General features: G+C 41.6%; 1 protein-coding gene across 1 annotated transcript; it reads left to right on the plus strand.

Moving 5' to 3' along the window:
• Positions 1–28,862: 28,862 nt before the first annotated feature.
• Positions 28,863–116,624, plus strand: SLC16A10 (solute carrier family 16 member 10). The gene is given in 7 exon segments (XM_084889890.1): positions 28,863–29,436; positions 80,218–80,362; positions 85,156–85,618; positions 110,378–110,521; positions 113,866–114,094; positions 115,848–116,068; positions 116,070–116,624. Coding segments are annotated over 7 exon segments (1,578 nt in total). The 5' UTR covers positions 28,863–29,114; the 3' UTR covers positions 116,124–116,624.
• The last annotated feature ends 1,749 nt before the right edge of the window (positions 116,625–118,373 follow it).

Raw genomic sequence — 118,373 nt, forward strand, 5'->3', positions numbered from 1 at the left:
CCTGAAATTCTACCAGTTAGAGATTAACTTGAGAGTTTAAAGTTTGTGTCATAGAACACAAGTCTCTAAGAGAGATGTCTACTACCTGATCATTGACATATCACCTTACTAGTACTATTGAGATTCAACTACTAAGTGGTGCCCTAACCTTCCTTCTCTGAGACAAAGGAATTTTTTTTTAATATTATTTCAGAGAGGAAGTAGAAGGAGAGAGAGATAAATGATGAAAGAGAATCATCGACTGGTTGCCTCCTACACACCTGTGTGCATGTGTACAGTTGTTTTGGGCCAATTTTGCTCTACACACACACACACACACACACACACACACACACAACACACACACACAACACACACATACACGTGCCCTGACCAGGAATTGAATCATGACTTCCTTGTTCATAGATCAATGTTCAACCACTGGGCTATACCAGCTGGGGTGAAGGGAAGTTTTGATAGGGGTAAACTGAGGAAGGAGAAAGGATAGCATTTAAGACATGGCACTTTAGGGTACTAGGCAGCTAAAGGTTACACAAAGGCCTTGAGTGCAGCTTGTTTTGAATTTTTATGTTTTAGTAGCCCTGCACACGAATCTGTGAGCCAGTAGCTCTGTAGGGCCTGGCTGCTCCGCACCCGCTGCCCAGAGGCTCTCCACAGCCCAGAGGTCCATCTGAGGCTGGGCGCCGAACGCTGCCCACTTTCAGTGGCCGTCCCCCCCAGGACTGATGGACTCTGGCAGGGCTGAGAGGACTGGGCACTGCCATCTTTGTGACGGAGTGATGGTTGATTTGCATATTACCCTTTTATTAGATAGGATTGAATTTATTATGTTGGCATTGGTTAGTAAAATTACAGGTTTTAGGCATATAATTCTATAATACGTCATCTGTATATTGTATATGTGTTGACCAAGTCTCCTTCCATCACCCATTTATCTCCCCTTTCCCTCTCCTACCTCCCGCCCCTCCTCCATAACTTCTGAAAATGTGACTGTGAGATTTTTTGTTTGTTTTTGCTTAATCCCTTCACTTTTTTCACCCAGCCTGCCAACCCTTTCCCCACTGACAGCTGTCAGTCTGTTCTCTGTATCTATGAATCGGTTTCTATTTTGTTAGTTTATTTTGTTCATTAGATTCCCCATATAAGTGAAATGATACCCATTTCTCAAAGTCTTCCATCTCAAACAGTTCAGTTCTCAAAACAAGTTCACAGAAAAAATGTTTCAGTTACTTTGGTTTGAACTGACAACCTTTTCAAGCTGATGCCTTAGCATGATAGAAAGTGTCTCTCAGGCAATGGACTAAGGAGATAATGCTTTTGTTGCTGGCAAAACCAGTGATTATCACCATTTTAAAACAAAGAGGCCATCAAGAGGGATAATGTTGTTAAGGGCGTGAAAGAAGCAGTGCTAATGACAACGGTAGGAAAAGTGTTGATTTGGGTAAATGAAAAGCAGGTAGGCAGTGACAGTCATGCTCACTTGCTCAATCTCCAGTAGGGGGTGTACAGGAGACAGCCAATCAGTGATTCTCATTGATGTTTCTATTTCTCCCTCTCCCTCTCTGAAATAAATAAAAATATATTAAATAAAAAGCTGAATCATTTGGGGTCTGGAACAGATTAATTCAATTTACATTATTTCTAATGGGGGGGAAATGATTTGGTTTTTGAACAAATGGCTTCTCCGACAGCCTTCAAAATTTAAGTCCAATAACCGAGGTTCTACTGTACTTGTCTCTCTCTAACTGGCTTGTTTTGAATTTTTGTCGCAAAAGGTAAGCATTCCTTTTTTTTTTTTTTTTTTTTTTTTTTTTTAACAGTTAAGTAATATTCCATTGTGTAAACTTACCCCAGTTTTTTTATCCACTCATCTACTGATGGGCAATTGGGCTGCTTTCAAATCTTGACTGTTGTAGGTAGTGCTGCAATAAGGGTGCATATGTTCTTTTAAATGAGTGTTTTGAGCTTTTTCAGATATATACCCAGAAGTGGAATCACTGGGTCAGAAGGCAATTTGATTTTTAATTTATTTTTTTAGTAAATTTTATTTTTAATAGTTTTTTTAGAGAGTGGAACTGAGAGAGAACATTGATTGGTCACCTCTCATACATTCTCCGACTGCAGATAAACTCATAACCTATGTTTGTGCCCTGCTAGGAATCAAACTGTGACCTCTGGTTCGTAGGTCAACCCACAGCCACTGAGCCATGCCAGCCAGGCCTGAGATTTTCTTAAAGCCTGGCCCTGTGCCTAGGAAAATGGGGAGAAACTTTGTTTTCTCCTTTTAGGGTTGTGTACTTATTTTCCCTAAGTGTAGAATTTAGGCTCCTTGTTTGAGTCCCTGGCAAAGAAATTCCTATACTAGTACAAGCCAATCATGTCATAAAAGTACAAGCATACATACACATAACTTGTTACATGAAATACAGATGCTTTTGTTTTCAAGTCCATGCCAAGGAGCTCCCCATTCCCAGATGTGCATATGCATTTGTGTGTTTGCTGACACAAAAAGCTAGACCCTCAATTTTACCTTCTGTATTCTTTCCCTGCTCTTGTAAGTCCATTTCTTAGTCTTCCTTCTCCCCTTTCCAGATGGCTAGTAATCTCCATAAAAATGAGGAAATTGGTATCACTCATTTACCCTTGTTGCTTGATTATATATTTAACCAAAAATCCACACAGTTTTAGATCTGAAGCAGACATTTGCATTTTATGTCTCAATAGGGAAAGGGGGCTAAAATGATTCATACCGTGCCATCTGCAATTAGATGGGCCAGAGTTGGAGAGAAGGGGAGCCAAAAAGGGCATCAGAAATGAAGGGGACACTCCTTCCCCAATGCCTGAGCCCTGACTGGTCCAGCTAATGCTAATGGAGATAGTGTTTCAGAAGGCAAAGCAATGGGTCTCTCACTAGCCGCTTACAGGGTGGGCCCTGGGACACCCTGACCCCTCTCCACCAGGAAAACCTACCTCAACTAATTTCAGTATTAATGTAAAGATAGCCATGTTTCTGTATACGAGACATTCTCTGAAGAGTGGTTTTGTTTTAATCTATAACCTTCTTGTTTGAGCTTTCCTGTGTAGTTTTTATATTTGACAAGAGTATCTAGTGTTTAAACTCATCCTCTTCACTAAGAGAACTACTATATAGTATTACTGAAATCTAATTCAAAGACATTATTAGAAAGTCTGTTGTAGAACCATCTGGAATCCTTGATCTCCATTCATATCACTGTTTTTGAGGGAAGTATATTTTGTCACTTGTTTTTGAACTTCAGGACACAACATATATAAAATTGGAGAATGTGTATCTCTTTTTTTTTTAATTTATTTTTTAAATATATTTTATTGATTTTTTTTTTTGCCCCCCTCCCTCCCAGAGAATGTGTATTTCAGTGGAGGTGATAAATTGCCTGTCTTAAGTTTTACTTAACTTTGGGATTTGTTAGATGAGCAAAGCAGGTTTGTTTTTGTGTTTGTTTTAAATACCAAACTCCTTGTAATTTTTGTAGCATGTTAGTACTAATACCAGGCTGCATATGATTTAATAAATTTGGTTCCTTTTTATAACAAATGCTAATTTTTAAAATTTTATTTTTTTGGTATTGAACGCAATCCAAAGGAGAGATGTTATTACCCAAATCAAGGAAGATGGGGAGGTGGGGAGAGCTGGGAAGAACTAATCCCAGGTCAGTTTTTATTAGCTGATTATCTTATTTATAGTCATTTTGCCTCTCTATCCCCAGAAGGGTGGGACCAGGAAAGGATTAAAAGAAGCTTTAAAATGGAAGTTAAAACCACTGCTACAATTTGACCAACAGGGGAAGGTTGGTTTGTTTTTAAATGAAATTTCAGTTATCAGTGCTTTGTCCATTATAAAATTAAGAGCATGCAAAAATACAGGGTCTTCAAACTTCCTTACTGTACTTTTAATAGATCACAGAAATGATCAAGACGTCCTATAATTGTATGGAAGGCAAATATGAGTATATACATCATGAAGTTATATTCATAGCCACTGAAATAAGCTACTGTGAACAAGATACAATGGGCTTGCCGGCTTGAGATTTATGCTGCTTGTGAGAAGAACGTCAGCTTGCTTTTAAATGTATATTGTTTTCCGCTCTCACCAACAATTTGAGTTGTTCAAGTATAAAAACAGCAAAGGTTATCACTGTGTTTCCTGTACGTGTCAGAGAGGGCCCTGTTAGGGTTTCTAATGGTGCCATGGTTAAACTGAAGCCAGTCTGCACTCTTTCCATTTCAGAATCTTTCGGGGAAAAGTTGCCATGTGTGTAAGGTAGGCCTTTCTTTGTAGATAACCATGCATTTTAACTCTGTTTTTGTTCTGCATCTTCCTTTAAAGAACTTTCTCTCCCTCCTCCAACCCTTCTCATCCCCACCCCACCCTTTACCCACACACTGGGAGAAAGGTCTGACATTGTGCAGACCTCTGCTGCTCAGCAGAGCTGGGGCAGTATGAAAGAAGACAGATAAAGAGGAAATGGCAAAGCTTCTGGTCGTTAGCAGTTAGGGCTTCTGCCAAGCAACGACCAAAGCCCCTGAGTTTTTAAGTGCACTCACTGGATTGAGATCGGTGTCTCGAGCTCAGAGCTCTTGCTGAGGGCTCAGCTGGAGGCAGAGGAGCAGATATGGGTTCTGGGAGGCATGCTCTGCTCAGCTGGAACCACGGGCTGCAGAAGCAATACCGCTGGACACCAGATCAGGGGGAGGGTCCTGCAACCAGAGTTAGAGTTGAGACTGTCCTTCTCAAACACTGCAGGTGAGCTCAGAGAGGTGCCTGGAAGGCAAGGCACTACCTATTTAACGGGTGCAGTTCAAATGGACTGGGAACGGATTATTTTCCAGTCCCTTAGTTAGTTCCCCAGTCAAGTGACAAAAGGAGATGGGAAGGTAACCTGACTGGAACATTGCTTTTATTTCGTTTTTAATATATTTTTAAAAATATATATATTTTATTGATTTTCTACAGAGAAGAAGGGAGAGAGATAGAGAGCTAGAAATGTCGATGAGAGAGAAACATCGACCAGCTGCCTCTTGCAAACCCCGCCCCCCCCCCCCCCCCCCATCGGGGATGCGCCCGCAACCAAGGTACATGCCCCTGACCGGAATCGAGCCCAGGACCTTTCAGTCCGCAGACCGACGCTCTACCACTGAGCCAAACCGGTTTTGGCTTTACTATATTTTTATTGATTTCAGAGAGAGAGGGAGAAAGAGAGAGGGAGAAACATCAATGATGAGAGAGAATCATTGATCAGCTGCTTCTTGGAATAGATCCCGGGACCCTTCAGTCCATAGGCCGATGGTCTAGCCACTGAGCCAAATCAGCTAGGGCAGATACTTTTTTTTTTTTTTTTTTTTTTTTAAATAAGCTCTTTTATTTATTTACTTTTTAGAGAGAGAGAGCTAAAACATCAATTTGTAGTTCCACTTATTTACACCTTCATTGGCTGATTCTTGTATGTGTCCTGATTGGGTATCAAACCCACAACTTTGGTATATTGAGACAGCACTCTAACCAGCTGAGCTACCTGGCCAGGGCCTGATGGAGACATGAATTTAAACGACAGCCTGCAGCAGTGCCTCAGGCTCAGCCTCTCTGAAGCAGTTTGGGGTGCATGGCACTAAGGGAAAGAGTAAGAGAACTCATGACTGTCCCATTACTCCTGTTTTCACTCATTGGGCTCATCCCTTAAAGCTAGCCTTTGTCATAAATGTGTCTGAGCTTTGTCCCCAGCCCCTTCCTCCATATAGGGAGCCCTTGGAGAAGGATTGGATTAGACAGAATCTTGAAAAGTCAATAAGCAAATAAAATTCAAGTATGAGGGAGGAAGGGACAGCAGGCAGTGCAGTGCTGGGTGTGAAAGTTGTGGCTTAAGAGAAACTGACATCTCTGATGCTTTCTTGAGAGCTCAGCTAAAATTTAAAAGGACAAGAACCCCATTAAAGACGTCAGAAAATCATGGGCAAGACCAATTAGTGGTATGTGTTACAGGTGATAATTCCCAGCATTTTCCTGGAAATTCAAAGGCAAAAAAAAATGAGGCTTTGTTTTGTTTTGTTTTGTGCCGGTTATAGCGGTAGTATGACAAAGAATTTTTTTTTAAGGGTTTAAGGGTCCTGATATGGCAGGTGGTATAACACCAGCTGGCACATTTCTTTCTTTCTTTTTTTTTTAATCCTCACCCAAGGATTGAGGATATTTTTTTCCCATCAGTTTTTAGAGAGAGTGGGAGGGAGAAAAGGCGAGAGGAAGGCGAGAGAAACATTGACATGACAAAGATACATTAATTGGTTGCTTTAAAATTATATGTGTGTGTGTGGTGTGTTTTTTTAATTCTCACCCAAGGATATTTTTTCCATTGATTTTCTTTTTGATATTCTTGTAAACTGAATTATTTTCTATTTCATTTTTGGGAGCTCATTGTAACTTGTGTAGAAATACAATTTATATTTGTACAATATATTGCTCTTGTATTTTGCAACCTTGATGAACTTGTTTATTAGTTCTAATAGTTTTTAGTGAATTCCTTAAAATTTTCTGTAGGTAAGATCACATTATCAGCTTTTAGGATACTTCTTTTACAATCTAGATGCCTTCTATTTCTTATTCTTGCCTAGTTGCCCTGCCTAGAATGTGCTGCACAATGTTGAATAGAAGTGGGAGAAAGGCCGTCCTGGTCTTGTTTCTCATAAAATGCCCGCCTTTCACTTTACCCAGTAAGTATCATGTTTACTATGAGTTTTTTGTAAATGCTCTGTATCAAGTTGAGGACATTTCTTTCTATTCCTAGTTTGTTAAGTGTGTGTGTGTGTGTGTGTGTGTGGGTGTGGGTGTGTGTGTATGTGTATGTTTAATCAAAAAGGAGTCATAAATTTTGTCAAATGAATTTTCTGCACCTATTGAGATGATCCTGTGGAGGTTGACCTTTATTACATTAATTGACTTTTCTATCTTAAGCCAATCTTGCATTCCTGAGATAAATCCTACTTGGTCATGGTGTTTAATCCTTTTGTAAGGATTAAACTTTGTAAGACAAACAAATCTGAGCCTCAAAAATCTATTTTTATAAATATGGAAGAATTAGAAAGTGAACATTTTCATTAAAACATATTTATTAATATTGCAAACAAAGTTCAGTATAAGGACCCCTAAAATAGCTGGCATCTTTAGATATTAGATGATTCCATTTCCAAAAATATTGTTTGCCCACAACCTTTCAGAAATACAATGATCTTTTAAAATAAAGCACACCTATGGTTATAAAATGAGAAAAATGGCAATGTTCGTATCTGGGCTTCTTTTAGAGGTAAAGTCCTGTGCTGATTATTGAGGTGATTAGCCAACTCTGTTCATATTAGACTTCTTTTAGCAGAAACATGCAAACATGATATTTTTGTTCCCCTTTAACATGTTCAGAAGCTCCTGAACAGAAAGTATAAATACATTTGAAGTAGATTTTATTAATGGAACTTCAGTAACTTGTTATCTCCTTATTTTTTATTAACTGATCTCTCTGTTTTTGTATAAACATAGATGTTTTGAAATAATATTGCATTGTTCAAGCAATCTGGCAGGCATGGATTTCCAGACCAGGAGATGTTTAGGGCCAGCTGAGGCAGGGCAATCTTTGCTTTGAATCTTGGTTTTACGTTAGATTTGGAGATCAGATTCCTTCCACTTCTGGCTCACTTGGAGCAGGTTCCAAATTCTACTTGTTAGTCTTTTGTGGAGCAGTTAGGCTTTTGTGGTGTGTGGTGGTGGGAATAGTCTTCCTGTCCACAAAACTCACAAAATAGTTTGGGTTTTAGAGAGAGCTTGAGAGCTTGTTTGGAGGTTCTAGCAGGGGAGCGCAGCTACTCGTATACCCTTGACGGAAGACCGGTCCTCTCCTCTTGGGGGAAAGTCGTCCTCTTCGACCTAGCGCGCAGCTTCGGGAGGGACGCACATGGATCGGTGAGGGCCGAGGGGGACACCCGCCTAGCCAGTCAGATCAGCCGATCAACCCTGGCGATCAATGGGGTGACAGATGTCGCAGCCAGATCGCCCTCACATCCTAGTTTGGGTTTTATGTTGTTGGGTCAATACAAAGGAAACAACTAATGTCTGAATACATGTTTTTGTTTAACAAATGAGGCAGAGTTAGAAGAGAATACACCGCAGTTGACATTCTGACCAGTTTCAAGTCACATGATTCTTTTCAACCTCTACTCTTACCAAGCTGTTACTAGAACCACTAACAAACTGCTTGGAAGACCATCTTTACTCCCAGCCAATGGGGTCAGCAGAAGGCATTAAGTGGCTTAAAGGAAGCTGGAGCGGGTCGCTCCCTGGGTTACCCATCCTACATCCAGAAAGGCCAGGCTTGCACTTCCTCCTCTCGTTCAATTTATTTAATAAAAATTTATCCAACAGGAAATGCCAGACAGCATACATCCCATGAACTCTTCCAGAAATTACTGATTGAAAGTATAGGATGTCCTAGGCATAGAGGGCACAACTATGAACAAGATATGTTCCCTCCCTCATGGAGGTTGATGTCTCCTACTGGAAAAGACAACATGGTGACCAAAGTAAACAAAATGATTATACCTCATAAGCTCTCATAAAATCTCTAAAAGAAATACACCAAGGCCGAGACCGGTTTGGCTCAATGGATAGAGCGTCGGCTTGGGGACTGAAGGGACCCGGGTTCGATTCCGGTCAAGGGCATGTACCTTGGCTGCGGGCATATCCCCAGTAGGGGGTGTGCAGGAGGCAGCTGATCGATGACTCTCTCTCATCGATGTTTCTAGCTCTCTATCTCTCTCCCTTCCTCTCTGTACAAAATCAATAAAATATATTAAAAAAAAAAAAAAAAAAAAAAAAAAAAAAAGAAATACACCAAGGCCTGGGACAGAGAATATCCGGGGGCCACTTCATTCTATGGGGTGGTCAGGGAGGCGTCTCTGAGGAAGTGATAGGAGTGGTGGGACAAGGAATTGAGTATTTCAAAAGCAAGGGGGGCACAAAACTCTAGGGCACATGTGTCAAACACAAGGCCCGCGGGCCAAATCCAGCCCGCCAGGCCTTGCAATGTGGCCCGCACTGCGCTGTCATCACTGCACTCCGCTGTCAGTTTATGACATTGTCAGTTTATGACTGTTCAGTAAACCATTCGGCCCGCGATTTAGGCTGGATTTTAGATTTTGGCCCCTTCTCTGATTGAGTTCGACACCCCTACTCTAGGGAGAAGGAACGATGCAAGCAAAGGCCCAGAGCCTGAAACAGGGCTCACCTGTTCTGGTTACTAGAGAAGGCCACCTGTCTAGAAGGCAGTGAGCAAGGGAGAATGGCACCAGAGGGAGCCCACATGTAGTGGGCATCCAGATCATGTTGAGCTGTTTTAAGCAACTGTACCAGCTTGGTAGGGCTTTAGGGTGTGTTTTTCCCACACACACCACCAAACAAGTGCCTCAATTCTGTCCCTGTCCATTTGGAGACAGCATCTAATTCCACAGGTTATGTACTCAGCTCTCTAAGATTGCTACCCTCACCTTCAGATGTCAATTGCTAGTCCATGTTGTCACCTGTGCGTTGACCAACCCAGCTACCTGGGTTTGATTAATTTGCTACAGTGGCTTCCAGAACTCAGAGAAACATTTTACTTACTAGATCACTGGTTAAAGAGAAAGGATATAACTTCGGAATAGCCAGGGGAAGAGATGCGGAGGGCAACGCTGGAAGGGGCACCAAGCTTCCATGCTCTCGAGGCTCACCACTTTCCTCAGATCTCTAGGTGTTCACAGTCTGGAAGCTCTCTGAACTCTGTCCTTTCGGGTTTTTGTAGAGGCTTCATTCCTTAGGTGAGATTGATTAAATCATAGACTGTCAATGAATGAACTCAATCTCCAGTCCCCCTTCTCTGCCCAGAGATGAAGGTTGTGGGAGAAGGATTGAAATTTCCAAAGCTTGAATCATATGGTTGGTTTTCCTGACAACCAGCTTCCACCAGTAGGTTACCTAGAGGTTTCCCAAAAGTCTCCTAAGTAACAAAACAAAAGACACCTTCCTCTGCTCTCAGCATCCAAGGGTTTTAGGAGCTTTGTGCTAGTAGTGGGAAGAAGACCAAATATATATATTACTTATTATAAATCACAATATCACAAGCTATTATAACAAAAATAGTGCAGAATAGGTGGCTTAAATAACAGAGCTTTATTTTTCCACTGTGGAGCAGTGGAGGCTGGAAGAGGAAAATTGAGATGTCAGCAGGTTTGCTTTCTCCTGAGGCCTCTCTCCTTGGTTTGCAGATGGTCACCTTTTCACTGATGGTTATTTTCTCTGTGTCCATGCATCCTTGGTATCCCTCTGTAGGTCCTCTTTACTCTTTTATTTTTAAATATGTTGTATTGATTTTTTTACAGAGGAAGGGAAAGGGATAGAGAGTTAGAAACATTGATGAAAGAGAAACATCAATCAGCTGCCTCCTTACACCTCCTACTGGGGATGTGCCCACAACCAAGTACATGCCCTTGACCAGAATTGAACCTGGGACTTTTTCAGTCCGCAGGCCACGCTCTGTCTACTGAGCCAAACCAGTTAGGGCAATCCTCTTTACTCTTCTTATAAGGGCACTAGTCAGATATGAGTAGGCATCCTTTTAACTCAGTTACCTTTTCAAATGCCCTGTCTGCAAATGTGGTTACATTTTGAAGTACTGGGATGTTGAAAAACAAGACCACAGCCGAAAACAGTTTGGCTCAGTGGATAGAGTATCGGCCTGTGGACTCAGGGGACCCGGGTTCGATTCCGGTCAAAGGCATGTACTCTGGTTGCGGGCACATCCCCAGTAGGGGGTGTGCAAGAGGCGGCTGATCGATGTTTCTCTCTCGTCGATGTTTCTGACTTTCTATCCCTCTCCCTTCCTCTCTGTAAAAAATCAATAAAATATATTTTAAAAAAAGAAAAAAGAAAAGAAAAGAAAAACAAGACCCCAAGTGGGGTCACCAAGCCAACACTTAGTTTCATTTCTCCCAGAAATGGAATTTTAAACCAGGCAATTAGGAATTACCTAATTAACACTAGTTAGGTAATCTGCCCTGCCCTGCCTCAAAGTAAACTTCCAATAACCAATATGCATTTTTGCATTGAATAGTTTCCTTGTTCCTCCTCTCTTCTGTCCATAAAAAGTCTTTCCTGTTGTATAGCTTTTTGGAGCTTCTTTCTATCTGCTTGATTGGATGCTGCCCAGTTCAAATAAATTTTTGCCTCACGTTATCTTCTAATGGGGTTAGGGCTCCAATATATAAATTGGAGGTAGGGTCGGGGGCATAACAGCAATCCATAACAGCAACTCTAAGGACTGTAGATTTGCTTTCAGAGCAGTAGAAAATCATTGAAGGGTTTGAAGCCGGGCCTATGTTGAAGAAGATGCAGCAGTTCTTTACTAATAAACCCTGTTTTCCATTCAAGACATCAATGTGTCCCTAACTGGTATGGCTCAGTGGATAGAGCATTGGCCTGGGGACTGGGGAGTCCCGGGTTCGATTCTGGTTGAGGGCATATACCTTGGTTGCAGCACATCCCTGGTGGGGGGTGTTCAGGAGGCGGCTGATTGATGTTTTTCTCTCAGTGATGTTCCTGACTCTATTCTCTCTCCCTTCCTCTCTGTAAAAAAAATCAATAAAATATATATTTTTAAAAAGAGACAGAAGAAGGAATACCAGTTAGAAAGCCTATGCATTTGCAAATAAATGTTCCTTTTTCTCCCCCTAATGGTGGCATATTATGCCCAGGGTCTGTGCTTTCTTTTTCTCATTTATCAGTGTATCTTGGAGCCTGTTGCAGATTGCCAAATTAAAGCTTCCTTGTTCTATTAGTGGTAAAGCAATTTCTTCGGTGGTTCTCCCAGGAGCAGCTGGGCCCTCCCTTGAGCCGAAGTGGTAGGAAGTAAGTGGCCTGCCTGCCAGGTCTGCCCATGTGAACCAAGAATGTGAAGTCTGAGATTTCCATCTCTTGCTCACAGAATAGGTACACACAGCAGCCCAGGAGTGGGAGTGTCTCTTGTTAATAAATGAGGCAGCAAGTACAGAGAAAACAAGACTGCAAGAGTGAACTTTGCTCCAGAAATAAGGTTGCTTTCTATCTCTCATTCACTGACTTGCAAATCCACATACTCCAGGAAACCTTCCCAAACCTCTCCAGCTTCAGTCTCTCACATACAGATGGACTCAATGGTCCTGATAAACAAAGGGAAATATCCACACGGGGGCAATGGATCTTGTGTCTTTGCTCCGAGTCCATTGCTGCCATTCTAATACATGTCCCTGTCATTTCTGATCTGGACTCTGATAAAGGCTTTCTAACTGGTATTCCTTCTTCTGTCTCAGTCCTCTATATTTATCAGGAGTGTGTTCACAGGAATCCCTACTTTAATAGTTTAACACATAGGAATTTACTGTTCTCATGAAATAAAAAAATAAAAAAAATCTGGGTTTGGGCTGACCAGTGTTTACATTACTGCTCAAAGGTGTCATCTAAAAACCACCAAGCTCATTCTATCTGCCCATTCTATATTCTTCTTTTTTTTTCTTTTTCTTTTTTTTAATTCTGAAACCTTTTTTATTTTATTTTAAATATGTTTCATTGATTTTTTTTCAGAGAGGAAGAGAGAGGGATAGAGAGTTAGAAACATCGATGAGAGAGAATCATCAATCAGCTGCCTCTTGCACACCCCCTACTGGGGATGTGCCCGCAACCAAGGTACATGCCCCTGACCGGAATTGAACCTGGGACCTTTCAGTCTGCAGGCCAACGCTCTATCCACTGAGCCAAACCGGTTTCGGCCCATTCTATATTCTTGACATGAAACCTTCCTCCTCATGGTTGCACCTCCACGTATTGTATCCTCCTCCCAGATAGGAACAAAGAAGAAAGAGCATAAGGCAAAGTGACTCCCTTTCTTATCTGTTAAGCAATAGCTTTCCCTGAGACCATTGGCAGCCCCTCAGTAGAATTCATTAGCCACTTATATTGTCACATGCTACTCCTGTGCCAAGGGCACCAATCATTTTTCAGTTTTGGTTGAACACCAAAATTGATGCCTTTTTAAAAATATATATTTTATTGATTTTTTTTGAAACTATAGATATTCTTTCTTTTTCATTCTTTTCAAATTTTCTTTTATTATATCTTTTTCATAATGGTGACAAAATAAACCTTATAACAAGGAAAATAAATTGCTTTTCCCTCCCAGGTTGCAGCAACTGAGCTGTCTAGAGAGGACTAACTTATCCACCTGGTGTTGACACCCCTGTGGCTTGCAGGTTTTGATTTGGACTGTAGATGAGGTTGGGAAGCGGTGGACAAGAGTCAATCACAGAAACAGACAGGAAGGATTTCAACTGCCTTCCGCCTGAGAGATTTTCTCCACCTTCCCCACAGGTGTTGGTCCGGCGTGGAAGTCTTGTGTTCTTGGATGGATATACCTATTCCTGTCAGTTCTCTCCATCTATTATGCTCCCACCTGTTGGGTCACTGATTCTTTCAAGTATTTGCTAGGGACTAAGTACTAAGTATTAAGTAGCTCATACTTTCACGCTTAACTCCTAAACTGCCTGGTAGCGTCCATTTGATTCTCCCCCTGGGGGTGCATCTCCACCGGTAGGTTTGTATCCGTCTGTGCAGAAAGTCCCTACTCCGGCTCTATGGTGTCTATTGTCGGCTGCTTCCTGGTTGCCTTTTCCTGGAGAGCAACCACGTGCATTAGACAGATTTGAGATGAATGTGCGATTCCCCTGTCAAACCTGCTGCCTGTGTTGTACTCCTCACCTCGGTTAATAGCATCACCACCATCGGGTTGCCCAGCCAGGGATCTCCAAGTTCACTTGAAGTCTTTCCTCTCTCTCTCTTCTGCCAGTTCTCTCCTTTTCATATCCTTGCCTGTCATTGTTCATCCTTAACCTGCCAGCCGTTAGTCTAATCTATCATTTAAAATTAAGATCTCATTCCCAGCCAGCGTGGCTCAGTGGTTGAGCGTTGATCTATGAATCAGGAGGTCATAGTTTGATTCCCAATTAGGGCACATATCCAGGTTGTGGACTCAATCCCCAGTGTGGGGCATGCAGGAGGCAGCCGATCAATTATTCACTCTCATCATTGGTGTTTCTATCTCTATCTCCCTCTCCCTTCATCTCTAAAATCAAAATAAAATAAAATAAAATCTCACCAAGCAGCTTTCCTACTTAAAGATTCCCAGTAGAGCCTTGGTTGGTGTAGCACAGTGGTTAGAGTGTCGCTCACAACCCAGAGTTGCAGGTTCAATCCCTGGATTCAGTTGGGCTCATGTCAGAGGCAACCAACCAATGTGTCTCTCTCACATCCATGTTTCTCTCTTTCTCTTCCACTCTCATTAAAATCAATGGAAAAGCCAAAACCGGTTTGGCTCAGTGGATAGAATGTCGGTCTGTCGACTGAAAGGTCCCAGGTTCAATTCTGGTCAAGGGTATGTACATTGGTTGTGGGCACATCCCCAGTAAGGGGTGTGCAGGAAGCAGCTGGTCGATGTTTCTCTCTCATCGATGTTTCTAGCTCTGTATCTCTGCCTTCCTCTCTGTAAAAAAATCAATAAAATATATTTTTTAAAATCAATAGAAAAAATATCCTCGGGTGAGGATTAACAACAATAGAGTGGCAGATTCGATTTCTCGTCAGGGCACATACCCAGATTGAGGGTTTGATCCCCAGACGAGGCACATAGGGAGGCAACTGATTGATATTTCTCTCTCACATCAATGTCTTTCTTTCTCCCTTCCTCTCTCTGAAATCGATTAAGTAATTTAAAAGATCCAAAATAAATTTTTTTTATAAAAGACCCCCAGCAGAGCTCCATCACATGATAAAATCCAGATGTCTGATGTGGTAGAAAAGGTTCTTATCATCTATCCCCAGCCTACCTCTGTGGCTGCATCGCCTGCCGTAGCCTAAATCACACAAACCTTCAGTTTCTTAATGTGCCTTGAACAAAAGACGTTCTTTACATCTCTGTACTTCAATATTAATACTGTTTCTAATACTTACCTATCTTCTACTCTCCTGAATATCACCTCCTCCATGAAGCCTTCCCAACTTCCCCAGGTGGTAGCTGCATACCTGGTACCTCTGAGTGCTTGGTACCAGGCCTTAAGCCCTAACCCTTACCATTACACAAGCACAGGAAATGTATATTCTTCTTCTTTATTTGAGTTCACAGTAGGTTCTCAAAACATGGAATAAATTAATGAGAAGCGTGCATTTCTCCTGTGCTCCTATGCCGTAGTGGTCCAGAAGTGTGGTCAAATCTCACAGAAGAGTCTTTAGTGAAGAAGACTTTCCTGCCTTGTTTCTCTGGCTATTTCCCCTCCACCCTTTCCCTTTACCGTGTCTCAATCAGCAGACCTGGGCGATGTGGGTGGTAGTATGCATAATAGGACAATTAAGCCTTTATTTGATTCTAATCTTTATTTTCATCCTACTCAACTCTGTTCTTCCCAAAGGTTTAATAAAATAAGCACGAATTCTCTCTTGGCATCAAGCTGCAGATGGAGCAAGAGGATTCTATTACAGCCATCTGAGCAAACAGAGCAAAGAGGAGCATCAGAATGGTGCTGGGAGGAAGGAAAAGGGATGTCAGGCTCTTAAAAAGAGCTGCCCACCCTGATCCTCCGGCTTTAATCTCCAGGGCTCCATTGCAACCAGTTATTATCTTTAACCAGCTCTTTGTTTCTATGCCAAGAATGTAGACCAAGGGTTGTACTTTTAAACAAAAAAGAATAACAACAACATACCATTGTCAGAGTCCGATATAAGACAACATTAGGAGATGGGTCCTTTTGGACATACTCAAAAAACAGTCAGAAGGCTTTGGCTAGAAATAAATGACAAAGTTTTATTAAAGGGTCTTGTGGTCCTGCATTCTTAGCCTCTGAAGATAGCAATCGTCAGATGTCTGGTGGTTTGAACAGTCGAACAGTTTCTTCTCAAGGTCATTCCGATAGTCATCTGAGGATCTGATGTATATCCAGGCATTGACTTGGACTAGAAAGTTCAGAAGATTAAGTTCTCAGGCTAGTAAGGCAAAAATAGAATTGTTTCCTCACACCCCCGCCTTTTTAAATAGTTCATCAGCTGGCCATCGTGACTCCATTTTATGCCTTCACTCTATTTCTCGACACAGGAAGCAGGAGCAGGGTTGGTTGTGATCTGGAAGTAGGGGAGGAGGTAATTCCTGAGAGCAGTTACCCAGCGTTCCTCAGTCTGGGCCTGTCTGTTCTGAATGGTCTGTTTCCCTGTAATCCTCACACCCTTCCAATCACTGGGTGCTTTGGTGATGTCAACACCAACCTTCTTTGGAGACAAAACCAGGGAGCTCCCTCTTGGGAACCTGGGCAGATGTGTCAACAACCTCTCCACTGGGGTATCTCAAGTATAGGACTCTCATCTTGTTGGGATTGAATTTAGGTGGCATGGTGGAGAGGCTGGTGTCAGGTGAACCCAGGTTTTGGATGACGGAAGAAAGTTGTACCGAGGCCTCATCAGAGCCAAAGGCTGAAAGCATATCTGTCTTTTTTATAAACCACTGTATCTCCAAGAATGCCTGACAAATAGACAGCCAATAAATAGTTATTGATCGAGTGCACAAAGGTACAGGATCATTGCCACTTTAGGTCGTGGTTTTTTGGAGTCTTATCTGTCCTTGGGGCTGTTCTCATGGTGCTGCTCTAAAAGGCTTTAACATTTTGATTGATCTGGAAAGTGTTTTAAAAAATAGATGCGGGCCAAGACCGGTTTGGCTCAATGGATAGAGAGTCAGCTTGGGGACTGAAGGGACCTTGGTTGCGGGCATGTCCCCATTAGGAGGTGTGCAAGAGGCAGCTGATCGATGACTCTCTCTCATCGATGTTTCTAACTCTCTATCTCTCTCCCTTCCTCTCTGTACAAAATCAATAAAATATATATTAAAAAAATAAATAAAAAATAGACGAGGGTTGGGGGGGGGAGCCCTTTTGATTTGTGAAGCTAGTGGATGATTGCTTAAAATATTTGCAGCAATTCCTGGATACTATCCATTTCCTGGTTCTGCCTGTTGCTCCCTCAATTTTTTCTGTCATAAAGTGACCATTAGTAGATATAAATATAATAAAGAGTAAGTTGTCAAAGGCTGTTTGGCCATCAAAGCCCATAGCGCTCTTAATTGGTGCCAGGTCAGGAAAGAAATGTGGCCAGAAACTACAGTGCAGAGAAGCTGAACAGCTCCCCAAGTTCTAGAATGAGCTGGAGAGAAGTCAAAATTTAATCCTACAATCTCATAAATGCTTATAATTATTACTTGAAAACTATCTGATGGTATACACATGCACTAACATTGTGAATATTGAGTACTACATCTACGTTTTCAACACAGATTACTTTTAAGTGATAAGGATCTATTTTCTATTAAAATACATATATTTTTAAAATATATTTTATTGATTTTTTTACAGAGAGGAGGGGAGAGAGACAGAGAGCTAGAAATGTCGATGAGAGAGAAACATCGACCAGTTGCCTCTTGCACACCCCCTACCGGGGATGTGCCCGAAACCAATGTACATGCCCTTGACTGGAATCGAACCTGGGACCTTCCAGTCCACAGACCGATGCTCTATCCACTGAGCCAAACCGGTTTTGGCCATTTTCTAATTTTTCGATATATAATGAATATTTATTTACCATATAATGAAATATATAAAAATATTTTAGCCGAAACCGGTTTGGCTCAGTGGTAGAGCGTCAGTCTGCGGACTGAAAGGTCCCAGGTTCGATTCCCGGTCAAGGGCATGTACATTAGTTGCGGGCATGTCCCCAGTAGGGGGCGTGCAGGAGGCAGCTGGTCGATGTTTCTCTCTCATCGATGTTTCTTGCTCTCTATCCCTCTCCCTTCCTCTCTGTGAAAAAATCAATAAAATATATTTTTAAAAAAAGAGAAAAATTTAGAAAATGTAAAGAAATGAAAAAGAGGGGGGAAACACTCAAAATCCCATCCTGTAGGGAAAAACCACACACATACTCTTTAAAATTAGAAAAAAATAGGATTATACTTTTTTGTAACAGGAAAAATACTCAACCTAAAATCAAAATGTCTGTTTTCATATTCCTGTATTAGAAGAAGCAGCACCTAGAAAGTGGTAAAGGTGAAGGCTGACACTTGTTTCATAAGTTGTAAATATAAAGGAAAATGAAAACGTTGAAAATAAAACACCTTGATACTGAGACGATTTTCATACGTTGCCTTATATTTGTATGCTATTGCTTGAGGTGAGAGAACTTGAGTTCTTTATTTCCTCCACTTAATCCTCATAAATAAATGTTCATTGAATTGTTTACTGACTAGTAATGTTCAAGTGTTCCAGCTATTCTATTAGGCATTTTAGTCTTTATTATTCTCAAAAACCAAATTTGCCAGGATTCAGCCTGGCAGAGTACTGTGTATCTAGTAGATACTCAATGCGTGTTTGTTGAATAAGTGAATTTTTGTACAGTTTAAACCATAGTTTCAAATACTATTTGAGTGAACAAGCCTACGATGTTGTATTCACTTAGAGCTCATAAATGTTAACAATCTTCAGCACATAATTTTCTTAAGAGGCGTGACTGACATGCACAGAGTGCAGACTGACACCATTACAGAGACTAAATGGCATGCTTGGTAAAGTGCCCCAGAGTGTGTCTGACTACGAAGAGAAAATTTTGGTTCACAGCAACAAGAAATGAAAACTTTTAGTAAAGTTTATCGCAAGGAAGAAAAAATAGGCCAATAATTCTGGTTTAACACAAATGATATAGGTTATTTGAAAGGCAGGAAGAGTTCCAAAGAAGAGGGAATGACTTGCTCCAGGTCATACAGCTAGCTAATGGCAGTGATAGTACTAGAACCCAGGTCCCCAGAATCCTGGCTCATTGCTTTTCTACCACTGTGCTCTGTAATAGCATCTGTCCTACAAATGCTGGGTCAGTGGCCTCCCTCAATTTTGAATGCTTTCACATCGTATTTAAAAAATATATATATATTTTATTGATTTTTTACAGAGAGGAAGAGAGAGGGATAGTTAGAAACATCGATGAGAGAGAACCATCGATCAGCTGCCCTCTACACACCCTTCACTGGGCATGTGCCCGCAACCAAGGTACATGCCCTTGACTGGAATCGAACCCAGGACCCTTCAGTCCGCAGGCCGACGTTCTATCCACTGAGCCAAACCAGTTTTGGCTCACATCATATTTCTAATGATGAAAAGCAAATGCTTACTGTCCTTATGTAGACAGAATAATGGCCCCATAAGAAGTCCACATCCTAATAATCCTCAGACCTGTGAATGTGTCACCTTACATCATAGTAGGGATTGAGGTAAGCACGCTGAGATGAGGAGATTAGTAGATTACCTGGATGGACCCCAAGTAGCCACAGTGTCCTTATCAGGGAAGTCAGGCTTGTCAGAATCAGAAGAGGGCCAAAGATGGGAGTGATGTAGCCAGTTCACAAAGGATGCTGGCAGCCTTTAGGAGTTGGAAGAGGCAGACAGATTTTTCCCTTGGAGCCTCAAGAGGAACCAGCCCTGATTGCACATTGATTTTAGCCCAATAACTCATTTTAGACCTCTGTCCTCCAAAACGATAAGAGAATCAGTCTGTGTTGTTTTAAGTCACTACATTTGTGGTAATTTTTTATAGCAGAACTAGAGGCTCAGTGCATGAATTTGTGCATGGGTGGGGTCCCTTGGCCTGGCTAGCGGTCCTGGCTGATTGGGGCCGGCCAGCCAGGGGGGGAGACCGTGGGAAGTTGGCCTTGGGAGCACACTGACCACCAGGGGGCAGCTCCTGCATTGAGAGCATCTGCCCCCTGGTGGTCAGTGTGCTTCATAGTGACTGGTCAACAGATCTTTTTGTCATTTGAACGTAAGGGTCGCTTAGGTTTTTATATATTTAGAATTGGAAACTAATACAATCTTCATTTTAATGTAGTTCTATTATTTTTTATTAGACTATTGAAGGTCTGGAGGGTAGATAGGTGGTAAAAGAAATACTTTTTGCTCTGTAGATGGTCATTTTCCACTTTGTATTTCAAAAGCTTTGTAATGTTTTGTGTTTATCATATTCATCTGTTTGTTTTAAAAATATTTTTATTAATTTCAGAGTAAGTTAGAGGGCGAGAGAGAGATAGAAACATCAATGATGAGAGAGAATCATCAACCACAGAACCATGCCAGTCAGGCAGTATTCATCTTTTTTTATCTCTCCTTTGATTAAGCTCTGTTTACATATTCCACTCATATTTTTTCTACTCCTATTTAAGCAAATTGTTTTATAAAGAGCTCAGTAGGTTCCTACTAAGTCAGAGACACTCAAAACTGAAGCTTCTATTTGTGCCTTTTATCACAGACCTCCCACACAGGTCTCATTCTTTCTCCCTACCTAATTCTTTTCTCTCATTTTTTCTTTTTGTCTTTCTTTTCCTCAAGATCCCCCTTTGTTTCTGCACTTCTTTTATGTCCCTTTGCTTTATTTAATTACAGTTAATTGCTTAATTATCCACTTTTTAAAAATTTTTCTTTATTGATTAAGGTATCACATATTTGTCCTTAACCCCCCATTCCAATCCCCCACCCCTACCCATCCACTTTCTTCTCTTTTTCTCTGGTGCTCTCTCTTATCCTATTATATTCTTGAGTTTCCATCTGATCTTGCTCAAAATAGTCCAGACACTTTTCTCCTTCCTCCACTTTCCAGAATTTCTCATCCAGTGGTTGAAAACCAATTAGAGTTTGAGGATCAAAGATCCTTAATTTGAAAAATTTTCAGATATCATCTAGTGTGGAGAGTGGCTACAGCATTTGGACAGGTTCAAGCCTTGGATTAATGAGAGGGCACAGTTCTCTTATGGCAAAGCCACGTGCAGGTCCCAGTTTGGAGAGCAAAGCCCTCCCAGCACAATTATAGCCAAAGGCTATGGTTGTAAACTTGACCTTGTGGTCTGAACCTGTGGACCCAGGTGGCTGAGTGATGTGGGCTGTGGGAGGTGCAGCAAGTGCTGCCAAAACAAAGCTTGATAGAGTTCTCAGGTGCATGTAATAAAGTAGATTTGAAACTTGCAAGAACATTGTAAAAATCTTGACCACACCCTTGCTTTGCCTCATGGGATATGACTATAAAATAAAGACTTGGCTTGCATGCTATGGCATTGTCTTTCCATCTGAGAACAGTGACCCACCTTGCCCTAACTATTCTCTTGTCTGTCTTCTTTAATCCTTCACCGCCTCCTCTCAGGTTCACCACTGACCGTGCTGGACACAGTTCAATCCAGTCCAACTGCCCACCCATTCATGTTTGAGTTCATACTTCATCCTTGATATATTTGACAAATAAGCTCCTTCCACAAATTTTTTGTTTTGTTTATTTTAAAAAATATATGTTTTTATTAATTTTTAGAGAGAGAGGAAGGGAGAGGGAGAAAGAGAGATAGAAACATCAATGGGCTGCTTCCTGCACACCCTCTCCTGGGAATTAAGCCTACAAATCAGGCATGTGCCTTGACCCGGAACCAAAACCTGAACCTCCTGGTTCACTGGTTGATGCTCTATCAGTGAGCCACACCAGTCAGGCTATTTTCTTTTGTTTTAAAACCTGTGAGGCCTGGCTGGTGTGGTTCAGTGGTTGAGAATCGACCTGTGAATCAGGAGGTCACAGTTTGATTCCTGTCAGATCCCCAGTGTAGGGTATGCAGGAGGCAGCCAATCAATGATTCTCTCTCATCATTGATGTTTCTATCTATTTCTCCCTCTTCCTTCCTCTCTAAAATCAATAAAAATATATTTAAAATATATTTGCCCAGCAATTGGAACAGGGAACAACTAGAACGACCGGTGGGTATGACATGCACTGTGGCATCCAACTAGCTTGATATGGGTCCAATTGGCCCTGCCCCCTGCCCCCCATTGACCCTCCCACCCTGATCGGGGGCAGGGCCAGACAGCCAACCACCCATGGCCCTTTCACCTGGCCAGCTAACTGCCCTGGTCCCTAGTCATGGCTGGCCCCACCCCCAATTGGGGGCAGGGCTGGCCAGCCAACCACCAGTGGCCTCTACCCCCTGCCAGCCCAGCCCAATGGGCCCCACCTGTGCATGAATTTGTGCACTAGGCCTCTAGTAAACAAACAAACAAACAAACAAACAAACAAATAAAATTCTACTCCTAATTAAAACTGCAATTAGGTCAGGTATTAGGTTTTGTTTGGTGACTTAATCAGGAAAAATGACTCTATTTTGGTAGCAGCCATTTGGATTGGACACAAGTGGGAGTTGTCACGTGGGCTGGGCTAGTGAGCAGGTGGAGGGGTGAGCAGACAGCCTGCCGGGAAGAAGAGCTAACCTCACAGTCTCCCACTTATACATCAAACCACCAAACAAGCTAACCTGGGCCCTTCCACCAGCAACTCGTCCTGGCAGCCTTGAGCACTGGCGTTCGTTTCCGTCAGTGTTTCTGTGGCAAGAAGGAAAGTTTTTGGGAGCTGACAGTGTTGGGATGTGGACACAGGCACTGGAGTGTGGAAGCCCCATGGAGGGAGAGGGGTGGGCCTGCATCGGAAACTGGTGGTCGGATTGCTGTGAAAGTTGGGATGAATAAAAGTAACAGCCCAGCTGGTTTGGCTCATCAGTAGAGCATTGACTTAGGAACCAAGAAGTCACTGGTAAAAGTACTTCAATTTTGCCCTGGCTGGTTTGACTCAGTAGATAGGGTATTGGCCTGCGGACTGAAGGGTCCCAGGTTCAATTCCAGCCAAGGGCACATGCCTGGATTGTGGGCTCGATCCCAAGTAGGCGCCATGCAGGAGACAGCCAATCAATGATTTTCTCTGATCATTGATGTTTGTATCTCTCTCTCCCTCTCCCTTCCTTTCTGAAATCAATAAAAATATATATATTTTTAAAACATAACTCAATTTAAAGTCGTTTACTTTTTATAGTGCTTTATTATTGTTGTTGTTTTTATCAACTTTTTTTTTTTTTTCTTTCAGTGCTTTGTTATGTGTATAACTTTGCTAGGGCTCCCATAACCAAATATCACAGACTGGGTGGCTCAAATGATAGCAATTTATTTGCTCACAGTTCTAGAGGCTAGAAATCCCAGATAAAGGTGTCAGAAGATTTGGTATCTTCCAAGGTCCCTCTCCTTGGATCACAGATGGGCAGCCTTCCTCCTGTGTCCTCACACGGCATTTCCCAGGTCTCTGTCTCTTGGTATGTCCTCATCTCCTCTTCCTATAAAGTCCACTCTAATGATCTCATCATAACTTAACTACCTTTTTATAGGCCCTATCTCCAAATACAGTCACATTGTAAAGTACTTGGGATTAAAGCTGTGGTTTCCAACATGGGGCACATGCCCCACAAGGGGGCAATTTGATTTTTACGGGGTGCAATTTGAGAATGAGTTATTAACCATGAATTTTTTGCATTTCTTATGGTTCCAGGGCCTCATATATAGTATATAAATATATATTGTGCCATATTTATACATTTTAGTTCCCTATGTTTTGAAACTTTATATTGCTCTGACTGAGAATCAAACTGGGACCTCCTGGTTCATAGGTGGATGCTCAACCATTGAGCCACACCATAAAAATTCTAGAAGAAAACATAGGTAATAAGCTCTTTCACACTGGTCTTAACAATATCTTTTTGGATATGTCTCCTTAGGCAAGGGAAACAAAAGCTAAAATAATCAAATGGGGCTTCATCAAACTAAAAAGTTTCTGCATAACAAAGGAAACCAACAAAATGAAAAAACAACCAACTGAATGGGAGAAGATATTCACAAATGACATATGTGATAAGGGGTTAATATAAAAAATACATAAGTTCAGGCAGGTCAACATAAAATAAACACTCTGATTAAAAAATGACAGAGCCGAAACTGGTTTGGCTCAGTGGATAGAGCGTCAGTCTGTGGACTGAAAGGTCCCAGGTTTGATTCCCGACAAGGGCATGTACCTTGGTTGCGGTTCTATCCCTCTAACCTTCCTCTCTGTAAAAAATCAATAAAATATATTTTTAAAAAAATCCTCACCTGAGGATATTAAAAAAAAATGGACAGAAACATAGACATTTCTCCAAAGAAGACATACAGAGGGCCAATGTACATATGAAAAGATGCTCAACACCACTAATCACCAAGGAAATGCAAATAAGAACTACAATGAGATACCCTCACACCTGTCAGAATAGCTAGTATCAAAAAATCAACAAATAGCAATTGTTGGTGAGGATATGCACTGGTGGGATTTTAAGTTGGTACCTCTACTATGGAAAACAGTATGGAGAATCCTCAAAGGAAAAAGTAGTACTATCATATGACGCAGTAATTCCACTTCTGGATATTTATCCAAAGAGAATGAGAACAAACACTCATTTGAAAAGATATGTGCACTCCCATGTTTATTGCAACATTATTTACAACAACCAAGTTATGGAATCAACCTAGGTTTCCATCAATAAAGAAGATGTGGCACATACATAAAATGAAATTTTACTCAGTCATAAAAAAAAAAAAAAATGAAATCTTGCCATTTGTGACAATATGAATGGACCTAGAGGGTATAATGTTAAGTGAAATAAATCAGACAGAGAAAGACAAATACTGTGTGGTTTCACCTGTGTATGAAATCGAAAAAACAAAACAAAACACACCCACACCACAAATGAACAAAAAAATAAATAAATGAACTGAGAACAAAGCAAAAACATTCATAGAAAGAGAACAAACTGGCCTGGTCGGTGTGACTCAGTGATTGAGCATCGACCCATAAATCAGAAGGTCACTATTTGATTCCTGGTCAGGGCAAATGACTGGCTTTCAGACTCAATCCCCAGCAGGGGGCGTGCAGGAGGCAGCTGATCAATGATTTTCATCATTGATGTTTCTATCTCTCCCTTCCTTCCTCTCTCTGAAATAAATGAAAACATGTTAAAAAAAGAAAGAATGAAAGAGAGCACACTGATGGTTGCCAGGGGGAGGGATAAAATGGTGAAGGGCTAAAAGAGGCACAAACTTCCAGTTATAAAATAAATAAGCCACAGAGAAGTAGTGTACAGCATGGGGAATATAGTCAACAATATTGTAATTATGTTGCACAGTGAAGATAATTACCAGACTTAGTGTAGTGATCACATTGTGAGGTATATAAATGTAAAATTACTATGTCGTACAGCCCAAAACTACTATAATGTATGCTCATTTTATTATAAATTAAAAATAAATGCTAAACACAAACTTGTCTGATTTAATGAAAGTTCAATCCAGAATCTAATTTGGGATCCAGAATATCTTTTTTCTTGGAGCATAGAAGCTTAAAGTAACACTTTAATTTTACTGTTTAAGGCACTTTATAATCTTCAAAGTGCTTTCGTTTTATTTCATTTCACATCATAAGATGTCTTCTTTCACTAACTTAGAAATTTGAGAAAAGCTGTGTAGATGGAAGCACAGCCAATTCCAAGTGTAAATGAACTGGAATTTAGTTTTTATTGGTAAACTTCAGCATACATCCCTCCTTTCCACCTCAGTCTGGAAGAATACTTAGCTCTGGAGTAATTGAGCCAAATAGATGAAGTTAGTAGTAAGAAAGATTTTGTATCAGATTTTGTAAGTGATGTCTTTTGTGAGTTGGAGAAAGAGTAACTGGTAGAAAATAAAAATTTTTCTTTAAGGAATAGGTAACAGAATAGTTGAGAATAAGGGTATCTAAATTCCCAATTTAATTTTTTTTTTTTTTCTTACAGAGAGGAAGGGAGAGAGATAGAGAGCTACAGTAGAAACGTCGATGAGAGAGAAACATCGACCAGCTGCCTCTTGCACACCCCCTACTGGGGATGTGCCTGCAACCAACGTACATGCCCCTGACCGGAATCGAACCTGGGACCTTTCAGTCCACAGACCGACGCTCTACCACTGAGCCAAACCGGTTTGGGCCCAATTTAAATATTTTTATTTTTAAATTTCCTGACCTGATATATTTGTGTGTAAAATCTAAAAAATAAACAAATGTAAACATCCATTTAAGTCAGAGCTGCTGCTATATCAACTTCTCTGAAAAATGTCAAACTTTAATCTGAAATTAGGGTATATATTATATACTGTTTAGAATTAATATTGGCACACACATAGAAAAACATGTTGACAATGAGTTACATATTAAAAAAAATAACATTTCATAGCCTCTGTACAAATATATACAAGCACTGATATGTAAAATGAAAATTTTAAAATAAACTATCATGTTAATGTACTGATATGCACGCATATACAAGTATATACATTTTTACAAGCTGAAATAAACTTTGCTTTTAAAACAGTTTTAGATTTACAGAAAAATTGCAAAGATAGTACAGCGTTCCCTTATCCCTGCATCCAGTTTCTTCAGTTATTAACATCTTAATTAGTATGCCACATTTGCTGTAATTAATGAGCCAATAAGAATAATGAACTAACTTCCACATTTTACTCAGATTTATTTCGTTTTTACCTAATGTCCTTATTCTGTTCTAGGATCCCATCTCAGCATTATATTTAGTCTTCAGATCTCTGATTCCTCTCGGCTGTGACAGTTTCTCAGACTTTGCTTATTTGTATGTCCTTGAGTTTTGAGGAGTACTGGTCAATTGCTTTGAGGAATGTTTTATTCTCTCCCTCTCACCCCCATGATTAGACTGGGTTATGGGTTTTGGGAAGGAAGATCAGAGAGAGAAAGTGCCATTTTCATCGCATCATATGAAGGATACATCCTTGTTCACCTGGCTGAAGCAGTGCTTGTCAGTTTTGAAACTCTAAAAGCCACTCTGCATACTTTTCTTTTTGAAGAAACTTACTTGCACTGCCCACACTTAAGGAGTGAGATATCGAACTCCACTTCCTGGAGGTTGGCATATTATTGGGAATGTTCTGTAGGAGAGATCTGTCAATCCCTCTCCCCCCCATTTATGTACTTAATCATTTCTTATGTCAGTATTGACACTTGGATATTTATTTGATGTGCTTCTTTTGCCCCCAAAAAATCTTGTGGACAACTTTAAAAAATGTATTTGTGGAACATTTGTAATAATATGAACAATAAAAATTTATTTAAAAAAATAAATAAAAATGTATTTGTATTGATTTCAGAGAGGAAAAGAGAGGAAGAAAGAGACAGAAACATCAATGATGAGAATCATTGATTGGCTGCCTCCTGCAGGACCCCTACTGGGGATCAAACCTGCAACCAGGGCACATACCTTGACTGGAAACGGATCCCTGACCTCCCGGTTCATAGGTCCAGGCTCAACTACTGAGCCACGCTGATGGGGCGGTGGACAACTTTTAAAGTCAACAGAGGTGAATATGATAACTTTTAGAGGTTATATAATATGTCTTTAATTAATCCTCTACTGATATGCATTTTTGCTTCCCCTTTTTCCTTACTTCCAACTATGACGGATGAGATTCTTGTACATTCAGTTTTTGTGTGCCCTTGTGTGGCTATTCTTTTTTCATTCCAACGCCATCTCTAGGACACAATATACTTGAGCTGTGTCCCCTGCTCCTCAAGCACATCTTGCTTTCCTCAGCTTACAATACATTTTCTTTACCTAGAATTCTCTTCCCCTGTCTTTGCCTGCGAAGTTCCCTGTTTGATTCAGGGCTCAGCTCAGAAAGCTACTTGCTGTAAAAGGTCTTCTCTAGTGTTTCAAATGTAACTCAATGGTTCCATTCCACTTCTCTTTGCTGAACATGCTTATAAAACATCATCTGAGCCTCCTGCTCTATCCCAGAACCCTTTCTACGAGTTCATGAAGGGTAGAGGTGGAAAAGTGATCCATCACACTCATCTGTGTATTCCACCACCATGGTGGGCGTGCAAAGTAACTAGCATATTTTAAAAATATATATATTTTATTGATTTTTTTTACAAAGAGGGATAGAGAGAAACATCAATGAGAAAGAATCATTCATCAGCTGCCTCTTGCACTCTCCCTACTGGGGATGTGCCCTTGACAGGAATCGAACCCTGGACCCTTCAGTCCGCAGGCTGACGCTCTATCCACTGAGCCAAACCTTGGATCGTTTCCAGCTAATTAGCATATTTTGACTTTGAAATTATATGAGTAATTGAGAAACTAATAAGCGTGCTCAATGTTACAGAGCGAATCACTCTTCCTTTCTTTCTCCTACGTTGTCCCATGCTTCAGAGAGCCAGGAGAGTTGCCTACCGGTGTTGGCTTTTAAGTGCGAACTGTGCTGCAGTTGAAACGTAATGCTTCCTAGCCGCCTGTCAAAAGTGTTTACTTGAAGACTTGGGTGTATTACAGCCTGTCTTCCAAAATGAGCATCTTCAAGGTGCCAAGCACTCATAGGCATTTGTACATAAACGGCAGGAGAAACGAAGTCATTAGATAAGGTCTCTGATCTCTCCGACTCTCTTTTTAAGTAGGCAGGTGGCATAATGTAGCTTACATGCTTATCATTAGCAATTAGAGGTGAACGCCAAAAGAAAACAACAGAACAAAACAAAGAGACAGTGTCTGGTGGTGAGGCTGGCAGTGAGCGGACGCTAAAGGGGCCGTGGGCCCACCCGCCCGCACCCTGGAGCCGCGCTCCTGCCGCCCGTGACCTACACTTGGGTGACCCTACCTGGTCCGCTCGCCGCGTGCAGAGGTGGTGGCCCCGCCTCCGCTCTCCCGCCGCCCAATCCGCCGGGGACCCTGGGGGGCACGTCCCGCCCCCAGCCACGCCCCCAGTTCTTTAAGAGCCGCCGCCGCCGTGGCCGGCTCCGCGGGGGTGCGGGGCTGCGGACTGGGAGGCCGGTCCCTGAACCTGAACCTGAACCTGAACCCGAACCTGAACCTGAACCTGAACCTGAACCCAGAGGCTCCAGCGCGCAGCCGCTCTCCGCTCGCAGCCCTCGCCGGGGTCCCTGTGGCCCGCCCGCCCCCCGGGCCGTGGGCAGCTGCCCCGGAGCCCGCCCGCCGCCGGGAACTCGCGCCCCACGGGCCGCGCCGGCCGGGGCCATGGTGCCCTCTCCCGCGGAGCCCGTCGCTGCAGAGGGGTCGGGCAAGACCGAGGAGCTCAGCCCCGCGTCCGTGGGGACCGCCCCGCCCTCGGGCCCGGGACCCTCCGACGCCAAGGAGGAGGTGGAGGTGGAGCTGGCGGGGCCGGCGGGCGCCCAGCCCCCTGAGCCCCCCGAGGGCGGCTGGGGCTGGCTGGTGATGCTGGCGGCCATGTGGTGCAACGGGTCGGTGTTCGGCATCCAGAACGCCTGCGGGGTGCTCTTCGTGGCCATGCTGAAGACCTTCGGGTCCAAGGACGATGACCAGATGGTGTTCAAGACAGGTGAGGCCGGGCCGCAGCGGGCAGCAGGGCAGCGCGCTCAGCGCGGGTCCACGCCCGCTTGTGCGCCCCTGGGAGTTGCCTTGTGCATAGGGTGGTTGGTTTTTTTTTTTGTTGTTTGTTTGTTTTTTTTTGGGGGGGTGTTCTGGGGGGACACTGTGCTAAATACTGAAAGGACAGGAGGCAGCTGGATGGGGGTTGCGAAGAGGAGCGTGAGGGTTTGCCTTCTGTTGTGGTCTTTGTCGGACTTAACCATTTACCAAGCTAGATGGAAAAGGTGCAGACTCAAACACCCCCCCCCCACCCCCCCCCCCCATTACGCGATCTCTTGGCTGAGCAGGCGAAAAGCAAGTTGCAGATCTTCTGTAAAACTCCTGTGCATACATTTCCCACTTTCCCCTGCACGTAGGCATTGTCAACCCGCTTAGGTGAGCCAACTGAAGCTCGGTGAAGTAAAGCGTCTGGGGAGTAAGCAGAATGGAGACAGAGCGTTTAAGTTCTTCAGACTTAAACGGCCAAGTGATTTCCATTACTTAACCAGACTCCCTCACTGCCATGGGGGGAACTTTATGTACTAGTTCATCATCTTTAATTATTTTATTTTATTTTATTTTATTTTTTTATTGAAGGGAAAGGAGAGAGAGGGAGAAACATCAATGATGAGAGAATCATGGATGGACTGCCTCCTGCACCCGCCCCCCCCCCCACCACCCACACACACACACTGGAGATAGAGCCTGCAACCAGGGCATGTGCCCTTGACCGGAATCGTACCCGGTACGCTTCAGTCTGCAGGCTGATGCTCTATCCACTGAGTCAAACCAGCGAGGGCGATTCATCATCTTTATGAACCTTGTCTTTTCTGTTATTTTTAGTGAACATTTCTGAGGTCGTTAGTGTGCATAAAATGATTATACAACTGTCCCAATTCCCTGATCTTACTTTGCTGTCATAACAAATTCTAAGGCAGAGGTAATGTTGAGAGTTTTAGAACCATTTGTAAATAGTGTATCCTTTTGCAACTTGCTTTTCTTTTACTCTGCGTTGTGTCTGTGATTTACCCATATGATACCTTAATTTGAGCTGATAGCTTAAATTTTTTAACTCATAGTTTTCCATTGTATGACTATATTATACTTTATTTATGCATTGTCCCTTTATTAGACATATTATTTTCAAACTTACTGTAAGCGATACTGCAATGAATATTCTGGTACGTTGTCTCGACATGTATTAAATAAGGTGCCATATTTACTCTGGAATTTCTGTTCCATAAATAGCTCCTGGAGTTGCTGTGTTATTCAGGTCACAGGGCCAGGTACAAAAAGTGTTAGCAGCCGAAACCGGTTTGGCTCAATGGATAGAGCGTCGGCTTGGGGACTGAAGGGTCCCGGGTTCGATTCCGGTCAAGGGCATGTACCTTGGTTGCGGGCATATCCCCAGTGTGGGGTGTGCAGGAGGTAGCTGATCGATGACTCTCTCTCATTGATGTTTCTAACTCTCTTATCTCTTTCCCTTCCTCTCTGTAAGAAATCAATAAAATATATTAAGAAAAAAAAAAAGAACGGGTATCAACTTTAAATTATTTTTTTTTAAAAAGTGTTAACAATGTAATATCATCTACTCACTTTGTAAGGAAGACCATCATTAAAAAGTTTAGGAGGATAGGTGTGCATATGTGATGGTAAACAAAAGTAATTTTGTGTATTTTCTGTATGAGTATCAGGTATCTGGGAAGGAAAAGCTTCAAGAGGCGAACTGAGAGTTACCATTTTTAGACTGTTTCCTTCAGCATTTAGCATATTTTTGCTTGAGTTCACACACTTTTAATGCGGTCAAAACAACAAGACAACAGCCTTTCCTTTACTACTGTTTTTGCAAGCCCAGATGAGTTGATCCATTGGAATCTGAGGGTTGTTTTTTTGTTTTTACTCCTTCCTGACTTTGTCCTTTTGAGATAGTGAGCAACTGCTGGAGAAAGACCATAGCTTCGCCATGAATCATTTTTGCAGTGTTGAAGCCTCTACCCACAAGTTCCTGGTGGCTGTAGTATCCTGGTACTAGATAAGAAAAGATGAGGGAGGGACAGGACCTGCTATCTTGAAATTTTTGAAACTCCGTATTTTTCATTTTCATGAATATCTTTCTCCATTTACTCAATTAAGTTCTTGACAACTTTCAGCCGTGTGTGTGTGTGTGTGTGTGTGTGTGTGTGTGTGTGTGATATAAACAGTCATATGGGTATGCCAGCTAAGTACTGAAGATCTTTGTGCTTATCTGCATATTGCCATGTTTGGTCATGCCCTTGCACAGATGTGCCCAACTCAGGATAAGTGGAGATGGAAAATCAGGCTGTTGTTCTGGGTGCCCTTTATCTAATTCCTACAGAGGGGCTTTATGCGCACTTATAACGGCCCTGCCTAACACAGCAGCTTGATAGAACGTTGGCCTTTATTTGGACACGGTTGTAATACATGTATAACAGCTATTTTTTAAGGTCTGAGAAAGAAATCGGATTTAATCTCATCTGTGAAAAAAGAGTGACAAGATAGTTATTGGGTCAGTTGGTGCTGAGATGCCTCCCTAGCCCCTTCCCCACCAGGTGTTTCTTAGAGTCCATCATCTACAAAAGGCACTGACATATTGAGAATACCGCTTTGAAGTCTGGGTTTTCCACTGATGCTGAGTCACCTGTGATCAAACAAACGCAAGCTTCAAGGACAACCCCCCAAAATATCTAGAATTGCGTAAGGCTTTTATTTTTCAAAGTTTTTGGTCCGTTTTCTATTACTCTATTTATGATGGATAATCCCAGCATTAGAGGGCAGTTAATTGTCTCCACATTTTCATTAGCTTCTTCATACAGATTAGTCCAAGGATACACAGGGAGGTTGTGGTAAAACGGGAACTGAGGGTTTCAAATGATCTGATCGTTCACATTTCTTGAGAATTTCCCATGTGCCAGCCTAGTGCTAAGCACTTTACATGCATTCTTATTTAAACCTACTGCAACCCCATGGGCTAGGCTGCATTTGATATCTTTCTTTTCAGATGTGGAAACTCAGGTGTGCAGAGTTTGAGCAAGCAGTGGGGCCAGAATTCAAATTCAGGTTTATCTGATTCCAGAAGCTGGTTTTTAACAAGTGAGCATATTGCATTGGCTAGATAACATTTTGCTAATCCAGTGTTCTTTATGTTGTATAATTCAAACATGAGCAATTGATTGAATACTACATCAGGAATTCTGAGGTTAGAAAAGGCATCTGAAAGATCAGGGTCCCCGTTTCTTGATCAGTAAACAAAGGCCAATTGTGAATGTCTCCTGGAAGTAGGTTTTAAAGTGTAGAGCAGGGGTCTTCAAACTATGGCCCGCGGGCCACATGCGCCCCGCAGAGGAGTCTGATCTGGCCCGCCAGGTTTTTTGGGCAGTGAGCGCAGCTGAGGTGTTACAGTAGGAATTAGTAGTTCATATAGTCCGGCCCTCCAGCTCTCTGAGGGACCGTGATCTGGCCCCCACTTTAAAAAGTTTGAGGACCCCTGGTGTAGAGAGACTTCCAAGAAGAAACACCATCAGCCCGGCTGGTGTGGCTCAGTGGTTGAGCATCAACCTATGAACCAGGAGGTCACGTTTGGATTCCCAGTCAGGTCACATGTGCAGGTTGCGGACTGATCCCCAGTGTGGAGTGTGTGCAGGAGGCAGCCGATCAATGATTCTCTCTCATCATTGATGCTTCTATCTCTCCCTTTCCCTTCCTCTCTAAAATCAATAAAAATATATTTTTAAAAAATGATCTCATTTCATATGGCATTCAAACAGAAGTCTGGGGTTTCCTACGAGGAACCATGCTCTTTAGTCTGATCCATAGCAGGACGATGTTCCCTGGAAGAACGGGAGAGCATCTTTCTCAGGATCCCGCTCTCCTCACAGTTCTCTTAACTCGTATGTAACTGATGATATACCCAACATTTCTTAGGAAAGGGCCTGAAGAAATTCATTCGCACTAAGATGTAAGTGAATTTACACATCCTAAGGCTATTCCTCATTCATTCTACAAGTGTCATTCATTACTAAGTATCTGACACCCTCTGTAGAGAGCACCGGAGATGGGAACTGAGAGAGTCAGCTGTTCCCAAGGAGCTTTAGATCAGCTGTGAGACACAAACAAGTAAAAGTACATCCAATACTACTCTCAGGCATTTGCAGTATACTGGGACCCAATCTTATTTTAAAAGGTGGAAATTCCAGGGAATGGTGGGTCCTGGGGAAGGCATTTGATGGCCTGTCTAGGTGCTAGTAAGTCTCCCTTTGTGAAATGAGGACTTTGGAAGAGAAGCAAGCTGAACTATAAGTCAGACAGTAGAACCAACATTATGTTATTGCAGCTGCCAGTGTCCTCATGCTCAGAGATATCTCTTGCACGTATCGCTGCATCAGTCATGTCTGTCACAGGGAGCAAGCTGAGCTTGAGTTGTCTCTTTCCAGTTAAGTTTTGACTTGTTCATATGTGCGTGTTTCTTGCCTGTGCGGAGAGGAATCAGACGCTTGTGGGATACCACAGATACTGCAATGAACTAGAATGTTGTTTGCCCTTGGAAGTTACAACTTTGCTTGGATATTGGAAAGCCCATTTTTAGTTCCTTCATGGGACTGAGAGTGTAGGGTCCTTTCATTTTCCTGGACGGTCTCTGGGATCTTACGAGGATATTAATCTAGTTTGTCTGCTTTCTTCCTGCAGAAAGAAAAACATTTTAATGGTATATGGACTTTAAAAGTATCTGTTTAAAACAAGTATGTTTCTAGAGTCGGTATTTAGGGTAGTTAATGATATCCTTCTGAAAAAAATATGTCTTTGTGGTCTAGAGGCATGGTCAAGAAGACCCCTACTTCTTTTAGTAATTCCAAAAATGTGTTCTTTAATAGCCTTTCTTTAAAGCAGTGGTCTGTGGTTAAATAAGTTTGGGAAACACAGCACATTATTCTCCTCTCAGATATTTAAAGTAAAAATCAAGATATTAAAAATTCAACAGTTTTAGCCGAAACCGGTTTGGCTCAATGGATAGATAGAGCGTCGGCTTGGGGACTGAAGGGTCCAGGGTTCGATTCCGGTCAAGGGCATGTACCTTGGTTGCGGGCATATCCCCAGTAGGGGGTGTGCAAGAGGCAGCTGATCAATGACTCTCTCTCATCGATGTTTCTAACTCTCTATCTCTCTCCCTTTCTCTCTGTACAAAATCAATAAAATAAAATAAAAATAAAAAAATTCAACAGTTTTAACGAGAAGTGGACTCTCCAAAGGGAAACTTTGGCAACAATCTTTAATGGAACTACCTTCCCTGTATGGAGGTAGATTGTTCTTTATGATCGCAAAGTAGGATTTTCAGATATACTTAGGAATTAATGCATCTTTCAACACCTCTCAATATAGTCTTACAAATAACTCTGAAATTTCAAATCAGTTAGTACTTCTTGAAGGTTAAAAAAAAAGTTTTCACGCCCAGCTGGCGTGGCTCAGTGGTTGAGCATCAGCCTATGAACCAGGAGGTCATAGATTGACTCCTGGTCAGGCACATGCTTGGGTTGCAGGTTTGATCCCAGTCGGGGGTGGATAGAAGGCAGCCCATCAGTGATTCTCTCTCATCATTGATGTTTCTGCCTCTCCCTCTCTCTTCCTCTCTGAAATCGATAAAAATATATTTCAAAGAAGTTTCCACATTTGCCATTAAGCTGATATCTATGTACGGCAGCTGTATGCTACACCTAAACTTAAAGGTTTGGGCTATAGTTCAGAACTGAACTGCTTTGTCTAGCCTTCTGCTAAGAACCATGTGTAAAGCTGCCTAATGACTATTTCTATATCTGAGGAAGGTTTTTCAGTGCTTTGTACAATGCACGGATGATCTGGTTCTTGGTCCTATACATCTTGTAATATAAATACCTGACAGTTATATGCACTGAAAGAGGTTGGAAAACTAAGATAACTCACTATGGCAACTGTTATACTTGAATTTTCTTTATTCTCCATCTTAAAGCATCCAACTTTTTATTCCATGTAAATACATCTAAACTGCCTGCTAAAATAAGTCATTAGACCATAAAAATGGTTCCAGTATTTTGGAATAATAAATGAGTACAGTGTGAGCATCTCATACTCTTCTTTCCTGAATGCTTCTGAATTCAGGGCAAGACTGAATAGTATAAACAGTTTGTAGTGAATTCTAATTAAATACAACCTTGTGAGTATTCCTGGGATTTTTTTATTAATCAAATTAACTGTCAAAAGAACCAAATCAAGCAAAAAATAAAAGCATAAGAGCATAATTTCTAAAGAGCTTTTGAATGTCTTTTAGAAAAAATCATGCTCTGTGCTCTTAATGTGCTATGCCCTTTATGGTCCTTGGGTTGCAGATTTGATCCCAGTTGTAGTTCCTTGAGGCTTATCCCAGGCCATGTCCTTTTTCCTGCCTTCTTTGGGGTCTTCTGTGCCCCAAGTTTGTCCTGTTGGGTCTTTTGTCTCTATGCCTTTATCTGTGTCACTCCTCTTTTCAGTGTGGTTTTTAGTCCTCATATGATTCTGATAAAACAGCCATTTTACTTCTTTTGTGACAGTTCTGGGACATAACGATTTTATGCAACTTGGGATGTTTTGTTACATTTTGATGCACTTGGAATGTTTTGGGTATAGCATGAATTCAAATGAGTTGTGAATTAAGCTTAAAGTGGAAGACGGAGACCCAAATTTCAATCTATTCTAATCTAGCATTCTGTGAAAGGGACTTTTAAGATAATACTTATTTATAAGTGATAATTTGCATATACTTTTCCATAAAGAAAGAGCTTTCATATACATTACTTAATTTAAGTTTTCAGAGTCGCCTCGTAGGGTGTCATTACCTCTATCTATATAAAAGCCCAAGTGACCAGATGACCAGACAACTATGATGTGCACTGACCACCAGGGGGCAGACACTCAATGCAGGAGCTTCCCCCCTGGTGGTCAATGCGCTCCCACAGCCAGAGCACCACTCAGCTGACAGACGGGCACCAGACGCGGGGCTGATGGCTAGTGAGCACAGCTGTGACTAGGTGAGCCTCTCCCACCTCTGAGCACAGCGGGCCCGGATCAGGCTCCTCCCTGGCTGCCGGCCGCTTCGTGCACTACTACATCCCTGGAGGGGTCCCGGATTGAAGAGGGCGCGGGCCAGGCTGAGGGACCGCACTGGTGCACGAATCCGTGCACTGGGCCTCTAGTTTATAGATAAGAAAGTTGTGACTTGCAGTTTAGGTTTGGGCCACAGGATACCAGTTTTTACATACACTAAGTTGAGTCTAAGAAGACCTTTTTAGCTGGGTAAAAATCTGCACTTGTGTCAAAGTTGTCCTGAAATGTAGAACCCTGCCCTTTCCCCCCTTGTAACTATTTTCTGCATATTTACCTATGCACTCTCTAGAACCTTACCAGTGCCTCCTACCCCAGTAATCAGAAATCCTGTGCAGTTGTTCTTTGCAATAGAATAACACTCGGAATTCTCACAACCTGACTAAAGATCTGCCCTCACATTCAAATTAAACAAACAAACCTCAACAGGAACAAACTAAACCCCAAATAGTACTGAACAGTCAGGTCCCCACAGCGCCGAGCACACAGGAACCGGGGGTGTTTTTAATGGCAGCGGTTCTGAAGGAGCGACTCCCATGTTCCGGGAACCGCTAGCCCTTCTGAGACCAGAGCGATGGAGGAAGCAGTGCATTCGGGCCTGTGTGCAGCAAATGTGCACCCACCACCACCTTCTTTGATGAAATGTCTTCATTAATAACAAAAGGAATTCCCCACCTTGCATATACCTACATATCAGAACTTGCAAGCTGAGGGAATGACCTGCCTTATTCTCAGGTCGGAAGTCTTTTCATTTCACCAACAATGTTTAATTGTGGGGCTATATATGAAATACAGGTTTGGAATAATGTATGGGGACCAAAGCAGTGTTTCTAATCTCCTCTGTTCCCTCTGGATAAATATAAAAGTCTCATGGTCCCTGAAATGGGACATAAAGCCAGGTATTTATCCACCAGCCGAGATCTTGTCACTTCCTTTTTTAGTTGTATTTTGCAGATGATTAGGGTTCTATTTTTGTTTTTTAAATACAAAATTATAATATTGAATCTATATGTTTTAAACTAAATGTGCCTCTCTGGAACCTCTGATATGTCCCTCTGAGGGGGAACTGCTGCCTTCCTCCTCCAGTTCCCCCACTGGAGAATCGCTGACTAGAGCTTCATTCGGGATGGGTTTTTCTGGAATTAGGTAGTTAAAGCTCGGTGAAAGGTTGGTCACTGGTTAAATTACTGCATAAAGTCAGGGAAAGGTGCATTTCTCTGCAGTTCAGCTCTTAGGCCCCCCCCCCTTTTTTTTTTTGCTAAAAAGTAAATTGTTATCAACAGTGCTCTGCATTTGTTCAGAAAGTCAAAATTTATTCTTGTGACAAACTCAGACTGGATCCAAAACCAAATTCTGAGATACCTTTTCTAAAAATAGAAAACTCCACTATTCATTAAGTGGGGATATTTATTGACTTTTCTGGGTAGATAGGTATTAAGGCCTAGTTGAATGGGTTTGTCTGGTGACTGTTTTTAGTAGTAAAAACTTTTTCATCTTGCTTAATTGTCCTTTTGATTAGTTTTCACTTCATGTTCCAGTTTTAAATAACAGCATCTCAAAGGATTCACATTTGTCAATGATTGTTTTCAGTTAAGTGTAGTATTCTACCTTACTGGTTGGTTACCCCAGGTTATCCAACCAGGCCTCCTTTTCTGAGTGTGGTGTGGTATAAGTAGCATATGTGTATACATTAAAAAAAAAAATAAAAAAAAAAATATATATATATATATATATATATATATATATATATATATATATATATAAATATTCAGAGAGGAAGGGAGAGGGAGAGAGAGCTAGAAACATCAGTTTATGTCCCCCACTGAGGATTGAGCCAACAACTGGGCATGTGCCCTGACCGGGAGTCAAACCATGACCTCCTGGTTCATAGGTCGATGCTCAACCAATGATCAGGCTATTTGTATACATTTTTAAACAAATTGTTTTTTCCTGTTTTGGATTGCTTTTTTCAGGTATATGTGAGATTACTGCTTCAAAGAGGATGAAAACTTACACATTGCCAACTTGTTCTTGAGAGAACTTGAATTGCTTTATTATGTCCTAGCAATGTACTGCTTCCTGAAAACCCTACCAGTGTGAGGTTTATTTTATTTATTTTTTAAGAGGGAGAAGGAGAAGGAGAAGGAGAAGGAGAGGGAGAGGGAGAGGGAGAGGGAGAGGGAGGGAGGGAGGAAGGGAGAGGGAGGGAGGGAGGGAGAGAGAGAGAGAGAGCGAGAGCGAGAGAGAGAGAGAGAGAGAGAGAGAGAGAGAGAGAGAGATCTATTGGCTGCTGCCCCCTGCATGCCCCCCGTTGGGGATTGAGCCTGCACCCTGGCATGTGCCCTGACCTGGAAGCCAACTGGTGACCTCCTGGTACATGGGATGACACTCAACTAACTGAGCCACATTAGCTACGGCACCAATGGTATTTTAAAAAATATATATATTTTATTGTTTTTTCACAGAGAGGAAGGGAGAGGGAAAGAGAGCTAGAAACATACATGAGAGAAAAACATCCATCAGCTGTCTCCTGCACACCCCTCATTGGGGATGTGCCCGCTACCAAGGTATGTGCCCTTGACCGGAATCGAACCCGGCCCTTCAGTTTGCAGGCCGACGCTCTATCCACTGAGCCAAACCAGTTTCGGCACCAATGGTATTTTTAAAAATTAGTTTTAAATCATATTTTATTGATTTTAGGGCTGTTTTCCCAGCTTTTGAAGCCCTTAGAAGCAGCAGGTAGAATACTAGGAAGGCCTGAGGTTATCTTAGTCCTTAGATTCTCTCTCTCTTGACACACCTTTGCAGGTGGGACACACCCTGTTCCCTTTCCTCTGCTTAGTCTGAAAAGACTCTTCTTAGAAGCAGCAAATATTTCAGCAATTATTTATAATACCTGGAAGTATAAGAGAACACATACCAGTGAATTTATTAGAGTAAAACCGGTGGAATACTGGGAAGGCCTGAGGTTATCTTATTCCTTAGATTCTCTCTCTCTTGACACACCTTGGCAGGTGGGACACACCCTGTTCCCTTTCCTCTGCTTTCTCAGCGCAGGTGTGGATCCAGACCTTTCTCGGAGTTGGAGGTAGTATTGGAAATTAACCCTTTGGAGCCTGAGCCATTGTGGGGGGCTGTTTCTCTGTTTTCCGAGACCCGCACGGAAAATGGCAGGTTCCTGAGTGGAGGAGCTGGGGATTAAGAAATTAAAGGAAAAAAAAAAAAGAAAAAAAAAGGCCAAGACACAGAAATAGATTCAAGTTGGGACCCAGGAGGGGGGCTGTCACTCTAATGGAGTGACAGTCAACACCCACCACAGACAACACAGCGCATTTATTTCCCAAGGGGGGTTAAGAATTAGTTTTGGTTGTGCCCAGGTCCTATTCATTCCCTCATTCCTGGGATTTAGCACACCAAGACCTGGGTAAGTCAAGGTCCTATTCGTTCCTCATTCCAAGCACATGGATAAAAATAAGAAAACAGTCACATTTTGGGAAACGTGTTCCCAGGGCGTGGCTCTGCCTACGCCTTGAGTTCAGCTGATGATAATTAAAGGTCATCCTTGAGCTGAAACCGGTTTGGCTCAGTGGATAGAGCGTTGGCCTGCGGACTGGAAGGTCCCAGGTTCGATTCCGGTCAAGGGCATGTACATTGGTTGTGGGCACATCCCCAGTAGGGCGTGTGCAAGAGGCAGCTGATTGATGATTCTCTCTCATCGATGTTTCTAACTCTCTATCCCTCTCTCTTCCTCTCTGTAAAAAAAAATATATATTTAAATAAATAAATAAGCTTAAAAAAAAAAGGTCATCCTTGTGCATTTCCAAGGGACCCTCTACAAGCCATGAATTCTTCATGACTTCCAGGTGGCATCTCATCCTCTAGACCAGTGTTTCCCAAAGTGTGGTACGCGTACCCCCAGGGGTACGGGAGGAGTTTGGTGGGGGTACACGTTGCACCGGAGTTTGGTGGGGATATGCACTGCACCGTGCTTAGCTGCGCCTAATTCTACATTCTCATGAGTACGAGGGGTACTCAGTGTTATGAAAGTTATAAAAGGTGTACACATATGTCAAAAGTTTGGGAAACACTGCTTTAGAAACAAGCAGGTTAATCTCACAGCATACCTCAAGGCATGTGGCTGTGAGTTTGTCTGCCGGAGGAGTCTGTCTCATTCTCCTCCTGTGCTATTACCTTGCCTCACCTCCTCTGCACCTAAGTCTGTTGAAAACAGCTTAAATTAACTCATCTGGGTCTAAGTGTGTGTAAAGTTATTTTTTGCTCCAATTGATTTTTTAAAGGAGATATAGAAATCACTTAACTTATTGAGCACAAACTCAATGCATTAGGGGCCATGGAAGAAACAAGTGGATTTGACTTATTCCATATTCTTGAGAGGTTATGAGGGGAGACAAAACGCTATGCACACAGCAACTTTACAGCGGTGTGCTGCCTCTGTAAAATGCAGGGCAAACAGGAGGACTTTAGAGGAGGGCAAGGCTTCTGAGGGTGGCCAGGGAAGGCTTCGTGGAGGCAGCTTTTGGGTGAGGCTTTGAGGGATTGGTAGACTGTCCTCAGCAGATTCAGCAGAAAAGGGTATTCCATGGAAGGGTGCAGGACCTGGGCAAGGGCTAGTGGACTGTAATGATTAACATTTCACTGTGCTTACCATGTGGTGTATGTGAACGTGTTTGTGTTTTTGTTTTTGTTTTTTTGTTAATCCTCACCCAAGGATATTATTTCCATTGATTTTTAGAGAGAGTGGAAGGAAAGGAGGGGGGAAGAGAGAAACATTGATGTGTGAGAGAGACATCGATTGGTCCCCTTCCGCACGCACGCTGACCGGGCCCAGACATGCCCTTGACCGGGAATCAAACCTGGGACCCTTCAGTGCATGAAGCAACTCTCTAACCACTGAGAACACTGGCCAGGGCTATGTTATTTTGGTTGATCTATTCAATGTTCCTATGATATAACTGATATACGATACTCATGTTTTATTTTATTTATTTATTTATTTATTTATTTATTTATTTATTTATTTATTTTAAATATATTATTGATATTTTACAGACAGGAGGAAGGGAGAGAGATAGAGAGCTAGAAACGTCGATGAGAAAGAAACATCGACCAGCCATCTCCTGCACACCCCCCACCGGGAATGTGCCCGCAACCAATGTACATGCCCCTGACCGGAATCGAACCCGGGACCCTTCAGTCTGCAGACCGACGCTCTACCACTGAGCCAAACCGGTTTCGGCCGATACTCATGTTTTAGATGGGCAACTGAGCCTAAGTAGCAGGGCCCTATTTGAACTTACTAGTAAGTATCTGGCATCAGTACCCAGCTTCTTTATTTTGGAGTACGCACTTGGTTCGTTAAGGGAATGACAAGGAGTTTGGAGAACATGTAGAGGAAAGTCACAGGAGGTACGGTAGGTCTGGAGGAGGATGGAGGAGCTGAGGAATGGAAGGTTTGAATGCCGAGTTAAGCAGCTTGGACATTATTTAACAAACAGGCAATGGGGAGGTAATGAGGGTTCAGAAGTGTGCCTGAAAGAGATGCTTTCATTGGCTGGTGTGATCAGTGGTTACAGCGCCAGTTGTGCGTGGAAGGGTCCTGGGCTTGATTCCCAGGAAAGGGCATGTACCTGGGCGGCAGGCTTAATCCCCAGCCCTAGTTAGGGCTCATGTGGGAGGCAACCAATTGATGTGTCTCTCTTACGTTAATATTTTTCTCTCTCTCCTTTCCACTCTAAGAATCAATGAAAAAATGAAAAAAAAAAATACCCTCGGGTGAGGGGAGAGAGAGAAAGAGAGAGAGAGAGAGAGAGAGAGAGAGAGAGAGAGAGAGGGGGGAAGGATTGGTTTGCAAAAGGCAAGAAATAGGAGCAGCAGTTACGAAGTCCTTGGCTGAAAGCCCAGTGAGATTTGAGAAGTAGGAAAGAAGGGACAGATGTGCGACGTTTCAAAGATGGACTGAAGGAATTTTGGCAAATGATGGTTGTGGACAGTGACACAGAAACAGATGAGGCCTGTGTCTGGAGATTGCGTCTAAATAATTTTTGCCCTGGGAGGCCCCGCGTTTTCATTTTGTGCTGTGCCCCACAGATTATGTGGACAGCGACAGGTGGTGCCATTGATAGGCTGAAGAGGAGAGAGGACGGAAAGGCTGGCTCGGATGTTAGCTATGTGACTCTTAGACGCCTGCAGAACATCAGAGGTTGATGTCAAACAGGTAACTGGAAACGTGAGCCTGGAGCCTCAGAGTGAAGCGGAGGCTGGAGGCAGAGCTTTGGAAAGAGTGTATGTCTCTGAGAGATGTCATAGTAGAAAGCAGAAATTCTGTCTCAAGCAGACTTGGTGGCTGGTTCTGGTAGTTTAGTTTCCACTGAAATAATCTTATTTGTAAGTAATAAAACTTCATTCCTTAAGAAGTCTTTCCAACATTTAGACTTCTCTAATTCAGATTTACAGTTTTCCAAAGGAAGGATTGTATTTTTATTATCATGGTCTTAAGAATTTCCAAAACTGAGTACTAAAACTTAGTCATTCCCCCTTCCCCCTTTAATTTGACGGGACCTCTGAGACCATTGGGATTTATGGTTTCTTTCATTCATGATGTAATTAAGCCAGTCTGTAAGTCTTTTTTTTTTTTTTTTCAATAGAGAGACTATAATTTTATTTTATTTTTTTACATTTGTATTGATTTCAGAGAGGGAGAGAGAGATAGAAACATCAGTGCTGAGAGAGAATCATTGATTGGCTGCTCCTGCACACCCCACATTGGGGACTGAGTCTATAACCCAGGCGTGCCCTGACCGGGAATCAAACTGTGACCTCCTGATTCATAGGTCGATGCTCAGCCCCTGAGCCACGCCAGCCTGGCCAGTCTGTAAGTCTTATTTTCATGATGTGCTAGGCCAGTGGTCGGCAAACTCATTAGTCAACAGAGCCAAATATCAATAGTGCAAAGATTGAAATTTATTTTGAGAGCCAAAATTTTTAAACTTAAACTTCTTCTAACGCCACTTCTTCAAAATAGACTTGCCCAGGCCGTGGTATTTTGTGGAAGAGCCACACTCAAGGGGCCAAAGAGCCGCATGTGGGTCACAAGCCGCAGTTTGGTTCTAAACCAAGAGATTCTGAGAATAGTTTAGAATAGTTTCAGTTAATTTATGCATCTATATAAATAAAAATGTAAATGTTCATTTGTTCAAAATCTTAAATCTCCAAAAGTTCTTCACTGATTGCTTTGAAATTCTGACACAACGTTGCATTCAAATACATGCGTGTTTTTATATACCTTATACCTACTATTATATAGATGTCACACCTGTGACAGGTAAAAACATGCTTTTTTAAAAAAAAAAAACTGCGCCATCTGTTGGACATAAAAGCAACACACTCTCTACTAAATATTTTACATTGATTCCATTTCAATGTTTCTGATTTACGATCCATTTACGATTTCCAAATAAGAATCACGATTGGCTGAGTGAATGAGCTATTCTTGCGGTCAAGAACAAACGTCTCTACGAACTTAACAATATTATTCAGTCTAACATTCAAAGCGAGGCAGTCACACACAAGTCCGACGACACTGCTGTGGAAGCAGGTGAAGCGGTTAATTATCCAACAGAATTTTTGAATTCACTCGACCTGCCAGGGATGCCACCGCACGTACTGCAATTGAAAATCGGCCTGCCAGTGATCATGTTGCGAAATATGAACCAGCCAACGCTTTGCAACGGCCCGCGGCTTGCAGTACAAAAATTAATGAGTAACGTTGTAGAAGCAGCAGTCTTTACCGGACCTTTCCGAGGCGAAGATGTCCTCATTCCTCCCATTCCTATGATTCCAACGGGTATGCCACTTCCGTTTAGATGGCAATTCCCCGTTCGATTGGCGTTTGCAATCACCACCCACAAAGCTCAGGGCCGATCTTTAGAATGTGCCGTTTAGATCTAGACACGGATTGCTTCTCACACGGACAATTATATGTTGCGCGTTCTAGAGTCCGCAAACCAAACAATCTCTATATCTGCTCGGACAAGGGAACCACAAAAAATATTGCATACCCACAGGCACTGTGAAATTAAACGTGTTAGAAACGTGCGCTTTCTCTTTTCTTTCTTTTCCATTTAACCAGACTGAGCCACAGCAACGCGTGGCCGGGTACAGCTAGTTTCTAAAATAAATGTATTGCCAGTGGAAAACTAGTTCAACAGGCAGATGATGTTATCTTGTGGATCAGACTTCACACCATTTAGTAACTGAGTCAGCTACTTCATTCACAATTCACAATGAAAACGGCTAGCCGCGCAGGTGTCGGCAACCTGCGGCTCCGGACCCGCATTCGGCTCTTTTTGTTAAGTGAAAAAATCCTTTTTCTGCACGATCCGGTATATAGCATTAAGGTTAGAAACAATATATGCAGTGTTATATTTGTTTTAAATGTCGCAATGGTTTTGCGGCTCCCAGGTTTTTTTTTTTTTCCTTCGAAAACAGGTCCAAGTGGCTCTTTATGCCTTAAAGGTTGCCGACCCCTGGCAGCGTCTAAGTGGAGGCTCACTTAAAAAACTGTCTAGCGAGAACAAACTAAAAAAACTGTCTAGGAAAACTATTAGAAAACAAAAATAAGTGAAATTAAGTTCTCTTTTGGCTAGGACGGAAAGCTGTCCTCTTCGTTAAGAAGCATGACTGGCCGTTGCGCACGCACACCGCACAGCTGACGGTTGACAGGTGGCGGGGGCAGTGCTGCCTGTTTCTCTGTGGTGCTGGCTGGCTGGCAATGGGGTCGGTTCTAATTCAGATAATAACTAGTTACCTGGCTACACACGGTTGTATTTTTGCCTTAGTTTTCCTGTCCCGGCGTTATCGGTGAGACTTAAGATAATAGGATGTTTTAAGTGCTCTGGATGTACAAAGCACACAGATATGTCAAACACTGCTGTTGCGGGGCAGGCCGGCGCTGTGTCTCTGCCTGGGCGTGTGTGTTGACTCATGTGCGGTGCTGCAAGCGCTCGGCACTCAGGTTCCCAATTGCTCTCTGGTGATGGAAGCGCAGTGACCCTGGAGGAAGAACCAGTAAACGCAGGGGGTGGATGAAAAGGGAATTGACGGTTGTGCAAGAAGGGGTGTCTGCCTTGTGTTGTAAGCCAAGACACCCTGACCCTTCCAGGAACTGTTTGGTCTTTCCGTCCCGTTTGGCTTCAGGGTCTGTATTAAAGCCAGTGTCGGGGTTTAAGGCGGTATTTTGCCCGTGCTGTCTGCTGTTGTGCTGGTTTGCTGACAAGTACATTTGATATCGAATAATTATGGGGAGAAGAGAAAAGGGGAAGTTTAACTAAACCGTTTCCCCCCTCAGAATTTGAGTAATAGAAGCCACATAGTCTTTTAAGTTCCATGCCAACTCACCAGGCAGAGACTGGTTAATACCAAGGGACTGGAATCACAGAAGAGCGATGCATGTTTTTCGATGTTCACTTCAAAGCACACCGTTTTCTGTAGCTTCATTTGTTATGTTTATGCTAAGATAATTAGGTTTGTAAATGTGGTAGTTGTTTTTTTGTAACTTAAATTAGGAAACAAATATTAATCCGCTTAAATGAAAAGGCATTCATTCTTTTTGAGAAAAGGGTTGGGTAAAAGTAATGCTTAATCCAATTAATCTGTCTTCTTCCTCCAATTCATCAGGATGACTTTGGGTGTCTGGTGGCAACTGAGAATGGGTTATGGAAAAATGTCAAGGCAATGTAATCCCTATTATTTATGGTTACTTAAGAGGATAAATTAATCAGTGGTCAGTAATCTTTGAATAATTACTTTATTTAGTTGGAAATACCATGAGTTTTTGGAAAGCAAGTCAGTTAGACCTGTCAAACCAGATCAGCTTTTCTAAGTCCAATAATACTTGAATGGAAACTAGTTGCCTTCCGCTTTTTCTCTCTGTGTGGTAGTCTGATCATTCTTTAAGTCTGAGAACTGTATATGGAACAAGAGGGAAAGTACATGAATACACTGCCTTGTGGTTTTCAGGTAATAATTTAATTTGGTCAGGATGGAAGTAGCTTCAAGCGAAGGCGCCCGGGGAGAGGGAGGAGGCCAAGTTACCAAGCGGCTGGAGTAAGGATCAGGAGCAGACCTGGGAGAAGGACGCCCAGAGCGCAGCAGGTGGAGGTGGGCTGGCCAGCGGAGCCACCTGTGTAGGGCCTGCAGAGAAGAAAGCAAGGACCGGAGCAAATGGAGGAGGGGTTGGAGAGGATCAGGATCGTTTTATCTTTGTTACGTGTGGCTTGTGGGGTTGAGTAACAGATTTGAAGAGAGTGGCAAAGGTTGGGGATCTGATTAGTGATAAGGAAAAGGATTGCAAGAACTCAAACAAGATTGGAAACCATGAATTTGTAATGAAACCAGTTTCTAAGATTGTGGTCCCCCCCCCCCCCGCCCCCCCCTCCACCTCACCTGTTTTGAGCCCGATATGTGAGCAGGGAACCGTGAACTGAACAGTTGATATGAGGCTAGAGGAGAATTGAAGCCAAGTCATTTCATGCTTTCTGTCAGGTTTCAGATGTGCTTTCTGTGCTCTCCACCTTTTAACACACCATTCTGAGACCTAGAAGTACATATATGTTTTAAGTCTTTGCTGAAGTTGATGAAACATTTAACAACTGAAAGCAATTTTTTGGTGCTATGTTAAATATTGTGGTAAAATATATGTACCATAAAATCTACCGTTTTAACCATTTTAAGTGTACATTTCAGTGCATGAAGTACATTTGCAATGTTGCATACCCATCATCACTATACTAAATTTTATTTTTGTCATACATTAAAAAAAATTGATTTCAGAGAGGAAGGGAGGGGAGAAATAGTAGAAACATCAATGATGAGAGAGAATCAGTGATGGGCTACTTCCTGTATGCTCCACACTGGAGATTGAACCCACAACCCAGGCATGTTCCTTGACCGGGAATCGAACCATGAGCTCCTGTTTCATAGGTTGACGCTCAATCATTGAGGCATACTGGCTGGGCTATACTACAATTTTGATTTGAACATGGCTTTGCCATCGCTTTTCCTCACTTCGTATCACTCCTGGTTAATAAATTCAACATCGGCCTTTACTGGATTCAGTATTTGTATTTTCGAAATGGAAGTATTGATAACAGTATGTACTGAGCTTAACTTTGGCAGGTGCTGTGCAAGGCACAGGTGTGGCATTAGTTGTAATTCTTTTAGTGTCTCCTTTCCTAACTAGACATATAAGGTCCATGTGCAGATGCTGTCTATGTTTGTCATATTTACAATGATATCTGTACTGTCCCGTACAGTGCTTGGCACATAGTAGGCATTCAGTGAACTTTTTGAACAATGGAAGTCCTTCATTGAAGAAATTTATTTATTGAATAAGTTCTTTCTGTATGCTTTGTATGAGGGAGGCAAAACTTGTATTTACACATTAATACAGATTATAGGGCATGGCACATTCCAATGTCTAGTTAATTAGTAGAAATAAAAAAGAGTTTATATTTGCAGTTTCATATTGGAAGTTATTAGAGCAGATTGTGCATTGAACAAACGGTTGTGCAGAATTGGCTGCAGTAACCCTGACGCTTGAAGATTGTAGGTTAATTAGGATAACTTGACAGAAAGTGAGTTAATCAAATTTGAGAGTTGAAAGAATGTCCCAATAATTTATGTTCAAACCACTTCAAATATATCAGCAGGTAACAGGAAATTTAGTTGCAAAATGCTCCAAACACCAGTACACCAGAGGATTTTATAGTTTACAGTAGTGTTTTGGAGAAAGCAAAACAATGAAATGGCTTGGGGCTGTTTTGTTCTGTTACCCTTTATTAAATATAATACACCAGAATTTAAAATATTACCTTTGTTAACGATAAAGTTTATTAATAAATTAATTTAGAAATTCTATTTTTCTTTTATAGTTACATTTGTGAGTTAATTTGATAATACTTTTATTTCTTTAAAAAATATGCCTAAGCCCTGGCTAGGTGGCTCTGTTGGTTGGAGCGTCGTGGGTTCGATTCCAGGTCAGGGCACATATCTAGGTTGTGGATTTGATCCCCAGTTGAGGTGTGTATGGGAGGCAACCAATGAATGTTTCTCTCTCTCTCTCTCTCTCTCTCTCTCTCTCTCTCTCTCTCTCTCTCTCCCTCTCCCCCTCTCTCCCCTCCTCTCTCAAAAATCAATAAAAAATGTGCTTGATACGGGTATTTCTCTGTTGACTGGTATTAGATAAGTAAAGCAGCAGCATTTCCCCCCCAATTGGCTTCTGGTTAAATGGAGGTAAAGAGGCAAAATACAAATATTAGAATTAATTAAAGAGTAATGCATTCCTATAATAGTAATCACAATATGTCCTCTGATTCTGAAAGGTGAGGCTCAGCGTGTATTTGTAAAAAATAAATAAATATGGATGCCCTTTAAAAAAAAAACCTGCCTCCAGCAAAGTATTTTTAGTTCACATGAAAAGAGAAAAGAAAATACTATTAGGAGCTACAGTTCTATCATTTTCTTGCCCTTTTTAACACTCCATAAGCTAAAACCAGAGTTTGGTTTAAATAACCAGTAATGGAAATTTTCTTATGTACCATCAGTAAAATCTAGTACTGAGGAGTTACTATGGCGTGTGTGTGTGTGTGTGTGTGTGTGTGTGTGTGTGTGTAGGAAAGCAGACAGACAGACAGTAGACATAGGTCTTTGAAATGGACTTCCTCAGCTAAAGACCAGAAAGAGAAATGTAAACAAGTAAGGAGAGGGGAGTGGAGAGATGAGAAGTGGTAGGAGAGGGAGGAGCAGAATCTCTGTGGATGTGTAAATGCCACTTCTTTGTCTCTCTGTCTCTGCCCTCTCTTAATGCTGGTGTTCAGCCCACGTTAGCGAGTGAGAGGAGCTGGCTCTGTAAAGGCAGGATCTGTGGTTGTGGTGCCTGCTGGGCTGACTCGAGCAGGTTGTGTCTCTGCTGGGCTCTGGAGTAGCAACAGCACAGATTTCCTGGGAAGAGTTCCTCCTGTCATCATATTTATTCCTGAGTTGTCATGTTTACTTATTCAGATGTATGCTGTCCCCGCTACTTACAAATCAAGCAAGCAGCTTTTGTTTTTTTTCTTTTCCTTCCTTTCCATCCTCTCCCCTCCCCCCCGCCCCATCACCTTTATTTCCATCTTGTTTGTTATTCTTTATTTTAGTCAAGCACACACATTTAAACCTAACGGTTACCATTTCCACTAGTAAGCATAGGATTTCCTCCTTATCCTATGGGCTACTAATCCTATGGTATATTATGGCGAATTAAGACATTTAAAGTTGTTGCATATATGTAACAACATTGGTACATATCAAGAACATAGTATTGAGCAAAAATATGAAGCTGCAGACTGTTAAATATGTGTAAAACAGTATCACCACATTTCATAGACTCTAAAACACTATGGTATGAGCTGCACCATTATTTTATGTACCCCAAGCAAAAGGGAGAACCTGCAGATAAAATTGTGATGTAATGCTTTATTATGGATTATAAGATACATCTCAATTTTAGAGATATTACAGTGTGAACAAAATGTGATCTTAGAATTGGAAACAAAATCAATATCTTTTATTGGAACATACTTATATAATGCTCCTATTTAATAAAGGAGTAATATGCAAATTGACTGTCACTCCAAGACACAAGATGGTTGCCCCCATGTGGTCATAGATGGCTGCCCTGATGTGGACACAAGATGGCCACCACAGGATGGCCTGCAGGGGAGGGTAGTTGGGAGGCAACCAGGCCTGCAGAGGAGGACAGTTAGGGGTGACCAGACTGGCAGGGGAGGGCAGTTAGGGGCAATCGGGCTGGCTGGGAGCAGTTAGGCATCAATCAGGCTGGCAGAGGAGTGGTTAGGGGGTGATCAGGCTGGCAGGCAGAAATGGCTAGGGGCAATCAGGCAGAGGCAGGCAAGCCATTGGGAGCCAGCAGTCCTGGATTGTGAGAGGGATGTACAACAGGTGGCCAGACATTCCTCAAGGGGTCCCAGATTGGAGAAGGCGCAGGCTGGGCTGAAGGACAACCTCCCCCTCCCCTGCCTCCCCCTCCTTCCTTGTCCCTCGTGCACGAATTTCATGCACTGTACCTTTAATAAAAATATAAAAGCATGCCTAGAAATGATACATAGCCAATTCAGGATGCAGTTTACTTCTATAAAGAGAAGTAATAGAGAATGGGGAGGGGAATAGAGAATGGGGCCACACAAGGGGCTTCCACTCTATAACTTACTTTTTAAAATTTAAAGCAAATATTGCAAATGGTTAATATTAGACAAAGCTGGTTGGTGACTTCCTATAATGTTCTCTATGCTGTATTTCAAAATGAAAAGTATATATTTAAAAGCTATATAAAATACAAGTTGCAAAAGTCTATATGTAGTGGATCCTATTTGATTTTGTGTGTTTTTTCCAGGCTTTTTCTTATGTCTATCATACCATAGTGGGTTTTATTGTTGTGGGAGGCTTTCTATGTCTCCATTTTTAAAAATATATATTTTATTGATTCTTTACAGAGAGGAAGGGAGAGAGATAGAGAGTTAGAAACATCGATGAGAGAGTCATCCGATCAGCTGCCTCTTGCACACCCCCACTGGGGACATGCCCACAACCAAGGTACATGCCCTTGACAGGAATCGAACCCTGGACCTTTCAGTCCGTAGGCCGACGCTCTATTCACTGAGCCAAACCAGTTTCAGCCTATGTCTCCATTTTTGTGTATGAATTAAAAGATGTGTCATTTTAGTAATGATAAAAAGAGGGGAAAGTATTTAATGATCAAGATGTCACAGAATGAATCGGATTGGCTGGCATTATTTCTTGCTGTTAATAGTAAGAAATAAGCAAATAGTAAGAAAATATTTTTTATGTACCTTTGAAGTTATTTGTCTGGTTGCTCCCTTGTTCTTTTAAAAATTTATTTATCAAAATATTTTTAAATTGATATTTATAGAGAGGAACGGGGAGAGGGATGGAGAGAGAGAAACATCGATGTGAGAAAGAAACATTGATCTGTTGCCTCTTGTATGTGCCCTACTGGGAATCAAACTCACAACCTGAGCATGTGCCCTGACCGGGAATTGAACCTGCCACCTTCTTGGTATAAGGGACGATGCTCCAACCGACAGCCACATTGTTCAGGGCCCTTATTCATTCTTGATGTCATTAATTTATTCATTCATTTATGACTATGAGTCATATGTCTAGAGAGGAGTCAGGTCTTGAGAAAAAGAATTATTGTACAATTGAACAAAAATAAGTAGCATCATGGCTAGAAATCCGAGAGACACTTTTAAAGTAGGGTCATGAAACTTACAAACTTTTTTTTTTTTTTTTTTTTTTACTGTTTTGCTGAAACCTAAAAAGTGTGTTTTAGTTTTGCCCTCCTACCACCAGATGAAAGGACTGTGATAGAATATTAGCTTATTGTGCCCTAAGCAGTAACGAATCAAGGGGCTGAAAAGGCTATTTGATTTGTCACACTACCTTAAAGACCTTTTACCTTCTACACCCATGAAAAAGGAATGCTTTTCATATCCTATAACATCATTTTAGTATCACACTTAGGTGTTTTATAGTACTTACTGTGAAGTATAATCACACCTCTTGACCTAGCTAGAATCTCACTCCTTAGGAGGTTGCCTAATGACTCATAAGAAGAAAAAGCTATATATATGCACGATGATCCTCACTGAGGATCATCACCTTTGCTGTAAGAAAGTAAAACTTTGGAGGCAACTTAAATGCCCCACACCTTTGCTATAAGACAGTAAAACTTTGGAGGCAACTTAAATGCCTCACACCCCCAATGTAATCAAATAAATAATGGTCTCATAAATAGTGACTATCTATTTTTTGAATTATGTTTTAAGTATAAATTATAATGATTGATATGTAGCTGCATGGAAAATGCTTGATGATGAAAAGAATAGGAAATACCAGATGACTATGACTAAACATGTGCATGAATGTGAATAAGGATGAAGAGAATAGAGAAGAAAAAAAAAGAGTTGCATTAGAATGATAGAATTTTGAGTGAATTTCTTACCTCACCATTTGTAAAATACATTTATACTTATTTTTTGGGGAGTGGGCAGATCTTTTAAAGAAAAATTTCAGTGTGTCTAAGAAAATGGCAGATGGGGGATGGGGAATAATGGCATATATCTTGGTTCCAGGCTCGAGCTTCAGTCCTGGTCACGTCTGTGTAGGAGGCAACCAATTGATGTGTCTCTCACATCATGTTTCTCTCTTTCTGTCTCTCCCCCTCCCTATACTCTACCTAAAAATCAAAGGTAAGGATTAACAACAACAACAAAAAGCAAGTGGACCTTTGAAGATAAAACTAAAACATTTTAAGCCAGATTGCTTTAGCAATGCACATATTGATTATTTAATTTTATCTTTTGGAAGAGCGTTGGCTTAATGCAATAGTGTGGAAATCAAAATATTGAAGAGGATTGGTAACAAAAAGTGGGAGGATCAAAGCCATTGTGACTGGCTTTTTCTTTTGCACTACCAAATAAACCAAATTTTTGGACTGTGTTACTTTAGTCAATATTTGGTTATTTTCTTTGAAGCTATTTATTTGCAATAATGTCACTAACATCCTTAAAAGAGCCAAAGTCTGACCCTGAGATTGTAGAATCTTAACTAAGATTCTATATGACATGAAGGATTATTTATTTTCTCTATACTTCTTCTTTGGATTATTTTAAAAATAGGGAGACATGAAGAAGAGAAAGAGGGAAACATTGATGCGGTAGTGAAGCATCGGTCCGCTGACTCCTGGATGCTCCCTGCTAGGGATCGAGCCCACAACTTGGACCTGTGCCCTGACCAGAAACCGAAGGGGCAACCTTTCCATGCACAGGATGATGCCCCACTGAACTGTACTGGCCAGGGCCTTTTTTTTTTTTTTTTTTTTTTAATCAATCTTTATTGTTCATATTATTACAAAGGTTCCTCATTTCTTCCCCCCTCCACCAGGTTCCCTCCCCACCCTCTGCCCCCTCCCCATCCCCCATTGTCCTCATCCATAGGTGCAGTTTATGTTCAGTCTCTTCCTCCCTCCCTTTCCCTGATAGTAAATCCCTTTTCAGATAGTAAATCAGTTACTTAGCATTTTCTCATATCAATAATACCTCCACATGCCCAATGATACATTTCACACAAAAGACATTTCCAAATAGGTCAACCAGCCTCATCCAGGCCCCACCCAAGGCACTCACAGATCAGCACCCCAGCCCTATACTAACTCAACACATCCAGATCTAAGCCTTCATCACTTGATTCAGCAGACCCTCAAGTTCCCACAAAAGTTTCCAGCCATGTCTGAAAGGCAGCCGTGGGGCAGGGGCAGGCGAGGAGCGAGCTGTTCCGGGCCTGGCTGCTCCGGGTGGCCAGGGCCTTTTTTATTTTATTTTAACGTGACCACTGATATGCGGCTACCAAATAAAACTTCCCATAATTAATTCACAATGCAGTCATCTTTCCATCATAGGTAGAATGGGGCTGGTCATGATTGAGAGAATAGAAAAAGATGAATAGACGGAAAAATTTTTAGACTTTTAGAGCCTTGCTAACCAATTAATCCAGCCCTTCAACTTTATAGGTTAAGGAAATAAGTCCCAGAGATTCAGCAATGACCCTATGTGTTAAGACTTCAAATCTAATGCCCTTCCTATTGTACTGCAAGGAGAGGAGGAAGGAAAGAAGAGCTGAGCCAAATTATTGACAATTTGAGGGGCTACTTTTTCAGGAAGGACAGATGTTGAATTTGATGTCATTATCATCTTAAGTTATAGTTTTTATAAAGACTGTCATCCCAAAACAAAAATAAGTAAAAGACACGAACAGATAATTCACCAAAAATGATCAACACAAAAATATGGAAAGTAACTGGTGATATGTAAATAATAAAATTAATGCATATTGCTACCTGAATGTAAAACATTTACATACAAACTTTGTTATTCAGACCATTGCCCTAATAGGGCTTCTTGTTAACAATCTTCTCTCATTTTAGAAATATAATTATAATGGAAAAGAAAGCTAATGCAAATGGTAAAGACAAAGTACAACCTGGTCAATAAATTTTATGAAAGTTGTATAGCTTTAAACCTCTCTTTATTCATTCACTCAGCCATGTCTAGCACCCATCAATGAATGACCTCAGGTGATGTTTGCTGACAAGGAAACACTAAGGAGGAAGCTCAAAACAGTTGAGCATAGGTACCAGCACCTAATTTTACTTTCCTCTCCTCACCAACACAAACAGAGGGTCTGGTTTAGATCTGAATGAGGAAACAGAGAGCCCCAGGAAGACAAAGCCAAAAATGAGAACAATTCAAACAGTTCCTGGGGGGCGGCATGCTGAAAAAGACAGGGGTGGGACTTTCTGTGACACTGGAGCCAAGTGTGGTTCGGTGAAGCCAAGATTAAGGGGATGGAGAAGGTTATCTGTCCTTAGCAAACATCTTTTGCTATTAAAAGCAATGTTATAAAGAATTGTTATACATATAAATTATTAATATACTAGAGGCCAGGTGCACAAAATTCGTGCATGGGGGGGGTGCTGTCCCTCAGCCTAGCCTGCACTCTCTCCAGTCTGGGACCCCCTCCCCCCGCAGTGGGATTGGGCCTAAACGGGCAGTTGGACATTGCTCTCACAATCCAGGACCGCTGGCTCCCAACCGCTCACCTGCCTCTGCCTGATTGCCCCAAACCACTTCTTCCTGCCAACCTGATCACTCCCTAACCACTCCCCTCTCAGCCTGATCAATGCCTACTGCTCCCCAGCTAGCGTGATTGCCCCTAACTGTCCTTCCCTGCTGTCTGGTCCCCGCAACTGCACTTTCCTGCAGGCCTGGGTCCCCCCCAACTGTCTGCCTCTGCAGGCATGGTTCCCCCAGATGCCCTCCCATGCAGGCCTGGGGGGTGGGCTATTAAGGGGTCAATCGGAAAAAAAGGTGACATATGGCATACTTTCAACAATAAAGATTGAAAAAAAAAAAAAGAAAGGAAGTGGCAAGAGTAGGAATCGCCTTAGCTGGTTTTGCTCCGTGTATTACAGTGTCAGCCTGAGTATTGAAGCGTTCCTGGCTTGATTTTGGTCAAGGGCACGAGCCTTGGAGGCAAGCAATAAATGTGTCTCTCTCACATCGATCTTTCTCTGTCTCTCCCCTTCCCTTCCACTCTTTAAAAACCAATGGAAAAATATCCTTGGGGAAGAATTAACAACAACAAAAAACAAAAAAATGTAACAACCGTATAAAGAATACCTGTAAATCCTACAAATAAGTTGAGTATATATTATGGCCCTTTTCTCGTAAATGCATGTGTATTTCCTGAAAATAAGGGCATTCTTTTTTATAACCATTGTTAAGTTATGAATTTTAATAAATTTAACATGAGTACAATGTATTTCTCTACAATATATTATCCATATCCCAAATTTGTCATTTGACCTAGTAATGCTCTTTTTGGTCTGTATGTTTAATTTTAATAAAATGACCAGATTTTCTTTGTAGAGTTGCTGCCACTTTACATTCCCAAGAGTAGTACACGAGAATGCTCGATTTACCCCCAACTTTTCCAATACAACTTTTCCCAATTTTTCTATTTTCATAAAAGCTGATTTGCACATATCTTCACATTGCTAACACTTTCTGACAATCTGTTAGAGAAAGAATTATTTCACTATGAGTTGTATTTCTCTCTTATTATGAGTACGGTTGGAGGTGTTCTTTTGTATGAAGAGTTTCTTATTTGTACTTCCTTTTTGTGAACTGTCAGGTTTATCCTTTGTCTATTTTTTGTATTGGAATGTTAACTTTTTAACATTTTAAGAACTGATTTGTAGGAATTACTACTTTATTGTGAAACCCAGCCATTTGTCAATAATATGAGTTGAAAATATTTTTCACAATTTGACATTTGCTTTTTGTCCTTGTTTATGATGCTTATTGTTATTGTTTGTTTGAATTTGGGGCATTTTAAAATCATGATGTACTGGCAGAATGAATTATGAATATCTTTTGTTATATTTAGATTTCACAATTAAATCCACAAATGTGCTTAGGGTATCAGTAGAGTAACATAAGAAAGGAAAAAGCAGGTTTTTACCTCTTGCTCTAAAGAGGTGAATAAAACAAAACATAACACATTTATTTGGAACTTAAATAATTGCTACTATCCCCACTGTGTCAGGGCTGTTATCTTTGGCTTTCAAAGAAAGAAAGAAAACAAACCAACAGAACAGTTATGGTGAAAAAACTTATATGAAGTCTGAAACTTGGATCACCTCCAGGCCTTACCTAGGACTTGGAATTTTGGAAACTGAGCAACACTGCAGGAGAACACTATAATTTTACTGGTTTGGAAACCATGGTTTTGGTAGGATTTCTGGTCTTTATTTTTTATTATTTTGGATGTCTTTCTTTTAATATTTTATATATCCACACTCATAATTTTTACGATAAAGGAAATCAACTTTAAAGTTGATTAGGTGTGTTTTTTTAAAATATCAAGTTACCGGTACTTTAAACCATTAAATAATGTCAATGGAGATATTCATCATAGAAATTAACTTAAATATTTAGAAATATAAAAATGTGCTCATAAGGCTAATGCCTGTATCTATTTTCATAAAAGCTGATTTGCACTTATCTTCACATTGCAGAGCTGCACTGGTATTCAGAGAAACATGCTGACGCTGTTCTTCCTACATCCCTACTTTGGGTTTCTTGAAGCATTTTCCTCACTTCTCATTTTTCTGTGTGCAATACTTTTTCAGTTTCTTGGAAAAATAACCAAGATATTTCCTCTGGGTCTACTTAAAATCATAGGCGTTTACTAAGTGTGAAAAGTGCTCGTCAGCATTGTTTAAATATATTATATAAACATACAAAAATGGGCCCCTAAATCAGAGGTTAGAGTTGATAGATGGCAATTTGCCTACATGTCACTGTTTTAGAGATTTAACTTATTTTATAGATTAATTTAGGGCTAGGTAACTTTGGCAGCTTTACATTTTCAAAATATGCTTTTCTATAGTTAAGTATAGAAAAAACACACACAAACCACCCCCCCCAAATATGCTTTTATATTTTATATAGTTAAGTATATACTAAGTATAGAGTACCTACACAATATAAATTTTATACCTTAAATGGAAGCGAAGTAGAAGTCCAATCAGAATCTTTTATTATGTGCATATCTCCAGTCCAGACAGAAAAGAAAAATGGAGGCTTGACGAAACCGGTTTGGCTCAGTGGATAGAGCATCGACCTGTGACTGGAAGGTCCTGGGTTCGATTTCGGTCAAGGGCATGTACCTTGGTTGTGGGCACATCCCCAGTAGGGGGTGTGCAGGAGACAGCTGATCGATGATTCTCTCTCATCGATGTTTCTAACTCTCTATCCCTCTCTCTTCCTCTCTGTAAAAAATCAACAAAATATAGCCGGGACTGGTTTGGCTCAATGGATAGAGCGTCAGCTTGGGGACTGAAGGGTCCCGGGTTCGATTCTGGTCAAGGGCATGTACCTTGGTTGCGGGCATATCCCCAGTGGGGGATGTGCAAGAGGCAGCTGATCGATGACTCTCTCTCATTGATGTTTCTGACTCTCTATCTCTCTCCCTTCTTCTCTGGACAAAAATCAATAAAATATATTTAAAAAAAAAAATCAACAAAATATATTTAAAAAAAGAAAAGAAAAAAGGAGGCAAATATAATGATTTTGGATTTATTTGTATTATACATTGTTAGATATATCAGACATAAAATTACTCTTTCAAATTGCTATAAACATTTGGAAACACTCTTAGTTTCTTTAGTTATCTTGTTATGAACTGACCATCATTAGGTCACAGCCTGGGCCCCCGCCATGGACCGCTTTAAGCACTGGTTTCAATGACTTTAATTTATGCTGAACCAGTAGGTGCTATACATTATTTGACCACCTTTTTAATTTTTTTTTAGTTTTAGTTTTTTAGTCTTTTTATCTTTCAGTTTTTTCCCAATGAATATCTCAATCAATACTTAAGAATAGGTAACTGCAGATATCATACAGAATATATAGTTTTATGCACTAAGTATTTTCTTTTAACTTTACAGTCTGTCATAAGCATTTTATCACTCCATTAAAGATTATTCATAATTTATAATCATAATTGATAATGGCTCTATGACAGTCTATTATGCAGATGTACAAAACCCCATTTAAACATTTTCCTAATGTTTGCTACTTATTTGCTAATATTAACAATGCTGTTGTGACAATCTTTGTATGTAAATACTTGCCACTTTCCAAATTTTTTCATTAAGGTCAGTGAGACAAAGGAATGAACTTTTTAGGCCTCATAAAACCTACTCCCAAATTGTTTTTCAAAAGGGTCTGTAGTAATTTTCATTCCCATCAGTAGTAGTTGACAGGATCTGGATCTGCCTTATCAGCACTGCGTACCACTAAAAAATACACACAACTTGGTGTACTAGTTTTCTTTTTGTAAAAATTGTCTTTATTATTGAAATTATTTTAATCCCCCAACTGACCTCTTCCTCCCTACTCCTATCCCCTTATTTTTTAAAAAAAAATATTTTAATGGATTTTATAGAGAGGAAAGGAGACGGATTGAGAGATACCGTGATTTTCCGAAAATAAGACATCCCCTGAAAATAAGACCTGGCGCAACTTTGGGAGAAAAAATTAATATAAGACACTGTCTTATTTTCGGGGAAACAGGGTAGAAACATCGATGAGAGAGAAACATCAACCGGCTGCCTCCTGCACGCACCCCCCACACTGGGAATGGAGCCCAGGCGTGTGCCCATGTTCAACCACTGAGTCATATGGGCCGGCTTCCACCCCCTTACTTGACAGCTTTTTTAAAAAGGAGAAGAACAGCATGTCATAATGCTGATTATTAGTATTTGAACAAGATGCTAGGATTCTCTCGATCACTGTTGAGTGTCAATGTGAGATTTTTAAAAAAGAATTGATTTGATAGTGTTTAATCACTATCAAATGTGATTGAGGGTGTAAGGGTTATTTTTATTCTTCAGAATTTGTGGTATAAAGTGCACTGCTCTGAAAGAAAGCTTATTTCATGGGGAATTATTTTTAAAATGTCTGCATGTGGAAATGAGGCAAATAGGAGTTTTATTTCTCTAATGGAAAAATAATGTTTTGTCAAATATTTCTGTTAATTATTTGTTCATTCCAAGTACATTTGGAATGTGTGTTGTCACGTGATCTTAAAGCTCCAGTTTAAGTGAGCCACGTGTCAAATAATGTCACCTGTAAAGATAATGACCCACGTGCTTCCTACCCCCGCTGGAGCTACATCTGGCTCCCCTGGAGGCCTGGATGACTTAGTTCTGTGGCACCAGCCTTATCAAGATCTCACTGAATTTGGAGGATCATAGCTTTCATAGAAATTATGTTATTTTTTCTATTCCCATTTAGAGCAACTTTGTGGAAAGCTATAGACTAACCCCCTTTTCTTTGATTTTCATATGATAGCCAGAACCAGCTAGGGCCAGCTTCCTATGCACTCATGCAGGGTTCTATGCTCAGAAGGGTCTCATCTTCGGTTTAATTCTTTCCTGTCAGAATCTTAAAATTCCTAATAATTTAATATTTGATCTTGTTTCGTAAATGAAGTCCGGTGGGACAATGGAGCCTGTGCTCAGGGTTTGGGACCTTGGTGAATGTGCCTTTCTGCCGCCCCACCTCCCGGGGCCTGCCCCGTGTCCTCTGCTGCCCTTCACCTGCGGTGGGAATGGGTGATGTTGGGGAGGAGGAAGCCCATGTTGCTGTCGCCCTTTACCTCCTACGGGAAGGCAGGTGGCTTAGGGAGGGTTGGGGTCAGGTGCTTGCGTCTTGTAGTGTTGTGGGCAGTAGTGGTGGTGGCCACCTCCATTCTGGTAGCATGCTGGCATATTTGGTAAGCCAGCCTCTAACTCACCCCCAGTCTGAGTACATAGTGTGTCCATGTGTGGAATTTTACAGACGCTTGGGCTTCCCTCCTATACCGTGGATTGCGATGGCTGGCCAACGGGCAGGGGAGATCCTTGGCTCTGCCTCCCCACGGCCTTGGTCTAGTGGGTGGTTTCAAGGCAAAACTCGGCAGCTATCAGGCCTGAGTGTTTGCTTGCAGCAGACCTCCTTCTCCCCTCTCCTTCGCCTCCCCCGTGAGCATCTGCACTTTTCCCACGAGTATCCTTGTGTCCAAAGAGTTCTCTGTTGAGTTGGATGCATGCAGGGGGCACCCTCTGTTCCTCGTTCCAACCTTCTTGAGTCTGGCCTGGATTTGTCTTTTCTGGCTGGCTTGGGATACCTCTGCGGATGAGTTATGAAATACAAATTGCATAATTTAGGTGATTTTACATATGAGTTAAATTTATATTTGCACTTAAAACTGGCATTGCATTTCAAAGTGTTGTGTTCAGGACATCTTCCCAGTTATGTTAATTAAACTTTGGGACTTTGAAACATGGGCTTGGGAGACAATTGGGTAGAAAGCATTGCTCTGTTCACTTACCTCCCAGCCTACAAAAATGGAAAATAAAATAAAACTAAAACTGGCATTGCAGAGCATAAAGGAAATGGTAAAGTTCACGCTAATAATTAAACTTTCTCTCTCTCTCTCTCTCTTTTTTTTTACTGTGATTCCCCAGTCAGTGGCCTCTGTGTTGATTTATTTCAAATAGAAAGATAAGCTCTCTTTATAGTTGAATCAAACAGACATGCAGAAATCTGACGTGTGATGAAGTGGGCCTGTGAAGCTTTTTGGTGAGAAGAATAATCCCACTGAATATAACATTCCCACTCTATATGGTACATTCTGCAAGAACACATCTTTACCACACATATCATTTTTATGTGAACATGTAATTACATGAATAATTCCTTATCCAAACTGAGTTTCTTACCTGTGTTTGCCAGCTTCCTGGTGTCTGACTTTTTAAAAAATATATTTTTATTTATTTCAGAGAGGGAGAGAGAGATAGAAACATCAATCACGAGAGAGAATCATGGATCGGCTGCCGCCCGCACACCTCCTACTGGGGATTGAGCCTGCAACCCAGGCATGTGCCCTTTACCGGAATTGAACCCAGGACCCTTCTAGTCTTCAGGCCCACGCTCTATCCACTGAGCCAAAGCAGCTAGGGCATGGCTGACGTTTTGACTGTGACTTGCCCTTACTGTTGCTTGGGAGTCCTTCAGCTTTGATAGCTATGATTCATTCATTCATTCATTCATTCATTCCCCTCATTGACAGCCTCTTATCTTACTATTAGGTGTCCTGAACCTGGCCTGACTCTGCCCCTTGGCTTCAGGCTAGTCCAGCAGTCGCCAGCCAGTGGTCCGTGAGGTCTGAAAGGTTGACGACTGCTGGGCTGGTCCACATCTCGGCATTCCCTACAAACCCACCTCAGCTGCGTGGACAGCGAAGGCAGTGCTTTGGGTTGTAAGGTTGGAAGCTGATTTGCTGACTGTGAGAAAGGAGTGCAGATTCTGGCTGGACGCTGGTCCCTGGTTTTCCAGGCGAGAGAAACTTGAATGCTTGTTGGCCTGCCCACCAGGGAGAACTCCTTTCTCCACAGCGGGCTGGCTGGGAGGAACCGGGCCTTGTATCTCACGGAGCTCTTTGAGTTTCCAGGGCACAACTGAGGTCCCTTCAGCTGCAGCTCTTCCATATGGACTTACTAGTAGCACCTGGCTAAGGAAGGGCTCTTGTTCCCAGGTCCTTATCGAGTTCCTATCACACTCAGCACTGCGCCTGCTTCCTGCCTCCCCAGAGAGGACCGGTGGGTTCTGTTTTAAGCCGTTCTGCATGGCCAGAGTTCACCCTCAGTTGCTGTCGCCCATGTCCTGGGAGAGGAGTGCTGGGCATGATCGCTAGGCACTGCTGTTATTATTTTATTTACTACATCATTACCGAGAATCATCCCATCTGGAAAACAAACATTGCCTCACCTGTTCATGGCATAATATTTTTGCGCTTGGCTTTCACTCACATGTTGCATATTAACGTTCCCTCTGAAAAGATCAGTTCTCTGGGAGCCTGCTATGATTTGGATCTTATATTCTCCATGTATGTTTTCTTTTTTCTTTTTTTTTTTTTTTAAATGTTTTTGTTGATTTCAGAGAAGGAAGGAGAGGGAGAGAGAGATAGAAACATCAGTGATGAGAGTTATTGATCAGCCGTATTCTCCTGCATGCCACCTACTGGGGATGAAGCCCACAACCCAGGCATGTCCCCTGATCGGGAATCAAACCGTGACCTCCTGGTTCATAGGTTGACGCTCAACCACTGAGCCACACCGGTTTGGCACCCCATGTATGTTTTAATCATCAGATGCTTCCTTCAGACTCTAGCCCATTCCTCCCACCTGTCATCATCCTGTCAGGCTGATCTCTGTCTGGTTCCACTGTAACTCTGTTTTTGTATTTTTTATTTCTTCCCCTTGTCCAATATAATTCTCTCATGAGCAACTGATAATTACAATGTAAAGGCCCAGGACATTTTAATGCTTGCAAGGAAGTCTCTTCAGATTAAAGCAGCGTAAAAGAATCTTCCCTGTCTCATTGCTGACTGGATCAATTATTTATTTACTTGTGTAATTCACGTCCGTGCTCAGGTTCGTGGTAGGAGAGCTCTGAGACTGTGCCTCCCTCTGGAGAAGGACCTGTGTCTGATATTAGCTTTCTTCCTCGGCGTCTCATTTAGTGAGGACGAAATCCGGGACACCTCCTGGCTGGAGACCTGCTGCTCCCTCCGGTATTTGGCTCACTGTTGGAGCCCCAGAGCCAGGAGGTGACAGCGCCCTTGGCTGATGCTGTTGTGTTCCAACAGACAAATCGCCAAGAAAAGTTCCTAAATGTCCTGATGCTAGGTCTAAGGGGCAAGTAGGAGTCAGGGTCGGAGTGGAGCCCCTTGTCACCACTGGTTTCCCTGGGGTGCTGGGTCTGAGGCTTCGTCCTCCTCCATACTGACTCCCGTGACCCTCGGCTCCAGGGGTCCTTTCTCACCCGAATGCCCTCTGGAAGGTGGTGTCAGTGCAAAGGAGACTGTGCATTATGTTACCATCAGGGTGACCCTGGCCTGAGTCCCACCCCTCCCCACTTTTCTTCCTTTTGAAACCTCCAAGAAGTGCCAGAGGGGGTCAGTGCGGGGTCAGTGCGGGGTCGGCAGCAGCAGGGAAGTTCACGGGTTGGAGGTGGGCGAGGGCACCGGGCTCCACCGCCCGCCCCAGGCAGCTGTGAGAGGCCGCATTGCCAGCCACGCACACACTCGGGGTCCTGAGAGAAAGTAGCTCTAAATCCAGGATGATTTCATCCTCAGATAAGATGCAGGGATTCTTGATTAGCAGTGGGCTGGCTTTTAAGATGCCTCAAAGTAAGTAAATTTTGGGTGATGGGATTTGCCACAGTAACACACAGGACCCTATGCTTTCAGCCCTTCTTCAATTAGGCCCTTTTATCTGCTTATTCTGAGCCTAATTATTTGGAGTTGGTTGATGGCTGAGAAATGGACTTTCGTACTTAGAGTTTGAAAAAAACACACACCTTTAAAAGGTTTTTATTTCCTCCAATAGAGTGCTTTTCTTTCATCGAATCCCTAAAACTTTAATCCGGCTTACCTTATTGAGTAGTAATAATTTTAGTGTGATCTTTGGTATGTCGTAAAAATAAATCTCTGAAAACATGAAGTAGGAAGTATTCTTGATAGACTTCCTAGAGGAAAAACAAATGTTTATAAATTGTTTATCAGCTGTTTGTTTTTCCTACCTCTGCATTTTCATCAGAGTCCAAGTTCAGTTCACAGCACAGTATCTGGAAGCTGTCCTCATTGTTAATTAATATGACTTTGAATCATAAGTGCTGATGGCTAAGTGGCACAGTTCATTAAAGATAGTCATACTTTGCCCGGGCTGGTGTGGCTCAATTGGTTGAGTGTCGTTCCATGCACCCAAAGGTCAGTGGTTTGAGCAGGTACATGCCCAGGTTAGGGCTCAAATAAGTTAAAAAAAAAAAAAAAGGCCGGGCAGAATAGCCTTCCAGGAGGAGGAAAACGGCAGTGCAAAGTCTGAGAGGCAGGATGAGAGTGACACAGAACAGGAAGACATTGTCCTGAGTGGAGAGAGGGGTGATAAGGGGTGGGGAGGGGAGAGGGTGGATTGTGGAGGATGTGTAGGCCAGGGTAAAAAGCAGGGGAGGGATACGTCCAACTTTGGGCAGGCACGGGGTAAGGTGTTATGAGGAAACAAAGGTATAGGCAGAACATTGCTGGTGTCATAAAGCAGTGTGTCTGCTGGCGTGCTCCCAGTCTGATAATGGGTGCGATTTGTCCTGTATGCTCTCAGCAGCCATCTCTGAAGTGACATTATGGTTCTTGTTATCTATCAATGAATCACTCTACCAGTCTAAAGGGCATGGAGCATGGAGGCAAAGTTGAGGGGCAGGGAGGAAAAAGAGCCTATTTCTGAACACTGGGTATAAAACAGGGATTAGGAAGTAGGGAGTGAAGGGGAAATGCAAGATGCTGTTGTGCACAGAGATGCGGCCTGGTTATGTCTTTTCCAGGTTGGTGATTCCAGGCTGTCCACCCCCAGGTGCCACCTCGGCTTTGTAGCTAGAGACTGTTTAATGGCAGCTTTTCTCATATCCACTAAGGGCAAAGGGGGCAGCGATACCCTAGTGTTTTCTTCTCCAAATAGGTTTCCAATCCCTTGGCAGCCTGCTTCTTTGAATCATCCCATTCGTTTAATCAATTAACATTCTAGTAATGATATGTAATTATTATCATAGCTAACATTTATTTAATGCTTACTGAGAGCTAGTTACAAGCTCCTTTATCTACTTATTCTACCAATCCTAAACCCTCTGAGGTAGACACTACTATTCTTTCCGTTTTACTGTGGGGAAAACGAGGCCCAGAGAGGTCAATTAATCTGCTTGTGGTCCCAGAGCAGGTCGGTGAAACCAATACTCAAACCATGCTTAAAGCCAGACTGAAGAATATGTCCTCACTTGGTTATTTATGGGCTGATAAGAAAGGGGTGGAGTGGTGGTCTTTTACTGAAGAAAGTAGACTAGCTGATCCAGACAATACCAGTTAGTTTAAGAAAAAATGTAGAAGTCCTTTAGCGCCATGCTCTACACCTTTCTGCCCTGAAGTGTTCCACCGCACACCAGTAAGTGCAATGCATTAAGGAAGGCTATTTATTGTGTTGTCCCTCAGAAAGCGGCTTATTGCCCGGCTATCATGGCTCAGTGGCTGAGCGTCAGCCTATGAACCAGAAGGCCATGGTTCAAGTCCCTGTCAGGGCGTACGCCTGGGCAGCAGGCTCGGTTCCCAGTGGGGGCGTGCAGGAGGCAGCCAATCAATGAGTCCCTTTCATCTTTGATGTCTCTCTTTCTCTCTCTCTCTCTCTCTCTCTCTCTCTCTCTCTCTCTCTCTCCCTCCCTCCCTCCCTCCCTCCCTCTCTCTCCCCCTTCCTCTCTGAACTCAATAAAAATATACTAAAAAAAAAAAAAAAAAAAAAGTGGCTTACCAGTTACAGATTGTGGTTATTACCTCTTTAGTGGTTTTCTATTGTAAAACAATATAATATTATTAATAACAAAATTTATGTCAAGAAAAATCGTATCCCCAAATTAGCTGTTTTTATTTTTTCACATTCACTTCCAGTGCTTGTGTTTATTTGTGTATCATTTGTACACACTTAGAGAATGTCCATTTTTCATTTAGCATCATGTGATATGCAGTGAGCTTTAAAGCTAAGCAGTAAGTCCATCCAGTGCAAAGGAAAAGATTGCAATATGAAAAGGCTGCAAGGCATTCGTAATCGATTGGGGTGATGTCTACCAGGCAGCCACGTCAGAGTTGGAGCTGGCCTTGGAAGGAGCAGCTGTGTTTGGACCTTGGAAACTCTTCATCTTTCCATGGAGTCTGTCAGGCTTCCAAGGAAGTCAGGGGGAAATGGAAAAATACAGTGACTTGGAACCGATGTGAAACTCACAAGCTGCTGGAGTTCAGTGTTGCAAAAGAGGAAAAACAGTCCCTACCTGATACGGTACTTTAGTGGAGGGTAAAGCTTTAGGGAATGGGCTGTGCATGGTGTCAGAATTATCAATAGTGGTGATAAAAGCAGTCTTATCAGACTGGAAGAACAAAGTGCTTGACAAGTACTATTTTAGTGATAACGCTGTTATCTTGTATTTAAGTTGAGTTTAATTCAAAGTGGCTTTTAAGTTCCCAATTTGTGTAACTGCAGACAAGCCACATGGTATGCAAAGGCCTCCTTGATCTAACTCCAAACACCCTCAGGAAGCGATGACACATTCTAGATCTCTACTGATAGCTCCCCCATTCAAATTACCCTGTTCTCTGGTGCAGCCAGATGTGACAAGAGGTAAGTTGAGTGAAAGGCAACGGGACAAAGTGCTTCGACACATGAATGATCTGATCGAGTTCATCTTACACAGCAAATCTCTGAGAACATAGTTTACTACACCAACTAGAGTTCCAAAATCAGGTTTTATGTTAAGTTCAGGCCATTACACTTTAAATTAAGGACACCTACATTTGAGGCACGAACTGGAATATTTAATTATGAGACACATCATTATATCAGAACATTTGTTTGCTTTAAGACGCTTCTCTGTGTGTGCTCTAAAACTCTGCCCCCTTACTTCCGTCATTAACAGAATGTGAGACAGATGTTGGTACTGGAACGTGTGTATGGTCAGGGGAGACGTGTTCTAAATGAAATGCCACCACGGCGGAGTCAGCACGGGGACAGTGCTGTTTCCAGGGGAGCAGACCTCCTGTTAAATCCACGTAAAGGCTTTCTTCTCTGCCACGGAAACCTGTTTTTGTGACAGTCTTCAGTGGACCCGTGTGCTCTCACTTGTGGCTTTTTTTGTGTTCACATATAAATAGTACCTGGAAAGAAGCATCTTTCTCCAAGATGATATTTTTTGGAGGGGCCTCTACCATTTTTGGGGAGCGCTTCAGTTGAGTAACACTGTGTCTCAGCATCCCGTTGTGTGTGTGGAGTTGCCGGTGGCCTGCTACACATTACACTGCCCTCCAGGGAGGCTGCGGCCTGGCCAGGCAGAGAGGCCACTCGAGTTCGCTCCTGCTGTTTGCTGGGGCCTCTGTTTCTGAGAACACACATCCTCCCGGGCCCAGACCCGGTTCCACGTGGCCTGCACCCATGCTCCCACTGGCCCATCCCTGATCTGATGGAACGCACTAGGATACTAGAGTAGCTTTTTCCCACAAGGATAATCTGTTGTGTATTTCTTTCTTTCTTTTTTCCTTCCTTCCTTCCTTCCTTCCTTCCTTCCTTCCTTCCTTCCTTCCTTCCTTCTTTCTTTCTTTCTTTCTTTCTTTCTTTCTTTCTGTTAATCCTCATCCACGGGTATATTTTCCATTGATTTTTAGAGAGTAGAAGGGAGGAGGAGAGACAGAGAGAGAAATAGCCACGTGAGAGAGACACATTGATTGGTTGCCTACTGCACACACTCTGACTGGCGCCGGGGATTGAACCCACAACCATGGTATGTGCCCTTGACTGGAATCAAACCCAAGACCCTTCAGTTCATGGGCCAATCCTCTACCTACTGAGCCAAATCGGCTAGGGCCTAATCTGTGTTTTTGTTTTTTTGAAATATATTTTATTGATTTTGTACAGAGAGGAAGGGAGAGAGAGAGAGAGTTAGAAACATCGATGAGAGAGAGTCATTGATCAGCTGCCTCTTGCACACCCCCTACTGGGGATATGCCTGCAACCAAGGTACATGCCCTTGACCGGAATCGAACCCGGGACCCTTCAGTCCCCAAGCCGACGCTCTATCCATTGAGCCAAATCTGTTTCGGCATAATCTGTTTTTTAAATAGGCAGTAATGTATAGTAGAAAAGCACAATTTAACCCTTTGCACTCCGCTGTCCCCTCTCAGGGGACATCGGAATTCTAGCATATCACTCGGATGTCCCCTCTCAGGGGACATTGCAGTTTATTAGTGATTACGGGGAATTGAGTTATTTCAACGCACGTTTCCACCGCAAAGTAGCATCGAGTAGCTGGTAGCCAATGTCCAGAATGGTTCGGAGTGCAAAGGGTTAAACTTCCTGTGTTTGAGTCCTGGCTGGGTTACTGACTAGCTGGTCAAGTTACTTAATCTTTCTGTGCTTTGGTTTCCTTAGGTTAAAAGGGGTATTAATAACTCCTTCTTTATAGGGTTGTTATGGCAGTTAAATGAATTAATATTTGCATTCATTAATTAGTATTGTTGTAGTGTAACCCTCATCTTACAAAGCACGCCTCAAAAAAGTCAAATTATGGAGTCATTTATTAATGGCCAGTGGCATTCGAGGGGCTAAAGCTCCAAATCTCGTAGCCCCGAACAGCTTGCCACGCCTGCCTTATATTGGCAGAATATCACAAAAGTATCGATTACATCTTTGGATCTGGAATGAGGAGCCTGTTTCAAGATTTTATAGAAGCAGAATTTGAGCAACTTAGTTATCTATGAACCACTGAATCAACAGAACACATTATCAGGGACCGACCACCTGGACAATTTAGAATGATTGTGCTGTCCGGATTCTGGGATCACTGAGTCAACAGGAATGCACTATCTGTAGCTACCAAGGCAATTTAGGCTAACTGGACTCTCCTGGGTCCCAGGAATGTGCTTTGAGTGCTTCGATGACCAGTGAGATCACAATCAATGGCATATTCAAACCAAACCATCATCAATGGAGTATTGGGATAGCATACATAAGTTCAGAAAATCAAAAGAGCTTTCTATTGTTTTAGCAAACAAATAAGTACAGAAACCAAACAGCAGTTTTTACTACCATACTTCAGTGTAAACACTTAGAGCTATATCTAGCATATGGTAAACATTATATAAGCATAAAGTAAACAAATACTTCTTTCTAATTATAAAAGTAATACACTAACATTGTTGAAAACTTGGAGAATTCAGAAAAATGTTGCTTAGCAAGAGTCAGAAGGAATAAAAAGATGGGCAGTCAAGATGGCAGGTTGACAACCCTCGCCTGGTTGTCTTAGTTATCAGGATGTTCACTTATTTTTCCAGTTCCTAGATCTTACTCCCACCCTGGATAAATCCATGAATTTGGTATATTTGAGGAATCTTCAGTGAGCTGGCCTTGAGCCAGCATTCTACCAACTTGCTCTGTGGCCTTTTAGAGACTTAATCCTTGTGAGCCTCAGGTTTCCTACCGTTAAAATAGAGTCAGTATTCCCTGCCTGGCAGGGTGCTGCCGGGATTAAATGACCATGGAAAGCCCTTGTCCTGTGCCTGGCCGGTGCTGGCTGGATGTTCCTCTCCCTTGGTTCCTTCCCAGCTCCTCTCACAGTGCCGGGGCTGATGTAAATAGATGGTCTCTGGTTGCCTCAGGAAGGAGGATTCGGGAGAGTTGTGTGGTTTGACTTAAATCCTCAAAAGCTGTTTTTATATATAAACAAAGTGAGCATACTTTCTCCATCTCACCCATGCTTTTTACCAAGTTTAGCTGGAAGATTTATAGTATCCATCAGGGCCACAGATGTGACCTCTGAGATGCTCTTTCCTCTTTCTTTCTTTTTTAAAAAAATATATTTTTATTGGCTTTTTTACCAAGAGGAAGGGAGAGAGATAGAGAGTTAAAAACATCGATGAGAGAGTCATCGATCAGATGCCTCTTACACACCCCCTACTGGAGATGTGCCCACAACCAAGGTTCATGCCCTTGACCAGAATCGAACCCAGGACGTTTCAATCCGCAGGCCGATGCTCTATTCACTGAGCCAAACCGGTTTCGGCTGTGTTGTTGTTTTTTAAAATAATTTTTAAGTGATTTCAGAGAAGAAGGGAGAGGGAGAGAGAGCGAGCCCCTCCCCATGATTTGATTCCCACCATGACTTCCCTGTTCATAGGTTGATGCTGAACCACTGAGCCATGCCGGTCAGGCTAAAGTTACGTTGTAAAGAAATTGAGAATTAGCTCTGGCCAGGTGGCTCAGTTGGTTGGAGTGTCATTCCTGTGTGTGTATGGGAGGCAGCCAATCCATGTTTCTCTGCCTCACAAAATCGATCTCTCTCTGTCTTTTTCTCTTTCTCTCCACCCTCCTCCAAGCCTCCTTCCCTCTCTCCCTTTCTCTCTCGCTAAAATCAATTAAAGCATATCCTCGGGTGAGGATTAAGAAACAGAAAGTGTAATGTGAATTTTCTAATGCTGCCAAATGTTTCTCTTCATGTGCAATGGCTGTGATTATCATGCTAATTGGTGAGTGCCATCAGAACCATGAAGTGGAACAGGAAGAAGAGCAAGCAAAGGGGTGAATACGCACCTCTACTTGGAAGTGAAACTTCATTATGCAGGAATCCACTGCGGCAGTCATGCTGTGCTACAGAAAGACTTGCTAAGTTAGTTTTTCTCTTACCTGAGTGCTTCTGCTGCTCAAGTCCTCTGCACACAGAGTCCTCGGTGTCAACTGCCAGTTGGGAGTTTGGCAGTGGCACAGCCACAACTTCATGGCCTTTAGATGAGATCCCTTTGTTTTTAGTTCATAGGACAGCAGATGTGGAAATAGACTTCTTTGAGCTCCGAGAAAGAGCATTGAGAGTCTCATGGTGTCGGTGCTGAGCCGCCACGTGTTCTGGAATAAGATTTGTTGTGAGAGAGGGCACCTGTGACCTGCTGGGCTCCCTCTGTGGGTCTCTAAGGGAGTGCTGCTGGTCACGTCACCCCATCTTTAGGCCTGGGCTGATCATCCATCTCGCTTTTCACTGTTATACTTTCAATAGATGCCTGTTATTTGTATCTATCAACACACAACTCTACATATTTCCTAATTTTGTTGTTGTGAAGGTTTATTTGTCAAGTTGAGAGCATGTCACACTCGTGGCCTGTAGGCCACATGCGGTCCACAAAAAATATTTTTGCAGCCTAGCCAATTTGAGCTTGAATAGAATGGCAGAGATAAATATGATTTGGCTAAGACAAATCTTTTTTTTTTTTTTTTTTTTCCTTTTGTGGCATAGCAAGAAGGTCAAGATTTCTAGAACAGAACAGAAGAACAGAGGAAAAGATGACTGGTTTTGGAATCTTTTCTTTTCTTTTTTTCTTTTTTTTTTTTTTAAATAATCTTTATTGTTCAGATTATTACAAATGTGATCCTCTTCCCCCCCTCAGTTGCTCCCCTCCACCAGGTTCCCACCCCACCCTCTGTCCTTTCCTCATCCCCCACTGTCCTCATCCATAGGTGCACAGTTTTTGTTCAGTCTCTTCCCGCACCCCCACTCCCCTTTTCCCCGAGAATTGTCAATCCACTCCCCTTCCATACCTCTGATTCTATTATATTCATCAGTTAATATTGTTCATCAGATTTTTTTAATTCCCTTGGTTTTTAGATTCACTTGTTGATAGTTACGTATTTGTTGATCATAATTTTTATCTTTATCTTTTTCTTCTTCCTAAATAACCTCCTTCAGCAATTCATATAATTCTGGTTTGGCAGTGATGAACTCTTTCAGCTTTTTTTTATTTGTGAAGCTCTTTAACTGTCCTTTGATTCTGAGTGATAGCTTTGCTGGGTAGATTATTTTTGGCTGTAGGTTCTTGCTGTTCATCACCTTGAATATTTCTTGCCATTCCCGTCTGGCCTGCATGGTTTCTGTTGAGAAATCAGCTGACAATTGTATGGGTGCTCCTTTATAGGTAACTACCTGCTTTTCTCTTGCTGCTTTTAATATTCTTTCTTTGTCTTTTGCTCTTGGAATTTTAATTATGATGTGTCTTGGTGTGGTCCTCCTTGGATTCCTTTTCTTTGGGGTTCTGCGGGCTTCTGGACTTGTAAGTCTATTTCTTTCCCCAGGTGGGGGAATTTTTCTGTCACTATTTCTTCCAGTATTCTTTTGGTATCTTGCTCTCTTTCTTCTTCTGGAATCCCCATAATTCTGATGTTGGTTCACTTGAAATTGTCCCAGAGGTTTCTTACACTATCTTCAACTTTCTGGATTCTCTTAACTTCTCCCTTCTGCAGAGGAGTGTCCTCTGGCTCTTTGTGTTCTAAATCTTTGTCTTGATTCTTGCGATCTTCCAGTCTGTTTTTAGGACTTTGTATAATATTTTTTATTTCAGACAATGTTTTCTTCATTTCTAGTTGATCCCTTATTATTTCTAGTTGCTCCCTTTTCATATCCTCATAGGTCTCATTTATTTTATCGGCCTTTTTTAGGATATTGTTGAATAACCTTATAACTGTAGTTTTGAACTCAATGTCCAATCTTTTCTTTTCCTCCATCTCCTTCCTTTGTCTCCTTCCTCTTGTCTGCATTTTAGTTGTTTCCCTGATTTGATGGAATAGCTTTGTGTTCTAGGTGTTCTGGTAGAGCCCAGGGCACAGCCTTCCCAGTTACCTGTGGTGGACAGTCTTGGTGTAGCCCTTTGTGGGCTGTGTGTGCAGTCTTGTTGTTAAGCCTTGCTTATTGTTGGTATCATTGGGAAGCATTGATCTCCAAGCCAATTGGCTGTGAGGATCAGCAGAGTCTCAGCTAGGAGGACTTCTGTACTCCACTTGGATAGGGTGGGGTCTTGGGGTGGTGCAGACAATCTTTGGTTCACTGTCAGTCTCGCCTTAGAAAAGACCTGTTCTCGGAGAGTTTCGGAAGATTGGTTGCAGGCGCACGCACCTCTTTGGTAAAGGCACAGACAAGCTTTGGGTTCCTGCCAGCCCCTCCTTAGAGAAAGCCAGCCTCTGGGAGAGCTTCTGTGCTCAGCCAGAGATGGGGCGAAGTCTTGGGTTGGTGCAGACAAACTTTGTTTTTCCTTGGGCTCCTCCCCAAGTCCTTCAGTAATGGCCTCTGGCTACACACACCTCCGCGAGATCTCTGCCCACTGCCTGACAGTCTGGTCTCTCCCTGTCTGGGGCCGTCTATCAGAGCAATAGGCTGATTCTGTTTTTATTCTGTTTTCCTTTTGAACAAGAAAGCCAGTTGCGTGTTAGCTGTCCGCCCTCTCCGCGCACCGGGAGTAAGCCAGCAGCAATCTCGGTCCGGCCCTTCCTCTCCGCGCCGGGAGTAAGCCAGCGCCTTTTCGCACACACAGTTCTCCGTACCTTCACAGTTCCTGAGGTTCAGCGTGCCTTCTCTCTCCTTCCCAGATGGCAGAGCCTCCTCTCAGCTAGCCGTCCGGCACTTCAGGGCAATGCCTCCCTTGTTTTTCAGTTCTAAATTCAAATTTGTTGTGGTAGGCTGCATTCGGGTGTCTACCCTATGCCGCCATCTTGGTTTTTCCGGAATCTTTTCTTTTAATCGATTTTCCCCCTCAATTATTCATCAACTCAGCTTGTCTTAATAAACTCTTTATGGAAAAGCTTATCTAGGCCCAATATCCTCTGGTGGGGAGGAATGTGAGTGAGAGCCATGGCTTGCAACTCAGCCTGAAAATGCAATTGATGGCTTATGCTGGCAGTTTAAACGCCATCTCTTAATTTTCTGCTATTCAGTAGTAAGTAACTCCCTGGAAGAATTAATCTTTGCCAGGAATGCTGATCTGAGAGTCTTTGTTTTGTTAGCCCTTAGGATGGAGATAGAAATCTACCTGTTAGGCTGAGACTTATTTGTGCAGGTGGTTGCTTTCCTGGAACCCCAGGGCTTGTTCGGACAGAGTTTAGGAGGAGGTGCTCCAGGTGTCTCCAGAGCTGTGCTGTGGCTGTTCACAGGCATTGGCTGCTCCTGGTAGCTGGTGTGTAGTGGTTGAAACTCCGTCTCCAGACTGCCTGGCTTCCCTTCCTCCACTTCGTATCTTTGTGGCCTTGGGCAAGTTGTTTAACCATTCTTTGCCTCAGTTTCCTCCTCTATAAGGATAATAAGAGTGCTTCCATCAGGGTTGTTTAAGGATTAAAGTAGTAATGCATACAAAGTACTTAAACTGCCTGGTACATAGGAAGCACCTAATACATGTTACTTAGCACAAAACTCTGTAGGAAATGTATACAAAGCTCTGTGCTGGGCTACTGAAGAGGCACTGGTTTGAGATTTTACCTTGGAGTTTTCCTAGACTAAGTTACTTGTACTCAGATAAACCCCTTCGAATGGAGTAGACCAAGTATGTCACACTTGTGGCACACAACAAATATTTTTGCAGCCAAGCCAATATAATGGTATGTAAGAAGCATTTTAATAAAAATTTAATAACTTAATTTTTATAATATCCTATAATAAGTAATCTTCTCTCTATATAAAAGGCTAATATGCTGTGTCCTACCATCCGACTGGTCGCTATGACATGCACTGACCACCAGGGGGCAGACACTCAACACAGGAGCTGCTGTGACACGCATTGGCCATTTATAGAGAAATGGTGCCCCGGAACGAGTACTCAAAAAGCTTCCCCCAAGTGGGACACAGGCCCTGCCACCACCCCGGAGCCACACCTACCAAATCACAGCCACTGCTGAGACCCCATGGTGCAAAATTTGGCCCACAGCCCAGCCCAGCCTGGAAATAGTGGCTATGCGTGCTGGGTAATGAGATCATGTAGCAACGTCCGGATTCCTCTCCCTATCGACTAGCCTCCTTGGAGTTTCTTCAGCCCAGGAACCCAACTTGTTTTATAGCCAGGTGCAAACATTTCACACTGTAACCAAATGTCTATGAAGCGTTTTCTGTGCTTCATCTCATTTGATCCTCATACAATAGAAGTCCTACAGTAGGTAGATAGGAGACTCGGGGGAATCCTATTTTCTTTTTATTAACTGGAAACAGAGTTTTAGTAAGTTTAGAAACTTGACCCAACTGACAAGAAGTAAGAAATGGTGGACCCTGAAAATGACTTCAGGTTTTCTCACTGTGAAGAATATAGTCAAACATTGCTGATGTTAAATATTTTACCCTTTGTTCTCCCTGCGTGATCTACAATAATAATCTACTTCATGTTGATATTTACTGCTGTGTTGCTGACAATTACCTGAAGGAGAAGTTGGGGTGCCTCACTGGGTTGAAAAAAGTTTAGCTACATCAGAAAGCAAGTCTAATTAAACAGGTTTATTCTATATCTAATTAAACAGGTTTATTAAGTTGACTAGTACATGCATGATACATATTAAACTCTTGCTGGTGCCAATCACACGTGTGTGTTTTGATCTGTCATTGTTGATCTTGAATTTGGTTGATGCTTCTATTATAGAGAAAGGGAGAATAGAGATATTAAAATATTTCTTCCAATTAATTTCCTTTCAATGTGCACAAATCCGTCCACCGAGCCACTAGTTATTAATAATGAAATACAACGTTTACTAATGAATGATTACTATAATCGCGTTGCATTCATTTCCTTTAAACACAGGCGCACACCATTTCACTCCACTAATATGTACTAGCAGCAAATATATTAGCAGCCAATTGCCACATCATTAGTCTTGTACTGACTTGTTTGCTATGAACATTAGGAAATATTTCGCTTTCGGGGAACAAGAAAAATAGGTTTATTTGTGTTATACTTATTAATTTGTGCAGTTGTTCATTGGTAAGTTAATGTTCAAGAAAAAATATTAATTTTTATTAAAATGTTCTATTATTTTATGTTAATAACTAGAGGCCTGGTGCATGAAATTTGTGCACAGGGGGGCGGGAGTGTTCCTCAGCCCAGCCTGCACCCTCTCCAATCTGGGACCCCTCGAGGGATGTCCGACTGCCCTCTCACAATCCAGGACTGTTGGCTCACAACTGCTCACCTTCCTGATTGCTAGCTCCCAACTGCCTGCCTTCCTGATTGCTCCTAACCGCTTCTGCCTGCCAGCCTGATCACCCCCTAATCACTTCCCTGCCAGCCTGATTGATGCCTAACTGCTCCCCTGCCAGTCTGTTTGCCCATAACTGCTCTCCCCTGCAGGCCTGGTCCCCCCATCTGCCCTTCCCTGCAGGCTTGATTGCCTCAACTGCCCTCCCTTGCAGGCCTGGTCCCTCCCAACTGCCCTCCTCTACTGGCCATTTTGTGGTGGCCATTTTTGACCACATGGGGGCAGCTATCTTGTGTGTTTGAGTGATGGTCAATTTGCATATTACTCTTTTATTAGATAGGATTACTCATTTATTTCAGCCCTTTGTATTCAGCATGTCTCTACCAAAATAAACCTACATTTCTATGAAAATTGAAGCTTTTGTTTTGTTTTTTGTGGCCCACATAAACTTACACCTTGTTTATTTGGCCCATGTTAGCCTTTGAGTTTGACATGCTTGGAGTATACAGTTCTTTCGCTCCTCTTGTGGGGATGGGGATAGTATAAGCCGTCCAGAATGACCTTTAGCACTCTAAGCTCTGTGAGGTATTAATATTCCTTTTTTACTTTTTAAATAACACGTGCTGCTATTAAGTATTAAATGGCAACATAAAGGTTTATGATTTAAATCACTCTTAAATTCTTCAAGATCTCACAAAGGACTTTTTTGGAATACATGTCTTTCTCCACTTAGGCTGGCCTGATATTTACCTTCTTTGGCAGGACTGGTATGGCTTGGCGAACCGCCTGTTCATAGTCAGGACCCTTCTTCTCTAGTTTACTCTGCAGATATTCTCATTGTGAAAGGAAGCTTATTTGTCTTTATGTTTTCAAGGGCTGGATGTTCTGGCTGGGTTCATTGAAATAGATTCTAGCTCAGACAAAACTAGTTACAAGCATAAGATTGTTTTTTCTTTGTTTGTTTTAAAATATATTTTTATTGATTTCAGAGAGAAAAGGAGGGGGAAAGAGAGATACCCTGTTTCCCCGAAAATAAGACAGTGTCTTATATTAATTTTTTCCTCCCAAAGTTGCGCTAGGTCTTATTTTCAGGGGATGTCTTATCTTTCCATGCGCTAGTTCTTATTTTCGGAAGATGTCTTATTTTCGGGGAAACACGGTAGAAGCATCAATGATGAGAGAGAATCATTGATCCGTTGCCTCCTGCATGCCCCCTACTGGGGAATGAGCTCACAAACCAGGCATGTGCCTTGAACGGGAATCAAACCGTGACCTCGTGGTTCATAGTTGAGCTCAGCCACTGAAGCGTGCAGCTGGGCTGTTTTCAGTTTTTACAAACAGCACTTCAGTGATCGTTCTTATTCATGTCTCCTTGTGTACTTGTGTGAAATTTCTCTGGAGTGCATACCTGAAAGTGGAAGTGGTAGAATGTGAGGTTTGCACATCTTTGGCTTTTCCTAGATGTTACTAAATTGCTGTTCACAATGGTAATTTCAGTTTATGTGGTATGCATAAGAATTTCCATTTCCTCATAGCCTCACTAAAATTTGTTAAGGTCAGACTTCTTAAATTTTTGCCAAATTTTGGTGATTTATTCTATTAATTTGCATTTTTTAGATTACTAATGAGCACCTTAGAAAACATCAGTTGGCCATTGGGTTTTCTCTTCTGTCTCTTTCCTCCCAACTCTTTTGCCCGTTCTTCTGTTGGGTTGTTTTTAACCTACTTGATTTATAGGCTCTCTTTATAAATGCAAGATGGTAATAATTTGCTAGTTATATGCACTGCAGCGATCTTTTCTATGGATCATCTCTTTTTGCTTTGGTTCTAGGGTCTTCTGAGGCATAGAAGTTGTAAATTTTAATGAAGTTAGATCTCATCCATATTTTCCTTCATGTTTGTACTTATGTCTTGAAAAACTGATCAGCTGCCTCCTGCACACTCCCCACTGGGGATGTGCCCACAACCAAGGCACATGCCCTCGACCAGAATCGAACTCGGGACCCCACAGTCCGCAGGCCAATGCTCTATCCACTGAGCCAAACCAGTTAGGGCTAGGATTTCTAATGAATACTCTTTTTTATGTACTTGCCCTTGATTTTTTTTTCTTATTTGTTTCACAATTTCTTGTTCTATTTTTAAATAAAAATTTATTTCTCTAAACATTCTAAACATACTCGTTTTGGTGTGGTAGTCAGGCTAGTCTATGGAATTAATTTCATATGGAGTGACTGCATATGCTAATTGGTGATTTTGTTGGTTGTCTTTCTTAGCATTGGATTTGCTTCAGTTTTTTGGAATTTGAGTTTGCAGGATCATTCTGAGTGGCAGGTATATTTTGTTCATTTGATTCTCTCCTTCCTCACCCTCCCTACCTAATGGTTTGCACTTTTTTCCACTTGACTCCTTGAATTCCAAATTTGGAACCAGGTCTGTTAAGTTTCATGCTTTATCTTAACACTGAAAATCTCAGATTCAGCAAGAGAACCAGTGGGGGGCTGGCAAGCGACAGCCGATTCATCAATGATTCTCTGTCATCATTGATGTTTTCATCCCTTTCTCCCTCTCACTTCTTCTCTCTGAAATAAAATTTAAAATTTACATATATATGGTATGATGCTTGCCTGTGGGTACTCGTGGTGGATGTTTTTAAATGAAGATCTCTTGGGTATATCTTCTTATTTCTGTTTATACCTTGAATGTTTAGTTTGAATCCCACTAAAGTTGCATAACCTTGGCAAGTTGCTTCACATCTCTAATCTTTCTCCCATTTTTAGATGAAGATAATATTCCTTGCAGGGCTGCCTAAAGATCTAAGACAGTTCTGTGCAGGTCCCTCCCGTGGTTTAGAAGGCATTCCAGAAAGATGAGTTCTCTCCTGCACCTGTCCCACCCAACCCTTATCAGTGATTAATGATTTCCCTGGCAGAGCAAACAATTTTTCTGCAATTGTTGAATATTGAGTTCTATGTATGTCAATAGGTTAAGATGGTTGATAGTGTCATCCAGAATTGTATATTTTATTGATTTTGGGGGGGGGGGGCGGGGTGTCTTCTTGTTCTATTAATTACTGATAGAGCTGTGCTAAAATATACAACTACAGTTGTGGATTTGTCTAGTTCTCCCTCTAGTTCTCGGTTTTATTTGTGTGTTTGTTTTTTATGACATTATTTTTTGTTGCTGTCGAACTCTTCCACATAGATTCATTTCTTGTTTTATCAGCATTATTGAAGTACAGTTGATGTAATAATAAACTGTTTAGCATTTTTAAGGTATGTAATTTGGTGAGTTTTGTCATATGTGTATAAGCCAGTGAAACCACTACCACAGTGAAGATAATGAACATACCATTACCCTTAAAAGTTTCTTTGTGCCTCTTGGTAATCTCCTCCTCCAGCTCCCTCCTCCCTCTTCCCTCCCACCTGTTCCCAACCAGGTAAACACTGATATACTTTCTGGTACTATAGATTAATTTGTATTTTTTAGAATTTTATATAAAAGGAATCATACTTTATAGACTCCTTTTTAGTCTGACTTCTTTCACCTAGCATGGTTATTTTGGTTTTGATCCATGTTGCTGTATTTATCAGTAGTTCACTCTTACTTATTGCTGAGTAGTATTCTATTATATGAATATAGCATAATTTGTTTATCCAGTCACTTATTTCTGGACATTTGGATTCTTTCCAGTTTTTGACTGTTACTATTTTCCTAATATGTATTATAACTTGTGGGATAAGTGCAAATGTAATTTACCTTGTCGTAATATCCCTTCATTTTTTCCTCTCTTTACAGCATGGGTAAGTTCTCTCTCCATGGGGATGATTTTCTTTTGCTGCCCAATAGTCAGCATCTTCACAGACATATTTGGTTGTCGGAAAACAGCTGTTGTGGGTGCTGCTATTGGATTCATTGGACTCATGTCCAGTTCTTTTGTAAGGTAAGGATTTGGTTTCTTCATGTTGGCTTTTGAGAACTGTTAGATACCTTAAAGTTTTCCTTTCAGAAACTTTGCTGTTTATATAAAAAAAAAAATAATAATCTTCCTTTTTGTTGCTTAAACTGTAAGCAATATGACTTTCTCGTTGTTATCCATAGCAGCAAATCAGAGCTCGAGAACTTGAATGTTTTTTGCTTACAGTGCCTAACAGATGTTATTCAGGATTTACCCTATATGTTCCCTGGAGCAAGAAAAATGTTTCTCCTTTTGTCTTTTTCTAATCACATAACAATCCTAAAAGGACTCATACAATGAGTTGTCTAAAGCATTAGTTGTAGGTCAGCTCAATCTGAGGCTTGAAGGGTAAAGTAAGTGGTGTGTTGAAGCAGTTGTTCATAGGCTTGATATGAAATATTTTTACTAATGGGAAAAAACTTGGTTATTTATTTCAACCCAGGTAGAGGATTCCTGTGTGCATTTTTTTTTTTTTTTAAAAAGAACATACAAAAGTAAAAAAAAAGAAAAAAAAAGATTATAGCAAAATGAAATGGTCAAATGCAGCTTAAAAGAAAAAAAATATCAGTACCCTTTGCCTGTGTCTGTTAGAGATGTAGTTCATGCAGATGACGAGGAACTAACAGCAAAGAGCTGATGGGCATGAAGCACTTCTCCCTGCAGCTCCAGCTCTGCTAGTAAATCCCTTTGCATTCTCAGAATAATCCCCAGAGAAACACTGGTTTAATATATTGCTCTAGCTAACAGGTGATTAACAAGAAAACCTCTTAAAATGATTTCCATTTATGTCTGCTTTAGTGGTTTAATCCTAATTTTTTTTGCCTCTTTCCCTTACCTAACTATCTTCATGCACTAGTTGAAAAGCATTATTGAATCATTAGAAAAAAACCACACACTCATATTTGTTGCCCCGATTGTTTTTAAAAGATTCTGGATTTAATAAACGGAACCCTTGGTTTACTAATTTTACTCCCACCCACCCTACCCGTACCCTTTCCTCATCTCTAAAATGAGCCCCTTTCTTTCACCTAACTTAGAAAAAAAAATTTTTTTGAGAGAATGGGAGGGGGAGAGATAGATAGCAAAATATTGATGTGAGAGAGACACATCAATTGGTTGCCTCCTATATGCTCCCCGACCAGGTCTGGTGATCAAGCTTCCAGAATCAAACCCAGGTCCCTTCAGTCCTCAGGCTGACACTCTATTCACTGAGCCCAACCAGCTAGGGCTATAAATTTTATTTGGATTCTAAACAATTATTTTTATGTCTTGATAGAAAATATATATTCCATCTTTATAGTGCCTTTATGACTTTTTCCCTTCTAAAGTTGACTTGTAAAGAAACAAAACAATTTTGTTTGAAATAAGATTCTGCTTAGGTAATTACTTTCACTTTGTATTTAAAGGAAGTTCTAACCTTTTTATTTACTTATTTTTATAGAGGGAGAAAGGGAGATAGGGAGAGAGAGACACATAGACATGAGAGAGATACATCAATCTGTTGCTTCTCTAACTCAGGCTTAAACCCACAAGCTAGGCATGTGCCCTCACCAGGAATTGAACCCATGACCCTCTGGTGCATGGGATGACATTGCAACCAACTGAGCCACACCAGCCAGGGCTAATTTGAGTTTTTGTTTTTGGCAATAATACAATATTGTGCTATTACCAACGTGCCAGATACTTGTTTTGATCTGGAAGCTTCCAGGTACCCATTGCCAGTACCTGCGGCCCTAGCACTTGCTGAGTATATTAACAATCAGGCTTTGGTAGAGAGATGACCAACAGGTAGAAAACCCATGTAATTTATTACCTTATTTGGTAGACAAAAAACATATATACAAACCTATTTACAGGAAGCAATGTTTTTCAAACTTTTTTGATGATTGAAAAATAAAAATTATGAAATGTTTTACATTGCGACTCAACAGAATGTCTTGAAACCATATTTACTACATGTAATGTTCTCATATTTTCCACTCAGTTCCACTGATCAAAAGATACCAAACTTTTATTTATTTATTTTTAAAATATGTGGTTTTAAATATTTTTTTCACCTCAGAGAGAGAGACGAAGCAAGAGGGAGAGAGGGATAGAAACATCAATGATAGAGAATCATTGGACAGCTGCCTCCTACATGCTCCCTACTGGGGAGCAAGTCTACAATCCAAGCCTGTGCCCTGACCTGGAATCAAACCATCACCTCCTGGTCAGCGCTCAAACACTGAGCCACACCGGCCTGGCGAAAGACACCGCTCTTGCTTTTAGAGCAATACGCAGGAGCAAGGGGGAATGTGGTATAAGTTCAAAGTGTTGAACAGTGGACCCACTTTTCTTGTAGTTCAAGTTCTGCCTTCTTAGGAAAACCTTCTCCAGCAATCCCAGGGCACATCATGTCCCTTCTCTGAATCATTTTTACGCACATGACTGGCATCTTACTGACTTACACTGCACTTATTCAGTTGTCAAACTTTCAACAATTTGATCCATTTGTTACTGAGGTGAAAATTTAGAAGTAAATGAGAAGGACTCAGTGGCAGCGAAAATGCCATCACAAAGCTTTTGTACTTGATTTTTTGGGAGAGATAGGAAGTATTTCGTTTTTAAAACGGTGTCCAAAGAATGTTTTCAATTTATATTCAGTGGTGCCTCACACAACGAACTTAATTCGTTCCAGGAGCAAGCTTGTTATGCGAAAAGTTCGTTATGTGAAACGCGTTTTCCCATAACAATACATGTTAAAAAAAATAATTCGTTCTGTAGCATAAAATATGCTAAGATGACATATTTTTATTTAGATACATCTAAAAACATAATTTTTTTTTTAAAAAAACACACATTTTTTTAATTTTAAGACAGACTAAGTAGAGTCTACCGAATCTTGCACATCTTCATCCATTTTCTGCTTTTTGGCCGATGGTTTCATGAAAAACCTGTCCAAAGTTCGCTGTGCGAGGCGTTCGTTATGCGAGGCACCACTGTTCCTGGCTCCCTGGTCTTCCAGCTGACAGCTCTACAGCACTGTGGTGTAATCATATAGCAATTGACGTTCATGATGATACTGTTGTCAGTACCATTTTTAAAAAATTTAAATTCTTTACTTTTGTTTGTTTTGTTAATTATGAATTTTATTAGGTCATCCGGAAAACTAGATGGCTAAGCATCAAAATGGCGCCAGCCAATTCATTACTGTTGAAAGTATTACATCATTCTCCTTTTTCCTATTATCCTCTCCCACCCCCAGCACATGCCCTCACCTCGCTTCTGTCTGTGTCCATTGATGATACTTATATGCATGCAAACAAGTCCTTTGGTTGATCTCTTACCACCACCCCAGCTCATCCTCTCCTGGTGAATACCATTTTTATATACACCTTGAAGAAAGCAGAGAAATGTATAATAGATTTAGTAGGTTCTTCCTTTAAAATTAAATAAAAAGAAAATTATAAATAAAAATAAATAAATAGTGCCTTAAGAAGTAAGTTCCAATTATCTGGAAAACTATTTCTGTGGGGAAAAATTGATGCAGAATAAATGAAATGTTATCAATATTTATATTTTGTTCTGTAGTATATGGGATAGATATCTTGTTTTACTAAGCAGACTGTGAGTCGGGCATAACCACATTTTAAATATTTTTTTTCACCAAGCACCTGGAACGCAGTAGCTGCTGAATATATATTTATTGAATCAAGAATGGAGATACAGTAATGGGTGATCAGGGTGAGGTCACGTTAATCTGGGAGTGACTCTGGAACCTGATTAAACGATGATGCAGTTGTGGATTAACAGAGGGGAAAGGGCACCTGAAAGGTTTGCCAACATGCTTAATTTTTATCAGATTCTAGAGTTCCTGTGCCTACCTCAGCATATTGCTAGACTAGTATTATTGTCCAAAATTTAATCATTAACCAACTTTATCTTAATTTCTATTAGATAGTTTGATAAATAGCCTTCTGAATTAGACATTTCAAAGGAAAAAAAATATTGTTTTCCTTTTCTCCTCAATTGTTTCAACGAATGTAATGATATGCTCCTCTGTTTTTATAAGAGATGTAGGATTACGTTACTTGGTTAAACTATGAAATTCTTGACCCCTTATTTCTTTGAGACGTATGTGGCCTTATAGCTTGCGCACTGGGAGCATGCTCCATCTGCTCTTTCTGCAGTGAGAGCGTGACTCCTTGTTATCTTGCATAACGCTGCCGAGAACAGTGCGGAACGGGGCGAAGGTTGGTCTGCAGCCCTTAGGCCAGCAAAAATGAGATGCAGCTGCTCTTCTGTGCAGACGACCCTGACGTAACCTGGGGAGGAAACATAAGACACAGCCTTTTCCTCTGTGCTCGGGAAAACCCCATAAAATAAGGAGTTTTCATAGTTTAAACGTTTATTGAGACTGAGTTGTTTTGTGTTCCTTTCAACCCTGTCGCTTTCACTGAGGCCCGTCCTGTGTGAGAGTGGAGAGCACACAGCTTCTACCCAGGGCCGCAGGGCTCGCCGGAGATCCATGGGAAGAGAAGGAAGAACAAAAGCACCGATGACCTTAGCGGTCCTTTCTCACATACCTGAGGCCTTTCTGTTACCCATTCAGATTAAGTTAAAATGTTTTTAGTGCTACATTCTTGGTTTACCAAGGTTTCCACCTGTCTTTAGCTACATTTTATTTGTAGAAAATACACTGATTAACTAAAACCCACTGGCATTCGAAGGTTTTATTCTACCAAGCACATGATAAAAATAATGAAAGCCGCTTTCCATCTTTTTTCGTCCTCACACAGTTCCATCGAACCGCTGTACCTCACCTACGGAATCATATTTGCCAGCGGCTGCTCCTTTGCCTACCAGCCTTCCTTGGTCATTCTGGGACACTATTTCAAGAAGCGCCTCGGACTGGTGAACGGCATCGTCACCGCTGGCAGCAGCCTCTTCACAATCTTGCTGCCTCTCCTCCTAAGGGTTCTGACCGACAGCTTGGACCTCTTTTACACGCTGAGAATCCTCTGCATCTTCATGTTCGTTCTCTTTCTGGCTGGCTTTACGTACCGACCTCTCGTTCCCAGTGTCAGAGAGAAAGAGAGTGGGATCAAAGGAGGCAAGAGATCCTCCTTCTTTTCCCGGAGGAAGTTCAGTCCTCCCCAAAAAATTTTCAATTTCGCCATCTTCAAGGTGAAGGCTTACGCGGTGTGGGCAGTTGGAATACCGCTCGCACTTTTTGGATACTTTGTGCCTTATGTTCACTTGGTGAGTATGCTTCCTTGGCTTTGCTGGTGACAGATGTTATTTCATAACAGGAAAGCCTAGAAGAGCACATAGATCAGGCTGAAGTTGGCCTTAAAAATCTCTGGTGATCACAATTCAGGGACTCCTGAAGTTCAAGGTCTTTTAAGACAACAGCTATCAGATCATGAAAGAGAGGGAATGTTTAACGGTGTGCTTTGATATTTTAAACATCACTAAACCTAAACAAACAAAAACAACTTCAGGCATCGGTCTGAAAAACTGGATGGGTCAATGTTGCTTCAAGTGTCTTGCAAATCCTATAACCTGGGGCAAAGATGGCGCAGTGATTTTTGCCAACTTCAATAAATTCTTTTTTGAAACCGTGCGGAAATTAGGTAAATAGGAAAAGCCAGTGGCCTTGACACAAAGAAGCCTGACATTCACTTGTGGGATACTTCTGGGATTGATTATTTAAGAAATGTTACCAAGTTCCCAAGGAGAATAGAGGGAAGGGTTTCACAGGAAATTGGGATCTGAAGAGCTCAAACAATTTATATTGCTTATCTCTATTTCTACTGAACAAAGAAGGTGTCTAAAATATTTGCCCCTGGCAGGTATTTGCTCTAAGATACTTATTTCATGTGTTTTTCCTTTTTTCTTACTGCTGTGGCTGATAGTGTATTTACAGGTCAACATACTTGATAAAGATAAATGATACTAAGATACATTTTTCTTTTGTATGCATACTATGTGTGTGAACCAGAATCCTATTTAGCTTTTAGCCTACTTTTGGACATTCGTGTGATTTTTCTTTAAAGTTTTAGCGAAAGTTTGTAACATAGGTAAAAAAATTACGGGGCACAAGGGGTTAGCTGGTAAACTGCATGTTCAACACTGCGGGTTCCTATGCCCAGTTCATAGGAATTAGGTTAAGGAAACATGAAGAGAGATGCCAGGCATGTCCTGGATTCAAAAATACTTTTATTTCTCAATTCTCCTTATTCCTTATTTGCCAGAGGCGTGGGGGAAGCATCTGGGATGACCACAGGGAAGACAAGAAGAACTAGTTTTTAGTTCTGTGAGGCCCTTGGCATTTTTTAGTGACTGAGGTTCTAGGTAAAATGAGTTAGTATGTGACCCCTGTCACATATGCAGTAAGTGGCTACATCTCAATCTAATGATCCATCGCACACTTTTTAGGAAGACATATGTGAACCATTGGAAACTATATTTTTGTTGTTGGGCTACAGATCCATTGTGGAAGGATCAGCTTTACCAACTCCCTCTTCCATGGCTTCTCTTATTAAGATAACATTTGTTATGTTCTTTTCAAAGATGAGTAGAGTTTAAAAAAAAAAAAATTCTCTTTGGTACTATAAGGTGAACACACCCAGATAAATCAGTCTCTCAGCTTTGCTATACCAAACATTTATCAAAGCACAAGTAGTAGGCAATTGTCTAGTTATTTCTGGTAATATTTTTATAATTTGTAAACTTAACATATGCTATTTCATTTGATCACAAGAAATCTGAGGCAAAATAAATATCATTAGCCTGGAAAGCAGATCCATTGTTAACAAAGATGCTGCTCTCTCCCACCATGGAGCATGCCTGCATCTTTCCCGTTCCCCTCCTTGTCTCCCTCAGGCACAGCTCTCCTAAACTCCGAGGGACTCCCGGAGACTTGCCCCCAGGGGAGCAGTGGGCAGAGGCAGCTCCTCCCAGGCTCACCCCTGAACTGAGAAGTGTCTGACTTCTCAGTGAGCCACAGCAGTGATGTATCATTCTGCATGGATGAGAAGACCGAGGCACTGAGATTTGAAAATTTGCCTGGGGGTCCACAGAGAGAGTGACCCATAATTAGTTTAGTACCTAAACGCAGTTTTGTAGGATGGGAAAAGGTAAAGGTTCTGAAGTAAGACAGGTCTGGGTTTGAGTCCTGGTTTTGTTCTTTACTAGCTGGACAACCTTGGGTAACCTCTCCACTACCCTTTCTCCTGTTGCTTCTTCTATCCTAAGTCCTTCCGTGTTTCATTACCCCCCAGCTTTAATAAACAAAGCCTCAAAATAAAATAAAAGAAGAAAAGAAACGATGTTAAGTGACTTCCTAAGGATCATATAACAGCAAAGCATGGCTTGGCTCCCTCCCACTGTGCTTACCTGGAGGCACACCTAGTATAGCCTCACTTTGGAGCACAATGGGCTACTTCCCTGGCTATACCACCGGATATGCCCATCTTATTTTTGTTGTTGTAGCTAATCCTCACCCAAGGATATTTTTTCCATTGATTTTTAGAGAGAGTGGAAGGGAAGGAGAGGGAAGAGAAGGAGAGAGAGAGAGAAAGAGAGAGACATTGATGTGAGAGAGACACATTGTCTCCTGCATGCATCCTGATTGGGATGGGGATCGAACCTGCAGCCCAGGTATGTGCCCTTGACCAGGAATTGAACCCAAGACCCTTCAGTGCACAGGCCAATGCTCTATCCACTGAGAAACATGGGCCAGGGCAGATATGCTCATCTTACTGGGGGGAAGTGAATATGCCTAATAAAACTTAATAAATATGTTATGGTCACTTCCTTAAACAAATTTCTTAGTAGTGAGTGATGAGGGAGATGGTGCTACAGGCACTTTGGTCACCAGAAGACTATAAATCAGGAAACGCAGGAGCAGTGAGGTTTTTTCCGGCTCTGATATCAAGCCAGGCCTCTTTCTGCTTTTCCTCCTTTAGGCGTGTTTTCTTAGGAAAGGTGTTGATATTCGGGATTTTCTCTTTGTCAAACTGTTGTGGCACTGACAGCCATGTTGGAGAGCAAACACCAGACAGTTAAATGCCATGTAGGTGTTTGAAACTCGTGTATGATGGGTGCACTGAGTTGTCCATCTGTTATAATGTAAGGTTTGAATTAAGGACATTTAATCCAGACTTTCTGGAATGTGACACCTCTTTCCTCCTTAGCGTGGGAAAAGGTGTCTCAAATCTTTCCAAAGACCAGTAGATGAGGTTCAGTTCATATTAAACCCTTTTTGGGTGTTGAAGGGCATAGATACCTAAGGGTAAGAACCTGTCCTGAAGGAACATAAAATCTAGTAATGTCATAAAGATCATTATAGCTTATAAAGGACGTTTACATACATTATCTTATTTAATCTTCAAAATAATGCGTTTGCTGTGACGTATCATTCTGCATGGATGAGAAGACCGAGCACTGAGATTTGAAAATTTGCCTGGGGGTCCACAGAGAGAGTGACCCATAATTAGTTTAGTACCTAAATGCAGTTTTGTAGGATGGGAAAAGGTAAAGGTTCTGAAGTAAGACAGGTCTGGGTTTGAGTCCTGGTTTTGTTCTTTACTAGCTGGACAACCTTGGGTAACCTCTCCAAGCATTAGTTTCTTCATCTATAAAATAGGGATAAACCCAACTTTACAAAGTTGTTATAAGGATTAAAGAAAATGTATGTAAAGCATCTATCCAGGTCTGGCATAAATATGAGTTATTTTAAGACAATGTGGGTACCGATTAAGTAGTTTTAGGGGCTATAGCATCAAAGGAGAAAGATGGTATCCATTTGGAACAGTGGTTAGTTAAAGATGTCACAGGATTGGGCCTTGAGCATAAGATTTGGGTTAAAACCAAATCCTTAATCAACTAGGGAACTAATTTATCTATCTAGGTCTTTTTAAAGATTCAGAATGAAGTGCTCTTGTGGCTATGTTAAAATCCTAAGATCTTGTTTATTAGACTGTTCATGATGATTTGAGAGGGGGCTCTGTATGCTTTATAGCAATCTTGCTCTCAAAGCAAGGTTGGAGGTCTTATCTTTTAGTGTCACTTTTATAAATAAAGCATCATATATTGTTCCTTGGAAGCTCCACATGATCTCTCTTAGGCCTGCCCACTTATAGTCTCCATTGTGGGGGTACAGATGTTACAGATGAATTTCGCTGAGACCTGACTCCAAATAACCATTTCTATAATAATAGCAGCTGCTCCCGTTTTTATGAGGTGCCCCTTCTGCCTAAGAGTTTGTTTAGTTTTCTGGGTAAAGTTGCTATGGCTTCTCCTTCTTCAGTTTTTCTTCATTGGCTTCCAGAAGCTCAACACTCTCTTAGTTTTCCGCCTACCTCTCCATTGGAAATGAGATGATACCTCATTCTTTCTTAGTTTCTTGGCTGGCTCCTTTTCATCTGATCCCTGCATATCAGCTTGCCCCTCAATCTTTATATATATATATATATATATATATATATATATATATATATTATATATATATATATATATTTTTTTTTTTTTTATTGGCCCAGCAGGATTGGCTCAGTGGTTGAGTGTTGACCCAAGAATCAAGAGGTTACTAGTTTGATTCCCAGTCAGGGCACATGCCTGGGTTGCGGGCTCGATCCCTAGTAGGAGATGTGCAGGAGGCAGCCAATCTGTTTCCCTCTCGTTGATGTTTCTCTTCTCTTGCTCCCTTCTTCTGGCTCTAAAATCAATTAAAAGCATATTTTAAAAAAACATTTTTTATTGATTTTTAGAGAAGAGTAAGGGAGAGGGAGAAAGAGAAACATCAATGTGAGAGTGGAACATCAATCGGCTGCCTCCTGCATTGGGAATCAAACTAGTAACCTTTTGGTGCGCGGGACGACGCTCAACCAACTGAGCCAGACTGGCAAGACACCCTAGATCTTTTTATTCTACTGATGGTTTCGTATAAGCAATTTATTTTCTCACCATTTTAATCTTTAAAATTCTCTGCTTTGATGCCACAATTACTGTTCGTATTTTGTACTTGGAAGACATTCTCGTATTATAGGCATTAAACAATTAACAAATAAGCACAAACTCAGCAAACCTCAGAATAATTGAATAATACTAATGCCATCTGTTGATGGAGGAAAGAGTTGATGTGTTTTGCCTTGAACCACAAGGCATACGTTGAAGTTATAACCTAATAAACTGAAGAAAGTTCAGTGTCTCTGTCGTAATTGTAAGTGTATGGATGGAGGGAAAAGGGATTTTTGGTGGCCATCCTCATTAACAAGGAAAGCTAGACAATTGGTGTCTGCCTCCTGTGTAGCAACTGAAAGCTCACAGAGCAGTGGTGGTGTGTATAAGACTAGGATGAGGATGCGGGATTAGGGAGGCTGACTACAAGTCCACATAGCTTTGGAAGAGCACTGACCGCAGAGCAGCGATCATGGTGACACAAGTTTCTCAGTGGTTCCTCAATGCTCCATCCTCAATATGAGGAAGAGGATTTAACTTTAATTGCTTCACATCTCCACACCACCACCACTCAGTCACCTTTGAAAACAGATATTTAGTACCTGTGTTCTTCAACTCTGTAACAGGATAGCTGGGTAGCTTTAGTTTTTAAGTTTTAAACCCACATAGTTCTCTCAAAGAAAAGATGACTGACTCGTGTTGAAATCTTCAGCATAAGTGTATTAGCCTGTTTGTTGTTTTTTTTAAAAATCATGATTAGATACGTGTGTCAGTTTTATGGCAGATAGTAATCGACTGTTCTCAAAAGAAACTTCAACCTAATAGATGGACTCATTTGCCTGATGCTATGATTAATGACAAATCATTTGCTTGCTGATAGGGTCATTAAGTGGACACCACGACCAGTTGTAATTGGGAACAAACAAGTTGTACTTTTTAATTAGAAATGAAAATTTGAGGCAAACAAATCAGTAAATTGAACATGTAGTGCCTCGAGAGATATTTTATAGCTTTAATTAATGCCAAACGCTCTCATGGGTCAAAAATGGAATGTGGCTGTTAAACCTCTGTTCATGTTGCAGTCCCAGCAGGAATACTGCACTAAGCCTGGAGCTCAGGGCAACTAGGAATAGCTTTTAACTCTGTGTGGCTTCCTCAGAGGGAGTTCATGTTCACTTGTCAAGACTCTATCATGTGTCAAGCATGTTCACAAAAATCTCACATAACCATCACAAGGCTGAGTGTAATAAGTGTAATAAATAACTATATACTCAGACCTAAGGAAATGACTCTGCTAGCTGCACTTGTTCAAGGTCACTCATTGAGTTATGCTCAGCTGAGATTTGAACACTCTAAGCCTTATGTTCTTTTTTTGAAAGAGTCTGCTGGCCCTTCATTGGGTCAGAGTTGGAAAGCTGCCCGTTATCAGCCACTCTGGACCTAGACCAAAGTTTTCTTCATCTTGCAAGTTTCCCTTCTGTCTTTTAGGGGCTCTCTGGGAAATCTCCAAGTTAGTGTGAAATCCAAAAAGACTTCACTTAGAATTTGTTTTTTGGAGTTTTGTCAGAAATATCAAAAGGTTTGAACACTTGACTAAAAAGGATCACAGATTATTATGAAACAGTATTTCATTATATATTTTACCAAAGTGACAATGAAAGATTACAAAGACAAATGCAGAAAGTTAGCTCTTACTATTGAGAAGATTCAGTTTTCTTAAGTAATCAACGACCTGGTTAAAATGATATAAAACACAGAAATTTGCTTTCAACAGATTACTCAAAAAAACCTTTAGCGGGTGAAAAAAAAAAGTTTTAGTTTTACATAAATACACCATTGATATTAAATTAATTTAAAAATCCTTATTAATAATATAATTTTTAGCCACAGGTAAAATTCTCTCTCTCTCTTCAGCTTTTTGTATATATTTAGTTTATCCTTCGTAACCAGAAATTCTAATTTAGACAAAATCATTCTCACTTCCTTTAACAAAAATGCAGCTTCATTTCTCATACCTTTTTGTAGTAAAAAATACATCCTACTTTCCTTTTGGTCTGAAAGGCTAGGTGCTTGGCTCTGGGTGAAAGAGTCTGCTAACTCAATTGGCTGCAGGCAGAATCCTTTAACCCAGTGACTTTCAATTGGTGTGCCAGAAGAATTTTTAAACATGCAATACTTGACTATTTAGTCAGGGGCGCTGACCTCTTTTTCCTTAGATTGTCAAATAAAAAATTGACAACAGCCAATACAACAAGTGTGAATGCCCTGTCTTGAACCATAAGTATATAGGTCATATGATGGAATTGCATCTTATTGTCACATCACATAATAAGGTGGTGTGTGATTAATTGTTGGTACCAGAAGTCCTGTAGAATTGTCTCCCATCTCAAACGGACCTGACCTGGAAAGGAGAGATGTTCAGATCTGGAGTTGAACTCAGAGAGCAGAGTGAAAAGCCGGGGAGCGTGGGGGGGACGGACTTACCAATGTCCTGAGGGTATTTGGAGAAAGACGATGAACTCAAAATTGTGTTTGTGGCGCTGTGCCTGTTTCTCATTGTCCTAGAATGCCATCCGAAGTTCACTTGGTTCTAAAGTGTCACCAGATGTGTTAAAAAATTCAACTGAGTAAATTTGAAGATCTAGTTGGCTTTACTAAGCGATTCATAAATCAGGCAGCATCCCATCTAGCACCTACAAGGACACTCTGCTGAGTTGTACAAAATGGAAGGTTTTTATAGGTAGAAAGAGGGTGGGATTAAGAAGTTAAAAGAGTGGATTATTTCAGGCAAGGACTCCTTCCCTTGGGAGACTGCAGGGAGTCTTAACAGGCAGATGACCTCACTACTGTTCAGGAAATCTCAAACTAACTGGTTTAAAATGCCTCTCCCGGGAGAGGCTGAAACTGCAATTAGGATATTAAGTATTGGTTTGGTGATGTGGATTAGCAAAAGTGACTCCATTTTGGCCTGTTTCATCCTTCTTTTTTTTAGACTGGTTAGGAACTAACGCACAGAAAGTTTAAGTTGCTTGTTAGAACTCACAGTTATACAAGTGGCAGAACCAGGTGTAACATCCAAGAATTTCCATGCTCCATAAATGAAAGCTTATCATAGCCAAAAATGTATATGTGTACATAGTAGAAACAGAATTATGTAATTGAGGGAAGAAATTGTTTTTCACTATACATAAGCCTAAGTAAACTCATAGGATTCCTTTTCCAATCAAGAGATTGACTACTTTACCATTTTGACAGTCCAGTTCTTCAAAGTTGCCAGTAGCAGTTAAACTGGCTTTATTGGCGTGGGATAGCAGTCCATCTCTGATGCCAGCAGCTTCTCATCCTAGAGGAGTCTTTGATGTTTGTTGTAGGTGGAGGCGAGTGTCAGAGACAAGGATAGAAGTCCATTTGAAGTTAGGCACCTGAGAAGGTCCCTTCTAACGAGGTTGGAAAGTTCCTTATATTTGATGTCCTTTCCAAAAAACAAAATCTAAAGTCTTTGTCTCCTGGAAGCTCAGTGTGAAAGGAAGTGGTTTTCTATTTGTCATTTTCTTGGAGTGACTTTATCACACCTTGGCAATAGTGTAAGATGTCAGCTATGTCTAGTTCCTTCTCCTAATTTAACTCCAGCTTAAACACACTATGATGCATGAAGGAATGCAAAAACCAAAAAATGGGGTTGTTTAAGGAGCTTTGAAGAACCAAGTAAGTGGCTGTCTTGAGTTTCCCAAGCCCTATTTGTATATTTTCCAACTATTGTTTACCCATGCGACACACCCTGGAAGTTTCTTCCATCAGCTATTTTACAACGCTTCCCATGCAATCTGTATAATAAAGCCTAAGCGACCTTTACAGCGGAATGAACAGAATGACCGGTCGCTATGATGTGCACTGACCACGAGGGGGCAGATGCTCAACGCAGGAGCTGCCCCCTGGTGGTCATTGCGCTCCCACAGGGGGAGCACTGCTCAGGCAGAAATAGGCGGGCTCACAGCTGGAGAGCACATGGCAGTGGCAGGATCCGCTCTTGCCTCCCTGGCAGCGCTAAGGAGCAGCAAGCTGAGCGCTAAGAAGCAGCAAGCAGGTGGGTGGTAAGGAGCGAGGGGTCCCGGATGGGGAGAGGGTGCAGGCCGGGCTAAGAGACCCCCCCTCCATGCACGAATTTTGTTCACCAGGCCTCTAACATAACATAAAAACAAATCTTTTGAGGTGATCCAGGGGCTTCAGGAACTGCAAAGTTCTTCCTACATTTATTGAGATTTTAAACCTCAATTTGCATTGAAAACTAAGAAGTAAGCAATTAGCATTATTTAGCTTGGTAAATTTATGAAGAAATTTTTAACCCCTGTAAACATATTTCAATGATGTCAGAGTCAATTATTAACATTACCTTATTTTTGTAAACCCAGGTAAAGTAGAAATAGTGTATTTGAATTCAGTAACTCAAGAGACATGTCTGTTCTACTTAAACCAACAAACTTTAACTTTTATTTACTAAAGAGTAACCATAGATCACGTGCACTTGAAAAGCATTTGAGGTAGTTTCTATATTTCTGATAATTTTAGAATACACAATCTTTACAACTGCTTGCCTTTAAGTTAATTTCAATAACACCATCTGGAGGTAGAAAATTTTCTCAATTTACAGCATACATATATTAGTATAGACACAGACCTAAACAGAGACCTGTTGTCATGAGAAAAACTCACAGTTTATAAAAGAACAGTTGGATATAAGTGTTGTTTTCGAAGCATTCACATTTTATATCTGTCCTTGACAAGTCAAGTTCCAGATGACTTTTCCCCATTTAAAAATAAGGGCATCATTTTTAATACCTTAAAGCACATGTGTCAAACACAAGGCCCGGGGGCCAAATCCAGCCCGCCAGGCCTTGCAATGTGGCCTGCACCGTGCTGTCATCACTGCACTCCGCTGTCAGTTTATGACATTGTCAGTTTATGACTGTTCAGTAAACCATTCGGCCCGCGATTTAGGCTGGATTTTAGATTTTGGCCCCTTCTCTGATTGAGTTCGACACCCCTACCTTAAAGGATAGGTTTGACACCTAAAAGACATAGGTTGTTGATCTATTTATGTATGGTAAATCCTCTTTTCGAAGCTTTGAGAGATCAGTGAAAATACAGCTGGCTTTTTCTAATTGTGCACGCAAAATACTAATTTATGAATATTAAAGGAGACTCACCTTGGCCTTCTTAGTATTAATGGGAGGCGGACTGTGCGGGGCTTGTTGACCTGGGAGGCACCAGTTCTCGGGGATTGGTTGCGTTACCACCTGGATGCCTGGTACTGCCCACCTCTGTCTGCCACTTCGGATCCGGGGACCTGAAACAACTATCTGACTCTGACTCTGGAAGCAAGTATCATTTCCCTTTCCGAGTTAGGGAGAGCTCAGTCTCTCATTCAACCAGCGAAGATTTTGTTCAGACTACAAGTTTTAACAATCCAGTTAAAAGCAGCCACTCATCTTCCCTAACCCTGGATTATCTCCACCCTGTCCACCTTGAGGATTTTCTTAGAACAGCTCAAAGTCAGGACCCTAACGCAGGCCTGGGATTCTGAGAGACTAGTTCACCCAAAGCACAGCGGGAGCTGGTGGGGCACAACGGGCCTTGCTGGTGCCTTGCACCAGGTCCAGGCCTTCCGGTGGGCCTGTGCGGGCTTCTTTGGAATCCTGTCTGCTATGCCAAGTAAATGTCAATGTAAGAGATGCCCAAACCTTACCTGTATACAGGGTGTGGCCAAGTAGGTTTACAGTTGTGAGTGTGCAAAAACAGTTTATTCTTGTGTTATTATTTATTCGTTATTGTTTACCATACGAACAATTGTGAACCTACTTTTGCCACAACATGTGTTAAAATATGCATGTTGAAAATTAATTTTTACAGAGTACCCAAGCATTGCTTTTTCTTCAGAGACTTTATTCACTACTTATATCTTCTAATAATACACTACTGTCGCTCAGTTCTCATGTGGTTCTGACATGAATGATTGGACATCTTTTCTCCTTCATTTTATCCCCACTTCTTTTAGATTTTTTTTTCTATGGTGTCTATGCTTTTCTTGCTTTTCTAACCTTGCATTTATTTCCCTGCAGATCTCAACATCTGCTGCAATTTGACTACTCAGGTTAGTGCCCATTTGCCCATTTATCCATTTTACAGCCTGGGCGGTATTCACCAGCATTCTCCTACTTTAGACGAGTAAGGGTCTTTACTCGTGACTCATTAATGGTGAAGTTAAATATCTATGGAACACTCTCATTAAAACAAGCTAGGTGCTTTTTTCTTTTGAGTTTTTAAAAATTGTAATATACTAGTGTAGGATCTTGATAGACGAACAGGATACGATACGTAAGAAATCTAGAAAACTAATCAATTACCAGTAATTAAACTAAAACGGAGATGCTGCTTTTAGTAAGGCAGAAGTTTGTCACACGTTCCAAATTATATTTAGTTAGTAAAAAAATAAGCATTTGTACATAATTCAGTAGTTTTTTAGAATTGATGCATGATTTATTCAGGCATGAAAATTATCCCTAGAATGTAGGCCCCAAATCACCAAAGGATTTAAAATTTGCTAGGGAGAAAGAAATCCACAAATATTTAAAAATATCTAATTTTAACTTAAATTGAAATGTAGCAGTAGTATATTTTTGTTAGACCCTTATATTGTATAATGTGTTCAATGAAAGTATGGGAAAGGCTGGTGAAAACTGTGGATTTGTCTACAAAAGACATTGAGTTTTATGTTGGAAGTGTCCTGACACCTCAGGAAATGATACAGAAGAAACAGGTAAGGTAGACTGAACACTTGCAAGGGCAGGGACAGAGTCCTCTTCAATGCTCCATCCCCAGCGCCTAGCATGTGCCTGGCATGCAAAGATGTTTTGACCATTTTCAGGCTGAGCTGTAGGTTGGTTGAATTGCTGAAATATGAGGTCTACTAATTTCTCTGCTGATGACTACTTTTCATTCTAATAACACCATATGTCCTTCAAGTTATTTCTCTCTTTGATCTTTAATATGTAACCCCTGAAGGTGGGAACAGTTTTATTTCTATCTTACAAGGAAAGGAGTTAACTGGTTTAAAGTATTTCTCTGGTCACATAGTTAGTGACACGGTGTGGTTTAAAGCTTATGTAATAGAAGTAAAAGTACGCTTATCTACTCCGATTTCAATGCAGAATAATTTAACGATGTGGAAATGGGTGACGAGAGGTACGCAGTCAGCCCTGCTAATGTAAAATAATACCTCCTATGCTTTGTACCTTCTCCCAGCTGCCTCTGGAGAATGGGATGCATGCGGGTGACCGCACCAGCAAGCAGACTAACACAGGCCCCTCTACCATGTACACGTCTCTGGGATTAAAAATGCCACATATTGATTATGGAATTTAAAAAGAATTATAGTAGCGACCACATAGATCAAGCACCCCTGTTCCTACTTAACTCCCCTTGTTTATGTGATCACATGGTTTCCTTTTTATGTTCCTGACTTTTTGTAATTCCCTGCCAGGCATCTCCTTGCTCCTGCTCTTCAACTCTTAGGGCCACTCTGAATCCAGGGGTTGGGATGGCACAGATCTAGTGTCCCATCCCACCTCTTTTTTTTTTTTTTTAAGCTCTACAACCCTGTCACAGGTCTAGAGCAGTATATCAGATCCAATGGCTCCTTTTTTTTTTTTTTTCTGAAATAAAATTCCTGGATTATAAACCTACCTGTACTCATACTTTTATAAAAAAGTGTCTAACTGAAACCGGTTTGGCTCAGTGGATAGAGCGTCTGCCTGCAGACTGAAAGGTCCCAGGTTCGATTCCGGTCAAGGACATATACCTTGGTTGTGGGCACAACCCCAGCAGGGGGTGTGCAAGAGGCAGCTGATCGATGATTCTCTCTCATCAATGTTTCTAACTCTCTGTCCCTCTCTCTTCCTCTCTATAAAAAAATCAATAAAATATATTTTATAAAAACAGAAAAGTTAATGTCTACCTATAACATAAAGTAGAAGTAAAAGAAGTAATTTATGGATAAAATAATATATACTTTAGCCCAGTGGTGTGATTCAGTGGTTGAGTGTCCCCCTATGCATCAGTGTCCCCCTATGCATCAATTCCTGGTTAGGGGTACTTGCCCAGGTTTCAGGCTCAATCCCTAGCAGGGGTGTGCAGGAGGCAGGGAATCTATGTTGATGTTTATCTCTCTCAATGTTTCCATCTCTCTCCTCCTTTCCTCTCTCTCTAAAAATCAATGAAAACATTTTTTAAATTATATATATATTTTAAAAGGTAATGCTTGGGACACATACTACAATGTGGATGGACGTTGAAGAAATATTAAGTGAAATAAGCCAGACACAAAAGATCAAATACTATGATTCCACTTAGATGAGGTGCCTAAAGTAGTCAAATTCATAGATATGGAAAGTAAAATGGGGATTACAAAGGGCTTGGGGGAAGGAGCGGGAGATGAGGAGTTATTGTTTGATAGTCCAGAGTTTTTGTTTGGTAAGATGAAAAAGTTCTATAAATCAATGATGGTGATGATTGACAGGAAGTTGGGTATATGTCATTGCCACTGAGCTGTACACTTAAAAATGGTTCGAGTGGGCCCTGGCCAGACAGCTCGGTTGGTTAGCATGTCAATCTGATACATCAAGGTGGTGGGTTTGATCCTTGGTCAGGGCACATATAAGAATCAACCAAATGAATACATAAATAAATGGGACAACAGTGTGGAACAACAAATTAATGTTTTTCTCTCCCCCCCTTCTTTCCTCTCTCTAAATAATCAATTAAAAATGTTAAAGTGGTAAATGTAAGGTGATGTGAATTTTATTTAAATAAAAAATTAAAATGGGAACTTCTATAATAGTTTAAAATATTTATTTTAAAATATGTAATTCTTGGGTACAACTGTATTGGAAAGATACTCCAGGGGTACTACCCATTTTGTGAGCCAGTACTACCCTATATTTGAGATCAGGAAACTGATACCTAAGATCTTAGAATTAGTAATGAGTAGAGCTCATAACTTGACATTCTTTTTTCCTACTCTGCATAGGCCTTTCAACTCCCAGTCCACAAAAGTGTTCTCTGCTATGCCAGTTGCCTTAATCCAGACTTAGACCTTCCATATTCTTATCTATCCTCCTACAGGGGTGTGGTTCTTTTCCCCCAAAACACTTTATTTTTTTTAATATATTTTATTGATTTTTTACAGAGAGGAAGAGAAAGGGAAAGAGAGTTAGAAACATCGATGAGAGAGAATCATCGATCAGCTGCCTCTTGCAAACCCCTTACTGGAGATGTGCCCACAACCAAGGTACATGCCCTTGACCAGAATTGAACCTGGGACCCTTGAGTCCTCAGGCTGATGCTCTATCCACTGAGCCAAACCGGTTTCAGCTCCCCCAAGTATTTTAAAATCACAAGATAGAACTGGACATGTTTAAAATAATGTTAATCATACCCATCCTCCCCAAACTCTAGAATAGTCTTATTCTTAAGAAAGGGTAAAAAATAGGGCTAAACAATCTCAGAAGCATGTGGAAATGACAACAGTGAAAGTAAAACTGATCTTGGCCTAACCCTAACAATTTTAATCTTCATCCAGATTTTTAAAAATTTAATTTGAATTGATACTAAGGGAGAAAGTCAGAAATGAGATAATTCTTAGAATTAATAGAAAAGATTCAATATTCTATGCCTTACAAAGTCTAGAGGAGAAAGGAGGAGAGAGGCTTTGGTAAAGGCATTCTCTAGCCAACATCACTGGTCTGATGGAATGTTAGTGAGGTGAAGTCAGAAGGGAGAATTTTTAGGGAAGGATAAATCTTTGTTCAAACTTTAGAATTAAGGGTAAAATTAAGAAGCTGAATAAGAACTAATGTTCCAATTTCTCTGCTTCTCTCAAAAAAGTAAAAAATAATTTTCAATTAACCACCAGTCTACACATCTTTCATTGCTCAAGACGAAATAGTGTGGTTATTGCTAGAGGGAGGGGTGAAAGAGGTGGAGGAGGGTATAGAGGGCATAAATGGTCATGGAAGGAGACTTGGCATGGGTAGTGAACACAATACAATGTACAGATGATGTATTGTGAAATTGTGCACCTGAAACAATTTAGTTAACCAGTGTCACAATAGATTCAACAAAGAGGAAAAAATCAGCCGAAACCGGTTTGGCTCAGTGGATAGAGTATCGGTCTGCAGACTGAAAGGTCTGGGGTTCGATTCCGGTCAAGGGCATGTACTCTGGTTGCGGGCACATCCCCGGTAGGGGGTGTGCAAGAGGCAGCTGGTCGATGTTTCTCTCTCATCGACGTTTCTAACTCTCTCCCTCTCCCTTCCTCTCTGTAAAAAAATCAATAAAATATATTTTTTTAAAGGAAAAAATCAACACACAAAAACAAAAAGAAGAAATGGAACCAATTTTGATAATTTATAAAATATCTGGCTTACTGACATTCTTGCCGGGTCATTAAATAAGTAAAGTTCTAGTGACTTAAATAATACTTTTGAAATTATCCCTTCCTATTTTAACATGGAATTTATTTTAAAATTCTAAAATTTAGGTTTCCTTGAACTAGCCTTTTGTCGGGTGCATTTGTTCATTTTGGACTACTTCTTCAAATTCATGCAATTCATCTACTGATTACTGACTTCATACACACATCGGTTTGTTTGCATGCACATTTAGCCAATGGGTGACTTTATCACCAGGTAAATCCAGGAGTAAGTTTAAAAGAGCACATCCTTAAAAAATAAAAACAAATGGAAAACACATGATGCCACAGAACGGCATTCATCACATCTGCAAGAGCCTTTGCTACCACTGTGCTTCTTCAAAGTGCTGTAGACTGTGGCTGAGCCCTCTGCAGCCAACGTGATGGCCAGAGCAGACGCCCTGTAACTCCGGCTCAGAAAGACACTGTCCGAACAATTCACATTCCACTGTGTTCATCCATGGTAGGAACTAGCCAGGAATCAAGGGTCAGAGAGTAGTGAATCTGGTGTGCCAAAATGAGATTCTAAGAAAGACACTGTCCGGAACCACATCTGGATTAGGTGTAATGAATAAAAATGTAAATAAGCCAACAGATTGCGGCTCTCTCTCTGGAGCACGCCTGAGCCTTCCCCAACGCCTTTCCTCAAGGAGCGTATCTCAGAAATACAGAAATGATGACAGTGGAAGGGTTCTTATTCCTAAGATCCAGTAAGAGGTTTCCTGGGCCCACTTCTTTGTTGCTTACCTCTTAATACCTCTGTGACTAAGTAAACTTTTTCTTATAATTTAGAAAAAAAGTCCCAACAAATTAAACAAATTCCATTGTTCCAGGACAGACTAGTACACTTTGTTTTTAATGTTTTAATTTATTGATTGATTTTTAAAGAGAGAGGAAGGAGGAGAGAGAAATACCAACTTGTTGTTCCACTTATTTATGACTTTATTGGTTGCTTTATATATGTTCCCTGACTCAAGATCGAGCCCACAATCTTGGCATATAAGGATGATGCTGTAACCAACTGAGCTAACCAATGGACCAGGGCGAAAGCTAGTATAGTTTTTGATAATTTGTGAAGTTTATAACACAGAAATTATTACCAGGGTCACTAAATAATTTCAAGTGACCTAATAATCCTAGTGGTTTATTTTCTATTTTAAGATGAAGTCCATTTTAATTTGACAAATTCAGGACTGCCTTGGCTGGGTAGCTCAGTTGATTAGTGAGTTGTCTTTATACGCCAAGATTGTGGGTTCAATCTCTGGTCAGGGCACATACAAGAATCAACCCATGAGAGCATAAATAAGTGGAACAGCCAAAACCGGTTTGGCTCAGTGGATAGAGTGTCTGCCTATGGATTGAGAGGTCCCGGGTTTGATTCTGGTCAAGGGCATGTACGTTGGTTGTGGACACATCCCCAATAGGGGGTGTGCAAGAGGGAGCTGATCAATGTTTTTCTCTCATCAATGTTTCTAACTCTCTATCCCCCTCTCTCCCTTCCTCTCTATAAGAAATCAATAAAATATATTTTAAAAAAATAAGTGGAACAACAAATCTCTCTCTCTCTTTCTCTCTTTCTCTCCCTCTCTCTCTTTTTCTCTTTCTCTTTCTTCTCCCCTACTCTCTTTTCCTCTCTCTAGAATCAATTTTTAAAAATTAGGATTATTTGAACTGGCATCTAAATCCACATTGTTGTTTTTTTAAAATATGTTTTTTATTAATTTCAGAGAGGAAGTGAGAGGGAGAGAAACATTAATGATAGAATCATTAATTGGCTGCCTCCTGCATACACTCTACTGGGGATCGAGCCCACAACCCAGGCATGTGTCCTGAGTGGGAATAGAATCCTGACTTCCTGGTTCATGGGTCAATGCTCAACCACTGAGCAACACCAGCTGGACTCCACAATGGTCTGGGTTGATAATTGCTGTAAGACATTTTGTCAAATCTCAATCTGATCTAAATAATGCTATATCAAGGATGGATTGTTTTTGTTTTAATCTAAGGAAAATTGCGTGTGTGTGTGTGTGTGTGTGTGTGTGTGTGTGTGTTTAAAGGGAAAATAAGGTTTTAAAGAATGTTCACAGTTTTCAAAATTAGACCACCATCAGTCATCTTTCTTCCTTCTGAACTCTTCTTTTTCAACCCCTATGGTTGTTAAATAATCTTCACTCTGGAAACTCTTCCCTCTTTTTTCTCTGTCCCAGTTTTTACATGTCTTAATGGTGCCATGTGTGATTACGGACACCATGGAAATCCAGCATAATGAAATGGAAAGACTGGCTGTTTAAAACAAACAGAACCAACTACCCATGCCTTCCAGAGTTCCTGTTGGGCCAAAGGTCTGCTCTCCATTCGGTCAGCTGCTGAGGAGGCAGGAGATACCTGCACCACAAGTGTAGTCCTGACAGAAAATCTTATTAATAACAGACACTGGGGTGCCTAAAAGTGATAGTCCTTAAAAGTGTTGGCAGGCAACAACATTTTATATTTTTACTTCAAGCATTTCTTAGAGGTGTTTATTCTCAAAGCGCAGTTGATCAGATTTAATAAGCTAAAATGACACTTTACAGCTGACCTTATCAATGCATATCTAATGGCCATAAAGTCATATTTCAATATCATATGATGTAAAGAGCTTAATTTTATGAACCCGAATCTGTGGAGTTAGTTTTCTTCTACCTTTAATCACCTCACTGGGGTGCAGTGCTCATGTAAAGCTTCTCAGGGAATGCCCCACTTGTTTTAATTTACTCCCTTTTCTCAGCAAACACAGAGATGGAGAAAACAAGAGTTGTTTAACAAAGAAAGAAGAAACAAACCAAACCCTCATTCCAATTAGGAGACTTGTTCATCTTACCTTGAAGTCAAAGGGTAGTGTAAAGTTTTGATTTGCAACAAATTCCGAGATTACCCATTAACCACCTAGCAGGCTGTCTACTCCTTTTCAAATGCGCTTCAACTTTTTAAAGGGGCCAGGCTCCTTTGTTTGAGCTTACCTTTTAAAACGTGTATTTAATATACCTGAAGCCTACATAGAAATTTTATTAACCAGTGTCACTCCAACAAATTAAATAAAAATGTATATTTAAGCAGAATGCTCTTTTAGAGTTATGGAATGGCATTTAAATGTTGAATGGGATACAGTCCTAGAAATTAAACTGCAAACAAATGAGAGGAAGCAAGCTGAGGCTGCTAATCTCGGGGGGGGGGGGGGGGGGGGGGGGGGAAGCAGAGAGTGAAAGTGTCCTGAACCCAGGATCCCTGTTGAAAGGGGGAACCTGCAGAAATCACTCTGCATTCCCAAACCACTGAAAACAGTCTTAGGATTTCCCGCCTTGTTTTTGGACGAACCGTGCACATGTAAAATATAAGGTCCCCTGCTCCAGCCCAAAGACTTTATTCTCCTAGAGACGAGGTGAGTGCACTTTCCTACCTGTTTTCTACCCCTCTTATGAGTTCGATAGATATCTGAAGAGGAAGGGCAAGAGGAATTAAAATCATCACAGAAAAGGGCAGGTGACTGCATGCCTGGAATCTGTTTATCTCCCGAAGTGCATAGTAACTGCAACAACAATGGGTGGCAAATATTGTTGACGTTTCCCCTTCAATTCTGCAAAGGCCGTTGTAGTCTTTTAGTTCCATATCCTGCAGGGCTCCATGGGGCCTCTGTTGGCCCTGCTTTCCTAGCGTCCAAAAATACTGCCCCTGTAAGCACTTGGTACTTTCAGTCACTCAGCTGTTACTTCAAGTCCACCATCAGGAATAAAGCTATCTTTGCCCTGGCTGGTTGTTCAGTGGTTAGAGTGTTGGCCCTCGGATCGAAAGGTCTCAGGTTTGATTCCCATCAAGGGCATGTACCTAGGTTGCAGGCTTGATTCCTGGCCTGGGTCAGGGTGAGTGTGGGAGGCAATCAATCAATGTGTCTCACATCAATGTTTCTCTCTCTCTCTCTCTCTCTCTCTCTCTCTCTCTCTCTCTCTCTCCCCCCCCCCCCCCTCTCTCCCTCTCTCTCTCTTTCCCCCCTCTCTTCCACTCTTTCTAAAAATCAATGGAAAAAATATCCCCAGGTGAGGAGAAGGAAGGAAGAAAGGCAGAGAGAGAGAAAAGAAAGAAAGCTATCTTTGTTTGAAGTCTCTCTCAGTTCCCCCCTTTTTTTGAACTACTATTAACCAAAGATATATACAGTATATCTTGTTTATTATGATGCTCACTGCTTTTATAGTTGCTGTGGTTGTTTTTTTTTTTGTTGTTGTTTAAATTGAAGACAAGATTTCCACTCACTTTATTGGGATGCTTGCTTTATTGTGGTAACCTGGAACTAAACCTACAATACCTCAGAGTATGCCTGTAGTTCAACTTGCATGCTCCAATGTTTTGATCATATTTGCAATGTAATTACATAAACATTATATACAAGACGTTATAATCCACCCATCCCCTTGAAAATGTGGAGGGAGCCTGGCCAATGTCGCTCAGTAGTTGAATATCAACCTATGAACCAGGAGGTCATGGTTTGATTTCTGGTCAGGGCACAAGTCTGGGTTGCAGCTCGATCCTTAGTAAGGGGTGTGCAGGAGGCAGCCAATCAAGGATTCTTTCTCATCACTGATGTTTCTCTCTCTCCCTCTGCCAGGGTTCTTTTTCCCCAGCCTTACAAAGGTTCAGCATTCTGGAGAAAGGGCTGTGTGTACATGATTAAGAAGGAGTCTGTGCATGAAAGATATTTTTGAGAGGCATTGGGGGTCAGAGGAGCTTCCAGCTGAAGGAGCTAGAAGACTCTCCTTGACCCAGGACCCGGGTTTTTATTAAACACAGTTTGTCCCAAGGCAAGGTGGAGATATACACTTCAAAGAATATGGTATCAAAGGGTTTACAGAGATTGTAGGTTTTGGGAATAGCCTACAGCTGTTCAGGTGTTTGGCCAACAGGAGGCAACAAAATGCCCTGAGCTATCTGGCAGCAGGCAATACCATTCAGGTTTGGGAGAGACTCTTTGTAGCGTTTCCAACAGGTAAGCTACATATGACTCCGTCCTGTTGAGCTCCCCAAGCTTCACCAACCTTTTGGTATAACTCTTGTCATTATTACATGCTGGAAGTGGTTCTCGGCATCCCTCTTTTTCCTTCTTTCTGAAATAAATAAAAATAATTTTTAAAAAATATGTTTTATTGATATTTTACAGAGAGGAAGAGAGAGGGACATAGAGTCAGAAACGTCGATGAGAGAGAAACGTCGATCAGCTGCCTCCTGCACCCCGCCCCCCTTCCCCCACTGGGGATGTGCCCGCAACCAAGGTACATGCCCTTGACCGGAATCGAACCTGGGACCCTTCAGTCTGCAAGCTGACACTCTATCCACTGAGCAAAACCGGTTTAGGCTAAATAAAAGTAATTTTTAAAAGTTAGAATAGATCCTTTGGGTGCTTCCTGAAGTGGGTTAATAACAGTAGAGTCTGGATTCAAATTCCAAATAAAACCAATGAACACTTAATTTTATCCCATCTGCTTTAGATCAGGTGATTCTTTTTCTTCAGAATTGAGATGGAATCCATCTCTTTCTACCTTATCAAATATCTCACTTATGGGCAGTAATAAGGGCTCAGAGGAATAAGCTAGTTTGGGGTCTTTTATTGAGAGCTGTCTTATCTTTGCAGCTACAAGTGGATTTCTTACTTAGACCAACATTGTTCAATAGAAATATAATGCAAGCCACATATGGAATTGAAAAATTTCTAGTAGCCATATTTTATTTTTTCCTTTTTATTGACTTTATTGGTTGGCACTGGTTAACAAAATTATACAGGTTTCAAGTGCACAATTTTACAACACATCATCTGTACACTGTATTCTGTGTCACCACCAAGTCTCCTTCCATCGCCATTTATTACCCCTGTCCCCTTCTCTACCTCCCCCACCCCCTTCCCAGTATTTTAAAAAGCAAAAAAAAAAAAAAGGAATTAATTTCATATTTCATTTAATCAATATAACCAAAAATACTATTTCAACATGGAATCAATATTTTTAAATTATTGAGATATTTTGCGTGTCCCCCCCACCCCAAGTGTTCTATATTTGCTGTGTGTTTCACACTTACAATACATCCCAGTTTGACTAGCCACATTTAAAGTACTTAATAGCTCAGGCCATGTTGGACAACACAGTGTTAATTAACACGGAGAATATGAGGAGTCAGCCGAAGGTGAGGCTGCAGTAGCAAAGGAGGAAAGTTTTATCTGTCAAGCCAAGAGTTTGAACTTTACCCTGAAGGTTATGGGTGCTGTAAAAGGATCTTGGGCAGAGAACTTAACTTGATGGTTTGAGAAAATATAGGCTAGAGATTTAGGAGTGAGGTTCAAGAAGCATTGTTAGGAGGCTGTTGCAGTGGTCTAGGTGAGGAGTGATAAGAACCTGGTTTGCCCTTAGCTGGTTTGGCTCAGTGGAGAGAGCATTGGAAGGTGGACTGAAGGGTCCTGGGTTAAATTCTGGTCAGAGCACATGCCCGGTTGCAGGCTCAATCCCTAGTAGGGGGCGTGCAGGAGGCAGTGGATCAATGATTCTCTCTCATCATTGATGTTTCTGTTTCTCTATCCCTCTCCCTTCCTCTCTGAAATTAATAAAAAATAAAATAAACACTGTGGGGAACATGGGCTGACAGAGATGTAGGAGGTCAAACCACCAGAACTGGGTGGTCACTGTTGGATTTGAAGAGAGGGAGGGAGTGAGGGAGGAATCTAGGATAGTTACCAGGTTCCTACCTCGGGTAGTTGGGCCAACGGCAGCAGTGCTGACTGACATGGAAGGAGAACAGGCTGTAAGGGGACATGAGTGCAGCATGGGGCATGTTGACCCCGAGGTACTTTTGTCACAGTCAGGTGGATATGTCCAGTTTGACAGGGAAGAGTTTGCTGGAGTCTATTTAGAGTTAGAAGCTACACAGGCTGGGAAGGAACCCAGTACTTACCAGTGAAAACTTTAGGCAGTTAACAAGGGGGTGTGAGGCTGAGGCAATCAAGGGGAGCTTTATAGAAAAGGGGGGATTCAAGCGGCCTCTTAAAGAACGGATAGAATTTAGAAAGTCAGAGAAGGTAGAAGAGGCAGCAGAAATGTAGTGAGGTCAGAATGTTTCAGACACTGAGTAGACCCATCCTGCTGGGCCAGATGGGTTAGGGCTAAGATCAAAGCAGGCCTAATGCAGTTTGCAGACATGTTTTGTTTGGCTTGCCCTGGTGGGGTTGGATCATGCGGCGTTCTAATTTTAGTCAGGTGCCAGCACTTGCACACAAAAGCCCAGATTTCTGCTGTCTTTTTAAAACAAAAGGGGGCTGGGAGGCAGCTTGGCAGCACTGGCGGTCCTCTGCGGGCATACGCCCCTCTCCAGCAGCCGGTTTCATGCACTGTGCCTGAGTGCTGCAGGTATTTGGGTATTTACTCCACTTCTGAGTCAAGGGTTGGTAGGTAATCAAGGTACAAAGGTGGATTGGTGACAGATCAAGGAGGGCTTTTAATGCTCAACTAAGGAGTATAAATGTGGGCATCAGGAAACTGGTGAATAAGGGATTGATGAGATCAAACCATAGATAGGAGGATTATTCTGGACCAAGTGTGGAAATACAGGAGAACAGTTACCGGTTTTGAAAGGGAAAAGACAGATGTGATGGGTTGGCATAACCACGGAGGCTAAAAACGCGAACTGGAAGTCTCTTAAGGGGATGTCATCCAGGAAGGCTGCTGGTGCCGCATAGGAGCCGTGTGGGCCTTTGAACTTGCTGGGAAATCTGCATTGCAGGCTCCCAGAATCCAGGCCAGTGTCTGGTAAGGGGCGCAGGGAGTCTGGTTGTTTGAAGCAGCTGTTTGTGTTTGTTGTAACATCCCAGTAGAAGCACAGTGTGCTTTTTCTCCTTGTTGTGAGCACAGATAGATGATCATGAAGAGAATGGAAATGCTAAGAGAGGTGGGGCGAAACGTGAAACTGTCAAACTCTGGCTGTGCCGAGCTGTGTGTTGTCACCCAATGTAACACCTGCCTGGTCACACTGCCTTCTTAAACAGTATCAGGCTGTTGGCTCACACTCATTGTTCTAAGCAGACTGTAAATGAAAGGAACGGCCCCTTTAAAATAATTAGGCTAACATTACTACCTGATCATTCTTAGCTGTGTGTCAGGTACTCTTCTAAGTTCTTCCTACAGATATTTGATAATTACAGCTACCCTCCGGAAGTACTATTGCTGTCTCCATTCACCAGGTCCTGGTGGCTAACAACTTTCCCAGGCTGATAAGAGTTGGAACCAAGACTTGAAGCCAAGCAGTCTCTCTGGAGTTTTTTCTTTTCAACACTGTTATTATTTTTAAAAAAATATATTTTATTGATTTTGTACAGAGAGGAAGGGAGAGAGATAGTTAGAAACATCGATGAGAGAGAGTCATCAATCAGCTGCCTCTTGCACACCCCCTACTGGGGATATGCCCACAACCAAGGTACAAGCCCTTGACTGGAATCGAAGCCGGGACCCTTCAGTCCCCAAGCTGACCCTCTATCCATTGAGCCAAACCGGTCCCAGCTCTTTTCAACGTATCCTAAGGCCACAGAAATAGGCACATTCACAGGTAGAGAACCTTGTGCTTTTATCCCAGAAGCTCCAGTACCACTTACTCCAGGGCTGAAAGTTTGACTCAGGCCCTCCTCGAGGGGCTGAAACTCCAGCCTCGGTCCCTAAGCTGCCTTTCAGGGGAGGAGAGAATGTGCTGGATCCTCGGGTGACCTTGAGAGAGCAAGGCTGTGTGCTGTGTTCACAAGGCTGTTCTCTTCCTTTGGCTAACGCACGGATCAATGTTCGCTTACAAAGCGTGTGTTGGTAACCCTTCATTACAAATTTGTTTATTTTAAAAATATTTTTATTGCTGTCAGAGAGGAATTGAGAGAGAAGCATCCATGATGAGAGAGAAACATGGATCGGCTGCCTCCTGCACACCCCACACTGGGGATCGAGCCTGCAACCGGGCATGTGCCCTTGACCTCCTGGTTCATAGGTCGACGCTCTACCCTTGAGCCATACCGGCCAGGTCCCTTCCTTACAATTTAAAAAGACCTTATAAAAATTCTCATTTCTTGCCAAAACCGGTTTGGCTCAGTGGATAGAGCGTCGGCCTACGGACTGAAGGATCCCGGGTTCGATTCCGGTCAAGGGCATGTACCTTGGTTGCAGGCAAATCCCCAGTGGGGGGTGTGCAAGAGGCAGCTGATCGATGTTTCTCTCTCATCGATGTTTCTAACTCTCTATATCTCTCCCTTCCTCTCTGTACAAAATCAATAAAATATATTTTTAAAAAATTCTCATTTCTTTCATGCACACTAAATCACGTTAGCTTTTCTTCATATGTTCTGACAGAGCACTTTTATAAATATTTGAAGTTACAAGGGGCCAAGATTCCATAACGTTGTAGAGATCCAAAGGCATTTGTGCCGTGCTTCAAGACCTGTCATGTTTTTCTGCCATACTCAGCGTGGCCGCCTTCTCTTTGGTCTGCAGGTGAAATACGTGAACGAAAGGTTTAAAGATGAGCCCAACAAGGAGGTGGTGCTCATGTGCATCGGCATCACTTCTGGAGTCGGGCGGCTGCTCTTCGGCCGGATCGCAGACTACGTGCCTGGCGTGAAGAAGGTTTACCTGCAGGTACTCTCTTTAGCCCTGTCCCCCAGCAAAAGTATTCCATCGCCTCGAGTCTCGTTGTATGTATGTATTTGCTCAAATTCTTCTGTAAAAATGAGGACTATTTTCTAGAACCTAACTTCTAGCAGTTTTTCAAGGGCAAAATCAGTTATGAGTTTTGGGTTTTCAATATGAAAAATGGGCGATCAAACAGCAACCTTCTTTGTTTTGCCACAGAACTCTACCGAATCCAAATGTTTTGTTGCCCATTCCTTTTTCTTAGAATTGTGGTTTTGGCATAGTTTTTATAGTCATGTGCCTTTTGCAATATCTTGTGAAATTCAGGGGTGTGCATGTTTGCCTTTTGAGCTTCCTTATTTGAAATTGCCTCTGGGTATTGTGGAGTAATTAGAGTTAACAAATGCTAATTCTAAGAGCATATGGACCTCCCTTGACAAGTATTTAAGTGACTCCTCCATACCAGACACTGTTATATGCTACAGATGAAACATGGTCTGTACCCTCAATTAGTAGCTAATGGTATCAAGGGAAGACAGATAAGTGTTATAGCACAGTGGAATATACGTATGCTAGGTGGGTGCCATAGCAACATAGGCGCCAAGCATCTGGATCACTCATGGGGGTGTGAGCAGGCCTCCTAGGCTGGCAGAGTATTACATGGTGAAAATCAGACTGATAAGGACAAGCAGGCCTCCTAGGCTGGCAGAGTATTACATGGTGAAAATCAGACAGATAAGGACAGGCAGGAGAAACCATATGTGCAAAGAGGTGAAAGTGTGATGGAGTATATTATGTCTGGGAAACAGTGTTTGAAGCCTGGTCATCATCAGTTGAATAATGGAAATGTAGACCACTTTGCCCACAAGCTTGGCTGTGGCAGGAAGGCAAAGGAGAGCCACAAAGGGGCTCCGGGGTGGGGGGCTGAGCATGTCTGCTCACTCTGCAGAGGAGAGGCAGTATTGGAGGAGGAGGGCCTTGAGGGAGCGCTGGAATTTGGGCACGGGAGAGTGATTGGAAAAGGCATAGAAAGGTAATTTACCGCGTGGATACAAAGTTGGACAGTGAAGAAGGTTGATAGGAAAAAAGATGATTCATTTGAAATATGGTATTGGAGGAGAGCTCTCCTGATACCCTGGACCACTAGGAAGACAAATGGGTCCTAGAGCAAATTAGCCGGAAACATAGCTAGAGGCAAAAATGGCAAAACTGAAGCTCTCCTACTTTGGGCGCATCATGGGAAGGCAGGGTTCTTTGGAAAAGACAGAAATGCTGGGAAAAACAGGAGGCAGCATAAAGAGGAAGACCAAAGGCGTCCACAGGAGCTGGGCAGGGCTGCTGAGGACAGGACGCTGCGGATGTCACTCACTCACGGGGGCACCAGGAGGCAGAGCTCGCTCAGTGTATGTAACACAGACAGAAGAACTTCCATTAACTGATGTGAAGCAAGACCAACCACCACACATTGAACACCTCCACGACGCACTGTCTCCTTTACTCTTCGCCCTGCCCTGGGAGGAAGGTGATGTCATCTCCACGTGGGGAGGTGATGTCATCTCCACGTGGGGACACTGAGACCGAGAGGCTCCCTCGCCGTGGCTGTCTGTGCAGGTCCAGGCAGACGCCACAGGACGGAGTCTGCGCACACAGCTAGAAGGAAGTGTGGGGCAGTGCTACTTTTAAAAGTATTTATTGTACTCTGACTATTCCCCCTTTTATTATTACCTAACTGTGGATATCCTGGTCAAACACTGAGCAGAACATTTGGTCTTGTTTTCTCAAGTGTCAAGGGAGCCCTCTAAAGGACATTTGTTGCATGACAAAACTTTCAGCTTTTTCTTTTTTTAAAAATATTTTAAAATTGATTTCCTAAAGCGAGAGGAGAGGAGAGAGAGAAGAGAGGGAGAGAGGGAGGAAGAAATATCAACCTGTTATTCCATCCATTCACGAATTCATTGGTTGCCCCCTGTGTGTTCCTGTTATTAAATAATAATACTTTATTTTTATTTAATAACAATAAAGTATATGTAATTTTAAAGATAAAATTAAAAATAAATTATTTTACCAATTTTGAGAGAGAGAGAGAGACACACCCACACAGAGAGAAAAATCAGTCTGTTGTCCCACTTATTTATGCATTCATTGGTTGATTCTTGTATGTGCCATGACTGAGGAATTGAACCTGCAGTCTTGCCCCTGACCGGAATCAAACTGGGACCCTTCAGTGAATAGGCCGACGCTCTATCCACTGAGCCAAACCAGCCAGGGCATAAAGAAATAATATTTATTAAGCAATGACCAGGTGCAAGGTCCTTAAACCTTGTAAATATCTAATTCAAAGGTGGCATGTACTGATTCTGACTTCAAAGAGCTTACAGGCTGGGAGGGAAAAATAGTTCCTTCTGGTTTCTTCATTACAGTAGTTTTCAAGAATTTTTAAAACATGCAATGCCTGCCCTATCAGTGTGGTTCAGCTGATGGAGCATGAGGCCATGCACAAGAGGTTGCCTGTTGGCTTCCCAGTCTGGGCACATGCCTGGGTTGCTGGCTCAGTCTCCAGTAGAGGGCGTGCAGGAGACAGCGGAATGATGTTTCTCACATTGATGTTTCTCTCTCTCTCTCCATCTCCCTTTCTCTCTCTTTCAAGTTAATAAAAACATATTTAAATAATAATAATAATAAATAAAACATGTAATACCTGACTACTTAGGGCACTGACTTCTTTTCACTTAGACTGTCCATTAAAAAAATGACAACAGCCCTACCCAGTTTGAATAGAATGTTGGCCCAAGGACTGAAGGGTTTCAGGTTTAATTCCAGTAAAGGGCACATACCTTAGTTGCAGGCTCAATTCCCAGTGCGAATCGGGACCGGTGTGGGAGGCAACCAACTGATGTGTCTCTCTCACAACGATGTTTCTGTCTCTCCCCATTCCTTTCACTCTCTCTCAAAAAATCTGGGGAAATATCCTCGGGTGAGGATTAACAACAACAACAACAAAAATGACAACAGCCAACACAACAACAGGCATCATGTGAATGAGCCAAAATTACAACTATTTTTTGTCAAAAAAAATTTTTTTTTTGGTGTGCCGCTGAATTTTAGTAATTATTTTAGGTGTGCTGTGAGATGAAAAAGGTTGGAAATTATGGCTTTCATGGAAATACTGAGAAAGTGCTAAGGGAACTCTGGGAGTTGATTAAGGAAGTTGATTATGTGTATAAAATCAAGGTGAATGGGGCTGGGGAGGTGACTAAGCAGTGACTTCTTAAAAGTTCTAAACGTATTGCTCAGTGATTGTAAAATTCACTTTTCCTGACAGCGGAGTTGACATGTGGTGTCTGTCCTAGGTGCTCTCCTTTGTCTTCATTGGTCTGATGTCCATGATGATTCCCTTGTGTAGCGTCTTTGGGGCCCTCATCGCTGTCTGTCTCATCATGGGCCTCTTCGATGGATGCTTCATTTCAATTATGGCCCCCATTGCCTTTGAGTTAGTCGGTGCCCAGGATGTTTCCCAAGCAATTGGATTTCTGCTCGGTTTCATGTCTATACCCATGACTGTGGGCCCACCCATTGCAGGTAATTGTAATTATTCTCCAGTAATTATATTAATTCTTAGCATTTTTTACTACAGGTCCAAAGTCTCACTTATATGTAAATGTATAATTTACTAGTTGCTAGTTTTTTGTGTGCTACAAAAAGCCAAATACAAAATGCCATGTATTAAATGATTCCATTTATATAAACATCCAAAGTAGGTAAGTCCATGGAGGCAGAGAGTAGATGTGTGGTTGTCAGGGACCAGAGGGAAGGGGATAAAGGAATAACTGCTTAATGGGCTTGGAGTTCTGTTCTAATGTGATTAAAACATTTCGGAACTAGATAGAGGTGGTGGTTGTATAACATTGTGAATGTCCTAAATGCCATTAAAATAGTTAATTTTATGTTACATAAATTTCACCTTTAGAAATCTTCTGAATGATAGTATAAAGATTTCTTATTTCAGTATTACTTGGGTGCTAATGTGAATTTTTATGATAAGAAAATTTGATAAAATTTAAATGTATGTACTGTCCTCTATTTTTGGCATGTGAAGGACTCAGTTAAAGTTCAGCTCAGTTCATTGAAGCCAATCTATGATTCTCATCATTGATGTTTCTCTCTCCCTCCCTATCCCTTCCTCTCTGAAATTAATGAAAATATTTTTTAAAAGTTTAAAAAGACTAAGATAACTAATTAAAAATTGGACTATGTTAGGTAAATTAGATACAAGGAGTATGCTAAATAACAGGTTCAGAACCACAACCCTAGGATTTGTTAGAGTGCCAGAGGCTTGCCAGAGGCTTGGCCGGAGGTGGAGCCGGGCAATCGAGCCAGCTGGGGTTCCCTGCCCAGGGCTGGAAGCTTTAGACCTTGGCAGGGTCGGAGCCGGAGATCGGAAGAGATAGGTGTGAACTACCCAGGAAACACCTTTTCTGACCGCTCGTTGGCTAAGCTCCCTGTATGCCACTGGTAATATTCTTAGTGACTTGGGTATAAGAATCCAAAAAGGTGATCTACGGCTTTTCCATCACACTCCTGGAGAAAAAAACGAAGGTCCGCTGCTGGAGGGCTAAGAAATGTCATATCCTGCCCTAGCCGGTTTGACTCAGTGGGTAGCGCCTAGGCTTGCCAGCCGCAGGGTCTGGTTCGATTCTGATCAAGGGCATGTACCTAGGTTGCAGGCTCCTCCCTGGCTGGGTCCAGGTCAGGGCTCATGCAGGAGGCAACCAATCAAAGTGTTCCTCTCACTTCGATGTTTCTCTCTGTCTTTCCTTTTCTTTTCTCTAAAAGTCAATGGAAACATATCCTCAGGTGAGGATAAAAGAAAAAGAAATGTCATATCCTATCAAAGACACATCTTGAAAATGCCTAAAGACAGTTGTCATTTTTTTCTTGGTGAAGGGACTGGATGGAGTCTGTGTTGATGAAAACATCTTGGTGGCCGCAGTGACTGGCAGTGGCTGCAGCAGCGGCATGATGGGGCTGGTGTCTTCCCTGATCAGCCCAGTTGTCTCCCACAAAGGGGAGGGGCCCTAAGCTGTCAGCAGGACATTCCCTGAGGGCTCCCAGTATGTGAGAGGGAACAGGGTGGGCTAAGGAGATTCCCCCCGCCCCCCAGTGCACAAAGTTCATGCACCGGGCGCCTAGTGTTTAATAATCTGAGATGTTTGAACTAGTTCTGCCGAGATGAAGTCATTAGGTTGGAACTAGGCAGGCTGCCACTGTGACTGATCTGAGACCCTGAGGGCACCACCTGTTTTCTTTTGGTGACCGCTTTCTCCCTTCCCAGGGTTACTTCGTGAGAAGCTGGGTTCCTATGATGTGGCATTCTATCTCGCTGGAGTCCCTCCCCTTATTGGAGGCGCAGTCCTTTGCTTTATCCCATGGATCCATAGTAAAAAGCAAAGAGAGATGGATAAAACCACAGGAGGAGAAAAGTTGGAGAAAATGCTGGGGAACCAGAACTCTCTGTCAAGTTCACCTGGAATCGTGAAGAAAGAATCTGACTCTGTTATTTAATGTCTTCTATACCTCCACCAGACTGGATTTGCTTTCCGAAGTTTAAGCAAGTTTCCTTTTATATAAATTGCAAATTATTTTTTTAATCACATCCTAAGGATAGCACAATAATGGGAAATCGGACATTTATTACTACAAGAACCATTTTCTGCCATTGAATAGCTGACATTTCCATGAGCCTGAGGACAGACTCTGGTCCATGAAAACATCTCTGAAAGTTAAATATTATGAGAATTTGACCTATCTCCGTAGAAAGCAACTTTGGAAACTGTGAAAGCTATTTAGCTCCTACAAATATTTAAGAATACCTCAAGCTATACTGAAAAGGTTGTAATTTGGTTTGACTGGAAATATTGTTTGTTGTCTCACATGCTGTTTTTAGTTCTGGTATCTATCTAGATTTTAATTTCTTTTGCTATTTGGAGACTTTTTACAAAATTTAAGTCTGGCTTTTAGATAATGTGCTATTTACCTAAACCTCAAGTGTGTGTGAAAGCTGCTTTGCCTGCCATTAAATTGGCCCTGACATGAAGGGGTTCTGACTTGCTCTACTGTCAGAGATCATTTTGGAGCAAATGCTAGCAATGTATTCAGATCCAGCATGTGAAATTCCTGGTCATAAGAGCAGAGCAGTTAAAAAATCAGGCATTTCTCCCATTTACGTTTATTCCCTTTGGCTTTGCAGTATGTTTTACTGGAGTAGCCAGAAATGCTCCAAATTTCTGAATTTGTTTAAATTATAACAATAAAGAAAAACAGAATGAATGAAAGATACTCTGGCAGTTTTAACATAAAACATTTCTGGCTTCTGAATTTGTTAGCACTGGGACCCGATATTTAAACATAGCCATATGGAACATGTTGTCAAGTTGCAGTCTCAGGCACAGTGGGGGGGGGAAATCTTTGTGTTTGTAAAGAAAATATCTATTTCTGATATAGTTGCTCAAATTGGTTTATGAAAGTAATGGATCGTGAAAGGTTAGAAGCATTTATAAAGAGAATCGACTACATTTCCAAAACTTTCTGGCAGAAATTTGCATTTGTGTGTATTTCTCCTAGCGTGTTCCCCATTAACATGCTTAGTACATTTTTCTATTTATACACAGACAATTGAAAGCAAGCTATTAGAGTGTAAGTATCTAAAATTACAACTAAATCATGTCATGACCCATGCTCATCTACAAAAAGCAGGAACACTTTCCGAATCCCTGAAGTTATACATTTTTGTTTCTTATTGAGGTGTGTAAGAATTAATAATATGCAACGTATATTTAAATCTTAAATATGGATGTTTATTAGTTCTTCTTCAAATGTAGCTTGTTCATCTGGGAAGAATGTTGTCTTTTTTTAAGAGACATCAGTTTGTTGTTTGACATATTTATATATACTCATTAGTTAATTCGTGTGTGTGCCCTGACTGGGGATTGAACCCACAACCTTGGCGTATAGGGATGGCACCTGGCCAGGACGAATGTTGTCCTTTTCTGAAGCACTTCTGGGATCCACCTGTTTCTAAGTTCTTTGTGAGGAAAGAAAGTAAGTGCATTATGTCCTTACTTTACTTTTCAGCTCCTATTGCTTCTGAAAGGCAAAGCACTTCCGTTCCTGGTCTCTCGCTGAGGATGGAGATGCCTAGAAAGCATCTGGACTTAGACTTGATGGGGACCAGGAGGTGGGAGGAAAGTGAGGCTGTTCATTCAACATCGAGAAAACACAATAATTTTCCTTTCAGAATCAACTTTCTTATCTGCAGCCTTGAAGGTTCAAAGTGTATAAAAACTAAATGCAGAATCTTTTAAATAGGATTTAAGTAATTTTGATTGTGAAGACGTTCAACAACTTATTGTGGCCATACACACCGTTGCAACTTACTCCTTCAAATATGTCCATATTTCATATTCAGGAACTTAGGTAATTTGTTTTTTGGATGGTTCTGTTACAAAGAAAAGGAAAAACCCTACATCTGAACACACTGCCCTTTTATGTTCTTATTTTAAATTTTTAGAAAATGACTTAGAAATGATAATGTAATAAATGTTCTGGTTTTCATTTACTCATGCCCAGTTATAAAAACATAATTTCCTCATTATAAGTGCTTTTGAGATCAGCAAAAACATAAAACTAAGACCAATAATCATGCCTGCCATTATATTTTTTATAGTTGTTATAAGACTCCTAGTACTCCCACCTACAATTTTACAGAAAGAATAATTCTAAAATAGAATATTTACTCTGAAAAGATCTCCAAAGTGCTTTTCCTTTCAAAATTTGGCTGATTTTAGGGGGAAATAAAATG

Source organism: Pipistrellus hanaki (genome assembly GCF_964339955.1).
Source record: "Pipistrellus hanaki genome assembly, chromosome: 7".
Classification (NCBI taxonomy): domain Eukaryota; kingdom Metazoa; phylum Chordata; class Mammalia; order Chiroptera; family Vespertilionidae; genus Pipistrellus; species Pipistrellus hanaki.